This window comes from Canis lupus, chromosome 10 (genome assembly GCF_011100685.1).
Source record: "Canis lupus familiaris isolate Mischka breed German Shepherd chromosome 10, alternate assembly UU_Cfam_GSD_1.0, whole genome shotgun sequence".
Taxonomy (NCBI): Eukaryota; Metazoa; Chordata; class Mammalia; order Carnivora; family Canidae; genus Canis; species Canis lupus.
Genome location: NC_049231.1, coordinates 11,572,614 through 11,716,779, shown reverse-complemented (window position 1 = coordinate 11,716,779; position 144,166 = coordinate 11,572,614). Strand labels below are relative to the sequence as shown.

General features: G+C 39.5%; 2 protein-coding genes, 3 long non-coding RNA genes and 2 pseudogenes across 13 annotated transcripts; 3 read left to right on the top strand and 4 right to left on the bottom strand.

Annotated features, from left to right (window-relative positions):
- Positions 1-6,393: 6,393 nt before the first annotated feature.
- On the bottom strand, positions 6,394-10,525 carry LYZ (lysozyme). The gene is made up of 4 exons (NM_001300876.1): positions 10,390-10,525; positions 9,162-9,326; positions 7,311-7,389; positions 6,394-6,460 (listed from the first exon to the last, which is right to left on the bottom strand). Exons 1-4 carry the CDS (start codon positions 10,523-10,525, stop codon positions 6,394-6,396), a joined length of 447 nt encoding a protein of 148 aa, NP_001287805.1.
- Positions 10,526-15,016: 4,491 nt separating this feature from the next.
- On the bottom strand, positions 15,017-20,874 carry LOC100685946 (annotated as a pseudogene).
- Positions 18,780-39,840, top strand: LOC119873589. 3 transcript variants are annotated; one of them, XR_005365395.1, is made up of 5 exons: positions 18,780-18,866; positions 18,965-19,077; positions 21,357-21,433; positions 30,065-30,295; positions 35,700-35,780. It is a non-coding gene; the product is annotated as an uncharacterized LOC119873589 (long non-coding RNA). The 3 variants fall into 3 exon arrangements; XR_005365396.1 differs by lacking the exon at positions 35,700-35,780 and adding an exon at positions 39,814-39,840 and having other exon boundaries at positions 18,799-19,077; XR_005365394.1 differs by having other exon boundaries at positions 18,799-19,077.
- A 1-nt stretch (position 39,841) lies between these two features.
- LOC119873589 lies at positions 39,842-41,586 on the top strand. The gene is made up of 2 exons (XR_005365397.1): positions 39,842-40,020; positions 41,089-41,586. It is a non-coding gene; the product is annotated as an uncharacterized LOC119873589 (long non-coding RNA).
- Positions 41,587-59,988: 18,402 nt separating this feature from the next.
- On the bottom strand, positions 59,989-96,234 carry CPSF6 (cleavage and polyadenylation specific factor 6). 5 transcript variants are annotated; one of them, XM_038549974.1, is made up of 11 exons: positions 96,029-96,234; positions 85,227-85,436; positions 82,857-82,960; positions 79,562-79,707; positions 78,497-78,670; positions 78,256-78,366; positions 77,304-77,808; positions 74,857-74,972; positions 74,227-74,380; positions 71,582-71,777; positions 59,989-64,876 (listed from the first exon to the last, which is right to left on the bottom strand). In XM_038549974.1, the coding sequence occupies exons 1-10, from the start codon at positions 96,080-96,082 to the stop codon at positions 71,588-71,590; spliced, it is 1,764 nt and encodes a 587-aa protein (XP_038405902.1). In that variant the 5' UTR covers positions 96,083-96,234; the 3' UTR covers positions 59,989-64,876; positions 71,582-71,587. The 5 variants fall into 5 exon arrangements, with proteins under 5 accessions (XP_038405902.1, XP_038405900.1, XP_038405901.1 ...); XM_038549972.1 differs by lacking the exon at positions 96,029-96,234 and adding an exon at positions 93,350-93,479; XM_038549973.1 differs by lacking the exon at positions 96,029-96,234 and adding an exon at positions 93,350-93,479 and having other exon boundaries at positions 71,582-71,774.
- A 176-nt stretch (positions 96,235-96,410) lies between these two features.
- On the top strand, positions 96,411-130,850 carry LOC102153150. 3 transcript variants are annotated; one of them, XR_005365393.1, is made up of 4 exons: positions 96,411-96,547; positions 103,906-104,008; positions 129,900-130,252; positions 130,708-130,850. It is a non-coding gene; the product is annotated as an uncharacterized LOC102153150 (long non-coding RNA). The 3 variants fall into 3 exon arrangements; XR_005365392.1 differs by lacking the exon at positions 130,708-130,850 and having other exon boundaries at positions 129,900-130,684; XR_005365391.1 differs by lacking the exons at positions 129,900-130,252; positions 130,708-130,850 and adding an exon at positions 121,764-122,412.
- LOC100685771 lies at positions 105,584-106,131 on the bottom strand (annotated as a pseudogene).
- Positions 130,851-144,166: the final 13,316 nt, after the last annotated feature.

The window sequence follows — 144,166 nt, the reverse complement described above, 5'->3', positions numbered from 1 at the left end:
CTTCTGCTCCTCTCATTCATGGTCTCTTTCTAAAATAAATAAATCTTAAAAAAAAAAAAATAGGATGCCTGGGTGGCTCAGCAGTTGAGAGCATCTGCCTTTGGCTCAGGGTATGATCCCGGGGTCCCAGGATGGAGTCCCACATCGGGTTCCCCGCAGGGAGCCTGCTTCTCCCTCTGCCTGTGTCTCAGCCTCTCTCTCTCTCTCTGTGTCTCTCATGAATAAATAAAGCCTTTAAAAAAATAAATGAGTCCACTAAAAGAAGTGCAACAAACGTGCTCAGGGCTTAGTTATAATTAGTGCCACATAAAGAGCTAAATTATCATCTGGAATATCACTCTGCATTTCAAATAATATCCTAGGGTAAAACTAAGCAACATACAAGTTAAGTTTCTCTTAAAAATGATCAAACTTGATATTGATTTTTATTCCATTCCCGAACAAGAATAGAAATTTATTTTATTTTATTTTTTTAAGATTTTATTTACCTATTCATGAGAGACACAGAGAGAGAGGCAGAGACACAGGGAGAGGGAGAAGCAGGCTCTCTGCAGGGAGCCCAATGTGGGACTCGATCCAAGGACTCCAGGATCACACCCTGGGCTGAAGGCAGGCACTAAACCACTGAGCCACCCAGGGGTCCCCAAGAATAGAAATTTAGAGAATTTGATTGTATGAAAATAATAGGTATAGATAAGAAATAATAGTTATCAAAAACATTAAGCAGACTCCAACAAGCATTGCTTCCCTTCTTCAGCCAACTTTTGCTAATCCCTGGTTGTTGTCAGCCTGTGTTGAACCGTCCTGGTGCTTCCTGGACACATCCCATCTCTGCATCCAAGCCATCACTCTTCAAGTCTCTCCCCCCCCTACCTTGACCCATTCTTTATACACCTTTGGGCAACCTGATATGAATAAACTCATCTTTTTCTCTGGGTTTAATCATATCAAAATGGTTCAAGAATCTCGCAGCCCAGGGCTGCACCTGGGAGGGGGTGGGGGGGGAGGGGGTGTCTCTGGTCTTGAGACCTGGCTCTTGGAATTCCAGGAGCTGAAGTCCTGGAATCCTGTAGGCCTGAAGAGTTAAGAAAAATCCTAGAATGGTCAACATGAAGGAATATACTAAATAACAGAAAGATATTCATGCGATCAACTGTTTATTGAGCACGTATCATGTTCCAGGCATCGTTCCAGGTGTGTGGCATGTGGGTATAATCAAGAGTAAGAGACTCTGCCCTCCTGCCTATCGGGACAGTGAACTGGGACGGTGTGTCAGAGATGGAACGCAGTAAGAGGGTGTGCGCACGAGGAGGAAAGGGCAGCCAGTGAAGGATCTCAGAACCTGAACGGAGAGGCTCTAGTCCAAGGTGTGGCCGTGTTAGGAGGTTGGTTACATGCAGACAAATTGATCAGATGCATACATGTACTAAGGATACATGCTAAAGCTATTAAGGACAATGGAAGCTAGGTTTCTCACGTGAGAGAAGGGAGTTAACATGGAAAAAGGGTAAACCAGAATGAACCCTGTGGTGTGGGATTGGAATTGGAGACACTGACATGAATTCAATATAAATATAGTGATAAATATTGTGTAAATACATATATGCTCTAGTTCTGTCCACTGGTGGGGCCTGGAAACAGCGACACTCTAGCACCTAGATCTTGTTCTTTAAACACCATCATCCAGAGGCGCCTGGGTGGCTCAGTCTGTTAAGCATCAGACTCTTGATTTCTGCTCAGGTCATGATCTCCGAGTCACGAGATCAAGCCCTGCATCTGGCTCAGTTCTCAGCAGGGAATCAGCTGGAGATTTCTCTCCCTCTCCCTCTGCCCCTCCATGTACACTGGCTCTCTCTAAAATAAATCTTTGGAGAAATGGCTGATTCCAGGACTGGAGCAGGGAAAGAACAAGGTGAGTCTTAGAGATCCTGTGCCAGAAAATAAGAAAGTGCTCAAGCATGATGGGGACACATCGAAATGATGCAGAAGCTAGCTTGCAGAGAGGCTCTACTGGCCAACTCATGGACAAAGTGAACATCAAAATGAATGATAGTAATGGATTATAATTCACTATAATTGGAACAAAATAGGAAGCCATGGGTCCATACTGATACAATAAATAAATGCATGAATTGAAAGTTTGCTAAGGAACAGTCTCAAAGTACCTTACCTTTTCCCAAATACTGCACAGTGAAGGTCACTTGCAGACATCACCTTGATCAAATAACCAAAGTAAACAACATCAGTAGTAGAACAATTCAAAACTGCACACCACCTAAGAGGACACAATGGGAACAGTACAGTATCACTGCTTGGTATTTCTGCCAAAGATGCACAACCTAATCTAATCAAGGAAACATCAAGGGGTGCCTTGGTGGCTCAGTCAGTTAAATGTCTGCCTTCGGTTCAAGTCATGGTCCTGGGGTCCTGGGATGGAGCCCCTCATTGAGCTCCCTGCTCAGCGAGCTGCCTGCTTCTCCCTATCCCTCTACCTGCTGCTCCCCTTGCTTGTGCTCTCTCTCTGTCAAATACATAAATAAATAAATAAATAAATAAATAAATAAATAAATAAATAAATAAATCTTTAAAGAAGAGAGAGAGAACATCAAAACAATTTTAAGATGTTTTGCAATATAACTGGTCTGTGGCCTTTAAAATTGTTAAAGTTGTGAAAGTCAAGGAAAAAACACTGAAGACATGATCCAGATAGAAGAAAACTAAAAAAAAAAAAAAAAAAAAAAAAGGCAACCAAATACAACACATAATTCTGAATTAGATCTTTTTATTGTGAAGAATTTATGGGGACAATTGATGACATTGAATGGGATCTAATGATGAGGTGGAAATAATGTATCCATGTTAACTTCTGGATTTGGGTGATGTTTTGAGGTTATGTAGGAATCGCACACTGAAGGATTCAGGGCTGCTCTGGCACCAGTTTACTCTCAAACTGTTAAGAAAAATTAAGGCCCTTGTACTGTGCTTGTAAATCCTGGAGAAAATTGAGTTATCTCAATGTCTTTAAAAGGTGGGGAAAATCTATTATTTTATGAGTTATATTTCAGCAAAAAGAGATGAAGAAATACATAGGTAAAATACGTAGTCTGTCAAATGGATACAGGCTTGTGTGCTGGGGCATGCCCTCGGTTAGAAACTCGATAGCAGGGCAGCCCGAGTGGCTCAGCGGCTGCCTTCAGCCCACGGTGTGATCCTGGAGACCCAGGATCAAGTCCCACATCAGGCTCCCTGCATGGAGCCTACTTCTCCCTCTGCCTGTGTCTCTGCCTCTCTCTGTGTGTGTCTTATGAATAAATAAACAAAATCTTAAAAAAAAAAAAATAGAAAGAAACTCAATAGCAGAGGGAAGGCCAGCCAAGGACTGAGAAGGAGCAATCTGTGAGGTGGGATGTGAATGAGGAGAAGCTGAGGGAGAAAAAGTTTTCTAGAAGTATGACATGGTTCACTTTGTCAAGTGCTGCTCAAAGTTCAAGTAAGATGAACAGAGAGCAGGGGGTCACTAGAATTGGCCCCAAGGAGTCACAGGAGGAGACCTGAAGGAGAGTTTTCAGCTGATTGAGGACAGCAGCCAGGTTAAGAGGATTTAAAAAGAGAATGGGTTGTTTGTTTCTTTGCTGTTGACTTTAATAAGTTCTTCCAATCCAATCATGAAATGAGCAGAAGACATGAACAGGAATTTCACCAAAGGAGACCTACACCATGGCCAACAAGCACATGAGAAAATGCTCCGCATCACTCGTCATCAGGGAAATACAGGTCAAAACCACAATGAGATCCCACCTCCCCCCAGTGAGAATGGTGAAAATTATCAAGAGAGGAAACCACAAATGTTGAAGATGTGGAGAAAGGGGAACCCTCTTGCACTGTTGGTGGGAATGTGACCTGGTGCAGCCACTCTGGAAAACTGTGTGGAGGTTCCTCAAAGAGTTAAAAATAGACCTGCCTACGACCCAGCAATTGCACTGCTGGGGATTTACCCCAAAGATACAGATGCAATGAAACGCCGGGACACCTGCACCCCGAGGTTTATAGCAGCAATGTCCCCAGTAGCCAAACTGTGGAAGGAGCCTCAGTGTCCATTGACAGAAGGATAAAGAAGATGTGGTCTATGTATACAATGGAATATTCCTCAGCCATTAGAAATGACAAATACCCACCATTTGCTTCAACGTGGATGGAACTGGAGGGTGTTATGCTGAGTGAAGTAAGTTAATCGGAGGAGGACAATCGTTATATGGTTTCACTCAAACGGGGAATATAAAAAATAGTGAATGGGATTATAGGGGAAAGGAGAGAAAATGAGTGGGAAGCATCAGAGAGGGTGGCAAAGCATGAGAGACTCCTAACTCTGGGAAATGAGCAAGGGGTAGTGGAGGGGGAGGTGGGTGGGAGGATGGGGTGACTGGGTGACGGGCACTGAGGGGGGGGCACTTGACGGGATGAGCACTGGGTGTTATACTATATGTTGGCAAATCAAACTCCAATAAAAAAATATACAAAAAGTCACAAAAAAAAAAAAAAAAGAGAGAGAGAGAGAGAGAGAATGGGAAGGAGGGGCCCCTGGATGACTCAGTGGTTGAGCGTCTGCCTTTGGCTCAGGGAGTGATCCCAGGATCCTGGGCTCCCCGCGGGCAGCCTGCTTCTCCCTCTGCCTATGTCTCTGCCTCTCTCTCTCTCTCTGTGTCTCTCATGAATAAATAAATAAATAAAATCTTAAAAAAAAAAAGAAGAGAATGGGAGGTGAAGACATGGGGTCAGTGTATAGGGATCTCTCCTCCCAGAAGTCAGAATGATATAGGTTAGAGGCTTGTGTGGTGTACGGAGGTTCTTTGTCAGATGAAAAGTTACCAGGACAATTTGTACAATGGCAGGAGATATCCAGTAAAGAGAGAGAGAGAGAGAGAGAGAGAGAGAGAGAAACTCAGGATGCAGGAAACACCCAGCTAATTTGGAGTAGCAAGAGGGATACGAGATTGCCTGTGGAGACCCTGCCATTAGCAGGAGCGGAGGAAGAGAGGATGGGCCCAGGGGAGGGTGTGACCGCTGTTGTAGTGGCAAGGAGGGGAGAATTTTATATGAGGTTGCTTCCATTTTCTCAGCATAATGTGAAGCCAGGTCATCTACTGAGAACAGAGAGGGTGGAAGGTGAGTGGTTGGACTGTGTGCCGGGGCTTTGAAGAGGGAGAAAGAGAATAAAAGTAGTCATTTTGGAGAGTGGGGACACAAACCAGAAGGCGTGCAGAGAAGCGACTATGATGGCCATGAAGACAGGGCCCATTTAAGATTTGTGGTCATGAAAGTGAGATCTGTCAGAGTGCTTATGGATTTTTCTCCAGCAATATCCAGCTGTTTGGGTAATACAGATAAAGATACAGGATATATTAAGAGTACCGAATATTTTTTTTTCGAATACACATATTTTTTTCTTCATAGACACTAGGTGGTTTAAAGAAAGACAAGTTATGAGTTGCAAAGCCTTTAATGATAATGTTTGTATTATTTCTCCAACATGCATAATTTCACACCGGTGGTTAATCAGCAATTATTTCAATACTTGTAAAGTCATTTGCCTCAGGATTTAGTCATAATGCATGCATCAAGGTTAATAAAATCAAAGAACAGCAATAGCTCATTTAATCCTTCTTTATATTCCTTCATGATCAGAAAGACACATAGAAGAGTTCTTTAAAGGGCTAAAATAAATCGATATATAAATTGTCTATTTTTAAACAGTATAAAAGTAACATTTGTGAGAAATCATATAAACCAAGGTCACACCTTAGAAAAGCAAAATTCTTAATTCAGGCTGTCTTCAGTTTTAGCCATTTGGCATTCTGCTCCTTTTAAAGCTTTATATTGCCCAACAGATACTGTTTTTTTTGTTTTGTGTTTTGTGGGATTTTTTTGTTTTTATGTTGTTTTGTTTTGTGTGTGTTTTTTGTTGTTGTTGTTGTTTTTACTGTTTTTGGAGATGACAACATATAGACGGCTATTCTGCTAGGATTTTACTTAAGATCAGTTTGTTTTAAGACGATCTTTTGTTACATTTTTATAAACTATTGGGGAGTTCTAAAGATTACATCAAGGTTATTTCTTTAAAAACTGAATATACTGATGATGTATTTGATAGGCAGGACTTTAGATAAGTATTCACCAGCATTTTTTTCTATTAGCAACCTGAAAAATGTTACAGGCTGACTGTCAAATAATAAACACATTCGTAAACATGAAGCCTTTTAGAAGAAAGGTCATATTTCACTCCTGCTTCTGTTAAAGTGTTATTGTTTGAAAGAATGGTAGTGCGACCTTTCACTCAACTACTACTCCCTTAATATGAGAAAGAGATAGAAGAACTGAAGAAGGAAAACTCCACAGTTACACTCCACAATTCCGAACATACTGAGAGACATCTCGGTTTTCACAGTGTGCTCTCCATGCCACCCTGTAGAGAAAAAAATGAAATAAACGGTGATAAGGTTAGAACATATCTTCATGGTAATATACACACTTCAAATCCACTGGGATAACAGAATGTTTTACCAGTAAATGGATGACAGGCTACAGATAGATTCAGGTATTGCCATTTATTTTTATTTTATTTTATTTTATTTTATTTTATTTTATTATTTTATTTTATTTTATTTTATTTTATTTATTTTATTTTTTGGGGTATTGCTGTTTATTAAATGGAGATGGGCACACCAAGTATTTCACTTCCCCCCAAAGCCCTCACTGGAGGACAGGATGCTAAACATAAACATTGATGCATTCTACAACAGCAACTGCCAAGTGCTTTCCACATTTACTGAACTCCAAAAGTAATTTCAAGGTAAGACAAGGAATTGGTAGAATGTTGAGAATCTTAAAAGCTCTAGAAATCATCTAAAATAAACTGAAGGGTAAAAGACTAAGATTCTAAATCAGATGAAACAGGTTATTTCTAGGTGACTCATTGTTTAGGGTAAGTGTGAAGCTGCAACATTCAGTTCTCAGTAGCATACTTGGGTCTTTGAAAATCTTCTCTCCCTTCTCTCTTATCACTAGGGCAAAATGGCTGTCCCCCTTTATTTTTTTAACTTTTCTTTTTTATTTTCTGAGAAGAGGGCATGGGGGGAGGGGAGGGACAGAGAGAGGAGAGAGAGAATCTTAACCAAGCTCCATGCCCAGCACAGAGCCCAACTTGGGGCTCCATCCCAGGACCCCAAAATCATGACCTGAGTGAAATCAAGAGTCTGACGCTCAACTGACTGAGACACCTAGTCCCCCCCACCTTCTTTAATGCTTAAACATACCATGCTCGAATGCCATTTGGATCACTGACAACCCTCTTTGCACATGCTACGGCTTGAGTGATGTCATCTTGCAGCAAAGCTGAAAAAGAGGTGGCTCAGAATAAAAATGACTTCCATAGAAATTTCATTTTATTATTCTTTTTAGAATTTTATGTATTTACGAGAGATTGAGCGCATGAGAAGGAGAGCACAAAAGAGAGAGAGAGAGAGCATTCGTGTGCATGAGCGGGAGTGGGGTGTGTGTGTGTGAATAGAGTGAAAGGAAGAAGCAAATTCCCCTGGCTGAGCAGGAAGCCTGACATGGGGCTGGAATCCAGGACCCTGAGATCATGACCTGAGCTGAAGGCAGACGCTTAACTGGATAAGCCACTCAGGTGCCCCAGAAATTTCATTTTTAGTTTAGATTTAGCCAGCTTTATTTTCTTAGAAGGATGAAAGAACATTACAATTATATTCCAAGAGCCCATTTATCTGTGAATATTGGGGGTGGGGATTTTTCTTTATTCCATCCCATTTGGCATGAAATAAAGCATTCTGTTTCTCATTCACCAAAGTCATTGGAAGCTCTGGAATTGTTAATTAATGTGGCAGAGGGTTCTCTTTTTACTAGGCACTGTAAAAATAACCAACCAACCAAAAAAAAAAAAACCAAACACAAACTAGCAATTTTTAAATCAGCAGTTCTACTACTGGAAATCTATCCTAAAGAAATAGTAAAAAATGCACCCAAAGATGTATGCACAAGATATTTCATAGCATTTTAACAAAGGGGGAAAAGCAGAACAATCTAAGTGCTTACCAATAAAAGTTGGACCAATAAGTTACAAAACATTAATATGTGGAATTCTTTCCATCCTTTAAAAATAATACAGATTTGTATTTGTTGACACAGGAACAATTTTGTGTGATAAAGAGCAAGCTGTAAAGTGGTATATATAGTACAACTTCATTTTTCTTAATGCGCACATTGCTTGCATGTTTGTATGTAGATACATTTGTGCATAATATAGCTTTCCCTTCATATACATGACTGATACATGTTGGGGAAGAATTTATACCAAAAGTTACCAGTGGTCATAAATCTCTGAGTAGCAAGGATTTTTATTCCATGATCACATATTATTATATAATACAAGATTTTTAAAAAATAAATTAAAAAATAAATTATCTGGATACAAAATATATTCTAAGGCTAATCTTGTCTATTAGGAATTTTAACATTAAAAAATTAGCAATATCAAAAAAACCCAAAAAATTTAGCAATACCAATTTTACGATACTTCTCCAGCATTTTATGCACAAAAGATTCCACACGTCATTTCTATTTTTCATATGAGTTCAATAGAATATTTGTTTCACTCCAATTAAACAAATCCATAAATTAACTTGTTAGGTGTAATAATAATTATATAGGAACTGTATTTTCTGAAGATACAAACTAAAGAGTTGAGAAATGAAAAGTCATCATGTTTCTAATTCACTTTGAAATCATTCACAAACGCCCCCCATACATATAAAAAAAGTAAATTTGACCAGGTGTTAACAACTGTTCAAGTATGAGATGAGCATATGGCATTGTTTTTGACAAAACATCCAAAAGTCCATTTACGGTAAAGTGATAGATCATTTCAGAAATTCGTGTACATTAGAAAACATGAACTTTTTATGCCATCAACTCTTTCATTTCTAAGGGAATGATGAGGATAATAAAGACTTTCTAGACACTGAAACAGTTTTCCTAAGTCCCTGATGAATCTTTCAAGACTTTTTCATTTGTATTGGATCTCTGTTCTCGTAAGTATGACTAGAAGAGCACTGTGCCACCACTCAACCATCCATCGCGTGTCTTACCGCTGCAGGATATGTGACAGGCGTTCACTGCTCTGGGCGTTTTGCCATCATTACACCAGTAGCGGCTATTGATTTGAAATATCCCATAATCAGTGCTTTTGCTTCCGGGATTGTAGTTCGTAGCCCTTGTATTATAATTACTTTCCCACTTGGCCAAACACACCCCTGAAAAAAAACTTATTTTTAGTAAGAAACATCAACGCCACATGATGTATTTCACATAACCATAATCAGTTCTATTTGCTATTCAATTTTATTAATCATTTACCTTATAAGTATAAAGGTGTATTTTCCTTGCAAAACCATGTATATGTGTACATATATATATGTTAAGATTTTATTTTTTTTTAAGTAATCTCTACACCCAACATGCACTTGAACAACAACTCTGAGATCAAGAGTTGCATAATTCCACTGCCTGAGCCAGCCAGGCGCCCCCAAGTATATTTTAACACTTTTGTTAGTAAATCATTTTACAATACTAACGAACAAGATAACATACGTTTAAAATATTAAAATTGCTGTTTCTTCCATTGCAATTACCCTTCCCCTTAGGCAAGATTTACTCTACAACGGAAAAATCAACAGAGCTGTTGAGTGGATTTTATAAGTAACTTTTACTCAGACATTATCTTGAATTGTGGAAGACCATGAAAAATAGTTAATCAACTATGGTGAGTAGGAGTAATAAAACAGTATTACAAGCTGCATTTCAGGGATCCTTATATAAACAATAATTGAGGGGAAATAAGTTCCTACTGCCCCTGCACTGAGAGTTCAACATAGGGTTTTAAAACTTTGCTGTTAAAAATCCCATGTCATGGCAGGGAAATTTAAAAAGAGAAAAATATTCATTGCTCTATGCTGATTACTCTCAGAACCAAGTTCCAAACAGGAAGTGCCTGGAGTCAAGTACCAAGGACTTGACACTCCAGGTTCTCAGATACATGGTTCAGTCAGCCTAGGTGTGCCATTGAGTCTGAGGCAACTGGCAAATTCAGCAGCACCAGAAGAGTGCAATGGGTGCTGATTTATTTAGGATGGCATAGAATTTTGCTTTCCATGCATATCTGATTCTAAGGAAACAAGTTGATATTTATAACCATTTTAAGTATACAGACCCTCAAAGAAATATAAGAAATCCATTTATTCAAAGCCTCTTTATTATTGTTCATCCTCTATCTGTACCTGTCAAACTATCTGGAAGTAGGAAGAAGACTTAACTTACAGTTTGCCAGGCTGACGCCCTTATAGCCAGCCAGCCCAAGGTTTTTCAGAGTTCTGGCCAGCTCACACCTTTCAAAGATCTTGCCCTGGACGGTGATGGAAAGGAGGAGGAGCCCAAGGAAAAGGAGAGTCTTCATGTTGACTGGGAAGCCAGACCGCTAGGCTGACCCGGGAGAGCTGTCCTCAGTATTTAACATCTTTCAACTTCCTTCTTCTCCTACTGGTTTGGGGGCTCCACCCTTTGAGAGATGTGAAAAACAGGAACTGTTTATTGGTTCACTGACTTTAAAAGCTCTTTTTAAAAATATATATTTGAAAAGAGATATTCTGCTTTCCTAAGAATTAACCTACAGGAAAATGATGCAATGGCATTGTTTAAAGACCTGGCTCAGGAAGAATTGGGAAGTAGGATTGTTTCCAAACCAGGAACTGCCTCCTATTTTATATTGAATTTGAGCAACTATAAAGGAAAAAAAAAAAAAAACCCTGAATGAACATTTCACACAATGAAAAAGAGCTCTAATTTTTGATTTCGCATTCACTATGTGGTCTTCATCTTTTTTCATTTAAAATTATTTTCTTTCTTTTTCTTTTTAAGGTTTTATTTATTTATTCATGAGACACAGAGAGAGAGAGAGAGAGAGAGAGAGAGAGAGAGGCAGAGACGTGGGCAGACAGAGAAGCAGGGTCCATGCAGGCAGCCCGACGCAGGACTCGATCCTGGAACCCCAGGATCACAACCTGAGCCAAAGGCAAATGCTCAACCATTGAGCCACCCTGGTGTCCCTAAAACTATTTTCTATACACTTTCCCCAAAAGCATATTACATGTTACCCATGATTTTAATGGGCCTGTAGCATGATTCCATATTGCTCAGCCATATTCCCACTCTAAATTGTTTGTTGCTATTACACATTTTCTTGCTTTATAAATCAATATTTTACCATTATAAATAAGCCTCACGTGAAAAAGGTTTGTAACTTTTTGAGAATGCCTTATTTCACATTTTGATCTTAGAACATAAGGAGTCATTATAAAGGAGAGAATTTTATAATCAAACCTAAAGAAGAGGAACAGAATATACGTCACCTGAAAATCTTCTTGGCATAAGGATTATTTTGAACTGAAAGTAACTAAGAAGCAGGTCTAAGAAAGCTCTCTGCCCTTCTATATGCCTGAAAACAGAACTTAAATTTGTACAGGAATTAATCACTGACTACCCTACATGCTTATCAGCCTTAAGACAGCACCAGAGGACCCCATGTAACAAATTTCACTGATTAGCTATTATCTTCTGGTAACTACTAAATATTTATCTTCCCACAGTTTGCTGCCCTTGGAAGCCTAAAGCTCTTTCCTGCAGTCTTGTCACTCTTCTAAAAATGTATTGTTCTTTGGTTAAGATGCTATGTAAGCCCAAATTCTTGCCACGTCTTTGAATTACTCATCCTTGCGTTTCTCTCAAATACATATGAGATATCCATGTTAATAAACTTACTTGTCATCTGTCTCTAGTTACAGAGTCCCCTCTGAAACCCTAAAATAGTAGAAGGAAAATAATCTTTTCTCCTCCTGTACAGTTTCTGGTGATGAGGGTGGGAGAGGAAAAGGCTAGAACACTTTACCTGGAGACTGCGTTTGACATGGGGGAACCGATAACAGACCCGCAGAAGGTAAGAGTTCTGACCCCATCCGTGTCCCAGATCTCTGACTATAGTGCCCAGTCAAGAGAGGAGTATAAAACTTTCCACTTGTCCCTCCGTTTCCAAATCCATAATGTCAGAAGAATAACACTTGTAAAAAATAGATCTTGAATCATGACTCTTGTGACTTTAGTTCGGGCTACCCACACACAAGTTATTGATTCTTCGCCTCCCAGAAGTAGTCATGTTTTCCTTTGTCTGACTTCTGTATTGTTTATCATTAAAGATGAAAATCATAAGATGAAACTCTTCTTTGGTCTTGTTTCAGGAACTGAGAACTTGACTTTGTAAGTAGTGAGAATATTCTCTGGTCTTTGCCACTTGAGGCTGGGGTTGGGGGGACAGGGATGCAGGTTGTCAGGCTTGCAGCAGGCAGTGGGCCAGTGGGCTAGGGGCGCTGTTGCTGTCTCTATTTTCCTTTCCTTGTTTGTGCTGGAAAAATTCCCATTCCGGTATCACCCTTCTGGTAACATAGCTTAGTGGATCTGTGAATTAAAGGGTCACTTTGTGGGAGATTAGAACCTCCTTTACCGCCTGTGACAATGAAGGTCTTTGCTTTCTTACGCTATCTTTGGAGGGCTGCATCTTGGGAGGGCTGTATTGTTTGCACTCTCTCTGTGTCCATGGTTAAGCCACAAAAAGGCTTATTGGTTTGGAGTCACGAGTGAAGTAGGTATACCTTGGAAGATTTGAACTTTTACATCTAAAAGGATTTTACATCTAAAAGAGATGCTCACCCTAAATAAATATACTATCAGTACCTACAGGAAGATCAGATAAAGAAGGAAGGAAGGAAGGAAGGAAGGAAGGAAGGAAGGAAGGAAGGAAGGAAAGAAGAAAGAAAGAAAGAAAGAAAGAAAGAAAGAAAGAAAGAAGAAAAGAAAGAAAGAAAGAAAGAAGAAAGAAGAAAGAAAGAAAGAAGAAAAGCAAGAAAGAAGAAGGAAGAAGAAGAAGGAAGAAGGAAGGAAGGAAGGAAGGAAGGAAGGAAGGAAGGAAGGAAGGGATCCCTGGGTGGCTTAGCGGTTTAGCCCTTGCCTTCCGCCCAGAGCATGATCCTGGAGTCCTGGGATCGAGTCCCACATCAGGCTCCCTGCATGGAGCCTGCTTCTCCCTCTGCCTGTGTCTCTGCCTCTTTCTCTCAGTCTGTGCCTCTCATGAATAAATAAATAAAATCTAAAAAAAAAGAAAGAGGAAGGAAAGGAAAAGAAAGGATCAGATACAGATGAAAGCCTTCGTTAGAATGAGGAGGAAAAACCCACACACTTCTTTAACTTGATTAGGAGGCAGAGGTCAGACTCAGAAAACTGCAAATGGCCCTCAAGCAGGTGTGAAACATAAAAATACTGCTATCCAGGAAATCGCTTTGACAAAAGCACAGAAAATGCACAAGAAGCCTTGATTTATTCTCCCTCACTCTGTAAGCAGATCCATGAGGTCTAGGCTTTCCCATATTTCTGGCCTCCACTGCAGGAAAAAAAAAAAATTCATCAGACTGTCCTATCCTTAATAAAAAAAGAAAAACTTCATAGTAATTATCCTCGGTTTTTGATAACAAATATACCCCCGAGTTTCTTCTTAGATAAACCCTATATTCTTTCTCAGTCCCTTGGAAATATTAATCTTACTATGTCTTTAAAATATAAGTATCCAAGGGGAAAATTGGCTGAAGCAACTCCCAAGACTGGGAAAAAAATAGATTTCTAAAAAACAAACTGCTACTTGATATTTCTATAGACTCCTTGCCCAATATTTAGTCCATCACCTCCATAAGATTATATACTAAAGATAAAAATCTTAAAAATTTTATCCACAAATATTGCTAAAAGGTTTAGCTATCTAAGTGGGTAAACTTGCTCCATTCACCAGAAATACCATTTAGAGCTATTTTTTTTTAATAAGACAGTGAGTTTTGTATTATTGTAATTGATATGTGGCTAAAATTTAAACAAAAGCAACAAGATCACTGTTTGCATCTGCCTGGATGTTTATGTGTGGCAATGTATTTATGTTAATGTGCGATATTTTTCTCCCTCTGGATGGTAGTCCTCAAAACTAACTTGTGGAAGAGCTCTATTAATTGGCTTAAAGAAAAATATAAGCACTTATGTAAATTAAGACTAGTCAAATTAGTGTAAGTCATCTCTACTAGATATTTGAGACTATAAAATTCTAAATTCAACCTAAGAACAAAACGTACAATAAAATGATTTGCTTAATATATGTCAACATGGTAGAAAAAGCCATATATGTGTAACTTTTTAGGTTCTTTGAGAAACTGAAGATATTTCTGTTAATAACATGTTCTTTTGGGGCACCTGGGTTGGGGGCTCAGGGGTTGAGCATCTGCCTTTGGCTCAGGTTGTGACCTTGGGGTCCTGGGTTCCCTGCAGGGAGCTTGCTTCTCCCTCTGCCTGTGTCTCTGCCTCTCTCCGTGTGTCTCTCGTGAATAAATAAAATCTAAAAAAATAATAATAACATGTTCTTTTTGCAACATCAAAAAAATGAGCTATGAAAATGCACGTGCAGTGGTGTTTAGGTCGGAGCCCAAGGAGGAGGCATTTCGGGCCATTCATACCCCTGGTCTTTGGGGCCTGGGAAGTCTGGTTTGTACATTAACAGACTGAAAGAGTGACGGCGCCACTAGGATGAAGCTTGTAAGATTTTTGATGAAATTGAGTCACGAAACTGTAACCACTGAATTAAAGAATGGAACACAGGTTCATGGAACGATAGCAGGTGTAGATGTCAGCATGAATACAGTCTTAAAGCTGTGAAAAAGACTTTGAAGAACAGACACCTGATACAGCTGGAAACACTGAGTATTTGAGAAAATAACATTCAATATTTCATTTTACCAGAGAGCTTACCTCTGGATACACGACTTGGGGATGTTGAACCAAAGGTGAAATCTAAGAAAAAAGGGAAGCTGTTGCAGGAAGGGGCCGAGGTTGGGAAGAGGAAGAGGGGGGTCCCAGGCAATAATGTTTCTCAAGGTTACTATTTCAAAGTGATACATGATTGGGGATATTTTTTGTACAGGTTTTGTTTATGTCAGTTTTTATTTTTTATTTTTATTTTTTTAATTTGGAATTTTAATTATGTACATAGATAGCAACATGAGAACGAGGAGTTCTACTGCTGGACATTATCTCTAGGTGAAAGGATTTCTGATTAGTCCACTGGTAGTATGGCATCACCCAAGATAACAAAGAAGCCTGGTATAGTTTTTCCTGAAGAAGAAAGCCAATTTACTACATTCAGCACTGACTTCTCTGCCATTCTTCTGTAGAAAATGCATGGAGTTCCCAACGTTTACCTATAACTGATTAAAATGGGCAGAGATGGAGCATTCTGCTTATTTCCAGGTGAATTCTTCACATTTCCTGGCTTTTGAAAGTTCTCCTTCCACAAATCTTCTATGACTATGTATCCTCGTAAACCCCAGTCATATCATTTCTCCCCACTGACCTGGACAAATACGATGGCTTCTTGTGGATAATAAAGAGAGGCAGCTAGTCCCATGAACCCAAGTGGATACACCAGCTTCTTTATTTTTGACCCTCTAGCCAAAAGAAGTCCAACAATGCCAGCATAACCAGTAACCCCAAGTCTTGGAAAGAATCCAGGAGGTGCATTTTGGAGATATTCATAGCTGTCTAACCCCATTGAACCAAGCTCTGCATCTTGGGCTTCGTTTGTGAGCACATTTCCTGACACCAACTTGTATATGGCTCGCAAAAAAGGCGGAGATGTGAAATGCTTTCTTCAAGCTGGGTCCTTGGCTCCTCCACATATTTAGATTGGTCCTCAGGAACTGAGTAGAGTGAAAGCTCATTAACCTTCACAGAAGTTTTGTGAGGTGAGTCCCTTTTAGGTGATGCATAGACTTTAAGGGGGAGCAGACTCAGGCTGGCTGGCCTCACAGACCTCCGAATTACCTTGAACATGTTGCTGGCAGAGGTGGCTCCAGTGGGGTCCCCTATGTCAGTTTTTAATAAACATAACTGTAGGACAGAAAAAAAAAGAAAATGCACGTGTAGAAATTACAAAGTGGTGTGTTCATAAATAGGTAACCTACTCACAATGTTAGGATGTCGCAGATAGTTCACAACTGCTTACTTCTTAGCTTCTGTTGGAAATTGACTGTACTAAACATTAAGAATTCCAATGAATATATGTAAATGAGGCCTACATATGGAAATAATAAGGGTAAAGAAAAAAACTGTAGGCAAAGTATACAGGGACAATAAAGTGTGTTTTTTGATAGTGAAAGGAATGAGGTATGAGAATGTATTTTTGTTTTGTTTGCTTTTTGTTTGTTTGTTTGTTTTTGAAGATTTTATTATTTATTCATGAGAATACACAGAAAGGAGACAAAGAGAGAGAGGCAGAGGCACAGGCGGAGGGAGAAGCAGGCTCCATGCAGGGAGCCCGAGGTGGGACACGATCCCAGGTCTCCAGGGTCACGCCCCGGGATGAAGGCAGACGCTCAACTGCTGAGCCACCTGGGCTGCCCGAGAATGTATTTTTGTTAAGGGGAAAGTAGAGCAAATTGGCCTAATTTAGAGGTTATTTAAAGGTTATTTTAGGGATCCCTGGGTGGCGCAGCGGTTTGGCGCCTGCCTTTGGCCCAGGGCGCGATCCTGGAGACCTAGGATCGAATCCCAAGTCAGGCTCCCGGTGCATGGAGCCTGCTTCTCCCTCTGCCTGGAGACCCGGGATCGAATCCCACGTCAGGCTCCCGGTGCATGGAGCCTGCTTCTCCCTCTGCCTGTGTCTCTGCCTCTCTGTGTGTGTGTGTGACTATCATAAATAAATAAATAAACTCTAAAAAAAAAAAAAGGTTATTTTAGACTAGAAAAAAAAATAAAGGACAAAACCAAAATAGACATACAAATTTAGGAAAAGAGAGTGAGAGGCACTAGGAATGGAGGGAGGGAGAAGGGAGAGATTATTATCTTGTGTGGTCAAGCTAGTGAAAAATAAGTGAATTTATTATAAGGTTTTTAAATGTGAGCTTTAATAGCATCAGGGTGTCTATGCAAAACTGGAATTTAATTTTCTCTCTGTTAAAAAAAGTTTTCTTGGATTATTGTAAAAGATTTTTGTTTACTAGATAAATAACTTGCCTGGAAAATAAAGATTCTGTGTCTTATTAGGATAACTGCCTGTACTTCATGTTCTTTATCAGGTCTTTGATTACTTAAAAAGACTGAGGCTTCTCAATATTAAAAGAGAAAAGTGCTTTTTTCCTCAGATGCACTACTTTCTGTCTTTGCCTCTGAAATCTATTGAAAGTTTGGTTAAATAAGTAAGTAAATATTGTTTCATAGTAATCTGTCATCTTAATCACTGTTCAAACCTTTTGAAATTTTTTTACAACTTCCTTAAATCAAATTATATTTTTTTAAATTTTTTATTTTATTTTTTAAATTTTTATTTATTTTATGATAGTCACAGAGAGAGAGAGAGAGGCAGAGACACAGGCAGAGGGAGAAGCAGGCTCCATGCACCGGGAACCCGACGTGGGATTCGATCCAGGGTCTCCAGGATCGCGCCCTGGGCCAAAGGCAGGCGCCAAACCGCTGCGCCACCCAGGGATCCCTAAATCAAATTTTAAATAAAGTATTTTTGACCTTAAACTGACTGAGATTTCCCCAAGGGTCCCTGAAAAATCTCAAAGATTTGTTCTCTGTCCTTATTAATAGAGAAATATTAAACCATTTAGGTTTATTTGCTATGTAAAATTATATGAGAAACATTGTCAAATGAAAAGGATGTATGCCTAATTTTGATTCTTTAATAATACATACTTTTCAGGACCCAAAGAGAGAGAAACCAGTTAAAAGAGGTAATCTTTGGTTCTCTTTATATTCTTCTCATGTCAATGCTAAAGAACTCTAGCTATTAGCCATGCTAGTTTCGACTTTCCACTATGAGATTAATTTATCTTTTCAGGTGTGTCTGAACAGTTATAATTTGGTTGGTTATAATATGGAAATATTTGCTTATACCACATCCTGAATAAAACAGATGGCATGATATTGTGTGACCACTTCACAGGAAAGAGGTGTTTTGATCCTCTTAATTATTTCCCCTGGAGCAGATATTATTGGCAGTTATAACATTTAATCATAATCCTATCATATCATTTGAAGTAGGTCTAATGAGCAAGTTATTTAAAAATAAAACAGCAGAAAAAAATAAATAAAATAAAATAAAACAGCAGAGATTTTTTTTTCTCCTCGAAATTTTGTATGTACCACATACAAAATGCAATATGTGCATTTTATCATTTCGGGAAAATATTATGAATCCCAGATTATTTTGTTGGATTATAATGGACAATAGTCATAATTTATTCTTCCTAATTGTTTCCCATGATAAAGAAAAAATAATTAATCATGTGTCCAACAGTCTGATTTCTCAGACTTTTGACTATTTCCCCAAATTAAAATTATCCTTAAAAGGAAAAGATTTGCCAGAATTTAAGATATTCTAAGGAATATGCTATAGGTGGGATGGACACACAGATATACCTTTGCTCCCTTCCCAAATCCCATTAAAATACCAACAAAACGAGTTTTAAAAGGTATAAACCAATAAGGGCACAGTAAAAGAAAACTAGATTACAATATTACAATTTTGTAATACAGAGAGGAGGTGAGTGGTAAGTAAGTTAGTGTGATGAAAAAAGCTAACACCTACATGCCTGCAGAAGGGGAAATCAATGACAAGCAAGCTGACTCTTGCCCTAGAACCTGGAAAAGACTAGGTAACTATGAAGGCAGGACCGCATGGCAATGCTATGAACAGGAAGGTTGGTTGGGAGTCTATACAGAGAGCTGTAAACTTCCAGATCTTCTCTCCCAGGCCAGGAAATCAGATCACTGCCCTTTTACAATTCCAGAAAGAGAATGGGAGGACTCTCTTTGGGAGGATGAGCCAGAGAGACTGTACACTTAAGACTCAAGGCACAGCTAAAGGTAAGGGTACAATGTCATAATGAAAACAGGGAAATTGAGGGGCACCTGAGTGGCTCAGTCTCTCCTCCTCTCCCCTCCCCTCCCCTCCCCTCTCCTCTCTTCCCTTCCCTCCCTTTCTCTCTCCTCTCCTCTCCTCTCCTCTCCTCTCCTCTCCTCTCCTCTCCTCTCCTCTCCTCTCCTCTCCTCTCCTCTTTTCTTTCTTTCTTTCTGGTTTCCAGTGACTCAGGCTATTGAGATCTCTCTGTCTGTCTTTATAGTCTTATCTCACTATAATTTATGCCACCACTATTTTTCTGTTGTTCCTGCAATCTTGTTTTCTCTATTAGTATTGAATAACTAAAAACTAATTGTCCCTCACTAGTACATGAGGGACATAAAAAACTGTATCAAAAGATTTAGCTTCAGAGATGCCTGGCAGGCTTAGTCGGTAGAGTATGTGACTCTTAATCTCGGGGTTGTGGGTTTGAGTCTCACATTGGGTGCAGAGATTAGTTCCAAATAAAAGGTTAAAAAAAAAAAAAAGATTTAACCTCAGAAAGTAACTGACATTGGTGAATCAAAACTGTACTAGAGTGCCTGGCTGGCTTACTTGGAAGAATATGCAGGTCTAGATCTCAAGGTCATGAGTTTGAGCCCCATGTTGGGGGTCGGAATTACTTAAATAAATAGATTAATTAAAATTAAAAAAATCCTGTTTGTATTAATATAGGGAGGCACTGGTATGGGTTTGGTCAGAGGGTGTTGAGTAATCACTTGCCAATGAAGCACCGCTATTTCCTTGAAGCTGGTAAGGACCTTGGGAGACCATGATCAGAGTAGCTGTACTCACTTCCTTACTCGGCTGATATGTCTGTGGAGTCTGGCCCAGGGGTGCAGAGGACCTAGTTTCATCTCTGCTGTGGCAGGCTGGCTCCTAGGAGAATACACAGGGGTGGGAGAGATGGGAGGAAAGCGGTTGGAGGTAGAGGGGGAACAACACCATGAGGTTCTCCAGGGGCAGGTGCTGAAAGGTTAGGGTAAAGTAATTTCTCACTTAACTAGTGGGGCTTCATCTAATGTGTAACAGCCTGAGAAACAGAGTCAGCATCCCTAGCAACTGTTCCTTGCAAGTCCAGCAGCCGGGCCACAGGTCAGCGTGGTTTCCTCTGGGTACATTTCCTGCCCCAGGAGCAGGCCTTTCCCAATCCAAAGGTGGCATTTTGCTGGCCTCCAAATGTGTAGGTCCCTGGTAAATAATCTGGGTTTGCCTAATCCAAAAGAGTGTATTTATTCCCCCATGGCTTGGTGACCACTTTCTGTTCTTTCAGTTCTCAGTATCCCCATACTTTAAGCTCCTGCTCTTCGCAAGGAGATCAAATAAGCAAGATAATTTCTTTCTTGGGTCTCCTGACACCATCCGAGCTCTAGAAATCATTTAACTTTGCATTTAATTAACTCTATGGCCTTGCTATTGCTATGTTTTAAGTGAGTTAACTGATTCATACTGAAAGGAAATATTATTTAGCATACACTTTCTATTTCTACTGTAGTGCCAGTATTGTGTTATACGAGTCTCTAGTTCCTGGGCTCTATCACAGAGGCGTGAGTTACTGATACTGAACCATCACTAAGTCTAATAAATAGGACTAGCCTAATAAGGTCTGCCATATAGTCTACCTCCAGTTACAGAGGCAATTGTGCACTCACCCTCTTCTCTGCCTCCATGCCTGCTGTTTCTGAAATCTGCTATGCGGACGCTGAAAGAAGTGCCAGGATGTCTGGTGAAATACAGCAAAGAGCAATGAGGTTGGAGGGGTGAGCAGGGCCAGACTGGTACTTAATCCCAAAGACAGTTGAGACTTAGGACATAATTGCAAAAGACAAAGGGAGACTATTTGTTAGTATTAAACTGGGGAGTAACAGGATCAAAATCTTTTTTAAAAATCATGCTAGATTGGACTCAGGGACTGTTGCTAGAGAACTGACAGGTGATCCTGACAATGGTGGGGAATGAAGACAATAGAGGGCTCAAGAGATATTTAGGAGGTTTGAATAATCGCTTTATTTTTTTTAAAGGTTTTATTTATTTATTCATGAGAGAGAGAGAGAGAGAGAGAGAGAGAGAGGCAGAGACACAGGCAGAGGGAGGAGCAGGCTCCATGCAGGGAGCCCCACGTGGGACTCAATCCCAGGACTCCGGGATCACGCCCTGGGCCAAAGGCAGGCTCTAAACTGCTCAGCCACCCAGGGATCCTGAATGATCACTCTAAATAAACATTACCCATACTTTTTTTTTACAGGGATCTTAGAAGTAGGTATTATTTCCACTTTACAGAAGAGAAAATATGTGTCCCACTTGCCCAAAGAAATAGAGCTGGTAAGTGACCGAGCTGGGAATTAGACTCAGCTCATTTCCATGGCCTTTTTGGTGTACCACACTACCTTATAAAAATTCAAATGGAAAGAGAAGACACTAAATATTGAGACCCGATTCTCACCCCTTGACAAAGCTATAAATTCTTTGTCTCTCCCTTGTATAATTTTAGTTCCTGATATAGTTTTGCAAACCCATTTTATACATTTATTTTTAAAGTATGAGTTACCTCTAAGAGGTTGGTCTAACACCTCTTAGATGCCATTGAATAATTAGAGGATATTTCAAAAATCAGTATGCTTGGTATGTGAACAACTAATAGAATAATTCTGGATGGCTTTTGATTCTTTGTGAATACCTTCCGAGTACACTATCATTCCTGCCATCTTTAAGTTGCCGGTGCAAATACAGTTAGAACTTTGGCTGGATCTCACTTCCCTGTTTCACATTATAAACAAGTATTTTCCTTCCCACTTTGGTCAAGTTACAAAAATCTTTTCTCAATTTACACAACAATTGGGGGTTCAACATTGAGAAATTATGGTGAAATACTGAACTGACTCTTCCAATGTATGATAAAATGTAGTCTTATTTGCAAAGAGATGAACATGTTCCCATTTTGATTTCCTCTTTCCAGAAGAGTATTCTGATTTCATTTCTTTATTGAGTATGATCTTTGGGTTTAAGATTCTGTACAATCTTTTCATTTATGCCAATGCCATTAAATTTTCTTTCATTGAACTAGAAACCAGGGATTTCAATCTGTATATTAGCTCTGTAAAATCACAAGGAGAGAAAAAATTGTTGCAAATAGGAAAATGAGATCATATACTTGGATTGTACTCTCCCCATCTCTTGGCAAACAGAGAGATGTTCAACTGACTGAGCTACCCAGGGGACTCCCTCAATGCTTTTTTTTTTAACAGCTTTTTTGAGGTACAGCATACATAAAGTAAACTTCACATATTTAATTTCCAAATTGGATTTTGACATATATATATATACACCCACGAAACAATCACCATGAAGACAGTGTACCTATCCATCATCTCCAAAAGTTTTCTGTGCTCCTTTGTAATCTCTTTCTCCTCATCCCCACCTTCCTATTTCTAAGCAACCACTGATTTGTTTCCACTATAAATTTGCATTTTCTGGAGTTTTTTAATAAATAGAATCACACAGTATGTACTCTTTGTTGTCTAGCTTCTTTAAGTCAACATGCCTACTTTGACATTCATCCTTATCATTGCATGTATCAATAGTCAAATGGCTCTATTATAATTTGCTATTCTGTTCAATTGTTGATGGACATTTGGGTTTTTCCCAATGTTTTGTTATTAAAAAAAAAGCTGTTATGAACACTCATGTCCAAGTCTTTGTGTGGACATATATTTTCGTTCTCTTGGGTAAATACCCAGGATTAGAAAGCCTGGATTACATAGTAGGTGTTTGTTTAACTTTATTTATTTATTTATTTATTTATTTATTTATTTATTTTTATTTGAGAGCAAGAGCAGGGGGAAGGTCAGAGGCAGAGAGAGAGAATCTTCTAGCAGACTAATGACTAGTGATATAGAACATTTTTTCATGTGATTGTTTGCCATCTTTGGTACATGTTCTTTGGTAGTGTTTGCTGAAATTTTTTGCTTATTTTAAAAAATGGGTTGTTTTCTTATTGCTGAATTTTGAGAGTTCTTTATATACTCTAGATACAAGTCTTTTTCAGGTATTTGCTTGGTAAATATTATCTCCTAGTCTGAGATCTAGGCTTGTCTTTTAGTCTCCTAACATGGTCTTTGAAGAAGAGCAGTTTTAAATTTTGATGATTTATCAATTTGTACTTTTATGGATTGTGCTTTCGGTCTTATATCTGAGGTCCAAAGCTTTTCTTCTGTTTTCTTCTAGACAATTTTAAGTTTCACATTTAGGTCTATAATTCATTTTTGGATGATTTTTATATATGATGATATTGCACAATGTGAACCCAAACTGATTTTTTTTTTTTTTGCATATGCACCACCTCACACACACACCCCTTACTAAAAAAACTAGATATAAAAATGTAATCTCGGGATCCCTGGGTGGCGCAGCGGTTTGCCGCCTGCCTTTGGCCCAGGGCGCGATCCTGGAGTCCCGGGATCGAATCCCACGTCGGGCTCCCAGTGCATGGAGCCTGCTTCTCCCTCTGCCTGTGTCTCTGCCTCTCTCTCTCTGTGTGTGTGACTATCATAAATAAATAAAAATTTTAAAAAATGTAATCTCAAGGAAAATAGATTTCTTTCTGGGTAGTCATTGCCACTAAGGACTATTTCCAGATGCATCTCCTCTTTTCTGTCAGGCTATTGGAAATTAATTTGATCTGTAGTTGAACTGTGTCTGGCTGTGTTATGATTTTTGTGTGACTCAGTTCACCACTGGCTTCAGATGTTGTTAAGAGTGGGATCAGGACTTTCTTTTCAGCAGAACCGGGGATCTGAAAGCTAACAAGATCCTAGAAAACCACCTGGGCTTCATAACCATGTTGTCAGTTTTTAGAACTATGGGGTTATCTCCTTGACAGTCATTGGGTTGCTGAGGAAGTTTCTTTGTTTTTCAGGCTAGCTTTCTTCTTCTGTGCTCACAGATCTCTTTCAGTCCTGCTGCCTATCCCCTAGCCTTTGGAGGGCAGCTGCCCTTCTCTCCATAAAGGCCTGGAACACCTCAGTGCGGTTTCTCCCAGCCAACCCGCTGAGTTTCCAGGTTTCATAGTTGGAGATTTGGATTGCTTGTGAAGACTCCTGACTCATCTCCAGATTTTCATAGTTGGACACTGGAGTAGCTCCTGGGAATTTCTCTCCACTCTCCTGGCCTGTTCCTCTTGACTCCAGAACGTGGCTACTTTGAACTTGCAGGAGACTTCATACACCTTAGGAGGGGACCTCTTTTAGCTTTCTTTCTCTCCTCCTAACTTTCTGCTTGCTGCCCCTGAGGAAAGACCCATAAGGGAGAGTGAACTGGGTGGATGCAGTCTTGCTCTTGGCTGGGTGTCCCTGGAATTTTGATCAGTCATGGCAGCCCATATGTGGCCATGGAATGTTGACTAAAACTTAGTCTGTTTCTCCTGACATCCATCTATGGCAGATTCTTTTTCCTGCTATTGCTCCAGTGATGGGAGTAGCTATCGGTTATATTCCCTCCTAGGAAGGACTCATCACTTTCAGAGTTTCTTTTCTTTCTATGTTCCTGTGTCTTCAGCTTTCTAAAGCATTTTTAAAAACTATGTCTGGCTTCTAACATGAGATTGCCAGTCTTTCGTGACTGTCTACAACTAAATAAGAAGCAGAACTGAGATACGTTCTTAATAATTTGAGAATTGTGCCTTTACAAATAAATTTACAATGTATGGTTAAATGGGTAGCTCAAGGTTAAGAGGAAAAGAAGGTTAAGGTTGAGAGGAAAAGAAGATTAAAAGAGGAAAAGAAATTTGCCAAGGTGAAAAAATAAGTTTGGGGCTACCTTAGCTTAGCTGCCATAACAAAATACTATAGACTCGGTGGCTACAAAACAAAAGGAATTTATTTCTTCAAAGTTCTGGAGAACTAAAACTGTGGAATCTCATGAAGGGTCTTCATTTCACTGAGCCTCCGTTTCCTGGTAGATGTGAGAGTTCAGTGGGATTCTATATGAAAAGTGCCCATCTGTCTTGATCGTATCTGCAGGATTTTAATTTATGGAGGTGACTGAATGAAGATATTGAGAGGCTAATGCCATTGAAAGATTTTATTGTTGGGGCTCCTGGGTGGCTCAGTCGGTTAAGCATCTACCTTCAACTCAGGTCATGATCACAGGGTCCTGGGATTGAGCCCTGAGTCAGGCTCCCTACCTAGCAGGGAGTCTGCTTCTCCCTCTCCCTCTGCCCCTTCCCCTGCTTGTGTTCTCTCTCTTTCAAGTAAACAACATCTTTAAAGAAAGAAAGATTTTATTGTTATTCAGTTCCCAAGAGGAGGGGCACATAACACCATGCAAGGACACAGTGGGAAGGCACCCTTGTCAGGAGGCTGTGTGAGGGGAAAGCATGACCTAGAGTCTTTATTGTACTTTCCACAGGAAAGAAGGAATGAAAAAAAAAATGAAAAAAAAAAAAAAAGAAAGAAGGAATGAGGCAGGGTATAAACATCTTGGATTGGCTTGTTTGAATAATTTCAGTGGGCTGTGGGCAATGGGGCGGTCTGTAGTTGATACCTGGCCCTGGGGTGATTTAGAGCAGGAGAAATACTGGCTTGGTGTGTGAGGGTTAGATAAAGGAAAAGGTTGAGAGTATGGGAGCTGGATCAGTAGGTCTGCATATGAAAGGTATGTTCCCAGGCAAGCAATTTACTATACCTAGTAATTAGCTATCCTTGGGAGGAGCAGTCTCTCCCCACCCAGCAAGGCCCCCAAGATGTCAAACCATCAGAAAATTCAAAAAAGAAAAACATGATTAATACACTATCCCAGTGGGACACCTGAGTGGCTCATTGGTTGAGTGTCTGCCTTTGGTCCAGGGCGTGATCCTGGAGTACCGAGATGGGGATGGAGTCCCACGTCCCACATGCACTCCTTGCATGGAGTCTGGTTCTTCCTCTGCCTGTATCTCTGCCTCTTTCTCTCTGTGTCTCTTACGAATAAATAAATAAAATCTTAAAAAAAATACACTATCCTGGTTGTTGTCATATTAGTACAGGCTTTATGAGTGCTTATCTCTCTTTCATAGTCCCTCCTTTGTCAACACCACTCTCACCTCAGCAGCTTCTGAAAGATGATTCACTTTTTTTCTTTGGGTGATCCAGCACTTGTTTCTCTCTGTCACAGTCACATTTGATGCACCTTGCTTGAGTAAGGCTTACAGCCCTACTAAGCCCTACTAAGAAGGAGCCATTCTAGACCATGTTGGAGGCGGGAGGGCAAGAGCAGGGAACAAGAATAGTCTGTTTGTTAGGGGTCAAAGTGTTGAGGGATAGACATTCCTATTCTGCAGCTGGAAGAAAGGGAGTCCTAGTTTGAATTCCATAGGGCATCAATCACAGGTCACCATGTATCAGCATCCCAGCAACAAGAAGACAGCAGAAAATCTATTCCCCTTGATTGAGCTTTCCACATGTTTCAGCAACAACTGGTTTCCATACTGGTGAAAGGGACAGTTTGTTAGCCTCCTCTCAAGAAGGACTAAGGTTTAGCAACAGCTACAATGAACAACTTATTTTCTTGAGTTGTCTGGGTTGTCCAACTTCAAGATGAAGTAGAGGTAAATAGGACAGATACTCTAGAGTAAATAAGTGTCCTTGGATTCCTTGAACATCAAATAAAAAGATGTTTATAGAAGATAGAACATAATTTTCTGTTAAAGTGACCAAGTAGAGCCTTAATTGGTAAAACACCACTCAATGTCAAAGATGGTTTACCAAGTGCTAAGACAGGACACCATTCAGGATATAGAGTTATGAAACCCAGATACTTGATAAATATTTTTTCTTTTCAACCTCACACTACCATGAAGAAGTTATCCATGGCTGAATTAGCACCAACAGAGTCCACAGTTTCTGTGAGTGATATAAACTTGGCTCCAGATGCCTCATACATATTTGTGTAAGTAACTTCTCCAAAAGAAATATTAAGAAGCTGCACCTGTCTCTATGATTGTGGCCAATTATTCATCCTCTATGAAGCTCAATTTCCTCCTGTATACACTGAGAGTACTTATGTTTACTTTGTAGCTTTGTTGAAATCATATCAGGAAGATTACAATAAAGTTTAAACAGTCAAGAAATGACAGCTCCTTCTCTTCCTCCCTTCAGTTCTCTCTCCCTTTTAAACAATAAAAATAAGTTATTATAAAGTAACCAGAACAATTAAACTGATATAAACTGAGCACTTACAGTGCATTAAAGACTATTCTAGTGCTTATATGTCTGATCTCATGATCCTATGAATTTAATAGCCTCTTGAGAAAAATTCCAGACTTTGAATATATCACATACCATAGTATTTATATACAATAGTCTCCAGACTATCTGAATAAACCACAAATCCAAATAGGCAGGAATAAGATGAAAATATTTTTATCATAGTTGCTCGATCTGATACTAGAATAAGAATAAGAGAAATCAAAGAATATTTGTTATCTTTATGGCATCTATTTATTAGGTAATTTTAGAAATTTTGAGGAAAAAAGCAATAAGAAGGTACAAACTGAAAACATAGCTGTTAAAAATTGATCATAGTCATCAAGATTGGTGTAGTATTGAAGAAGAGATAGACATATAGATCAATGGAACAGAATAGAGAACCCAGAAACAGAAACAAATATACTGTTAATTTCTGACAAAGGAGCAAAAGCAATTCAATGGAGGAGGCATAGCCTTTTCAATAAATGGTCCTGGAGTAATTGAATGTCCATTAGCCAAAAATAAATAAACAAACAAAATTTAAAATAGAACACAACTTAAACCTCATACCTTACGCAAAAATACACTCAAAATGGATTGCGAACTTAAATGTAAAACTGTGAAACTCACAGAAAAGCATATACAAGAAAATCTTTGAGACCTAGGACTAGGTAAAGAGTTCTTAGACTTGACACCAAAAACAGTTAATAGGATTAAATAGATAAATTGGACCTCATCAAAATAAAAACCTTTTCCTCTCCTAAAGATCTCACTAAAATGATTTTCCAACATTACTAGCCATTAGAGAAATACACATTAAAACTACAATGAGCTATGATTATATACATATAATAATGGCAAAACTCAAAAATAGCAGTAACAGCAAATACTGAAAAGGATGCAGAGAAGCTTGATTACTCATACATTGCTTGTGGCAGTGTGAAATATAATAGCCGTTCTGGAATACAGCCCAGCAATTCCTATCAAAATTAAAAATGGATTTACCATACAACCCAGCAATCCACTCTTGGGTATTTATCCCAAAGAAATTTATCCCATTTCTTTGGGATAAAGTTCCATAAGAACTTGTACATGAGTGTTTATAGCAACTTTAATCCTAATAGCAAAAATCTGTTAACTATCCCAGTTTTTTTTTTTTTTTTTTTTTAGATTTTATTTATTTGAGAGAGAGCATGAGCAAGTTGCGGGGCAGAGGGAGAAGCAGACCCCCCCACTGAGCAGGGAGCTCAACATGGGGCTTGATCCCAGGACTCCAGGATCAGGACTTGAGCCTAAAGCAGATGCTTAACTGACTGAGCCTCCCAGGCACCCCTCAAATTTCTTTTATAGGGTGAATGTTTAAACAAACTGTGGTATGTCTACACTATGGACTACTTCTAAGCAATAAAAAAGGAACAAATTATTGATATACACAACAGAGATTTGAAGGAACTTCAAGGAAATTATGCTAAATGAAAAGAGCCAATCTAAAAAGGATATATACCAGATGATTTCTCTTATTTAAGATTGGTGAAATAACCTTAAAAAAGAGATGGAGAATGGAGTAGTGATTGACAAGAGTTTGAGATGATAGGGAAGACATGGGTGTAGCTATAAGAGGGTGACAGGAAGGAGTCTTGTGATGGGTACAATTGAAAATCTTGGTTGTGATGGTGTCTGTGAGAAAAATAGCATCGAGCCACACACACAAACACAAGTACATGTATAACTGGTGAAATTTAAATAAGCTCTGTAGAGTGTATGAGTATCCATATCTTGACTTTAGTGTTGTACTATAGTTGTGCAAAGTGTGAACACTGGAGGAGGCTAGAGGAAGAGTGCACCAGGTTCCTCTGTACAATCCTTTGCAAGCCTCTATGCATTTATAATGATCTCAAAATAAAAAGTTTTTTTTAAAAAAAGCTGCTATGAATCTTTAAAATAGATGTAATTTATCTATGATAAATAGGTTTAAATAAACTGAAAGAGCAGCAGAGGGAAAGGGAGAAGCTGGCTCCCCGCTGAGCAGGGAACCCGATGTGGGGCTCGATCCCAGGACCCCAGGATTATGACCTAAACTGAAGTCAGATGTTTAACCAACTGAGCCACCTAGTCTTCCTTATTTTATTTTATGACTGTAAAAAGAACACAGAAGTTGCAAAATAGTGATACAATTGTTTTTTAAAAAGAAAATAAGTTCTGCTGCCTGCAAATCAAAATAGATTCTAAAGATTTATTTATTTATTTATTTATTTATTTATTTATTTATTTATTTATTTATGATAGACATGGGGGGGTGGGGCAGAGACACAGGCAGAGGGAGAAGCAGGCCCCATGCCAGGAGCCCAATGCGGGACTCAATCCCGGGACTCCAGGATAGCGTCCTGGGCCAAAGGCAGGCGCCAAACCGCTGAGCCACCCACCCAGGGATCCCCTAGATTCTAATAAAAATATTAATATTAACCATAATATTACTACATTATATCCATTAATATTAATTTTTGGATAAAAGAAAAACTAATTCTAAGATTTGTACAGAAAAATGAGTGGTTATTTTATTTTATTTTTTTTGGTTATTTTAAAATATGTCTACAAATTCTTTAAGAAGTGCAGCTTAACTCTCCTATCCTTACTTCTAAGTGACTGTGATAAAGTGACAGTGTGTCTCTTTCTGAGACTGTCATTAAAGTTATGTGGCCTCCTTCTTGCTTTCTCTTTTTAAATTGCTCAGGAGGAAATCAACCACAACACTGTGAGGATGTTCTAAAAGGCCTATAGAGAGGTCCAGGTAATGAAAAACTGAGGCCTTTTGCCAAAACCCACTTGATAGTAAATCCTTCTGCCCCCATCAAGCCTTCAGATGATTCCAGCCTCAGCTAACATCTTGACTACAACCTCACGAAACACCTCGCACCAGAAGAACCCAGCCAAGCTTCTGTGAAGATCCTGACCCACAAAACTGGTGAGATTACTAACTGTTTATCATTTAAATCACTAGGTTCTGGGGGCAATCCATTATATGGCATTAGGTAACTAACCAATGAAAAAGTAATAACAGCCATGAAATTAAAAAAAAAATAGAAGAAAGGGGAATTAACCTGATAATATAGTAGAATACATTCTAATATTACAATAATTAAAACAATATTACTGGCCATACAGATCAAAGAAATATAATAGAAAGTTTATAAATATATATATATCCATGTGAAAATCTAGTATATGGTAAAGGTGACATTTCAAATCAACGGGAGAAGAGATGGCATTTTAACAACTGAAGCGCCATCTGGAAAAAAATAAGTTGGATCCATACTCATACCTTATAATAAAATTAAGTTACAGATAGACTAAATACATAAATGTTAAATATGAAAAAAGGATTAAAATAAATTATGGGAAAATAAAAAACATTTCTAAGTGGAAACTAAAATACCTTAAAAGAAAAGATTGATCAATTTGACCACGCACACACACTTTCTGCATGGCAAAAAACACTATGGACAAAGACAAATGACAAACCAGAAAAATATTTGCTACCTTACACCCTAGATAAAGCACTTATCTTCCCAATTTATAAAGAACTCTTATGAATCAGTAAAAAAAAAAAAGACCAACAATCCAATAAAAAATGAGCAACAATTGTCAGAAAATGGAATATACATGGTTTTTAAACTATGGAAAGATGCTTAATGACACTATAAGAAATGTGAATTAAAACTAGAAAACGATACCACTTTTGATCACGTTGCCAAAGGCAAAAATAATCTTGAAAAAAAACCTATATTGGCAATGGTGTGGACACCCCTGTGCATTACGGGTGGGAGAATGAATTGATAAAATCTCTGTAAGATCATTTTGGCAATTTTGTTATTTGTTCAAACTATAAATATATTCTAGAGAGACTGGAACCTTCATATACTGCTGGTAGGAATGTAGAATGGTGCAATCATTTTGGAAAATAGTCTAGCAGTTCCTTAAGGTTAAACACATAAGGTTACCTTATGACCCAGAAATTCAACTCCTAGGTTTTATTTCAGGAGAAATGAAAACACATGTTCACACAAAAACTTGTACACAAATGTTCATTGCAGTATTATTCATAATAGGCAAAGCACGGAAACAACTCAAATGCCCATCATTTGATGCATTTTAAATCAGTGTATCACATGGAAATATTAATTGTGTCTCAGTAAAGCTGTTTTTTATTTTTTCTTAAGTAGCCAAATAAAAAGACTTGCTACAAACAGGGACTAGAGATGACATCAGAATTCTTGTCAGAAACAATACAAACAATGAAGACATTGGAGCAACATATTTAAACTACTAAAAGGCCAATCAGAGAAAGACAATTATCATATGATCTCACTCATATGTGGAATTTAAGAAACAAAACAGAGGATCAGAAGGGAACAGAGAAAAAAATAAAACTAGATGAAATCAGAGAGGGAGACAAACCATGAGAGACTTTTTTTTTTTTTTAAGATTTTATTTATTTATTCATGAGAGACACAGGGAGAGGCAGAGACATAAGCAGAGAGAGAAGCTGGCTCCCTTCAGGGAGGCTGATGTGGAACTTGATCCCAGGATCCCGGGATCATGACCTGAACCAAAGGCAGAAACTCAAGTGCTGAGCAACCCAGGTGTCCCTCAAGACTCTTAATCATAGGAAACAAACTGAGCATTGCTGGAGGGGAAAGTGGTAGGGGATGGGGTAACTGGGTGATGGACTAAAGAGTGCATGTGGTATAATGAGCACTGGGTATTACATAAGACTGATGAATCACTGACCTCTACCTCTGAAACTAATAATACATTATATGTTAATTGAATTTAAATTAAAAAAAAATTTAAAGTGTGAAAAAATAAAAAACGACTAAAAGGCAAAAATTGTCAATCTAGTACTTTCTACCCAGAAATATATCTTTCAAAAATGAATGTGAAGCATCACACTTCTAAATAACACTCGAGTCAAAAAAGAAGTCTCACGAGAAATTTAAAAACAGTTTCAACTAAATGAAAATAAAAAATACAGCTTACCAAATTTATGGGATGTAGTGAAAACAGTGCTTAAAGAAAAATTAATGGCATAATGTGCATATATATTAGTAGGGAAGATCTAAAATAAAATATCTAAGCTCCAACCTTAGGAAACGAGAGGAGCAATTTAAGCCTAAAGCAAACAGAGGGAAAAATACATAAATTAGAGCAGAAATCAATGAAATTGAAAACAAGAACACCATAGAGAAAATCAACAAAATCAAAATCTGGTTCTTTGAAAAGATCGATAAAATTGATAAATCTCTACTAGACTAAGCAAGTAAAAGAGCAAGAAGACACAAATTACTAAATTCTTACACATGTGCTGATTAGTGTAAGTACTGATACAAGAGTGAACCTTGAAAACGTTATGCTAAGTGAAGGAAGCAAGTCACAGAACTGCATATTATATGATTTCATTCATATAAAATGCCCAGATCAGGGAAATACATTAAGAGATAAAATGTAGAATAGTGGTTGTGAAGGAACGGGCAGGAAGAGATGTTAACAGATAGGTGCATGATAGCTACAGGGTATCTGATTTCTTTTTTTGAGGTGATGAAAATGTCCTGAAATCAACTTTGGTGATGGATATACCTATCTGAATATACTAAAAACCACTGAACCATACACTTTAAATGAATAAATTGTATGGTATGTGAATATATCTAATAAAACGTCTTTAAAAAAAAAGTAAGGTGCAAAACATTGTATGTAGTAGGTTAATATTTGTGTAAGAAAACATGGGGGCGGGGAGGTGATCAAATATTCAGCACTAAACACTTATCCATGCATAGTATTTCAAGGAGGACTCAGGAAACTGGATATATTTATTGCCACCAAGGAAGAGAATTAGCAGCTGAGAAATAGTTTGGAAAAAAGTTTACATTGTATTATTCTTTTGCACCTTTTGACTTTTGTAGCATGTACAGTATTAATAGGCAGATTTACTATAAAGTTGATGAAGTTTAAGCTTTGGAAACCCTTCATTTACCTGGGCCCTTCATAGGGACGCTAATAATGTGTTTACATTGTCATATGTTTTTATAAAATTTGCAAAAGTGAGATATGTTAACTTCAAACAGTTAATCTTGCTGGTTCTTTCCACTTCAAATTCCCCTCCATTCACTTCCCCTTTTATGTGATGTGTGGGGGAGGGTAAGGGGGAATCTGGCTGTAAACATTTTTGAGATGTTGTTAAGAGAAAGTAGACTGAAGAGATACTTGTAGTTGGGTTATGTTGATAGCCGTCACATCCTACAGTTAAATTATTGCTAGTTGACCTGGTGTTTGAAATGACTTCCAGAGACACTGTTATTACTCACAGTGCCAATTCATCTGGCATTGCAATAAGAAGGTGCGGGGATGGAAGTTATATCGCACAATGAACATGTCCTACTACATTTGGCACCATAAGTATATAGGTATAAGAAGAGAAACAAGGTTTGAAATGCGTAGTCACAAGACTATCTGGGAAAATTTTTTCTAGCTGTCAGAATACAGCTGAAACCAGAGGATTAGTCAAATGCATGTCAAAATAGCTCTTTCCCATCAGAAATGTACCTAATGCTGCCAATATCATTTGTAATTTAAAAATTTTTTAAAGAGTGATTTCTAGCCCTGGTGTTGAACTCAATAGCTGTCTTCACATGTAAAAGTTTAGATACATTTGCCTAAACATTTTCATATCGCTTTCATAAATAATTTCATTACATCTTTTTAATTTAGAAGTAATATACCAAAAATGCCATTCTAATCGCATTTTTTAGCTTCACATTGATATTGATCCGCACTCCATCTTTCACTGCTCCCATCCCCAAAATAGCTCATTATCACAGATATCTGTTATATTAAATGTTTGGTAATAAAAACTAAGGATTTAATATTGTGGCATAGAGTGTCAAAATATTTATAATAACATCTTGTGTTATTCCAGGCAAAGGAAACAGCACAAGGTGAATACATGAAGATTTTAAACAGCTCAATTCATTTAATGAAATGCCAGTAGTTTATGTGGCTAGAATACAGAACAAAAAGGGGGCACAGCCAGAGAAGATTCTGAAATATAGGAGGGTCAGATGATGAAGGGTCAGGTTAAAGAGTTTGTTTTGTCCTATAATGCTCTTAATTTTATATGAGCATCAGGAGTTCCAGGAACCTCTTTGAAACTCTGAAAAATATTATATGTGCATAACGTACATTTTTCTAGGGACAGAGTCCATAATTTTCATTCATTGTTCAGGATCTCCTAAAGGTTATTATTATTCTTACTGCCATGAGTAACCATGGAAGAGGAAGTTACATGATCTATTCACTTAAGAACTTTTGTGTGGGTTTACTACATGTCAGATATGGTGCGCCCTTCGCTAAGTGTGGAGAATGATTTGGAAAAGACAAAGGGCTGGCATATAGTCATGGAAAGGCAATTCATAGACTTTGGTAAGTAAGACAAGCAATAAAAAGATGAAATAAGATCAAAAGAGATACCAGAAACTTTAAGAAGGTCAACGAAACAAGATGTGCTCTCCAGTTGGCCTTGGGAAACGAAAGAAAGGCAGATGTCACTCTTAGTTTTCTAACTTAGAGAAATGATTGCTTGTTGTCCAATGTCTCAAATAGTCATTTAAAAGTATTTGTTCAATTTTCCAGTTTTTTATGGTACGAGGGTCAACTCGTATCCTGTTATGTCATGGACAAAACTGTATTGACTATTCTCACCTTAAAATCAAAGGACATAACCTCTCAGGCAAGGAAAACCAAAGCAAAAATAAACTATTGGGACTGTGTTAAAAAAACAAACTTTTCCACCATTAAGGAAACCATCAACAAAATAAAAAGGCAACCTACTGAATGAAGGAAGATATTTGCAAATGATATATCTGATAAGGGGTTAATATCCAAAATACATAAAGAACTTCTACAACTCAACACAAAAAATCCCAAATAATCTGACTAAAATATGGGCAGAGGACTTAAAGGAGACATACAGATGGCCAAAAGACATATGAAAAGAGGCTCAACAGCACTAATCATCAGGGAAATGCAAATCAAAACCATGATGAGACATCCCCTTACACCCGTGAGAATGGGTAGTACCAAAAGACAAGACAAGACACTGTTGGTAGTGCGCAAATAAACGAAAATCAGACTCTTAAATATAAAGAACAATCTGGGGGTTGACAGAAGAAAAGTGGGGCAGGGTGGAATTAGCTAAATAGATAAGGAAGATTAAGAGGTATAAATTTCTGGTTTCAAAATAAGTCACAGAGATGAAAAGTACAGCATAGAAACATAGTCAATAAAATTGTAATATCGTTGTTTGGTGACAGATGGTGGCTGCACTTATCATGATGAACACGGAGTAATGTGTAGAATTATTATGTTGTGCACCTAAAACTAACATAACACCGTATGGTAAGTATACTTCAATAAAAAACTGAAGGATATAAGATCTTAACTATAAGGGGAACCATTTGAGAGTTATCAATGTAGAGGTAATAACTGAAAATGCTGAAGTAGATGAGATCATCCAGAGTGTATGTAGAATGTTAGAAGGAAAAACAGCCACAGTTGTGAAATGTGTCAGACAGTTAAAACAGGCGGCATCTGGGTGGCTCAGTTGGTTAAACATCTGACTCTTGGTTTTGGCTTGGGACATGATATCAGGGTCATGAGATCGAGCCCCGCATTGGGCTCCATGCTCAGCACAGACTCTGTTTCAGATTCTTTCCTTCTCCCCTCCCCGCTGCCCCTCCTCCTGCTCACACACACTCTCTCTCGATAGATAGATAGATAGATAGATAGATAGATAGATAGATAGATCTTAAAAAAAAGAAAAGACAATTAAAACAGTAGCTAAAGGTGCTTTAATATTTGGGGTTTTATTTGCTTCTTTTAACATAAGAAGAAAAATTAGGCACGTGCATTAGAAGACTGTTCTCAAAGCTTTAGAAGCTGGAATTAGTTTAAGAATGCATTATACATGAAAGACACCAAGGCTCCATAAACAGGGCATCTTCTTCACACAAAAGCACAAGAAGACAAAGGAAGAACTAAACTAACACAGACCACAGAAAATATCACATGAAAGGAAATCATGTCTGGCCTAGCATACAACAGAAAAATCTCAAATAAACAGGCTTGGGTTTTGTGAACTTCCAAAAAGCAACACGTAGAAAAAGGAGAATCACAACCAATTTGAACATCTTGAAAGTGAGAGACAGTAGAATTTCAGCAATATTCCAAGTTATTAGGATTACTATGGAAACAAACAGAAGCAGAGGATCCAGGGCCACCCACCCTGCTGGTTGTGCATAGCTCAGCCCATTACCCACTCACTGCACTGCATAATTTACCTTCTGGGTCTCTCTCTATCTCTTCCTCCAGGGGCCAGAGATGGGAAGACGGCAGCTCACCCTTGAAAAACAAGGGTTGGAACTTTGCAGAGTCCACTTATACCCAAACTGTTTTCAATAAATGCAGTACAGTATTGTAAACATACTTTTTTCTTCCTTATATTAATAATATTTTCTTTTCTCTAGCTTACTTTATTCTAAGACTATCATATACAATACATATAACACACATAATATGTTAACCAACTTTATGTTATTGGTAAGGTTTCCATTAAAGAACAGGCTACTAGTGACTAAGTTGTGGGGGAGTCAATGGTGCCCCTAACCTCCATGTTACCCAAGGGTCTACTGTATTTACATGGATATTCATTCATTCATTCATTCATTCATTTATGTAGGCTCCACACCCAGCATGAATCCCAACGTGGGCCTTGAACTCCTGATTCTGAGATCAAGACCTGAGCTGAAATCACATGTTGGATGTTTAACCAGCTTAGTCACCTAGACTGCCCACATGGGTAATCATGTATTTTAACCAACATTTATATTGTACTTACTATGTGCCAGACACTGTTCTAAATGCTTCACAAAACTCTGCCTTAATAAATGGTTATTGACTAAGTCACTTTAAATTTACTATGTAAATTTAAGGTCTTTGTGGAAATCATTAAGGATGTCTACAAATATTCCACTTTTTCTCTTCCCTCCGGGAAAGTGGCAGACTTGCACTTCCATCCACCTTGAATCTTGACTCATCACGTGGCCAGCAGAATAATGGGTCCCCAGAGATGTCTACATCTTTATTCCTAGAACCCGTGAATATGCTATAACACACGGAAAGGGAGAATTAAGGTTGCACATAGAGTTAATGTCACTAATCAGATGACTTAGCATAAGGACATTATCCTGGATGATCTAGATGGGCCCAGTGCAGTAAAAGGATTCTTAAATATGGAAGAAGGGGTCAGAAGGGCCCATGTGAGCATGATGTGATGTGAGAATGATTCAACTGGCTATTGCTGGCTTTGAAGACGGAATAGGACCATGAGCCAAGGAATGTGGGCAACCTTTGGAAGCTGGAGGAGGGAAAACACAACAGACAAAAACCTAGAACTTCCAGGAGAGACACCTTGATTTTAACTAAGTGAGACTTATTTTGGTCTTTTGATCCCCAGAGCTGTAAGATAATAAATTTGTGTTGTCCAAAGAGCTAAATTTGTAGTAACTTGTTACAGCAGCAATAGGAAACTAATACACCATGAAACTTCATGAAATACAAGAGCGACATGTAATTGCCAGTGTGAGACAACGCTGAGCCCCATTTGACTTGCCATTGTAAATTGTTGATGGTAGAGACGGGTGTTCATCCAATTTGAGTCCCTGAACAAGGAGCAGGGATCTAGCATGGGCATAGAATATGAATAAGAAAAAAACCTGTTTTTTTTCTTAAAGATTTTATTTATTTATTCATGAGAGACAGAGAGAGAGAGAGGCAGAGACACAGGCAGAGGGAGAAGCAGGCTCCATGCAGGGAGCCCAACGTGGGACTCAATCCCAGGTCTCCGGGATTACACCCTGGGATGAAGGCGGCGCTAAACTGCTGAGCCACCGGGGCTGCCTAAAACCTTTGTTTTTAAGCCACTGAGAACCGAGGATTTGTAACGACAGCATAACCTAACCTGTCCTAACTGACGCAGACCTCTAAGGAAGGAGTCATATACCAAGTTGTTCCTCTTACTACATAAATGGTGGGCAGGTGTAGTTGTTTCATCTTCTGGTACTCACTGCATCCTCATGAAAAGGAGCAGTTGCATAATAAATGAAATAATGAAAAATGTTGCCCTTTCTTCACATTAAAAGGGGGAGAGAAAACCCCTCAAAATCCTGAAGGCTTATGCAAACACACCTGATGCATTTTACTTTGTTTGTGAATAGGTAATACTTGAGGATGTGTCCATGTTGGCTGAAAACTCTCACAAGACTCCCCCTCCTCCCTACAGTTTCATAGTGTGTATTATGTGATTACCTCTTCGGATGATAGAGACTTTGTAATATATCCTGTGGGAAATGAAAGGAAGTCCAATCTTTGTTCTAAAGTGGTTGATCAAAATTTATTTTTGCTATAAAAGATATCAAAAAAGTTTCATCTTCACAATAATTTCAAATAGATGGTTAGAAGGGTGTCCAGATTTGACATAATGTCTATCAAGGTTTTTTTTTTTAATATATAAATGAGCTGTCAGACTTCAAGGCATATCAAGATTTTCTTGTGCAATGACTAATTTTAATAGATTTTCACTACTGTCCTTGTTGCATAAGTTTTGTGTTATCTTTGTAGATATCACTACTTTGTGTCAAATTAGGAAGAAATTTGTATTTTTTCCGTTGTGTTCTCATTCAAGTGCACTAGGCCAAAGCCTTATAACACAGATAAGAAAGAACATTAAGCATTGTTTTGAAGTGCTAATAGTTGTGGCTATTAAAATTTTAAAAGCAAATTAGAGAATTTCCCTTCAAAGCTCATAATGAACAGCGGCATTCTTAAATAACAAACATGTCATAAAAGTCATCAAAAATAATTGCTGTTTTTAATCCATGAGCATTTGAGAAAATATTAAAATGAGAAAAGCAACTTTAGTATTTATCCAAAAAGCCTTATTATGAGTTAATTTAAAATGGGAAAATATGTATAAAATTAGGTGGTTAAAAATGAATAAATTAGCAGGAGTTAATAGGCTATTATTGGAAATTTTCAGATTTGATGACCCTGGTCAATTGCTGACTTTGTGTAATAGTTATGATAGAAAACCCTAGGTTTAATTTTTAACTACCTAGCTGTGGCTTCACTCAACAAAGTGAAGCAAGTTCTGGATGATTTGAACTTACTTTCGAATGACATTTGTGATCAGTTGTATAACAACACAGCTGTAATAACAGGTGTGAACAAAGTGTTCTTTAAAAACATGAATAAGCACACAATATGTGCTCTGTTTAGCTATTTTTTAAAATCTCATTGGAGAAAATATGGCTTCTAGGATTTGCTGACTTGGGTTCACTATTTCGCAACTATTATTTGTATTCTTTTCAGATTCCTCTCACAGATGAAGTATTAGATGATCTACCCATGATGAAGGTGTTCAAACTTTGCCACAGGGGTTCAAGGACATTTTTAAGGGCTGTGGAATATATTTTCAAAGATTTGAAGAGGAAACCGAATCATAAAGAGGATGCAACATGTTTTTCTTCTAAAAGTTGATAAAGCTCAAATACACCATTAAATTCCTTTTACATAATTGTAAGGTTACAGGAAAATTGAAAAAATATTATAAAAACTGTTTCCCTGAATCATTTGAGAATAAATTGCTGAACTTATGTCCATCACTTTAGGTGTATTCTTACAAATAAGGACATTCTCCTTATATTACCACAACCAAAATCAGAAAGTTGACAGTAATAGGTTACTACTATCTGATCCTCAGCTCCCATTTAAGTTTCACTAATTATCCCACATATGTCTTTTAGAGCAAAAGAAACCAGTTTACAGTCACACTGACTTCAATTGTCACATCTTTTTAGTCCTTTAGGCTAGATCAGTTCCTTAGTCCTTTTTTGACTTTACAATCTTGACAATTTTGAAATCTTGGTAACTTATTTTGTAGAAATGTCCCTCAATTTTGGTTTTCTGATTTTTCCTCATGACTAGATTCAGGTTATGTATCTTTGGCAGGAATATAACAGATATGAGACTGTGTTCTTCTCAATGCATCCTCTCAGGTAGCACATGGTATCCGTTTGTCCCATTACTAATAATATTCCCTTGATCATTTGATTATGGTGGTGTCCACAAGTGGTGTTCACTATAAAAAAATGTTTTCCCCTTTACAATTAGTAAGTAGTTTGTGAGAAGATATTGAAACCATGAAAATATCCCTTTCTTTATCAATTCACTCTCCAATTTATTTGTTTATATCTCTGTAGGCTTATTTTTCGTATTTTTTTTTTAATATTTTTATTTTTTTTAAGATTTTATTTATTTATTCATGAGAGACACAGAGAGAGAGAGACGGGGGCAGAGACACAGGTAGAGGGAGAAGCAGGCTCCATACAGGAAGCCCGATGTGGGACTCGATCCCGGGTCTCCAGGATCACACCCTGGGCTGCAGGCGGCGCTAAACCGCTGTGCCACCGGGGCTGCCCTATTTTTCGTATTTTTATAATGTCTCAAAATCTTTTATCACTTTTTTTGCAGTTTAAGAAATGTGGTAAAATATATAATATAAAATTTAACTAAGTGTATGATTTAGTAAACTATACTCATGTTGTTGTGTAACAGATCTCTAAAATTCTTTTCTTTTTTTTAAAGTAGGCTCCACACCCAACATGGGGCTTGAACTCACAACCCTGAGATCAAGGCTCACATGCTCCACCGATTGAGCCAGCCATGTCCTCCTCTAGAATTTTCTCATCTTGCAAAACTAAAAAACTAAACTCCATACCCACAGAAAAACAACTCTCCATTTCTCTCTCTTCCAAGCCCGTGGCAACCACCATTCTACTGTTCCCACAACTGTAACGGGAAGTTTGGAATCATGATTGTGACTGAGGGTTACTCTAGTATCTCCTATAAGTGGAATCATACCATATTTGTCCTTTGGTGATTTATTTCACTTGGTATAATGTCCTCCAGGTTCATCCATGTTGTAGCATGTGACAGGATTTCCTTCTTTTTAAAATGAATAAAAAGAAGGTGTATCGACACCACACTTTATTCATCTGTTGATGGACATTTGTGATGCTTCCATGTCTTTGATATTGTGAATACTGCTGCAATAAACATGGGTGTGCAAATATTTCTTCAAAATCCTTCTTTCAATTATTTCGGATATATACTTAGAAGTGGGATCCTGGATCATACATTTCTATCTTCACTTTTTGAGGACTTCCACGCTGATTTTCAGAGTGGCTGCACCATTTTACATTCCTACCTGCAGTGTAGAAGGGCTCCAATTTCTCTACATCTTCACTGATACTTGTATTTTGGATTTTTTGATAGTGGCCATCCTAATGTGTATGAAGTGATAGTCCATTATTACTTTGATTTGCATTTCTCTAATGTTTGGTGATGTTGAGTATCTCTTCATATACTTGTTAGCCATTATTATATCTGCTTTGGAGAAATGTCTATTCAGGTCCCTTGCCCATGCTTTAATTGGGTTAATTGCTCTTTTGTGGTTGTTAGAATTATCTATTCTGGGTATTAACCTTTTATCACATATGTGATTTACAATTGTCTCCCATTTTATAGGTTGCCCTTTTACTCTATTTTTCTTCTTTCTTTTTCTTTCTTTCTTTCTTTTTCTTTTTCTTTCTCTTTCTCTTTCTTTTTTCTTTCTTTCTTTCTTTCTTTCTTTCTTTCTTTCTTTCTTTCTTTTTCTTTCTTTCTTCCCTTTCTTCTTTCTTTCTTCTCTTTCTTCTTTCTTTCTTTCTTTCTTTCTTTTTCTTTCTTTCTTTCTTTCTTTTTCTTTCTTTCTTTCTTTTTCTTTCTTTCTTTCTTTCTTTCTTTCTTCTTTCTTTCTTTCTTTCTTTCTTTCTTTCTTTCTTTCTTTCTTTCTTTCTTTCTTCTTTCTTTCTTTCTTCTTTCTTTTTTCTTAGATTTTACTTATTTATTCATGAGAGACACACACAGAGAGAGGTAGAGACACAGGCAAAGGGAGAAGCAGGCTCCCTGGACCCTGGGATCAGGCCCTGAGCCAAAGGCAGAAGCTCAACCACTGAGCTCAACTGCTGAGTCACCCAGGTGGCCCTCTATTGTTTTCTTTTATGTGCAGAAACTTTTGGGTTCAATGTGGTCCCATTAATATACTCTCGCTTTTGTTGCCTGTGCTTTTGGTGTCATGTCCAAGAACTCATTGCCAAATCCAATGCCATCAAATTTTTCTCATATGTTTTCATCTAGGAGTTTTACAGTTTTAGGTCTTACAGTTAGGCCTTTAATCCATTTTAGGTTAAATTTTGTATATGGTATAAGGTAAGGGTCCAACTCCATTCTTTTGCATGTGGATATCCAGTTTTCCCAATACCATTTGTTGAAGAGACTGTCCTTTGCCCACAGTGTCTAGGCACCCTTATAAAAAATCATTTGACCATATATGTGAGGGCTTATTTCTGAACTCTCTCTGTTCTGTGTCATTGGTCTATGTGTCTGTACTATCATTTTTTTTGTTGTTGCCAAATTGTTCCTGATTTGGCCAGGGCAGCACCCATTCTAGCTGGCTTCTGGGTGATTTTGATACATTTCCATTTTCTGAGAACTTCATGCTTTCTGGCACAAGATGTTCTTTTATTTATTTATTTATTCATTCATTCATTCATTCATTCATTCATTCGTTCTTTTGAGAGAGAGGGAGAGCACGTGTATGTGGGGAGGGTCAGGGGAGGGGAGAGAAAAAGAGAATCTTAAGGTTCCACACTCAGCTCAGAGCCCTACACATGGTTCAATCTCATAACTCTGAGACCATGACATGGGCTGAAAACAAAAGTCAGCCACTCAACTAATGAGCCACCCACTCTTATTTATTCACTTTGCCTCTGACAGCCTCAAAAGCAACCATTCTATAAGGAGCCCTAATTCGTTTTAGTGGATATGACATTTAGAAGATCTAGATACTAGATCTCTCATTGATATTAAAGTGTCACTGTTCCCAGGCCCTCGGAGTGGAGAGATATAGGGAATATGTAAATATTTACATAATACATGATTATGTAAATATATACATATGTAAAAATATATTTACATAAAACTCTAGTTTAAAAAAAACAGAGTTCATTCTATTTTTTCATCCGTTCTATATTTTAAACTCCCTTCTCAGACAGTGAGAAGCTTATCTTCTATCTTCCTTTTCCTGTCTAATCAGTTCCCTCACATGTAATCAATCTGCCATCTCTATTACTACTCTCTCACACACACAGGTATCTCCTCTCTCGGCCGAGGTTCTCCACTCTACACCAGGCCACACTCCTGCATGGATGCCCTCCTCATACCTGCTTAGCCTCTGACTCCCCATGTTGGGTTACTTCCCCACGCGGATGCCCTCCACCCTCCACCCTCCAGGCTATGGCAACCCACAAGAGGCATTCCTCGCCTAACTCAGGATCTGACTCTCCATGCAGCCCATCATGAACCGTTTCCTCATTTACTTTGGGCTGTTAACATTCTAAAAGGCTATTCCACAATGTGGGCACTTTGGACTCTAAGCTCGCCTCCCCACACTCCCTGCCCAGTACACACCCCCCACCCAGGCTACTCCTCCATAGACATCCAGCTCATTCCATCTGAGCTCCAACAGCCTATGAAAGGCTGCCCCCATGTGGGCGGCCTCATCACCCTGTCTGGCTTTGCACCACACACTAGACTGCCAACCTGCATGAACTCCCTCTTCTCTCTTCTTAGGTGAGGCCTGGATACCCTTTTCTATTCTCTGAAGTTTTTAGGTAATTGGTGCGATTTCTTCCTTAAATGTTTGAAAGAATTCACCTGGTGGCTTCATTGTGGGAATTATGGAATTGAATTTATTTTTTTCTTAAAAGATATTTATTTATTTGAGAAAGAGTGTGAGTGGGGAGGGAGGAGCAGAGGGAGAAGGACCAACTCTGTACTGAGTTCAGAGCGTTTATGGGGCTTGATCTCACAAGATCATGACCTGAGCCAAAATCAAGAGGGGGGAGCTTAACGGACTGAGCCACCCAGGGCCCCTCAATTTCTTTAATAGACAAAGGACTACTCACTTTTCTCATTTCAGTTTTGATTAAGTTGGTTTTTGCCCGGCAGAAATTGTACTAATTTTCCCCTTTTCATTTCCTGACGCTGGTTAGTTTTTCCTTCTCTTTCTCAATCTCTCTCAATCTCATTAGGGGCTTAGCTTTTTTTTTTTTTTTTTTTTGTTTTTTTTTTTTTTTTTGGGGCTTAGCTTTTTAATTACCTTTTCAAAGTACCAATTGTTGACTATGTTGATTCTCTGTTTAGTATTTTACTAATTTCTGCATTTAACTTTATAATTTGTCTTTTTTTTTTAAATTTCCTGTTGTTTTGGTATCTTATCAAGGTAGCTTAGATTGGGAGCTAGCAAACTTCTGTAAATATTTTTGCTAAGTACTTTAGGCTTTGTGAGTCAGAGAGTAGTTCTATGTTTAAAAGCAGCCACAAACATATGTATATGAATGAGTGTAGATCTATTCCAACAAATCTTTATCTACAAAGCAGGCAGGGGGGCAGGATTTTACCTATGCGTCATATACTGCTGACCTCTGCTTAGATCATTTGATCCCTGATAGGCCTGTTTCCATTGTGTCATTTCTCTTTTTTAAAAAATTTATTTTTTGTGTGTGTCATTTCTCTTCATTTTTGTCCAAATTCTAATAGGTAAATCAGGTTATTTTTGATTGAGTGACACAACTGCACTAAAAGATCCGTAGTTCGAAACTCTAGATGACGTTACTTTTTCTCCAGATAACTTTTGCTTCTGCCAAGAAGGTAGACTCACTTGGCAGTACCTTTAATCCAAATAAGGATTAAGAATAAATTTGAAGCTGGAAAAACCTGAAGTGTTATACTTTTTCCTTGCAGCCCTCAACTCTATTTTGTGTCCCTTTAGCCCCATGCATGTTAAAAATTGTAGTTCGCCTCTAGACCTCTTGCTCTCTACTTTCAGAATCAAAATTTTAGAATATTTTTCAGAATCTCAAACGCCAGACTCTTATCTTCTTTCCTAGATTTTAACCCTGCAATTCTTCAGGCACGCCTGCTTTGGATGCTTTCAAACGGATATAGAATTTCCCCAGCTTTCCCAGTTAGGTGAGAAAGTAGGCCTAAGCCATTCATTCTGCCATCAATGGAAACAGAACTGTCTTTGTACTAACCTAGTACACAGTGTGCCTTTTCAATGTAGAGATTTGAGTCTTCAGAAAATTATGTTGATTTTCTATTTAGAACTTCAATTATGAATGTTAGGGTTTGTTTGTTTGTTTTGGCCTGCCTTCCTCCTATTTCTATAATTTTAAAATAGCAAGAATTCTTAAATCCTAAAAACAAACAACTCCCCCCCCCCCCACACACACACTTATTGTGTTCTTTCTCAATTTTATTTTCATTTCCATGATGGGTTTTCTTTCCTCAGTCTGTCTTTTCATATTTCATCTTCTTCTATCTGGGCATCTATATTTTTGTATTTGACAGTTTTCTCCTACCATACCAGTGATTTCTTCACAGTCCGCAGCTTTTAATTCATGCTAAATGTTTGACCGGCTGACTCCTTTCATTTGCAGTCTGGGGCAAGAATATAAACGGGAGCCCCTAATCATATGTTTCAATTTAAAAGCTATTAGGTGAAACTTTAAAACCATGAAATGAAAAATATTCAGACCTTTATAGTAGTGACAGTGCTGCCTCCGTGTTCTTAACAAATACACCTTCAAAACAACAAAAGGTGTGTAAAGCTATGGTTTTTATGTGACTGAAACTCAGTAAATACCAGGTAACTAAATTTAATTATTACTGTACATGTCTAGATGTTCTCCTGAGGGACCAGCAATGCTTAAAATAAGCACGTATTTCATAAGCTGTATTACTTATCCCATGAATTTTATTTTTTGCCTTTATTTCAGCACAATCATTAATAATGTTATACTATTTTCACACGATTTGCATTCCATTGACAGTAACAGTCTTCAAGACTACAAATTTAAACATAATCTTATTCAAAGTATACCAAATTTGTACAAAGGTGTCTACATTTCAGTACACTTTGAACACGAAGAGAAGAAAATCAATGCTTGGCACTTAATGGGAAACAATGCTTAGTTATGCAGGAGTCTTCTGCTTTTGTGCTAAGGAAAGAACCTGACAATGTCTTTTCTACGTCCCCACACTTCGGACACTCAAATCCTCCCTGTTCCATGAAGCAAGGTCAGAAGCAACACAACCCACAAACCTGCATGGTATTTGGACACAGTTGTCTTTTGAAGACACGAGGCAGAGGATATGGAGAAGCATTTCCCTGGGGCCTGAATGCACTTATTCACAAGAGCAGTTTAGAGTTACTAATTGCACTGTGCGGGCACTGAGCATCAAGTCAAAGTGACAGTGCTGCCCCTGTGTTCTTTAATAAATTCGTGTGCTTGTGGTATAGAAGTCGCTCTAAAGCTCTAGAACAGGGGCTCCTTTTGTCTAGATCTAGGGTGGGAGTGGAATTTGGTTATAATTTTCATCTTCTGTACAAAATTTTTTTCTGGTTACTTTTTTTTTTTGGTCTGATGCCAAGTTTTATTGGTCATTTTCTTTAGTATGTTGGTATCAGTGCAATACCAAATACTTCCCACCATATATTCTTGCAGGCTCTTTCTAAAAGCTGCTGTCTATCCCTCTTCTCCCACTACTCCAATAGTATTCTGTCCATTCACATTTGTTTTCAATACCACTTACATAGTTTGTCATTTGTGGATTTTGATCTATAATACAGTTTAAAGGTCAAATTATATCCAGCACCCCACCCCCCACACACAGGCCAAAAGGTAGGTCGAAGTCCTAACTCCTAGTAGCTCAGAATGTGTCCCTAGAAATAGGGTCATTACAAATGGAATTAGTTAAGACTGAATCATACTAGAGTAGGATGGGCCCCCTCCCCAATCCAACATAAGTGGTGTCCTTATAAAACAGTCACGAAAAGTCAGACACACAGGAAGAATGCTGTAACGAAGGAAGACACTGGAGCTATGCAAATGGAAGGCACGGAATGCCAGATTGTCAGCAAACCATCAGCAGCTAGGCAGAGACAAGGACTGCCCTACCGTTTTCAGAGGGAGCGTGACGGAACCAACACTTTGATCCTGAACTTCTAGTCCCCAGTACTGTGGGCCAATAAATTTGTTGTAAGTGCTGGTACTCTGTTACAGCAGCACTGAGAAAATAATATGCAAGGTGCCCCTCCGGACTGCCTGTTGTTCTGGTTGGTGTCTAGGAAGTGGGAGGAACTTTGGATCTAAGTGGTCACAAGTGTTACTACCCACCATTCTCCACATTTACTAAAGAATTGTCACTAGAATTCCCCACATGATTTCCCCGTAAGGAATGGGGTCCTATTCCACATACTGACCTACAAAGGATCCTGAAAAAAAAAATTATATATGAGCATTTTCATACATGGAGGCAAATGAACTTCTCCATAGTATGAATGTGACAACAATATGTAAGACTGAGGAGTTACTGTGAGCTTGTGTCCTTGCTAAGTGCTTGCATTACTAGGAACAAAGGCTCTCTGTAAGTAGCTGCACAGTAAGTTCTGGTAAAAGTCCATTATGCCCTCCAAGTCCCATATGAGACACAGACTTACTATGTGAGAAAAATGGGAAGCTCCATTGTTAGGACTATGGAAGCCTCAATGAAGTCACATCTCTAAAACTTTAGATACTTCTGCTACTCCCTGACCAGTAGTAGCTCACTGGAAAATAGCTATTTTGCAAAAGTGTGTACTTCTTGGGGGCTTTAAGCTTATACAAGACAACAAGTGCAGAGCACTTGGCCACTCTAAATAAATCAAGACACCTGGTTTGTGCAAAACTCCAAATGTTGATTGATTAATAACATCCCTACCCAACTTCTTTTCCATTTATTTTCTCTTCATAGTATAAAAAGACTTGGGGAAAAAAAAAAAAAAAGACTATCTCCTTTCTCTCCTCCCATTCCCTTCTGGATTCACACCAACCTTTTTATGCTCACCAATCCACTAAATCACACAAAGTCACCAAAGAATTCTGGTTATCAAATCAAATGGTTGGCTTAGTCTTCATCTCATTGAGCCCCTCAGTAGCATGTGACACACTCCACACCCTCTTTTGTGAAGCTTCGCTTGAGACACCCTCCTGTTTGTTCCTTCCTTCCTCTGTTCCTCCCTTCTTTATCTCCCCCTTCCCACCCTTTCTTTTTTTGGGCTCTCACCTCATGGGCTGCCCCGTCAGTACTCTTTGTTGTATCATTCCATTTTCCCTATTTCTAGCCATAGAAGCACCCTATAGTTCAGTGTGTTGACCTTTTCTCTTTATCTATCATCACCCTCCCGGTGATCTCACCTGGCTGCACTGCTGTAAAATTCTATTTAGACACTGTATCTCCCACAATTTTATCTCCAGCCTTGAAATTGTCCCTGAATTCCAGACAAGTAGATCCAAATGACTACTAGTTGATATCTCCACTTGGTGTTCTAGGTTTTCTCAAACTCCGCATAACAGGAACCTTTTGATTCCTGATCCCACCCCATTCTCCAGTCTTCATCTCAGTAGAAGACAATTCCATCTTGTTTCTTAGGTCAATAACTGGGAGATATCTTGATTTCTTTCTCTCACGTTCATTTCTTTTCCACCAATAAATGAAATTGGCTCTACCTTAAAAATATGCTCAAAATCTACTGCTTCCCCACTGCTATTACCCCAATCTAAACCATTGTAATTACCTACATTAAGGCAAAATCCTTCCAATTCGTTGGCCTGCTTCCACAATTGCTCCCCCCACCTATTCTTCAGATAGCAACCAGTGATAAAATGTAAGATCATTACATCTTTGCTCATACCCTGTCACACATGAGTAAAAACTAAAATCTTTACCATTCCCCATAGAGCCGTGCACAATCATGTCCCCAAATACCTTCCAAATCCATTTCCTACCATTCTTCCTCATTTTACCAGCCTTTGCTGCTTCACTTACCTTTACCAGCCTTTGCTGCTTCACTTACCTTTAAGGGCATTTGCACTGATTTCCTCTGCTAGCATGGTCTTCTCCTTGATATCTACATGACTGACTCCCTATCTTCAGATCTGTCCAAACTGCACTTTGCAAGGGCCTTCCCTGATGAACCCATATAAAAATACCCTGCTTTATTTTACTTAATAACGTTAACACCAACTGGTATATTTGGCCCCTATCTTTCCTTACTAAGCTTCAGAAGAGGGATGTTGTCTGTCACATTCCGTGCTATATTTCTAGCACCTACATCAGTGGCCAGAGTATTTAAGTGAACAAATGAATCCTACTAGAGAGAGATGCTAGCCATACAATGTGCTATTCAGACGCCGTATCTGACCTCACATAAATTCCTGTTCTAAGACTTCCTGAATATTGCAGCACATCTATTCTGGGGCTCATCTTGAAAAGTACACATATAAACACCTAAAAAGTGAAACAGTCCTGAGCTGTACCTTCTTCAACCAGGTTATCTCCATCATATCCAACAAAAATTCAATCATGATATATCGGAAGCTCTCCAAATTGATGAAAATATACTACTACTTCATAGGAAAAAATACATTCTCAGCTCTTCACTAATTTTGAGATGAAGGCGCTTTTTTTTTTAATTTTTATTTATTTATGATAGTCACAGAGAGAGAGAGAGAGAGAGAGGCAGAGACTCAGGCAGAGGGAGAAGCAGGCTCCATGCACTGGGAGCCCGATGTGGGATTCGATCCCGGGTCTCCAGGATCGCGCCCTGGGCCAAAGGCAGGCGCCAAACCGCTGCGCCACCCAGGGATCCCGATGAAGGCGCTTTTTAATTTGGCCCTAGAACAGTGTCTGGCATCTAGTGGGCAACTAAGTAATTGCCGTAAGAATGAACAGAATAGAATCCATTGATAGTTAAAACCTTTCAAGTACTGGAAGACCCTATTAACTACCACCCAATACCAGTTTCCCTAATCCAGCCTGGTCTGCCACCTAATGGTAGTTGCTCTCATTGCTGTGCTAGGGCCCATTCTGTCCCATGAAGATTCTGGTTCTGATGACTTCCATCTCAGCCAATTTCTTCAGGAAACAGATTCCAATTGAGGTTACCATTCCAAGATTTGGGAGCAGTTAGCACAAGTGTCGGGCTGAGGTACAGGCTCACCAGAGTGGCTCTAGAAAGCATAAAATTCTAAACATTCTGCTGAATGAGAAAGGCTGGCTGTTTAGACTACATCTAAGTACACTGCGTTTTATCATTGCATCACATCTAAGACATTGAATACGTGCACTTTTGTGTAGCCTCACATGCACCTCAAAGTTTCAAAATGTTTATCTTGTTGCTGACCCATCACTGGCAATTGCACTTCTCCTAAAACCCACTCCAGTACCCTAGACACTGGTGACCAGACATTTGGCTTCCTCTACCTAGTATTGTGTGAAGTACCGAATTTTAGGCTGTTCCCAGAGAAATTTGTGTCATGGCTCACTTCTGATAATACAAACCTTATGCTCGCCTTTGATGGTATCTGAAATCTTAAAACATATCAAAGCAACCATTCTAATAAATGTACCTTAGGAGCCCCAGTGGAACACTTCCCTTGACTGTATTCTTTTACCTGCCTGCCTCCAGAACTGCTATGCTGAATATTAACAATTTCCTTTTATTACTTTTCTATTATTTCCCTAATACTCACACTCATAATTCTCCCTGTTTGGGAACTTTATATAAATGGAAGAACACTGTGTGAACTCCTCCAGAACTTGCTTCTTCCAGTAAACATGATTTACTTAATTTTGCTGCATATGGCTAGAGTTCTTGTATTTTTAGGCCAGAGTACTTCATTGTACAAATGTCCTAACTATCTATTGTCAATGGGCATGTGAGCTGTTCCGTTTTTTGCTATTTAAAATGTTGCTATAAACATTCTTGTAAATGCTTCCTAATGCAGAGACACAAGCTTTCCTAGTGTATATGTGCATTTACTTTACAAATTAATGCTAAATTGATTTCCACAGTGGTTGTACCAATTTACACTCCTTCCAGTAGTATTTTTCACTGCATCACATCCTAGCCAATACTTAGAACCAATTAAACATTTTCACCAATCTTGTAGATATGAAATGGCACCTGTGATTTTATTATGCATTTCTTACTCATTTGCCTTTAACTTTCACATAAAGTTTATTTTTTTTCTTTTATTTATTATTTATGATAGTCACAGAGAGAGAGAGAGAGGCAGAGACATAGGCAGAGGGAGAAGCAGGCTCCAAGCACCGGGAGCCCGACGTGGGATTTGATCCCGGGTCTCCAGGATCGCGCCCTGGGCCAAAGGCAGGCGCCAAACCGCTGCGCCACCCAGGGATCCCTCACATAAAGTTTAGAAACAGATTATCAAGGGTAATAACAAAACGAAACAAACCTCTTGTAATTTTAATTGAATTTGCACTAATACTACATCAGTTTGAGGGAACTGTCATAATACTCTTTATTTATCATCATGGTATGTCCATTAACTTGGATCTGTCTTCCAATGAAGTTGTTTAAAACTTCCTCCAAAAGAGGGCTTGCACATCTTTTAGCAAATGTAATACCAGCTACTTTATACCTGATTTCTATATTTTGTGTACACAGAGCTTGCTAATCTATTAATTCTAATAATTTAACTTCAGTCCTCCATATCATCTCCTATCATCTGTAAATAAAGACCACCAAGACTCACTATTACATTCTCTTGGGTGGCTCTTCTGACTCCATGGTAAAGTGGATTACTGCTTTGCTACTGAATCTTTCTTAAGACTTTATTTGAGAGAGCGAGAGAGCGAGAGAGCAAGAGAACGCACACACACCCAAGCAGGCTCCCCGCTGAGGGGCTCAATCTCAGCACTCCGGGATCAAAACCTGAGCCAAAGGCAGATGCTTAACCGACTGAGCCACCCAGACGCCCTGCTACTGAATCTAAATTTGTTTTCTCATCTGTAAAATGAGGAATCCCAATAATACTGTTTTGACACTTTTATGAAATAACACATCAGAAGTGACCAGCATATATTAGTCTCATCAACTCTGATTCCAGACAGAACATTGCTTTCTTCCTTTGTATGTTCAAGGTATTTTGCACATTACAATAATTTTGAGTATTCTCTAAGGGCCCCTGGGTAGCTCAGTCAGTTAAGTCTCTGCCTTCGGCTCAGGTCATGATCCTAGGGTCCTGGGATCAAACCTCTGTGTCTGGGCTCCTTGCTCAGTGGGGAGTCTGCTTCTCCCTCTGCCCCTTCCCCGCTCCTGCTCTAAGTCTTCCCCTCTACCCACCAAAAAAAGAAAGAAAAGAAATACACAATTTTAAGTATTCATTGAATAGAAATTTTTCTTATTCCTGGCTCCCCCAAAACAAGGAATATCCTTGGTCCATTCCTGTCCCATACTTAGTACAGACTAGGCATTCAAATGCTAAAAAAGATAAGCTTTCCCTTAGGGCTAAAAACAAATACAGTATAACTAAATAAAATTAAGACCACTCATACCCACCTAAGAATTCTGTTCAGAATGACATTAGAGTATTATATACATCTCTTCAAAGAAACATTAAATATATTCTGTAATTAAAGTAACGGTCTATGTATAGAAGTACAAAATTTGTAGGTCAAAATAACTTCCCTTCAATGACTTATTGTGTGCATTGATCAAATTCAGAAATATTTTCAGTAGAAGGATGCAAATAAAGATATTAACCAACTAACTGATTTTATTAACCGATTCCATCAGAAAAATCATTATTTTTACCTCATTCTGGTTGGACTATTCTGCTGGGACTTACCAGAGATATTAGATTAGAAAAGAATCTTTCAGATCTTTCTTGGATATTCGAACTTGGCTTGGACCCTTCAGTTTTTTGGTCTGCCCTTTATTGGTTTTATTAGTTTGGGCCGGAATGCATACAAAATCAATTAGTAAATCATGACTTACCCTTTTCTTACATAAAGCTATCACTAGATGGCAGCATGCTAACCTTTTAAAATATTTAAACTATTTAAGTCCTTGTAAAAGTCACAAAATATTTAAAAACACCAGTTTTCACCTCCAAAATGGATGGAGATATATCTATATATAAAGAAACCATTATTGAAAAGTATATGGAGAAATGTGACTTTTCACATACAGCTAAGGTGAAGGTAAAACAGAGGGTAATTTCAAGTATCAAAAAACCTCAAATATTCATATTTATTGAATCCAGCACTCTAAGAAATTTCTTTTTGGAAAACAGAGAAGAACATTTATTTATACAGACATTCACTGCAGTATCCTTTGTTATCCAAAATTGAGTGAAATAACCTGAATACTCCATAAGAACTGATTGAAACTGTAAGTTCAAATATTAAGTAGCCATTAAAAGTTTAAAAAGTCAATTTGTTGATCTTTACGTTGCATAAGTCACTTGAGCATCTTGTCCAAAGGCATATTCTGATTCCTTAACTCTGGGATGGAGCCCTGGATTCAGCATTTGTAACAAGTTTCCCGCTCAGGTGATGCTCACATTGGTAGGCTAGAGGCCATGTTTTTAGTAGCAAGTTTTTTGAACATTTAATAAGGAAAATGTTGATACTGTATGAGCATTCAAGTGACCCCCATATAACCTACCTATACATTTTCTCTATAAAACAGACTTATACATGTCCAAAACCAGCGGGCCTTTTTTTTTTTTTTAAGTTTATAGTTTTAATAATCTCTCCATCCAACGTGGGGCTCGAACCCACCATGATCCTGAGATCAAGAGTCACATATTCATCCAACTAAGCCAGTCAGGCACCCAAGAACTTCTGCTCTTACTAATTATGTTTACTATTCAGTTGCATTTGCTCTTAACTAGGTCAATAGTACCTTTTCCTTTGATTTCATGGCTTTCTATTGCACAAACCAGTGAAATGAATACAAACAGAATTGGTTCAATGAAAACTAAGCTTAGTATGTTGGGAAGACTCAATAATGATGAGTAACCAAAAATCACAGTGGACAATGACACACTTCAAACCCATTAAGATGGCTACTATCAGAAAAACGAAAAGTGTTCGTTAGGATGTGGAGAAAGGGAAATTCTTACCCATTGCTGGTGGGAAGATTAAATGGTACACCTGCTGTGGAAAAGTTTTGGCGTTCCTCAAACATCGAATTACTGCGTATGATTCAGCAATTCCACTCCTAGGTATATATATCCAAAAGAATTGCAAGAAGGGACTTGTACACAAATGTTCATAGCATTATTCACCATAGCCAAAAGGTGGAAAAACCCTAATACCCATCAACAGATGAATAGATAAATAAAAGGAAATTCTGATGGATGAACATGGATGAACCTTGAAAACATTATGCTAAGTGAAATATGCCAGCCACACAGGACCACATAGTATAGGACTCCACTTCTATGAGGTACCTAGGAGAGGCAAATTTGTAGACAGAAAGTATAGTAGTTTGTCAGGGGCTGGGGGCGAACTGGGAATGGGGAGTTATTGTTTAATGTGTACGGTGTTTGCCTGGGATGATGCAACAGTTCTGGAAAGGGATAGTGGAGAGAGTTGCACATTGTGAATGTATTTACTGTCACTGAAATATAATTAAAAAGGGTTAAAATGACATTTTAAAAACGTTTTACAATTGGAAAGATGCTGAATTAGCTCTTCCAACTAGTATTACAGGTTTCCCTGTTAACCAAAAGTAGAGCTAACATGGCATAAAGAAGGAATTACCATTAATTTATGTAGAAAACTTTGAATATTCCCAGGCCCAAAAAATAACCTCTCAGACTTTTCTAATACCTTAGGACACATTTTGCTAAGGGATATACAAAATAAATCAAGACAAAGCACAGATGTTCACAGTTCAAAGCTATGGTGGTTTGATGCGGAGTGGTTTCCAGAGAAGGAACTTGGTTGGTGCCATTCAACTGCTCAGAGTACACACAACCTCTAGAACAGCTGGCTGTAAAACAAGTGCTTAACACTGTTTTTACTTTTTGCCTTATTCCATAAAAGCAAAAACTCTCTTCAGATTTCCTTTGGTTAGTGAAAACAAGGCACTAAAGCTTTTCATCAAAGTGGCATAAATGTGAGCTTTTGAAAACTACAAAATACCTGTATAAGCTTAAGCTAACAATATAATGTAGTAGAGCTACATTTAAAAGACATTCATTCATTTATTAACATCTATGTAGCACACACATTCATGTAGGAACTCAGGATTTACAAAAACAGGATCCTTGTTTTCATGGGTCTGTGTATTCTATTAGACAACAAACAGACCGTATACTGTGGTAGTAACATATTCTGTTAATAAGCTTTTGGGAAAAATAAAGCAGAGTAAGGGAGTTAGGTTCCGTTCTTCCAACAGAAAGGTGAAAATAAACCACATGAAGATGACACTGTCATGCAGATATCCAAAGCATTCCAGGCAGGGGAAATGGCCCCTGCATAGGCTGAGAGGCAGACACATGCCTGGCCTATTTGAAAAAAACAAAACAAAACAAAACAAAAAAACAAGGCCAGAGTGGCTGGAATGTAATGAGTCGGGAGGAGGAAGTGGTATTGGGAGGTGTGGTCAGAGATGTAAGAGGCCAAATAATGGAAAAACCTTTTAAAGACTGGAGCTTTCATGATAGAAATGGGGAACCACTACAGGAGTTTGGAGAGACATGATAAAAAACTGACAGACATGCCGAAAAGATTGTAGACAGGCCAAGAGAAAATGGGGAGACCGTTAGGAGTTACTGCAGTAATTTAACAGGCAAATGATGAAAGCAGTGGAAGGAGTAAGTGGTCAGATTCTAGGTTATTTTCAGATAGACAAAAAGATTTTTGATGCATTGGATGTGAGGTATTGAGAAGTCAACTGATTTCAAAGTTTGTATCTAAGCAATTAAAATGATGGTATTGGCTACTGAGAAAGATTGCAGGCTTAGCAGATGGTGGGGTTACGGGAAAGGGTAAAGAGTTCAGCCATGGCAGGTTGTTTGGTGTGCCTACTAGATATTTAAGGAGACTAGGCAGTTTGGGGAAAAGGTCTGAATTGGAAATATAAATTTAGAAATTGACAGCATATTAACATCTAAAGCCAGGAGACAGGAAAAGAACAGCAAGGCTTGCAGGGAAGCTAAGCCTCCCCAGAGTACACCCAAATTAGAAGTCTAGGGAAGAAAAACAGCAAAACTGATTAAGGATTTAGGGAATATTAAATTTAAATGAAAATCTTCATCTTAACTTCCTACTTTATCTGCCTGCTTATGGCTGATACGAGGGCATGTTAATGTTCCACTCTCAGTATTTGTGTAAGCAGGGTACACAATTGGTAGAAGGTAACTTTAGGTAGATTACTGCCCAGGTATCCTCAATAAAGATGAGAGAAGTTGTGCCATTCATCTCCAAACTCCGTTTCGTGTCCATTCCTATACTCAGATCATTTAGAAAGTCAGGGACCACAGACTGCTATAGAAGCTATTAGACAGGCAGTCTCTGTGTGCAGATACTCCTAGCATGTTCACAAGTAATGGGAAATAGTTAAGAGCGTAAGTTCATTTTTTTTTAATTTTAAGTTTTATTATAGTTTTAATTACCCAGCTTTATGATTGTGGCTTTTCATTTTTTTTAAGGATTTAATTCAGTAACAATTAGCTCTAGTCTTCACGTTCAGCAAATCATCTTCTAATAAACTGAACATGGGTCTTAGGATCAAGTAATATATTCCTAAATGCTTACAGTTCAGGTATCAATAAAGCTTAAGTTAGCAGTTACAGCAGGGTGTCCGAGGGTAGGGGCACTTAAGTTTGAGGACATTCAGCAAGTAACTGTGAACAGAGGATTTGGAATCATGAACACATTCTAACTTCGACTCACCATTCTGCTAGTAGTCATGTAACTCTTTGGAGCCCGTTGGCTCTCTTGGAAAAAAAAAAACTACTAACCTTAATAAGGTGCTTTAAAAAGCTCTGAGACAACAGGTAGGACAGCAATTTTTTAAAATGCTGATGGCAACCCCCCCACCCCATCAAAACAACCAACTATCGAGAGGGCATAGGTGATGATTCTATAGGTGGGTTGACAACCATTAAACAGAAGGGTAATGACAATTATCAAAGCCTTCCCCATCCCAGAGCTTGATCTAACTACCCACCTGCTGGGTGACTGAATGTGTTAGTAAGTGGACTGCCACCACAAAACTGGAGCCTATTCTTAGCTAGACTAACCAAGTCCCAACAAATCTATCAACAGTTTTTCTCCCAAACTTAAACCCCAAACCCTTGCACAATGCCCTTAACTGTCCTAAAGTCACTAGATATGAAGGTCTTAAAACTTCTACCCACCTTCAGCCCACAAACCTCCCTATACTTTTATCTAACTACATCTTCCCTCGTGAGGAGGGAGGGTTTCTCTTCTAATCCAAAGCCACTTCCTCTCTGGGCACCTGGCTGGCTCATTCCAGAGCATACAACTCTTGATCACCAGGTCATGAGTGCAAGCCCCATGTTGGGCATAGAGCTTACTTTTTACTGATCTCAATGAGCACTGTTTCCCAAACCAGAAACCTGGAAGTTGTACCAGACTTCTCACCTGCCCCACCTCCCCATGTTTTGATGGTTTCTTCTCTATTTTAACTGTTACTATGAAGTTAGAGCTTTCACACATATATTCAAAACTCCAAAGCCATATAACTAATTAGAACTATTTCTTGGATTCCAAAGGCACAAGATTCATATTATCTCCACAGCTTTTTCCAAACTTCCTGACTTGGGCAATGGTATATACCATTACATAAGCTCTAAAAGCCATCCTACTCTATCATATCCAAACATCCAGTTAAGTATTATCAGTTTAGTTTCTTAAGTCTTTCATTAAACCAACTTTTCTATGTCTATGATCCTATCTCCCTGTAGTTGAAGACTTCTACTATAGTTTCACTGGTTTACCCTATTCTTTTCCTGATTTGATCTTATACCCAAAAAGTTTTGACACTTCACACCCTTCGAGGATTCCACATTATTCTTGGGGCAATCTTTAATGTGATTTATAAACCCCACAGTCTTGTTTTTTGCCTTTTTCTTGAAACCCAAACAAAGGCCACTGTTTTTCACTTCCCACTGTAGCTGAATTAGCATTCTTCCAATTCCTACTAATACACTCCCTCCTGACACAAAAGCCCTTTAGTGCAAAGGTCTTTCACTAGAAGGTACCTCCTTTCCCTCTTTACCACGGCTTATTTGTTCTTCAGGTCTCAGTGCTATCATTAAAAACTAATTCCTAAAGTTTTCCCATAAAGCTGAATATACATTTTTGAAAGTTAAGATAATGTATATTTATCCCTCATTGGGCACAGACAACAGCATCTGATGGGAACGGACATAACAAAAATTCAACAGTTTTGTTAGTGAAAGATAAAAGGGAGACAAGATGAAAACAAGAAGCATTGGAAACCATTTCTAATAACATTTCTTGTTTCATGGTAATAGTTATAGGTAATAAAATCAGGTAAATTGTCTACCAATTCTTTAAGATTTTATTTATTTATTCATGAGAGACACACACAGAGAGAGAGGCAGAGACACAGGCAGAGGGAGAAGCAGGCTCTGTGCAGGGAGCCCGATGTGGGACTCGATCCCGAGTCTCCAGGATCATGCCCTGGGCTGAAGACGGCACAAAAACCCTGAGCCACCCAGGCTGCCCAATCAATTCCTTATTAAAAAAAAAAAAAGTCCATCTTCCACCGAATCAGGCCTTGATTGATTGCTACGGAGTCTTGTGTTGCATCTGGTTAAAAATAAAATGTTCCTGATAATCTTTATTTCAAATACTCTCCAGTAAAAGTCTCAAGGAACTCAGGGAAAGGAGGATCAATGAATGTAATCTTCAAAATGTAAACATGTAACAGAGTAATAGGGAAACTAACAAAACCTGAACCACAATTTTAATGGGGCAGTGGAAAGGATCCTAGAAATGGTAACTTACTATTTCTTATATGGTTTTTACTGCATATAGACTTGTCACTTTCACCACACTCTGAAGCCTATTGGTGAGAATCTTGGACCTGATTATATCTGGCATACAAATCTGTACTGAAATCGTAACTTGTTACTGTTTTAAAAGTACTCTATGTGGTTTCTAAGCTAGCTGGTGAAATATTTTTGCTGTAATCTAGAAACATTTTTTACTTGATTCAAGTCTAACAAGGTAAATAATCTCCTAAAACTAATGTTTGCTGAATCTTAGGTTTGAGAATAAAACAGCCTAGAACTGTTTTATGTTTCTAAAGCCTAATTTTAGCTAGGTATAATCTTCCTTCAAGACCACGAAAATGTCAATACAGAAGAAAATTACCACTTTAGGCTGGCTTAAAGACAAAATACAAAACACTGTAGTGTAACAACCCAATCTGTTATACTGTATATTGCCAATGGATACGAATTATTCAAACCATACACAATGGTTAAATTATGAACCAAATAAAAAGGACAAACTGTAAAGTATTATCAAAACTGTTTTATTTTTCAATACAAGATAAATACCATGCTTGTTACTAGTGCAGTTTAGGGCCAACAATGGCCATATAGCAAACTGCTGAACAGTCACCTAAATGCTAAAGAAAGAAAAGACAGAAAGTAAACATTAAACACAAAATTGCAATTACAAACATTTTAATAAAATGGAATGAGCTTTTTAAAGAAGCTAATATGGAAGCTAGTTCTCACGGACACCAAAAAGATGTCTATTTGATCAAATATCACCTTACCTTTTGCACAGAAATCTTATTGTGAAGTCACCAGAGTCAATAGCTAAAATTTTAAGACTTTCTTTGGCCTTCTGGTATTAGACAAATTATTTACAAACCGTGATTCAGTCAATTCATGGATACTGGTAATATGACACAATTTTTTGTTGTTGTTGTTAAGGGCTTTCCATTAAAAATTGTAAAACAACTTTGTAAGGCTGTACAAGGCTGTAAACTACTTTGCTAATATACCATGGGATGAAGAGGAAGAAGAGTAAGAATAGACCTTTTTTTTAAGGCTAAAGTCGTCAATGTTATAGATGCATTCCTTAGAATACATTATGATTTACCCCAAGGATCCTTTCCCATTAAATACCACCTGAGTACTACAATTTTCAAAGTAAAAAAATAAACATGAATTTACCATTGTATTTTAAAATAATTTAACTTACAAAATGCTGCGAAGTGTTATGCAGTAACAGTGTGACAAAAAGAACACATCTTCAAAATGAAATGTTTTTACTAAATGCAGGGTCTATCTGTTCAATTATGAAATTAATGCAAAACATTTACACCCATGGCAGAATTTTAGGATGCTCGTGCATGAAAGACTTTCTGTAGTATTTACTATTTGCTGATACCATTTCAAGATTTGTGTGACTTCAATTAAATTCTACCTAATATTTTAAGACTCCTATTACAACATGTTAATAGAGCAGGAAGTCTCTGAAACATTAAAGTCTGTCTACACCTAACAAAGTGTTTATATGTCCCATACAAAAACCACAGTAGCTGCATACTCAGAGTGAATGCCAACAACCTGAAATTTTAAAGAAACATTGGTTAAGACAAACCTAAATCAATCTAAACTGGATACAATTGCCTGAATATTTGTAAAAATTCATATTGCTTCTTTCTAATGCAAAGAAAGAAGAGTGTAAGAACTTCCTCCCAGAAGCCTAGACATTTTAACATATTTTCTATTTCAACTTACAATGAAACTTTAATCCAGAATCTTTTGATTTCTCTAATCAAAAAATCTCACATTACAAACACAAGGAATGCTATATGTAAGGCCACATCTTAAGAAATTTATAATTTTTGGTTGAATATTTATTAAAAAATTAGTCTAAGGCTTCTAAGAGTCAAGTTGCTAAAAAAAATGAAATAAATACTCCAGTGTTTAAACTGAAGGTTAATGTAAAAAAACAACAACAACACACACAGAGTAAGAACAGAAAAATAGAATGCTTTGCTACAAAAATCCCACTTAATATATTTTAGCACAAAAAATGTCTAGTTATGTACAATGGATAAGCGTGCATTTAAGTACATACAACTGCAGGAAACATTTACAGACGGCTATGGGATGCAAATGAACTTAATGAATAAAATTTAAAAGGCAGTTATCTGTAAAACAGTAAGACTCTCAATACTGTATTCTAGTAAGGAATCAGAACATAAACTTCCTCTTAAAATAACAGGCTGAAGCTTAAAACACAAAATTGGAGCCATCTTATAAAATACAGAAAATGCAATGATCATTCAGGTATGAAAACCAAAATGTTGAGAGAACTCCAACAGAAAGTCTCATAGTAGCATTTCATTGTATAAAACAGTATGTATTTAGGTTATTGGCACATTTAAATACATAAGGGAAAGAGAAAGTCTTTACCCTTCCAACAATTTCCCCCTTTCACTATAAAATGTTATACAACATTCATTAAAATCCTGTTGTTTATTTAAAGAACTGACCTTAAACTAGTAAAAAACAAAGCAGTATTCTCCACAGGAGAATTAAATGAAAATAACACCTTAAGCTACAATCCTTAAGTTATCTGTGAACTCCAAATTGTAGTTAACTGCTTAAGAATATTCTGAGTAAAAGGGCCATTAAATGGGCTAAACTATGATCAACAGCCACTGCAACTTACTACAAATCTTGCTTATGAAAACTGACAAAATAAACACTTCCAAACTTACACTGGAATATCCCTTCCAAAACATGTGTCCTTTAGCTAAAAGTAGCACATCTGATTCAAAATGTTGCTTCAGAAGCAATACCACTGAGGTGCTGTATCACTCATTCATAACTACGGCTGAAAGGAATGTGATCGCAGAGCACTAATAAATGCCTATGGCTTAAAGTTAAAACTCAAAGTTGTTTTCATGTCACTACAATTATTAAGAAGAAGAAGAAATGAAAAGGTCTCTGAAACTCTCTTTCTCTGTCTTTTTTTTTTTTTTTTTTTTTTGGTGTCTATGTAATGATTTCTCTCTTTGGATTGTTTTTACACGTTAAAAAAAAAAAGAAAGAAAGAGTTTTCAAATAACATTAGCTCATAAACAACACAGGGATATGAAGAATTAAACAAGGCTTGCAATTTTCACCTTTACTGCTATACATTCATGTGTTATCAGATAGAAGACTAAAAATGGGTCAAACCAAAAAGTTATTTCCTTCTGACAACACTTAAAAATAACGGACTAACAGCAAACAATTCTAGTACACTCACATTGTCTGCAACAAAAGTCACGTAATGAGATCAGCCACGTAGTGATATAGAATAAGCAATTAAAGGGTTCCACTGATAAAAAACAAAAAAGTAAATGAAGGATTTAATTAGCACAAAATTTCCAGTTTCATCTCAAGTTCAAGCAGTTAGATTTTTAGAATTCCATTTTAAAACTCTCAGAGTATCTTATTCTCATGGACATTTACTTACCTTTTTAAACTATTAACTAATTTCCCTTGTAATATATTTATGTCCATACTTCTTCACATTAGGGCATTAGAATTAAAATATAAAAAAAGCTAAGGAATGACAAAACAATACCTATACACAAAACAAGAAAACCGATTTTGATACAACTCTCAAATAATGTTAAAAAAAAAAGGCAACTGCATTTTCAACAAGATAGAACACTTGAAAAATTTGAGAGCAAACAGTTCTGATAAACACCAGTGATCCCATGCACAAGTACTCTAATCATAAAATGTTTTAAAATAAAACTAGCAAGAATATAAATAATTTGAAACAGCTAATTTTGTAAGAACTAGCGTGATAGCGGACAAAAGGAAAGTGAAGAACTGCAGTGCAAATCTTTGGAGGGCTTCTACAAGTTGCACATGACATAATATTTAGGGTACCTAAATACTTAAAGCATTGCCCTAAAATTTGGCTGTATTAAAAAAAAACAAAAAACCAACGTGTATTACCAGATCTCTTAAAGATAATCAAATCTTAAAAACAAATTAACTTGCTTAGGATTTCAACTCAAATTTCTGAAGTAGTGATTCGGAAGGACCTTCCTATAAAAGTATCTAATCAAGTTGACACTCTGCCTATGCTAATTTTGCAATTAAGAACACATGCTAGCCAAGTTTTTTAAATGTCGGCCTATATGCAAGGCAGATTTGAAAAAAATCTTTGATTAGTAAGTAACTCTAGCATGAATCAAAAGGTTGCATGAATACACACAAGATTCCTTAAACTGTGGTGACAGGGTACACCTATAATCACCCATTACACATACAGGAGAAAACAACTCGGTATTAGTAAGCATCACGCCCTTCTGAAATCTATAGTAACCAGAAAATAAAACTAATGCTCTCCTTACTCACATTTGTCTGCTGCACGGCTGTATTTACATTGCCTATGGCTTCAAAAATAAACCATAAGCACTATTAATATAAAACAGCAAATAACTGCCGCATCAAATCAGAATTGTCAAAATATTTCTTCAATGCTAGCAGTTTACAATTAAGCGTTTCAGTACATCTGTTGTAATTAAGCTGCATTACTGTAGCAAATAACGTATGGGTTTTTACTCAAATGTTAAAACCACAAAATTTTTTTTGACCCCTAACACATTGACTGGATTGCTATGTCTGTGAAATTTTACAAGTTTACATACCATTCAGCAAAATCACAAGCTAACTAGGTAAAAACAGCTAGAAAAGCAGAATATAGAAATATTAAATATCCATGTAATCACCTATTCTAATATCAAAATCAAGGGCAAGAGACACTTAATTAGTATGTTTAATTCACTGAACGCAAGATTAGATTGGTGCATATCCAAAAACGCTATTGCAATGCTTTTTTAAAGGACAGTATAAATGTCATAGTAACATTATCTTTAGATATTGCTGAACACAAGACTTTCCCTGAGGTGTAAACATCAAATAACTTGAACAGCTTTACACATCAGCCCCATTAAACAGTTTATTACAACACTACATCTATTGTAATCAAAGTGGTGCTGTTTACAGACATTATCATATGAACATTTTTAACAAGAACAAACTACTATAAAAACAAGCATTTACTTGACGGTTTTTTTCCAATTGCTTGCACATTATAATGGCCAAATGTATATAACCAGTAATAAAGTTGCAAAAGCTATAACTTTTTAAATCACACAGGTTTCCTTCAAATAAAACAGTTAAGCAACATAAAAAATAAAGTAGAGCTACTGGTTACCATTTATGCAGATTTGCTTTATTCAGATCTATTCCTGTTCATTTTATCCATGAATCCTTACAGGTTCAGTTCAATCACAAGAAGCAAACTGCTGGACAAGCGTCATTTTTCCCCCATGAAGACTGTTTTGTCTTGGAAGGTGTTCCTCTTCCTTCAGCTGTAATGTGTCAAAATTTGTGATGTAGATTTTGCTATTCCCCATAATACACAGAAAAACGCTGGCTTAACTATACATACACAAGTCGTGCATCTACTTCACTGTTACGTATTCTAACACAATAAGCATTAACTGAAACAGTAGCTGCCTTTATGGTGGAGAAATGCTCCCAAATTTATGTACTGATTAAAAGTGAGACATTCTGATTTCATTCTTCTGTTTTTATGGCTTTATGTAACTGAAACAAATGAAAATATGGCAGCTGCTGTTTCTGTGATGATGGAAACATTTATAAGTCATTTTCTAAAGTATGCATACTACAAAAATAAATGGAAAAATGCTTGAATGATTTTAATGTAAATATTTTTCATTCACCCACATATCAATTCTAAAGAACTCATTAACAATTAAATGTGAACTGAATATAAAATGCAATAAACTATTTTACAAATTAGTTGTATTTATTTGACAGCATACAGGAACTTCTGCAAATGTTATAAATCAAATTGTTTCATGTTACAAAATGCATAAATAAAATTTATAAATATATAGCTCAGTATGCACATTTAAATAAATATGACATCCACATACAAATCTTTAGACATAATACAAGTTTAAAACATTTACTTTACTTTTACTCTATTCCACCTATATTGAAATAACTAACGTAATATAGAAGCTAACCAAAAACAAGCTAAAATAAGAATCTACAATGATAAATTTCATTGAAAACTCACATAAAGAAAAAAAAACCAGTAAATTTGATAAACTAAATTTTCAAGAATACAAAAATATGCAAACTTCAAGCAGAGGTTCACAAAAGAAACATTCAATTAACTTGCATGTAACTGATGACTGAAACACCATATTTAAAATAAATTCCAAGAGAGCATTTCAATATGATGATGTAGTAAGAGGTAAAGGGCACAATATTTAGTGATATTCTTGCCATATAAGTAATCGGAAAATACTTTCTGCTTCATACTTAAGAGTCATTAATAGTGTCACAACTTTGAACGTTCTATTTTATGTTCCTTCCTCCCCTACTAGGCTGTAAGCAACTTAAGTGTATCAATACACATACGCATTCATGTTACCTAGCAATAAAAACCCAAATTTTACAACTGCAAAATAAAACCCCTCCAAAGCCCCAAATGTTATAATCCCGAACTGTCTCTTTTAAATAGTTCTATTTGCCTGTATTTTTCAATGAGATACTTAAGCCATTTCTAATGTTACCTTTTATTGTACCTTTATCTTATGTTGATGAAGCTTTAGGCAGAATTACTTCATGAAAAAAAAATCTAGAAAGACAGCTTTCATAGGTTTTATTTTTATTCCTTGCAACATATCTAAAACCTGGTATTAAAGTATTAAATAAAGATAAGGAATATGTTCTAACCTGAAAAGATGCACTACTGGAAATTCCTAAGCTTTACTGCAAAAGTATGTTATCTCCCTAAAATTTTTGTTGTGATGTGAGAGATAAAGAGAGATCTGGTCATTAAAGAGGGAAAAATTGTTTAAAGTCACAGTGAGCAAAACAAAAATACCCAATCCTTCCAAAAAACATATGGCATACACTGCAACTTATTCATTACTCCAAAGGAGAATTTTACTACTTTTTCTGTAGAGAATGCTGTTTGTAAAATTATAATACACATCTTTATGCAGGAAAACGCACTCATCTTTTGCTTGATTATACTTCATAGGTCTTTACTATTAATAACTCTCTCATTTTCACCATATAGACATAAAATCTGGGGGTAGTCTGACAGGTTTTATTTCTATTTCTAAACACTTTACATTTATCCATTGGGAAATACAAATTTTACAATCTCAAACGGAAGCAAATTTGAAGGCAATACAACCCATTTCCAAAAATCCAATCCCATATTATACTCTCAAATTTCTAGGTAGACATCTACATAAACAAAGATATCAAAAAAGCTTAAAAGTGACAAATACATTCAATGCTCATGTTTTCAGAATATCAGAATACCATTTAGTCAAATATGTTAATGTCAAAGTCACACAATTACTTGTTTTAGCTATCAGTTATATAAGGAAGATCTATGTAAAAGCTTGTTTAAAAAAAACTAAGACAAATGAAATCTACAGCTCTTTAATGAAGCTATAAAGTACTAAGTAAAATTTCAATACAGAGAAGCACCTCTATCTTGAGATAATGTAAGATCAAGCCAATAGTAACAACTCAAATTACGAGCGTTTCTGTTAGAAACTTCAAAGTAAATTTGTTAGCATCAGTATTTCTAAGCTCATGGCCAATTCACCTTTCCAGTAAGATTCAAATATATATATATGATATGGGTCTTTCATAGATTTTCACATTAATATTGAATTAAAAGAATTAACTGAATACTGAATTGAAAGAATTCTAATATGCTTTTAGAGATGTGCATCTATTAATTCAGTGAAATAAAACTCACTTTTCTCTTTTCTGAAAATTTCTCCTTAATGAGAGGAATGGGGATGGAGTAGACAAGAAATAAGATTCTGAATATAAGCCAACTCTTATAAAATCAAAATTCCTTCTTGTGCTGACTAAAACATAGTACAGAAAATATTGTTTACTGTAGATATTTACAAAAATTCCTTTACTACCACAACATTTGTTATTTCCTTCTTTCTACCTGTGGACATAGTACTTACCTTACCTCATTTTAACTAGTCTTTCATTACACTAATAAAACACATATACAAGATGGTTGCTCTAGGCAGGTTACTATCGAAATAAACTTCACCATAGTCAAGGAAAACTCTTATTTGCCCCCCAAATTTCACAAAATGGACATTTCAAAATAAGCTGTTTAATGTGACTTAGAATTTCCTGTGAGGATTAGAACATGCTACCACAGAAGGCAAATTAGTAAATTTGGATAGCACATATGGCACACTTACCCCCTTTTGGTTATTAGGTTTTCTTTAAAACAATGCTAACTACTCATTCAAAACATTACTTATTCAAAATGATCTAATTTACAAACTAAAACAATGATCGTAAATTTCACACTGAGATGAAGGTGAGAGCAAGGTGACTCACATTGGCACTGAATTTTCTTTTAACAGGGAACATTAATCATTTGTAAACAAAACCCATTCTTAAACCACAGTGAGCAAAAAACACACTATACATCCATACAAGGGATTACTTCCTACCCTCCTGTCACTTAAGAGAGCTGTGTAGTCAGGTTTTACAAATATTAAAAGGAAACCTAGAAGAAGTGAGAGCAAAAGAAGTGAGAGCTAGCATATTCAGATGAAGCACAGCAGTTAAGATATATGGGAAAAGACAAACACAAGGCCGGATAATATGAGGCAGATCTCAGATGACTTAAGAGTTGTAGAAATAATTTTTTAAATATCACCACTATGAGTATCATAGTATCTATTCAGTGGAAAATTAAGAGAACTTAATTTTCACATTGGCCCCAAAGTGACACTATATCTTAAGGAGATGAAATATCTTAGCATGTAAAAAAAGAACTTTTTATTCTTTTGCCTTTTTTTGTTCTTCCCAAATTAATGAAAAACTAAAGAGTGCAAACCACCCTAAATCTTATGCAGTAACAACACAACCTAAGATTTTGATCTATGGTAAAAGAAGTCTTACAAAGAAGCATACTTATTTAATACATATTCCATAAAATATGCTTAAAAATTTTATCAGAGAAATGGACAATGATTTGAAAATATGCAAAACCTTGTATTTCAGGGAGAGGAAAAGCATGAATGAAGAGTATTTAAAAAGTAATTCGGAGGTGCCTCGTTAGCGCAGTAGGCAGCGCGTCAGTCTCATAAAAAGTAATTCGGATTCATTACTCTTTGTATACAAAGAAAAACTGAGTAACAAATTTGCTGTGGAGCATTGGTTTAAACAAGTAGTAAGAGGAATGCAATCTAAAAGAAAATAACTGTGACAGTAAAATTATTTCTGTAAGAAGTGTACAATCTTAAAACACTGAACTACTTTTGTTTTGCTCAGAGTGGTCTGAGAATGGAGGCAGAAATTACAGAATATGAAATACAATGTATGTACATACTGAAAATTTACAATACTGATATTCCCATTAAAATATTACCTACTTGAACTTAAATACTAAATGCTTTTAGAAAAATTAATACATATTTTAAATGAGAGAATGCAATTAACATTACCAACAGTTCAAACACAAAAAAAATTAAGATGGGACAGACATTAACAGCTTGCCAACATCATTAAGTTTCCAGTTAAATTAAGAACTTGCCCTTTTAGCCATTTATCACTTTAATAGTAAATTACAGTATTTTTTTTATATACACGCTTACTGACATTCACGTTAGCTTCCAAGTTATTTGTATTCCATTAGTCCACTTAAAATGTACATGAAAGCTCAAAAGGACTCATATTTTAAAACTTCTAAAAAGGTCAACAGACCCTATTATGATAATAATTAAATGTGCAGATAGTTTGTTTAAAAGTTTTTCACTCGAATATATTTGATCCTAGCCCCCACCCCTATAAAGTCACATCTACAACCGCAATAAATACTGTTTGGTATAGCAAAGGTACAATATTCCAGGATAACAGAATTTTTTGCCCTAGGAATGCTTATGTAAAATTTTGCTTGGATGAAGGCACATAACAATATTACAACTCAATTCTGATTAATGTACAAACAAAACATGGGAATTTTGGTATGGTACACATCAGTGATTAAGAAAAAAAAGCCAACAATAGTTTGCAAGTTAGGAATTCATAGTTAATGTCTGAATGTAATGAAACTCAAGCCATGATACAGTTAGGTGTACCCATTACTGGAATGTAATGTTAGTTAATTCAAAGTATTTAAAATTAACAATGGACTTTTCAAGGAGTTTGAAAAGGAGTTGGCTAACTATGCTAGTTTAACTAAAACCAAGAAGAAACTCATTATCTGGTTCAGAAGCCCCTTGATGGGGCACATCCAAATTTGGAAATGATTAAAAATGTATGGAAGCTTAATTATCATGCCTTCAGTAATTAGCAGCTTGTTGATAACTGGCGAAGTCTACATAAAAACGTAACTTAAAGGACTTGTACCTTACTATAAATGAAATGGCTGATATAGTTAAACATTTCAAGTAATATGTTGGTCATAATTCACCTTAAGCAACTGACGGAGACGGAGAATTTTTTTTCATAAAATGGGATTATGATCTAGTCAACCCAAGGGGAAAAAAACTACATCTTTAAAATTTAGCATTTAGATTTACATGACACATTTAATCCTTACTCATATCCAAGAGCGGAATTAATTTCAATAAGCTCAGCTTTAAAGCGAAAGATGTTTTGCTTCATACTAAAGAAATGTTTGAGATTTATATTAAGTTCTACAATACAAAAATAGCTTTTAAAGCTAAAGTTTTCATAAATATTTAAGATGCATATTTGAAATGCTAGGGAAGTATTAAAACTGGCCTTTTCACTTCAAAAAGCCCATAAAACTGTCAATAATGTAATAGCTAATCTACCATAAAAATCAGATTTACATGCTTGTTTTATAAATAGCATTATTCAATAAGGATCTCATTTGCTAAAATATATCTATTAGTTAAAGAAACTGCTATTCTGTCAAAGAATTGCATACACTTGATAGTCTCTGATTTTGCCCATAAAAATTTAAATACTAACAATTATCATGACTAAATTTTTAGTGTTTCCCACAATTATGGAAAATAACTGTGTAAAGAATGGTTACCTATAAGGGGTTTATTTTAGCCTAATTTACTTTGGATATGCCACCAACACATAAAGAAAAATTACTTGTTCACAGAATAACCGTTGTGTCACATGCACAAGCCTCACAGTGCCCTCCCCCTACTTTTCACATGAATAAATGCTGTTCACAAATATAAAAATAAAATTACACGTGAAAATGAAGTATAAACAGACAACTTCCCGCTTTATGAAAAATGTACACAAGAAATAGTTTTAAAATACAGAAAAAAAGACACAATGATTATGGTTTATGAATGAAACATCAAAGAAAATTATTTCAAGGTTATTCTAACCTGGGGTGCATGATCTGATACAATTTAAAATTCTTAGATATGGAAAACCCTAAACCCATTTTAATTAAGTTTCGCATCTTCTTTGCAAATTAAAGGATATGGTTTCTTTTATTTTAAAACAAAAGCAGATGCCAAGAAAAGTGTCTTCTAAAGAACATTTTAAGTACAAAAGCTCTTTCAATGCTGAGACCATCCTCCTATATTATAAACTATTACATTTTCTTTAAGTTTTAGGGATAGAATGAGTTCAAGGAAAGAAACTTTCAATTTAACTTTTAAATATATACGAATTAACTTCCTGTATTTTGTATTTTAAATTACATGCAAACTATCTATACAATTAAGACAATTCCAATTTTTAGATTTTAGAAGTAGACATGAGTCCTCTTGATTATTTTCTTGCTTTCTTAAGACCATTAACAATCTAAAAGTTTTAACTCCACAATACAATATTCAAGGATAAAACGTCAAATTTTTTTACCTGTCAATACTTACCTGTTATTTGTCTCAGATGTTTCCAGAAGATTTAATTCAGAACAAGTAGTTGGACCATTTAAAATGTAGGTATATACTGTATAAACAATAGCCTTGGAGTTATAATTACTGTTAATAACACATATGCTAAATATAACCGGAACAAGGAATACCCACCTTCTTCTAACGATGACGATACTCGCGCTCTCGGTCCCGTTCTCGGTCCCGGTCTCGGTCCCGATCCCGGTGTCTCTCTCGTTCTCTGCTTCTCTCTCTATAATAATCATCATGACGATCTCTACTACGGGATTTATGACGCCGACTCTTTTCTCGTGATCTACTATGGTCCCTCTCTCTTGATCGTTCACGTCTTCTAAAAGAAATTACTGGATTAATGCTCTCTGTAAGTGGATAGCAGTGTTTAAAAGTACCTAAGGCAAAAAATTCTTTACAAATCTAGTTTAGACTTAGGATATCCTGAACTTCCAATAATGATTTACCAACTCATCTAACAAGCATGAACTAGAAGTTCCATTTTTAAAAATATTCACCCCCAAACTGGGAACCAGACACACAGGGGCAATACATCTTATTACATCTAATAGCCTAAAACAAACACGTAGTGTTTACTGAACAAAAAACAGAAAGGTCAAAGAGAAAAAATTTCAAAGGACATGTTGTTTCAAACTAAAGAATGTATAGAAAGTAGTTTTTCAGACATAAAATTCATGAGATTATGAGACTTAAAATACATAAATATTACCACCCATTAACAGGTTTCGTAAACCTATGTGTAAGTTATCAATTTTACTTTTATAACTAACCCAAATATGATTAATCATGAGTGCTACTCCCTTAAGAAATTTTCCAATAATATGTATGTTTGCTAGCTACAGGGGTGTGCGATGGAGAGCTGCGGGACATGATGGGAAGCAAAGTTCAAAACTTAGTACTTATGACCACTAGAAAATACTACAATACTATTCACATTTTATTCAATAAAAAGCAATGTCTCATTTAGCTGCTTTCAAACACAAATCAAAAAAACAGGTAATTTGACCAAACTAAACTGCTTAAAATACTTTTCTGAAATTCACAATAAGGAAGTAACTGTAAGATGAAATATCCATTTTGTATTTTTGCACCAGATAGCTAGACTTAGCAAACATCATTAGATGCTAAGCTCCTTGATCAAGGAAGTTCTTATTAAGTAGGGCTTAAAAAACTAAAAAGGAGACTATGTAAACGTATGGTCTTCAGCTATGACAATTTTGTTCAGCTATGGAGATTCTTATTTACACTGGGTCAGAAAGGTACTCATTAGGAAATTGGGGACCATGACAAAGAAAAGCTCCTTTCCCTTATCTTAATGAATACTCTACACCAGATAAAATACACTAAGGACAGATCTATGAATATCTCGTAGAGATTAAGGATCTACTACCTTTCAAATATATGTAAAATTTCAAAGGTAGCTACAATGCTTTAAAAAAAAAAGGAATTACCTAATTAGAAAATAACAGATCATTCATTAATTCCTTTGTTCAAAGAAATATTTATTTGGCACCTATTCTGTACCAAACATTGTTTAGAGGATCCCTGGGTGGCTCAGCAGTTTAGTGCCTGCCTTCGTCCCAGGATGTGATCCTGGAGACCCGGGATCAAGTCCCACATCAGGGTCCCTGCATAGACCCTGCTTCTCTCTCTGCCTGTGTCTCTGCTTTTGTGTGTGTGTCTCTCATGAATAAATAAATAAAATCTTAAAAAACAACAACAACAATAAAACACTGTTTAGTCATTAGAAATATTGTTGTGAACAAGACGGGTAAGGCCCCTTCCATCTTTCAACATATGTTCTAGTGAAAAAAAAAAAAAAAAAGAAATGTGCAATAATAATAAAGAACAGTGTTGCCTGCTGAGTGGCTCAATCAGTGGAGGGTCCAACTCTTGGTTTTGGCTTAGGTCATGATCTAAGGATTATGAGATTATGCCCTGCGTCAGGATCTCCAACGCAGAGTCTGCCTTGGATTCTTTCCCTCTTTCTCTCCCTCCCCTCAAATAAATAAATAAAATCTTAAAAAAAAAAAAAAAAAAAAAAAAAAGATTATGGTGTACTATGAAAGAAATAAAAAGAATAACCTGGGAGAAGACCTCTCCTAGAAGTCAGGTTGAGTTGAGGCATGAAGAGTAAGAAGACAGCTATATGAAGAGCCAGGGAAAAGGACTCCCAGCAGAAGGAATATCAAGTATAAAGGCAGTGAGGTGATTAAGTGTTGATGTATCAAGAGGAAGAGAAGGGAGACCACTGTGACAAGAGAATAGTGAGCAAGGGGTAAGGTACACAATGAGGCTGGAAAGACAGGAAGGTATCATACAGTGTCTCAATGTTTACAGTCTTATTCTAAGAGTAACCAGAAACCTTTGAAGGGTTTTAGAAGCAAGCAAACACCTGGCATTTGATTCAATGTTTAAAACAAAAACAAAAACAAAAAACATTCTAGCTGTTGCATAAACAGTAATAAGTAAAATCAAAGTCCTACTTTAAAGTCCCAGACATATTATTTTTTGTTATTTTAAAAGTAACAGTTTTTTATTTTTATTTATTTTTATTTTTTTTATGATAGTCACAGAGAGATAGAGAGAGAGGCAGAGACACAGGCAGAGGGAGAAGCAGGCTCCATGCACCGGGAGCCTGACGTGGGATTCGATCCCGGGTCTCCAGGATCGCGCCCTGGGCCAAAGGCAGGCGCCAAACCGCTGCACCACCCAGGGATCCCTAAAAGTAACAGTTTTAAATAAGACATGAGACAGGAAAGTTTTACCTTGATCCAGAACCATAAGACTTGGATTCAATTCCATGAAGGCAATCTTGCAAAGAGCTAATAAGAACTTTGCAACGATCATCAGCAGATACTTTGGATTGTTTAATTAAAGAAATTGCAGTTACCAATGTCTCAATAGCACTCCCATAATCACCTATGAGGGAAAGGAGAGGGGTTAAAATCAAATAAATTATTTCCAAAATACCACCAAACCACTTGGGATAAGAGTGATAAAGTGTTTTATAAAAGAGCACTAAAATAACTACAGAAGCTGTCTTAATTTTAGTGTTTCACCATGTGGAAACAGCTTTATGCGTTAAATTAGCATGATTTGTTATTATTATAGCTGTATAAGACAAGTTATTTGTAAATACAAGAATCAAACTTAAGCCATTAAATGTCAGGACTAAAATTTAAATCTACATTTAAAAATTTTAAATTATGGATCTTTTCATTACACTGTGACATATAGCTTCTTTCAATGTCTTTTAAATAAACATAGGTATGATTTGGGAATATGAACATAGTAAGTACTAAATGTAAATGACCAATCTTTAAGATTGCACATAGTTTTAGGTCCTTTCTAATAACACAAATAAGAAATATTAATATAGGAAGAAATATACAAACCAGCACTGGCATCAGATACAGCTCTTGAAATAGCACTGCTTGAGATTGCCCTATTTCTATTCATGATTTCTTCAAACTCAGCTTCACTCAATGGCGTTCTTGCAGTATCCATTTCCCTGTAAAATAAAAATAAACCTTAAATTGTACTCAACAAATTTTCTAAGTTAGTCATAACAGTATAAAACAATTCATAGTAGTTGCTTTTGACAAGTGCCTCAGAGCAAGTAGTTACTTTCCCAGAGCGAAGCATACTATTTATCCTATAAAGAGAAAAAGTCTAAGCAAAATTCTCTTACACTACCATCTTTCAGCTGAAATAAAGTAGCAACTTAGAAATCTTGTCTTTCTGGAAGCCTGAAATAATGTATTTACATATGCACAATATTCTTCAGGCACCCAAAAAGAGAAATAATAAATTATTTTGATGTATATAAGATAGTTACTTGTTACTATAACTTTCATTTACATATATGCTTTTAAACGTTGACAGTAAAAAATACAGCTCTATACAATTAAGGAATCTGGTTACAATCATCCTTTAGGCACAGGGCCCAACTCACAATAGAAGGATAACAAACGTCTGATTAATTAATAGAACTTCAGGCAGGGACAAGATCTTAGACCATCTTGTTTGCCACTGAATTTCCAGAAAAGCATCTGGCAAATAAAAGATATTAAGTATAAACAACTGTTGAAAAAAATGAATTAAATGCTAAAATTTTCTATAGCTGCTTGACAACTTTAAAAATTGTACATGTACACTGTGTCACTATACTTAAAAAAGAAAAAGTGTACATGTACAGTATAGGAAAAGGAAAGCTTTTTGCCATCTGAGTTACTAGTTAGGACACTGAGTTAAGGGAGGCAGTAGTTCATTTCATTGAAATGAGGAAATAGCTAATCTAATCTTTTACATGCTTCTAAGGTATTACTATTACTCCCCAAATTATAAACATCCTGAGCAAATTACAAGTTGTTCAAAATACATGTTTTTTAACCAAATGATGTGACTTGTGCCCATCCTATCACCCTTAAAAGTTCTCATGTAAGATGAGTTTTCTCTAATTTTTTAAAAAAAGATTAGTCATTAATAACCACCTCCCCATTCTTGAAAATTTAATACTGCACAAATTCTATTAGGTTAGGAAAAGGGTATGAAACTCAAATTTTAAACAAACTAAGTCATCTAACCCATTCTTACATACTAAAGGTGAACACTTAATAATATGAAATCACTCACTGGAATTGAACACAAAAAGTTTTACTATTACTAGTTCAGCAGTTTTAACTGTTTTCTAGAGGAAACAGTATTTTCTTTTTTAAAAAGATTTATTTGAAGAAGAGAGTGAGAAAACACGCACACAAGCAAGGGGATAGGGAGGCAGATGGTAAAGGGAGAAGCAGACTCCCAAATGAGCAGGGAGCCCAACATGGGGCTCAAACCAAGGACCCTGACGATATGACCTGAGCCAAAGGCAGATGCTTAACCAACTGAGCCACCCAGGCGCCCCTAAACAGTATTTTTAATAGTTATAATGATGCAACCTCTACAAACAGATAATGGTTAATGGGCGTTGTTTACAACATCAAATTTACTGCCATGTGCCTGTGCAATTGCATGGAATTAGGCAGACTCTCAAATCCATTCCTTCAGGACATTATCAGACAAAATGAAATACAAGGTAGTTTAACAGTGATAGTTTAAAAATATAAACTCAGAGGAAATTAAAGGGGGCAAATTCAAATAGTTCTTAGAGATGACAAACCTAGCTCTCTAAATTATGTTTCGAGTATGGATAGTTTTTAAATTACTTTTGAAAGGGGCTAAGAGATCACTTACTTGAACAGTGATTTCCACCTAGCTCTTCTCCAAGGATCACCATTATTTTAATTTCCATAAAAACTGTGTTTTATAGGCCTTTATCTACCCAAATATACTTGTAAATTATCGAATGTTCCCATTTTAATTAAACGTTAGTAATTTGCCACTCAGGACTCCTAATCACCATGAGATAATCATTAGTACTCACATAATAAACTGATCTAATTCTTAAAATGAAGAAACTTTAGTGCTCTGTGTAGTATCACCAATGGTAAATGAGATTCACTTTAAAATCTTAAAAGTAGCTTAAGAATCCCACTTGCTCATTTAAATATCTTTATTAACCTCTTTTAACTTAAAAAATAATGGAAATGAATCCCTAGGATTTAGTGACTTGCTCTAAATCATGCGTCTTTATTAAGTGGCAGAGGTAGTTTATTCCCAACGCTGTTTGTCTTTCATCAGATGACACTGCCTCTTCAAACAAGAGAAAACAATATAGAAAATTTAGTATCTGGGGAAAAGGTCATAATTTAAAAAACCAGCCAAACAAAAACCTTAGTGATGAGAACATGGAATATCTTTTGCCAATCAAATCCACGGTCCTAAATACACACTAACTTACCTCCCAGGAGGCCCATAGTCACCCCTGTCATAGGGTGGGGGTCGGCCATACGGATCTGTTGGCGGTGGGCCCCGGCTATCTGATGTAGGCATGCCGCTGTTAGTCGGTGGAGGAAAGAAAGCCGGGTTCACATGTGGAGCTGGTGGTGGGGCACCTGGAGGTGGTCCAGGAAGATGCGGAGGAGGAGCAAGTGTAAGGGGCGGCCCAAGAGGGCCGGGTGGGCGAGGTGGAAAGGGGCCTGGAGGTGGAGGTGGTCCCTGTTGTGGAGGTGGTGGGCCAGGAGGGGGGCCGTAGCCTGGAACTGGAGGTGGAGGGCCGGGAGGAAGCGGGCCCAGCGGAGGCTGCCCAAAAGGCTGTCCAGGAAAAAGAACTGGTGGTGGAGGGCGATCTCCTCGATTAGGAGGCCCAGCTAAAGGGGGAGGCAGAACCTGACCCGGAGGTGGAGGACCCGGTGGACCAGGTGGGCCTGGAGGGCCCAAGGGTGGACGTGGCGGAGTCTGTCCAGCTACAGAACAGAGGAGAGAGGAGAGAAAGAGAGAAAACACTTCAGTAAGGGATTACAACCGGTATGCCAAGATCATACTTTTAAAGCACAACTCACAGACCAAGATTCTTTCTCTTTAAATGAAACCCGTATGGTAAATGCTACACTAACAACTACAAAAGTGAAGTATATCTTTACAAATGTAACTAGCTCAATTTATGCTTAAGAAAAACTATTGAAACAAAAAACGTTAATAAAGAAGATTACAATGCTTAGAGAGAGTTTCCATCTTTCAGCGTACACACATTTCTTACAGTGAAATCACCCACCTTATATTCTACTCTGATGCCAAGCTAGAAAGTGAAACAAGGAAAAATGGTCTTGAAAGGATTTTTTAAGAGGTAAGAAAATAAGACGGATGTAAATATTCTATATATAAGTCAAGCAAGTTTGGAGAAAAATAAAGACCTTTTAGGCCAAAAATGGGTATTTCCTCTATGCTGTGCCCCATATGCCATGGAATCCTAGTTTCCAGGAACAAAGGCCGAGTTCCTTTAACAAGATGCTTGATCAAATTTCCTGGATTCCAAAAATAGCATAACAAGGAGAGTAAGTTACATTAATAATGCATTACTTGAAAAAGAGAGAAAAGGAAAAGAGGTATTAAGGTAGACACATTTTATCCATGGTAATTTAAGAAAAATTTTACCTGGAAAAGGTGGGGGTGGCCCTCCTGGTCCTGCTGGTCCAGGAAATCTGTCCCCACCGGGAACAGCCCCTGGAAAACGGCCCCGTCCTCTACCACCTTGTGGAAATGCTGCACGTGAACTGCCTCCTGGAGGACCAGCTTTACCTTCCCCAGACATTTGTCCTGATTGTGTAGCTGCAAACATCCAAATACTCATAAATAGCATTTATTAAAATAGTCCTCTGAAATGTAACCACTGCTATTAGAAACATCTATTTCAAAGTTCAAGTATGCTATATACTAAATTGCAGATGCCTCAGGTCTGTCCACACTACATGAGAAGTACTGGTTAGAAAATGTTCACATCTAGTTAAGTTCTTTTGAAGTCTCAAAATATCCAGACTTAAGTGTATTTCCACTGAGTAAATATGAGTTACTTTTGAAATACCAGTACTCTGCAGCAACCAAGACCTGAAATTCTCCCAACAGAAATACGAATTTCGGTAAGCAAAAATTATTTAAATCTTATAACATATTCTTCACTTAAGTCTTATGTGCTAATAAGAAAAACAACCACTTGAATTTCTGTTAATTACATGATCATCTACCTTATCTCCTTAAGTGACAGCATTCCTAAGTGTGTAATGGCAAATCTTTTCTATATTCACTTTACCAAGTGGTGAAAGATCTTGGTGCCACGCAGAAAATCAACGAGTATTTTCTGGTTACCAGTGGTTTCTCCCCACCACAACACACATCCACATAACTGTCCTTCAATCTAAGGATTAGAATGTAGTTTCTTCCTTGCTCTAGGATGGGAATGACAGGACAAGAATGGCAGGGCTATAGAACTTGCAAATTGTTGTATAATATGGGCCTGAGACATGTAGAGAAAAATGGAAATGGGTTTTCAGTACACAGGACCACAGTCATAAACCAGATTTAATTCAAAGGATGGACTCTCTAAAATGGATTCTCCAATGAACTAAGTATCATGATGACTTCTCCAGTGTAATATCTAACAAATACTAACAACATTGCTTAAAATGCACATCTTTTAATAAAGGCCTCTGAGGGATTGCTTACTTTTCCTGGACTGCATTTCAAATTGACTCAGGAACTGTTTATTGCATGGAGTTACAACAGGATTCTGACCATGAAGTTCTCTTTTAGGCAACAGATCCATTAACTTTTTTGAGGATGCTTCAGATCCAACACCAACAAGGGCAAACCTAAAAGACGTTTAAAGGGGTAAGGGTAGAAGGTGAGGAGGGATTAACAAAGCAACTGTTATTGAAGAGGAAATGGTGTGAATTTACCTTTATGTAAGAAAAATGAAAATATTTCTTAAATCTATAGAAGTTCACATTTTCATCTTTAACTTTTTCAAAAGAAAAACATACCATACACTTGACTTATTTAAAGTGTACAATCCAGTGTCTTTTAGTATATTCAGAGTTTTACAACCATCACCACAATCAATTTTGGAGCATTTTCATCATCTCAAAATGAAACACCATATTCATGAGCTGTCACTCCATTTCCTCCCATCTTTCCCCAACCCTAGGAAACTACTAATTCACTTTCTGTATTTATGAATTTGCCTATTCTGGACATTTCATATATATGAAATTATATAATATTGGTCCTTTGTGACTAGCTTCTTACACTTAGCAGTTGTTTTCAGGGTTTACGTATATTGTAACATGTATCATTCTTAATGTCTTTTTATGGCTGCACATAATATTTCATGATATGAATACAGCACATTTAAAAAAATCCATTCATAAAAAAATCCATTCATCAGTTGAAGGACATTTGGGTTGTTTCCATTTCTTGGTTATTATGAATAATGCCACTGTAAAAAGATGCTCAACATCACTAACAGGGCAACGTAAATCAAAACTATAATGAGATACTGTTTCACACCCACTAGGATGACTATAATCAAAAAGATGGAAAGTTTTGGTGAGGATGTGGAGAAATTGAAAATTTCATACACTGCTGATGGGAATGTAAAATGGTGCAGTTACTTTGACAAATCATCTAGTAGTTCCTTCAAAGATTAAATATAGAATTAACATATAATCCAATAATTCCACTATTGTGTGTGTGTGTGTGTGTGTGTGTGTGTATACCTACCTACATTATGGAACTGAATATATGGGCACACAAAACTGGTACAAGAATAGTCATGGGGCATTATTCATAATAGCAAAAGTGGAAAACAACCCTAATGTCCAACAAATGATGGAATAAAAATGTGGTACTTCCATATAATGGAACAGTATTCATCTATAAAAAGAATTAAGTATGACACATGCTACAAAATGGCTGAATCTTGAAAACACTATGCTATGTGAAAGAAGTCAGTCACAAAGGACCACATACTGTATGATTTTATTTTTATGAAATGTTCAGAATAAGCAAATCCACAGAGATCAATTGTTTAACAGGTATGGGATTTCTTCTGGGGGTGATGAAATGTCCTGGAATTAGTGATAATATATCAAAAGCCATCAGACTGAACATTTTTAATAAAAGGACAATTTAAAAAATAAAAATAAAAGGTCAATTTTATGGATGTGATTATATGTATCTCAATTACGAAAAATAAATTTTAAAAAGTGGAAAAAGTATAAAAACAAGAAAAGAAAGGAATGACTATCAATTTCATACAGTTATAGGATATTCTAGATTATTCTCAGAGAGGCTCTTAGGAGCTTAAAACTTCTCTCCAATGTTCAAAATGGTCCCTTAACTAGATCCCTTATTCTAGTCAATGAAAAATTCTGGTGTGTGACAGAAGATTATCTTGGGTCACAACACTTAGACACAACCTAATGAATTCATTAAATTAACAAATATTTAGTGACCACCACCACCTACATGCCAGACATAATCCAGGGTTAGGGACGCAAGAGTGAACAAAACAAAATCCTTCCTCTCATGGAGCTTACAACCTAATGGAGAGAAGACAGTAAGTAAAAAATACTATAATAAAGAAAAAAGAAAGGAAACAGTGAAAGGAGTAGAAGGTAATATTTTGCATAGGATGATGGATGAGAAAAGAGAACTCTTTCAAGAGTCCTGAATGAATTGAAAGAGATCCATGTGGATATTTGGGAGGAAGAACAAACTAAGAATAAGAAACTACTAGCATAAAAATCCCAGGTAGGGAATGTGTTTGAGGAACAGTAGAGATAAATGTGGCTGAAACAGTATAAGGAAGGCGAAGAGTGGTAGTATATAAGGTCAGACAGGTGGTAGGGAACAGATCACAAAGTGCCTTGTAGGCCACAGTAAGATTCTGGCTTTTACTCTAAGTGATAGGAGCCCAACAGAAGAAGATCTGAGCAGACAAATATTGATGTCACTTTTTTCCAATGTTTACACTGTGTAGTAACATAAGCTGTAGGGGATTTAGGGTGAAAGCAAGAACACCAGGTAGGCTATTACAAAGTTCAAGTAAGAGATAACAGTGGCTCAGACCAGGTAAAAGAGAAGTGAAGTTCTTGAGAAGTGGTTGGATTCCAAATATATTTCAAAAATATTCTTAACATACACTAATACACTGAACAACATTAAACAAGCATATTAAGGCATATTCTATATCATTTTGCATCTAGCAATTTTAAAAATCCAAAATCTGCACCTCAAGGTTTATATAAAGTGATGCCTGCTGTAACATTATTTATAATTGGCAGCCTGAAATCCCAAATGACCAAAAATAAGAATGGTAAAATAAATTACTGCAGCATATAAGCTAAGATGGAAAGAATTAAGACATTAGAGAGGATGTGGTATTTATGGGTAAATATGTTTTTACTCATGTCCTAAAACATGTGAATTGTAATCCTGTTCTCAATTTTTTTGCACTTAAAATACAATAGAAGCACGAGGAAAAAACCTTAAAGTATAGTCACTAAATATTAAGAGTGACTGTGTATAGACAGTGAGCTTGTGGCTTTTTATATTCCTGTTTCTGGGTGTCTGTATTTAAAATGTTGCTATTAATGATCCTATCTCATTTATATAATTTAACAGTTAAAAAAAATTAAACCAAACATTCATGCTACATTATTCTCCAGTTGCCCATCTTTGCCCATCCCTAATCACAGGAGAATAATGCTTCTTCAAACTGTCATTTCAATAATCATTTCAACCACAGCGGGAGGAACAGAAAAATTAAATAGGCCTAATCAGTCTACACTCCTAGCTTCACTAGTTTTAGTAAGTTAGGGCAAGTGCCCATATCTCTGCCCAAGAACCTTCTGCCAATGTGAATAAAGCATATGTATAGTTAGTATTAGGAACAGTTGCTCTCAAAATTATAATCATTAGCTACATATTAAGGAAAAAATGAAATTAAAATTCTTACCCCTTTGACTGGCCATTTGCCCGATTTTCAAAAAATTTTATCTCCAAAATATCATTCACTCCCAAAGAATGAACTGCTTCAGTTAAGTCTTCATCTGTTGTCCACTGTAAAACATTTCCTCCTCATTAACTATCAAAACATCCTAGATTTTTACTGTTCCAATTTAGTTTTTAAGGGTAAACTCAAACAAACAGGAGACAGTCAATGCTCAGTGCAAATTTAACTAGAGATACTGCCAATTAGTCTTTTTTTTTTTCTTTAAAGATTTTATTTATTTATTCATGAGAGAGAGAGAGAGAGGCAGGCTCCATGCAGGGACCCCAGGACTTGATCACGGAACTCCAGGATCACGCCCTGAGCAGAAGGCAGCCACTTAACTGCTGAATCACCCAAGCATCCCTAGTCTTTAATTTTTAAATGGCATAAAAGCACCTGAAGACCTAACTTCATCCCTTGATGAGAGTTTCAGAAATTAGAAGGTATATATCCTTAGAGATAAGAGATTTTTTTTTTTAACTCAAAGAATTTCTGGTCTCTCCCAACTAAACTGCTACAATGTTAAATTTTTAATAAAACCAATCTCACTTATCATTTCTCTCCTTAAAGCAAATTATTTAGGGAAATAAATTCCACCTTATGTTTGAGTAGAAGATAAAAAAGAAACCGAAAACCACTAACATGCACTGAGTACCTATCATGTACTTTATATCAAATATTTAATGCTTAAAACAGTATTATACATCCTATTATTATTCCCATTTCATATATGGTGCAATGGAGAAGTTAAAAAGCTTGTCCAAGATCACAAAAACAATACATAGAAGAACTAAGATCCAGAGTCTTATTTAGGAATTGCACTCCTCACAACTACCCTTACACTGTCTCCAGTATTATAAAACTGCTCAGACTGAGTGGTTGGGGATGTAGTTAGTTTTTTAAAACTGTGAACATTTTAAAATAAAATGCTGCTAAGGAAGACGAGTGACAAATTTTGATTTCTAGACAATTTTTAAACTTTCAAATGTATGTACTAAACGTTTCTGAGGGCAGCCTGGGTGGCTCAGCAGTTTAGCGCCGCCTTCAACCCAGGGCGTGATCCAGGACCCGGGATCGAGTCCTGGGTTGGGCTCCCCGAATGGAGCCTGCTTCTCCCTCTGCCTGTGTTTCTGCCTCTCTCTCTCTGTCTCTCATGAATAAATAAATAAAAATCTTAAAAATAAATAAATAAATGTTTTTGAGTAGAGATGTAGACTCTATAGGACCATTTCAATGAATATTTAGGAGTTATACTAATAAAATAATATACACTGAACACCCAGTTAATAAAATTCCCAATCAATAATCTCATAGTCTCATAAAAAACCCAAATTAAAATACAATGTATACAGCAGTAGTTCCATAAATGAGATTTCAAATTTAAAAGCAGAAATGAAGTTCAAGTTTGTAATATAAATTAGTTAATGAAAACTTACTTTTTTAAAGATTTTATTTTTTAAGTACACACCCAACATGGGGCTAAAACTCACAACCCCAAGATCAAGAGTCACAGTTCTGGGGATCCCTGGGTGGCTCAGCGGTTCAGCGCCTGCCTTTGGCCCAGGGCATGATCCTGGAGTCCCGGGACCGAGTACCGCGTCAGGCTCCCAGCATGGAGCCTGCTTCTCCCTCTGCCTGTGTCTCTGCGCCTCTCTCTCTCTCTCTCTCTCTAGGTCTATCATGAATAAATAAATAAGTAAATCTTAAAAAAAGAAAAAAAAAAAAAAAAAGAGTCACAATTCTTCCAGACTGAGCCAGCCAGGAGCCCTAATCATTAAAACTTTAAAAAATCCCAGGTCAGCGACACCTGGGTGGCTCTGTCGGTTAAGCATCTGCCTTCAGTTCAGGTCATGATCCTCAAATCCCAGATCAAGCTGAGTGTCAGGCTCTCTGCTTAGCAGAGTTTGCTTCTCCCTCTCCTTTTGCCCCTCCTCACTCGTGTCAAATAAACAAACAAAATCTTAAAAAAAAAAAAAAAAAAATTCCCAGGCCATATTATTTATTCTGAATTCTGGTTTCAGACCTCATGTATTTTTCTGCGTCAAACTAGGATAGCGGACATGTAGAAGTACTAAAGTAAAAAGGATATCTAATTTAAACTCAAAATATTATTTAACTGGAATCTCTACCTAAACAAGCTGAATGACCACAAAATTCAAAACTAGATTTGGAATTTATAATGTTTAAACATACTTGAATTTTTCTCTTCATTGCATAAACAAGCATACAGAACAAATCTTCAAATTTTTATTTTATAAAACAAAAAAATTAACTACTTGATCAGTTCAAAACCAACTACTAATAATTTAATTCATATGTTGAAAGTTTACTTACCCATGTTAGATTTCCAATATACAATGCAATTCTCTTTCCAGTATATGTATAGACAACATTTGGTGCTGCTCCTTTACCCACATCATCACCAACAGTTGGTGGGAGAGTGTCCATGTAATCACGGTCTTCTGGGGCATCTCCATTATTTGCAGATGGAGAGATGACATCATCATACAAATCTATCTGATCATGCCCACCATATTCAGCTTCCTGAGGCACAGAAATAATACTCTAAATTATACAACAGTCAGACAACCACTAAATAGATTTGAATATAAATTCATTCAACTATTTTGTTTTAAAAATCTGGTAGAAGATAAAGCCCCAAAGATCTCAGTATAAATCTTCTCTTACTTTACACCATATATGTATTCTTGAGTGGTACCTATAAAGTGAATTTCTAAACAGTAAATCCTATTTTCCCATTTATATATATTATAGGAAATAATGTTTCTTGGTAAAAAGAATGATGTGGAAACAAAATAATAATATAAAATTTTTCTTGGAAGTACAATGCTCTTAAAGTAGAAGTAATAATACATGAATACAAATAGATGGGCTTCAAAAAAAAAAAGGACAGAAAATAGCAAAAAAAACTCAAGAGTCATTATAAATCTTTAATATTTAACTGCAGAAAAATACAACTATTATTTTCTATGGTGTTCAGGATCTTGTTGTCCAACTCTGTGAAAGGTATTAGTTTTAGAAAAAAGCACCATGAGCTAAGCCAAAGGAAAGGGGTGAAGAAATCTGAGTACATAAATAATTCCAAATGTCATAATAAATGAACAAGGAAAAGAAAAACAATAAATGAATTAAACTATCCAAATTAGTATCTAGCAATAGTTTCATTATTCTTAGTCAACAAAGAATTAATGCTTACCCGACTTATTAGTTTTCTAGTCAATTTAGCAAGAGATACCTAGTCAATTTGCAAGAGAACAGTGGTATGAACAAGAATTTAGTAAAGCTCTTCCACTGAGTGTCACCAGCAGAATTAAAAAATGCTAGTGGATGCCACTTACATGCCTGAATGGTGAGCAGGGAAAGAAGGAAAGCAAAAAATAGAAATGTACACAGGAGAAAAATTTAAAAAGGAGGGTTCTAGCATCAATAATTAAAGAAAAACAAAATGCAGACATTGGCAAGACAGAAATAATACTGCCCTTCATTTAAACTGCCCTTAGTAAGGGCCACAGGCTTCACTAGCCAGAAGAGGAAGTACTTTTATCTTCCTTTCTTTCCATCACTAAGTATCTAAATAAATGTGAATTATTTCATTTTCCTTATGAGGTAGAGTATTTGAGATAATAAAAGAGAAGCAATTACAATTACGAAACAACAAACTTGAGAATTTGGATATAGCTTATAACCCCTCAATAACAGAATTTATTAAAGACAAATTACCATATAAATGGCACATAAGGAGAGCTATAAGTTCCAATAGTTTTAAGGACTCTTACAAAGATAGAGAAATGATGCAAGGAAAGCATTTGTAACATGACTATAAAGAGATCAACAAAAATATTATTACAGGCCCCAGGAGAACACAGCTATTGTTTTGTTATCCAGAAGAAGGGCAGAGTTAAGAATTTTTTTTCAAAAGATAAAAACCTAAAAAGGGAAATACCAATTATACACACAGCCAAAGGAATCTGAAATTTACAAAGTCATTTTCAGGTAATCTTCTGCATAACTGAGTTAATTAACCAATTTACTAATTATATAACACCATCTTTACATAACATTTTGTTATGAGGCAGAAGGTCTGTAAGGCTTATTATCTAATAAGGAATCCAAGATGTCTAGGTAAGTCATAGAACAAAGCCATCTTTAGCAATGGGCAGAAATAAGACAAGTGACAAAATTATGCCTGGATTTTATTTTGTTTGTACAGCAACATCAAAATAATCTTCTAGAACTGAGTTTTTGTTAAAGTAGCATGCTCAAATTGCAGTGACAGTAAAAATTAAAAGGAGGGATCCCTGGGTGGCGCAGCGGTTTGGCGCCTGCCTTTGGCCCAGGGCACAATCCTGGAGACCCGGGATCAAATCCCACGTCGGGCTCCCAGTGCATGGAGCCTGCTTCTCCCTCTGCCTGTGTCTCTCCCTCCCTCTCTCTGTGACTATCATAAATAAATAAAAATTTAAAAAAAAATTAAAAGGAAAAGGAGTTTTGTTACGAAGTTTCAGTGTAGCTAAAGCTTCAGGTGGCATGACTGCAACAGTGGTGCCATACACTTAAGATACTAAAAAGATTCCCACAAGGGGTAGTGGACACTTTAAGCTCTTGCAAGCTAGTTCTGTACATCAACTGCAATTACTACTACTACTACTACTACTACTACTACTACTACTACTACTATTATTATTCAAAGGGAGTTGTGTTTCCCTCCTCCTCAGCAGACTATAGTCACAATACATGATCTGAGGGAGAGTAAAAAAGAAGCAAGGGTTATTTAAATTTACACTTTCATGTAACAGGTTAACACATTTTTCATTACTTGTAAATCTAGGAAAATGTTTACGTAAATAGACAATAATTTATAGGCATAAATGCAGCTACACTAACCTGGTGAATCATAATCACTTACTATTTTTGTCCGTCCACGAATTCCTATGTTGACACCAACCAATTTTCTGTATTGATATGATTCTACCAATATTTAGGATCAGCCATTTTGTCTGGTAGTTGGACTGCTTCCAATTGGTTGAAGTATGATGCTAATTGAGACCATGGTCCTGGGGTTTGATATCCATGTGGACTAGTTAGCTTCACTCTGTTCCAAGGCCACAGCCTGTACTTCTAGCCCCAACGGTATGCATTTGGATGTGGTGAAAAAATATTAATGAATCTGAATACATTTGCTGCCATTACTAAAAATGCAACTCAAAGTACATACTCTTGAAATATCAGTAATCTTTCTTTTCAGCTTCAGCATATCACATCTATCCTTCACATTAAAAAAAAAGAGAGAGAGATACAGGACTCCTCTACTTTCTGTTCCCACTTTAAAAAGGAGGGAAACACACATACTCTGAAATTATGCAAAATATGTATCATAGGTCATATACAAGGAATGTGACCTCTGAATGTCCAATTACTGAACAAAACAATAGCTTCTACTTTGTCAAAGAGAAATGGTCAACAGTGTCAAGTTCTATTATGGAAAAATCTTTTCAATTATTATCTTTAGAAAATTTTAATGGCATTCGATAACAAAACAAAAATCAATTATTGTCCCTCTAAATATTTTAGATGACAAATGCTGCCCGGTCCAACTATCTATTTTTCATAGTAACTAACCTACTGATAGAGCTGCACATTATATATAACTTCCAATAAAAAGCAGTTCTCAGGGTTAAAAAAAAAAAAAAAAGCCAGTAGTACTTTTCATTCCTTACACTCTAAATCACTACAATCGCTCTAACAACAAGGCATCCTTTCAAGATTTTACCCTTCAAGATTATGTTCTACATGATATACAAGTAGCTGCTGCCACATCAGAGAAAAGACTTTCCTCCAAGGACTTATTTTTAGGCATATTTTCCTTAATCATGTCCCATAAAATCTTAGTATCAGACATCCTGTGTATACATTCTGTATACCCTTACTGGGCTGACCATGGAATAACTGTACTACACTCTGTGTTCTCCCTGACACACCCAACATGGCTTTGGGTGATCCTAAATAACAGTATTCTTGCATTATATGAGTACTAGTAACGGTACAGCAAGAGCCACTGGTTTCAAAGCCCCTCTACTGAAGGAGGAGAAAGAGAAGAAGAAAAAGAAAAGAAAGAAATGAAGGAAGAATGAGGTGAAAAAAAAAAGAGGAATTTAACAGCCATTTCCATTTGGAGAAATATAAAGGGGGGAGGTTTACATTTTGCATTTACAAAACGTATTCTATACCGAGGAAGAGAAATACTAGCGTGCAAAATCCAGTAGATCATCTAATTCATATTTATCTTTATAGAAAAATACCATTTTTTGTATCTACTTATGTTCTAGTAGATTTGAAAATTAGTTTGTAATCCCTGTGAAAAGGTCAACTAATGTAAAGAAGCCAATGTGATACTAAAAATATGCTACACGAACCACAAAGTGGACAATTCACAGGCAGTTGAATAAACTACGCTCATAAATCATAAAACTGAGTGGGAAGAGTTCCAGATCCACTTAATATTTTTACCAAAGTTTCTGACTCAATCTCTACCTACCTTATTCTCAACTTTACAGCCTTTTTTTTTTTTTTTTTCAACTTTACAGCCTTATCTCAAGATTTTCTATTAAACATAAATTTAGGGATCCCTGGGTGGCACAGCGGTTTGGCACCTGCCTTTGGCCCAGGGCGCGATCCTGGAGACCCGGGATCGAATCCCACATCGGGCTCCCGGTGCATGGAGCCTGCTTCTCCCTCTGCCTGTGTCTCTGCCTCTCTCTCTCTATGTGCCTATCATAAATAAATAAAAAAAAAAATTACAAAAAAAAAAACATAAATTTATCAGAAATAAGGTTTCAGTAACACTTGTACAATATTTTCCAGAATTGGCTAGACGACTGGCTAGAGTAGATACATAATGATTAAATATAAAGTATAGTGATTCATGAAATAAAGGCAAGTTGACTTATGAGGATGTCTGGGTCTCTAACTTCTAAGTGAACTTTTTCCCAGCCACAAACTATACACATTTTCATTTTAAAAGTCATCAAATTACTAAATCAGCACAGCTACCAGTGACCTACTACCAGACGAATCAATAACTAAATTCTATATTAAGAGCTTTTGATCTCCAAACAAGCAAAATATACAGTTCAATGTATACAGTGTAAACTTTCCTAAGGTTCCTAGAATTGAATTTCCCCATCAATAAAAAACATAAAGGAGTGTTATAAACACATGACCTATCAGTGTTACAATTAAGTAGAGGCTTCTCATCCACACTACAGTGCATTGTCAGAGTAGACTATCCGAACTTTGTATCTCTCCTTGTTGGCATATCACACATACTCAAGAAATGTATTTTGAACAACTGAGCTTTAAAAAAAATTTTTTAGTCTTAGTCAAAATAAAAGTCTGTAATTATTAAATATTAGGCTAGTAACTACCACATTAGAGTACAAATCCCAGTTCAAACTGGACTGACACATACTATAGAGGCTGAAACAGAACTGCTTTCTTCTCAACTCCAAGTTCAAGTAATGTAGAGGTTTGGAAGTAGTTCAAATTCTCCTTCCACTGGAGCAACTAACTGTTCTCTTTGGTTACATCCAAAGACCTTCAATTTAAAAACTAAAGAGCACCCATGAAGAATAGCCAAATCTCTTATGCCTTCTCCCTTTCTTCAACCTTATTCTCCATTCTTCAATTCCATCTGGTGAAGAACGAAACTCTATAGTTTCACTAAACTTAATCTCACCCCACCCCCAAATGAAAATTTCTTCTAAGACAGTTGACGGTCTCATACATTTTGAAACAGGTTTATACTGTGCTTAACCAAAATACACACCTGAAGAAAAAGCTTCATAAAATACCATTTAAAATAAAACAAAATGGAAAATACAGTCTACAGAGAATGTCAAAGTATACGAATGTAATTAAAACTGCAGCTCACAGTGAAAAAGGACTTTTTTTTTTTTTTTTGAAGGTTTACAGCAGTTTAGAAGCCAAAATAAGTCAAGGTTGGTTATACTTAGTAAAACAGTTTACTTAACGACAGTTAAGAGTCATAGTTTCCTACAGCAACCAGTAGGAGTAAGAGCACCAGCTCACAATAAAGGGAAAATTAAATCAATCAGTAAGTAGTAATTCTGTAGTTGCCTCTAACTCTGATCAAATTTTGGAAAAATATTTCTGTGACAGTAACTTTTTAAAAAAGAGGATGAACCTTGAAAACGGCCAACTATCCTTTCGGGGCCATGTTTTGTATAAGAATTACGACAGCAAGCAGATTACGAAGACTGAAAATATGCAAAATAATAACAAAAACAAAGCCTCTATTTAATCCCATTTATCTGTTCAAAAGTATGAAGACGTTACTGGTAAAATTCTACAACTGTGTGTGAGATAAAATGCTGTAAGTTCAAGTCAACAAATAGCTACGTTTTTAAGAGAACCCTACAAAATAGCTCATCATCAGGGCCACAAAATTTTAATCTCCTGTCCTGCTCCATTAGCACTAGTTACCGCACAGGGAGAAAGTAAGCATCACTGCTTTCCAGTGATATGTATTAGAGAAATGGACATCCCAAATTAAGTATGGGAACATCTTTCATGAAAAGGTCCCGAAGAACGCTCAATTTCTAAAACTGTACCCAAATTCTTCTTTCATCAAACTAAAAAAGGCAAAGCAAATGTATTACCTCCTAAGAAAAGCTAATGAAGGCCGCCTAGAACGTTTAATTGCTCCTCTACTTTCCGGTATTGGCCCTCTTTTGGATGGAATGTTATACCCATTTGATTTAAAAAAAAAAAAAAAATTCCTAGAGGTCTTTGTCTACTGAACCTTCAAAAGCAGTAGAATCTGATTGTAGAGCCCAAGACCATTTTCTAACTTGTCATCGACACAACTCAGGCATCACGTAGCCAAAATATAAACGCGGTAACAAGACGTTAAGACTCTTTAAAGCTTAACGTTTGATTACAATACCCAGCCTGCGACGGAGTAACAACCGTTTCAAGTTAATTGGGAAATATCTTTCTTTTCACCCCCGGGGGAGGAGGGGGGAGGGGCACAGAGTCATTCCTGAAAACGAGAACAGTTAAGGATTTCTAGCTTTCCCTATTTTTTCTTTTCTTTTTAAAATCTTGAGGCCCTAGAGACAAATAAAAGTCCTGAATGGGACGGAGGGCAGGGGGTGGAAACCCCCCCCTCACCAAAACAAACAAACAAAAAAACACATTAACCAGAACTATATTCATAAGCTTCTCTTACAGACCTAGAATATATTAAAAAAAATAAACTTTTCGGTGCACTGTCGTCAGGCACCATTTAATTCTAAAAAAATTGTGTTTCTAGGATGGAGACAGCGGGCTTGGCTTCCACGCCACTCCCGTCGCAGCAGCGAGACCTTCGGCGGGGCCGCCCAGCTCCGCGGCGGGTGTTCGAGCCCCCGGGGCGGACCTTCCCTCTTCACCTTCTCCGACCTGAGGCAGAGCCCCTCGGAGGGCGTCTCGCATTCGCTTCTGGAAATCAGGTCTAGTTTGCAAACCCTTTAGGGTCAGCTACAAAGGATTTCGGGGCAACGTCCTTTATTGTCATCCTGATCTCCCGCGGAGAGAGCCACCAGCCTTTTTTTTTTTTTTTTTTTAATTTTCTTTTTTTTTTTTTCTTTGAATTTTTGTTTTCAATGCTTCCCGATCCCCCCCCCCGCCCCCCGCCGGCCCCTCGGAGCAGCTCGCCTGCAGGTCCTCCCTCAGGCCGCGGCCACCCCTCTCCACAGGTGTCTTCGCCGCGAGGGCCGCGACCCCCGGGGCGCGCCGACTTGCACACGCCCGAGTCTGAGAGGACTTGTTGCGAGCGTGCCGGCGCCCGGGCCGCCCTCGGAGAGCGGGAGGCGGCGGGGGGCGGGGAGGGCGCCGAAAGCCGGTGGCGGCGGCGGCGGCGGCGGCGGCGGGGCCCAGGAAGCGGGGCGCGCGGGATACAAAGGGCCGTGAGCGCGGCCTTCCATGAGGCGGCCGGGGGCGCAGGGGGGCGCGGCGGGAGGAACGGGAGCCCGGGCCGAGGCGAGGGCCGGGGAGGACGCGGCGGCCGGCGCGCGCCCCGCCGGGCTGCGCCCCCGGCCCCGCGGCGGCCCGTTCTCCCCGCGGCGCACACGCGGCCTAGCGCGGCGGGAAGCGCCCGCCGGCCGCCGCCAACAATGGGGAGGGCGGGGGAGCGGCGGCTGCACGCGGCCGCCTCCGCGCTCCGGGCCCCCGGCCCCCCGGCCCCGCGGCCCCGCGGCCCCGCAACGACGCGGCGGGGCGAGGGGCGAGGGCCGGGGGGCGCCGCGGCGGGGGCTGCGGGGGCGGCCGGCGCGGCCTCGGCGGCCGGGGGGCGCACGGGCTGCAGCCGCGGCGGGGCCCCGCGGCGGGGGCGGCGGCGTCCGGCCCGCAGCGCCGCGGGCCCGGGCCTCACCCACCTGGTTGAACTCCTCGCCCACATCCGCGTAGATGTCTATGTGGTCCACGCCGTCCGCCATCTTCTCTCGGCCGAGGCCGCCGCCGCCTCCTGCAGGTCCGCCCGCCGCGGCAGCAGCAGCCGATCTGGCGGCGGGGGCGGGGCGCGCTGCGTCACTTCCGAGGCCCGAGGGACGAGGCGGGGGCGGCCGGGGGCGGCGCGGGGGGCGCGCTCCGCTCGGCTCGGCTGGGCTCGGCGGGGCCGCGGGCTGCGGGCTGCGGGCGGGGGGCGGGGGGCGCCCCGCTCTCGGCGGCCCCCGCGGCCGGCGCTCAGGTTCCCGCCTCCCGGCTCTTCCCCAACGACCCTCGGAGCCGGGGCTTCCGGGCGGAGGGCGGTGGAAGGCCCCTGGCCGCGACCCGCCGGGGGCGGGAACCCCGCATTCGGAGAGCGAGCGCCCCGAAAGCCCAAGTCAGCGTTGTTGCCCGCGGCGCCGGGCTCCGGGCTCCCGGCGCCGGGCGGTCGTTCGGACTCCCGTTTGCAAAGCTACTTCGGTTTGCAAGCGACGTAGGCTCCTTGCATGCGATTCAGCTTTGCACCTCGAGCTGCAGTCGCCGACCGCTCTCACCGCCTCCTCTCCTCCCCCCCTGCCCGCTCGCTGCCCTTCGCCTTTCCCCTCCTTAGGCCTCAGGTGGTTGTCTCTGGAGCAGTGCAAAGGGCTCTAACTTTGCAGGCATCCTAGAGCCCACCCGACAGGGTGCAGGCACCTTGAGGCAAGGTGGGGGGGCAGGTGGGGGGGACGGGGGGCTTCTCTCTTGGAACCATAGAATGGCCGAGCCAGGAGGGAACTGCACAAGGTGTCACTGGGCCCAATCACACGGCTGTTGTCCAAACCAGGAACCCAGGCCGCACGGAAGGTGATGAGTTAAACTGGAACCACGTGGTCAATAGAGAAGGCTTTGGGCCAGTACCTGGGGCCCAGATGTCCCCCCGGTTAGAAACCGTATCCCGTCCTTTAGGTCTGTCTCCTCTCCCCCCCCCAGCCCCCTTAAAAACCCCACCAAGTCAGAGTGTTTGCTCAGGTATACAGGGAACTTTCACACCATGAGAAGCCAAGGAGTGTCCACCTGTACGGGGCAGGTTGGGGAAAGCGTCCCTGGAGACTTAGAGACCAATGTGGTGACGTGGACCCCAATTACCAGTTTACCAGCTCCACGGCCTCAGTCTGGGTACCCACCCTCTCTGTCTCATGTTCAATGTCAGAGACCTTTAGGTCCGAGGTCATAGTATCTGCTTCACCAAGATTGAAGGTGGGTGGTGGGGGTTTAAATAAGATAATACGTGGGCAGCCCGGGTGGCTCAGCGGTTTAGCGCCACGCTCGGCCCAGGGTGTGACCCTGGGGTCCCGGGATCGAGTCCCACATCAGGCTCCCTGCATGGAGCCTGCTTCTCCCTCTGCCTGTGTCTCTGCCTCTCTCTGTGTCTCTCATGAATAAAATAAAATCTTTAAAAAAATAAACAAATAAGATAATACACAAACCCCCATCCTCTTCTACTTCTTTCCATGGGATTTATAGAAGAAAAGAGCCACTGGTGATAAAGGGTGAGACCTTTTTGAGATTGGTAACGGGGTAGGCACCACAGGCCAGTCGTAAATGTCCATATCCCAATCCCTGGAACCTGTGACTCTCTTACTTTATGTTGGAAGGACTTCCCAGGTAAGATTAGATTAAGGGTCCTGGCTTGTCCTTGATTTCCTGGTAGGTCCAAGGTAATCACAAGAGTCCTTCTGAATGAAAGAGGAAGACAGGAGAGGGGAGATTTGGTGATAGAAGCAGTTGATATTCTTTTACTTAAAATTCACTCCAGGCTTCTGACTTCTACTGTTGCCTACAAAAAGTCAGCAGTGCGACTGTTTTTTTGAAGGTCATTGCCCCCCCCCCCCCCCCCCCGGGCTGCTTTTTAAATTTCTTTTTTCTCTTAGACTTTGGTTTTCTGCTCTTTTACTATGTATGTCTGAAAGTGCATTTCTTTTTATTTATGATGCTTGGGATTCACTGGGCCTCTTGAAAGACGTTCATTGATGCCATTCATGAGTTCTGGAAGATTCTCAGCCTTTACTTTTTCAAATATTGCTTCTGCCCCATTCTTCTCTTCTTCTGTAACTCCAATAAATGTATATTAAATCTTTTCTATCCACTATTTCTCTTGCCTTCTCTCTTTTTTTAATCTTTCCATGCTTCATTTTGAATAGTTTTTTTTTCTGATATATTTGCTAGATGACTAATTCTCAAATAGAAATAAAAATAAATAAATAAAAAATAATGGGGTTATCTGGCTGGCTCAGTTCATACAGCGTGCAATTCTTGATCTTGAGGTCATGATTCCAGCCCCACATGGGTATAGAGATTACGTTAAATAAATAGAAACAAAAAAATAGATTACTAATTTTCTGTCCTATGTTGTCAAACTTATCTATTTAGCTATTAATTCTGGTTTGGGGTTTTTCTGGTAATTTTGAGGTTTAGAATTTCTTTTTTTTTTTTTTAAAGATTGTATTTATTTAGTTGAGAGAGAGAGCACAGGCAGGGGGAGTGGCAAGCAGAGAGAGGGAGAAGCAGGCTCCCCACTGAGCAGGGAGCCCAATGCGGGGCTTCATCCTAGGTCCCCAAGATCATGACCCGAGCCAAAGGCAGACACTTACCTGAGCCACCCAAGTGCCCCAAGTTTTGGAATTTCTATTTGATTCTTCTGGCATCTGTTATGTTCATTTTTATAGCATCCTATTCTTTGCCAAAATTATGAATCTTGGCTTTCATCTCTTTGAGTGTAGTAGGCATCATTGGTATACAATCTGGGTCTCTGCTAATTCCAATATCTGGAGTGCCATTGAGTGTATTGTTGGTTTTTTGTTTTAGTTATTAGTTGTGTTCTTTCTTTCTTTTTTTCTTTTTTAAAGGGAGAGAGGGGTGGGGGTGTACAAAGCAGGGCAGAGGGGAGGGAGAGAGAATCTTAAGCAGGCTCCACGTCCAGCCCAACACAGGGTTCTATCTTACAACCCAGAGATTATGACCTCAGCTGAAATCAAGAGTTGGATGCTTAACCACCTGAGCCACCAAGGTGCCCCTGTCTCTTGTGTTACTTGTGCTATTTCTCACTCATGCTGTCTTATTACCTGTCTTTGTGTGCTGGACATCATAATTGAAATACTTGAAGAAATAATGTGAGTCCTATGATAATTTTTTTCCATAGAGGATTTTCATTATTTTCTGCAAAGCATCTCAGGACACTAATAAACAAGATCACCCTAACCTAGGTGACCTCTCAGCCATCTCTTTTGAATCTGAAGTGCAAAAGCACTCTGAAGATATAGGCCTTATCCCTTCTACATCTTGACCAGGTAATTCCTCACTCCCTGGCTAGCTTTCTCAAGGTTTTAAAATGTTACAGGGGCACCCGGGTGGCTCAGTCAGCTAAGCGTCTGACTCTTGATTTCAGCTCAGGTCATGATCTCAGGGTTATGAGGTTGAGCCGTGAGTTGGGCTGGGCGTGGAGCCTGCTTAAGATTCTCTTACATCCTCTGCCCCTCCCACCCCTGCCCTTGTCTGCTCGTGTTCTCTCTCTCTCTCTCTCCCCACCTTTCTCACTCTTTCTAAAAAAATAATAATAATTAAAATGTTTTTACAGGATACCTGCTTACTTAGCAATGTTCAAGAAATGAAATATTATTGTAGATTACAAAAGAAAATGGATAATAATACTAATAAAAAGAACAAGCAAAATCTCTACTACTTATTGAGTACTTCTATAAACCACCCTTTTTCTTAGGCATCTTATAGTCATTAATGTACATAGATGAAAGTTTGGAGACTTGATTTCTCCTAACTTTACAATAGACCATCCAGGTGACCTTAGACAAGTCCTTGACTTCAGTTCCCCCATGAAGGTCCCTCTCAGTTTTGAAATTCTGTTATTCAAATCTACACAGAATTCAACGTCCAGAGTGCCTCAAGAGGAATTTGACAATGGTATTACCAGAAAGTAGTGGCTTAAAACAACACAAATTCATTATCCTATAGTTCTAGAGATCAGAATCCAGAATGGATCTCATTGGGCCAAAATCAAGGTGTTACCTGGTCTGTCTTCCTTCTGGAAGCTCTAGAGGTGGGTACATTTGTTTGCCTTTTCCAACTTCTAGAAGCTGCACACATTCTTTGTCAGTGACCCCCTCGATCACATCACTCCAACCATATAAATGATATAAAGATCAAAATATTTAAGAAGAATAACAAAGAGGTTTGAAGGAGATAAATATTCTAAGGTTCTTTGAACATGTTTTTTTTCTCTATATAGAAGAACTTTCTCTCCTTTTCCACACACAAGTCTATGCAACAATGGCAGTCTCAGCTCCAGAGTTCAAATAAGCACCATTTAGGAAGATGGCTTTCTTAGTTTCAGTCACAAATCTAAAGAGAAAGCAACTGATTCGCTCAATTTTCGTAGGAGTCTACTTTTGGTCCAATCAAGTTTGTCTAAGGACGTGGAGTCATGGAGTAAAAACACAGCTTACAAAATCTACTCTGTGAGTTAGGAAAGGGTGAATTGTCAGTGAAAGGCAGTTGCTTTGAGCTAAGCAGATACCCCAAAGCTTGTCTAACACATTCCACCTATTGGATGACAACACATAGACAAAGAGCTGATGGTTGGAGAAGGAAACCCAAATCCATAAATATTTAGCACATATTATCATTCTGACTTACTTCAAGTCAATGCTGTAATATCCATAGGAATATGATTTTGATTCTAGTATACTGTGGGTCATATTTTAGCTCTATGCTTGCCAAACTTTAATTTTTTAAAAAAGGTTTATTTATTTGAGAGAGAAAAGTGCAAGCTGAGGGAGGGGCAGAGGGAGAGGCAGAGTGAATCTCAAGCAGACTCTGTGCTGAGTGGGGAGCCCGACTCAGGACTCAATCCCACTATCCTGAGATCACGACCTGAACTGAAACCAATAGTTGGATGCCCAACCAACCGCACCACCAAATTTTTAAAAATACCCCTATCATGTTAAACATGCAGCCATAATATATGTAAATGTAAATATTATTTCTTAAAGATTTTATTTATTTATTCATGAGAGACAGAGAGAGAGGCAGAGACATAGGCAGAGGGAGAAGCAGGCTCCCTGTGGGGGCCCCATGTGGGAGTTGATCCCAGGACCCTGGGTCACGCCCTGAGCTGAAGGCAGACACTCAACCACTGAGTCACCCAGGCGTCCCCTTAAGACATTTCATATTAACATTTTTATACCATGAACACCCATACAAATGTATAATTTTGAGGGATGAAATGAACATGATTTTTAAAAAGATCTCAAGCAAACTCCATGCTGAGCATGGAGTCTGATGCGGAGCTCGATCCCATGACCCTGAGATCATGACCTGAGACAAAATCAAGAGTCAGAAGCTTAAGTAACTGAACCACCCAGGCACTCCAATACATAAGATTTTTTAAACGTCTGGCTATTATAATGGCCCCATATCATTAGTGGATAGAAATCCATGTTTCAAATAGTCTTAAAATTCTTGGTCCTGCTCTTGTCAAATCTGATTACATCATCCTTGTTTTCATCTCCTTATGGAGCTGACAAGAATTCATTCATACTAGAAGTAGGTGTTGGCTCTGACACTTTCTTATCTTTCACTTATACTTTCATTATTAGTATTAGCTGTGAGCCATGGTTTCTTAGGATTCTTTTTTAAGACACTTGGGCGTTTTGTGATGGTTAACTTAGTTACAGCGAGAAAAGAAAATCTGTCAGTCTCTGTAACTGGGCTCTCATAAACTGCCATATATCATACTACACAGCAAGTAAAGTGTATTAAGTGTCTGTATGAAGGGATCCCTTAGAATCCTCTGCGTTGAGGAGGAAGTCCCCCCTCTTTCCTCAAGATTGCCCCCAACAGAAGCAATTATGTGGGAAGTGAAAAAAGTTAATGATTTAAAGTCCCTTATTGTTGGGCACCTGGTGGCTCAGTGGCTGAGCATCTGCCTTTGGCTCAGGTCATGATCCTGGGGTCCTGGGATTGAGTCCTGCATCGGGCTCCCTGTGGGGAGCCTGCTTCTCCCTCTGCCTTCGTCTCTGCCTCTCTGTGCGTCTCTCATGAATAAATAAATAAAATCTTCTTAAAAAAATTTTTTTTAAAGTCCCTTACTTTCATGGACTCCTTCCACAATTTGTCTAACACTACTATTCTTCTCTGTCATACATGCTCCCCTTTGTGTTGGGTAGGGGTTGGAGTGGCAGCAGCCATATTTTTGCATCTAAGTGGAAGTTGAATGAGGGTTTATTTACATTTAGTTGGGATTTAATGGAAAATATTTATGAATATTTTTAACCATCCTGACATAGGAATGCTTTCCAGAAATATTTTTACTGTCACTGTGCCACCTCATCCAGCTTCTGTGATATGAAAATGCAAAGCGAGAGGTCACGTGGTGATCTGAGCGCGTCCAACCATGCTAGGGGCTGGAAGTATGTGGGTGCTGGAGGAGAAACAAAGTTCGAAATGTATGGAATCAGATACTGTTCTTTGGAAAATTAGTCTAACGAGACATGCAAAATTACAAGTGAAAGATTTGGTTCTCATTAATACTTAGTCAAAATGGAACTCTCCACTGGCAAGAATATACTACATAATGAGGCATATAAAATTATCAACTTGCCATATATTCTTTTTATGAGAAAATCATATGAAGTTGAAATTCCTATGTTTCTTTTCTTCTTCTAAATAGCAATTTGCTTTCATACCTTATTTTGTATTCATAATTTTTTGTTATTTTTCTTTAAGAAAGCTCCCAAAACATGGATATATCAACCCCCAGGAAACCTGAATTTATACCTTAGTAACATGAAATCATTTGACAGATGAATTGAGTGAGAACACTATTCCTATATTAAATATTAGTTAATCTTAATTTTTCAGCTTTTTAAATAAAAAATAAATATATGCTCTATTATCTTTCCATATCCCAATGAATATATATGCATACTCTGGAAATAATTAGTTAAACCGATTGCTATGGCTAAATAAGAAAGACTTACTGCAATGCCAAAGAAGTGGTGCATCACACCCTCGACTGGAGGGCCTTGGGCTTGAACTCATGACTCTGAGATCAAGAGTCACATGTCCTGTGGCTGAGCTAGCCAGATGCCTCAGTTCAAACACTGCACTTTCTGTTACCAAATTCTGTCAGACTGAACCACATAAAAGAGCAGATTTTATAGGTCATAAGTGATCTAACATTGGAAAATTCATAGATTCACCCAAATATATCATTTAGAATGCATTTGGCTGCAAGTAAAAGAAACAAAACTCAAATTGACCTAAACAATAAGGAAATGTATTGTGAGGATATCAGTGAACTCATAAAATTGACTACGGGCATGAGAACCACTTCTGAAAACTTATAGCACGTGGTCATGCACACACTGCCAGGGTGACTAGCTACTGGCCAAAAAAGAAAAGTTCATCTCAATTATGTACAGAGAAAATACTGCATAGAAACATGTTCAGATGTTAATATTATTTTTGAGCAGTGGGATTATGAGTATTTTTAGTTTCTTATTTATGCACTTCTATGTTTTTAATATCACTGCAACATGTATTCATTAACTTTATAATCAAAAAAGAATTTCAACTTTATTTTTTAAAATAGAAAAGCAGGGGCAGCCCGGGGGGCTCAGCGGTTTAGCGCCGCCTTTAGCCCAGGCCCTGATCCTGGAGACACGGGATCGAGTCCCATGTCGGGCTCCCAGCATGGAGCCTACTTCTCCCTCTGCCTGTGTCTCTGCCTCCCTCTCTCTGTGTCTCTCATGAATAAATAAATAAAATATTTAAAAATAAAATAAAATAAAATAAAATAAATAAATAATAAATAAAATAAAATAAAATAAAATAAAATAAAATAAAATAAAATAGAAAAGCATAGAGGCACCTGGCTTGCTCAGTTGGTAGAGCGTGGGACTCTTGATCTTAAGGTTGTGAGTTCAAGTTCCATGTTGGGCATAGAAGTTACTTTAAAATGAAATCAAAATGGGGTGCTTGGGTGGGTTAGTTAGTTGGGTGGTGGACTCTTGATCTCAGCTTGGGTCTCAATCTCAGGTCGTGAGTTCAGGCCCCACCTTGGACTCCATGCTGGGCGTGAACCCTACTTAAAAAGAATAATTAATAAATAAAATGTTTTTAAAAATAGAAAAGCATAAAATTAAGATTTTTAAATGCAAGGGCACCTAGATGGCTCAGTGGTTGAGCGTCTGTCTTTGGCTCAGGTCATGATCCCGGGGTCCTGGGATTGAGTCCCGCATTGGGCTCCCCACAGAGAGCCTGCTTCTTCCTCTGCCTGTGTCTCTGCCTCTCTCTCTGTGTCTCTCATGAATAAATAAATAAAATCTTTAAAAAAAAAAGATTTTTTAATGCAGTATAGCCATACCTTGGACTCAAGATGGAGCTTGGCATTTAGAAACCTATAATAATAATGAGTCACACACTCGATTGAAAAATTAAAATAAAAAAAAAGAAAAATTAAAATAAAAAAAAAAGAAAAATTAAAATATGTGAAGTCTACACTGTAGTTTACCAGAAACTATTTTTCAGCACTTGTGTGAGAATGTGTTTAAAAACAGACATTTCTCACCATAGTTTTAAAGTGCATTGTTTGCTACAAGTGGTCTTCTTTTGTGCTATTTGTAAAATGCATTCATCTTTCTGTTTTGCATGATTTATTTCTGGAAATTACTGAAGATGTGAAGAGCTGGACTTCAGCAACATACCATAACATTAATATGAGTGAAAGTATTTTTCAATATTAAAAACTGTTTGTTTTTTTAAAGTAGGCTCCATGCCTGGCATGAAGCCCAGTCTGCAGCTTGAACTCAGGACTCTGAAATCAAGACCTGAGCTGAGACCAAACGCCAGATGCTTAGCTAACTGAGTCAGGCATCCCCAAAACTGATTTTATGGAGCTAATAGAACTCCAAATTAGTAATCTTACCATTTTTTAATACAACTTATACAGCAACTAAATAGATTCTGTATGAGAGAATTTATTCGTCCTACAATCTAACAAATATATATATTTTAAAGATTTTATTTATTTATTAGAGAGAGAGAAAGAGAACATAAGCAGGGGAGCAGCAGAGGGAGGGGGAGAAGCAGGTTCTCTGCTGAGCCAGGAGTCCAATGTGGAGCTCGATCCTAGAACTCTGGGATCATGACCTGAGCCAGAGGCAGATGTTTAACTGACTGAGCCACCCAGATGCCCCCCAACAAACATTTTTAATGAAACTACTGCATGGGGGCCACTGTAGTAGATAGAAATGAATAATGCAAATGTAGTGAGAAGACTTCATTATCATGCAGTGAGAAGTGGCATGGTAAGGTGTAATGTGACAAATCTTGGTATGAGACCCAACTTGGTCGTTTGATACTCAGCTGTGCCATTTTGGACAAGAGTTACTGAACTTCAATGGGACCTGTTAAAAAAAAAAATAGAAATCATAATATCTACTTCAAATAGAGGAATGGAAAGCAGCTAACGATTTTTGAGCAGTTAGTATTATGTACCAGCCTCTGAGATATATGCTTTATAAGCATCAACTCAAATTAGAAAACATATGTACAGTGTGAGAGATGAGAGCTCTGGTAAATCCTTAGAAGTACAAATATCACATTGGAATCTCTGGCAATATGTGTCAGTCAGAAACTGGCAGGAAAAAGATGGTATACTCGATGGGGAAATGGAGTAGAATGTGATGGAATAACTATCTATGGGGGTTTGGACAGGGTTAAGAGAAACTAATAGAGGATGATGAAGCACTGAAGGGCAAGCCTGAAGGGATAAAGGGAGCAATCAATTACTAAAACTCAGAGGGAGAGAGAGAGAGAGAGAGAGAGAGAGATCTGTAGCTGTTGGAGAAGGCTGCCTAAATCAGCTGTAGCCTTCAGGCCTACAGTGGAGAGAGCCTGGAAAATAAATCTTGATATTACTTCTCCTTTGACCTTAGGTCTTCTGGTAGGGTCTTCCACTGGTTGAGCCTAACTGAAGTCAGAGGGGAAGAGGTACCATTGGTATGGTCAATAAAGGTCACCCACTAGAACAGAGAGCAGCATGGAAAGGATGGGAAGTAGATCTGGAGAAGCAAAGGAGAATAGTATCTAGCACAGAAAGTATAGAAATGAGCAAATGTTGCCTCATATGTATGTTCACCTGTGGTGTCAAAAAGCCGCAATCCACATTTTTGGAGATTCTGCTCAAAAGTGATGAGATTTAAAATGTATTAGTCATCTCTGGTTAAGCTTTTCTCATGACCAGTTCAGTGATGAAACTGTCCAGTAGTGAGCATAACCATTCTTTAAAAATGTCTCCTTTTCACTCAAAGTCAGGAAGCAGTGTTTCGTCTCACCAGCTAGGTAAGCTATTATGGAGCATGGGTTCTGACTAGGAAGCTACTGAATCCCCAGCTCCATCTCATTTTCATTGACCCTCCTATAATGAAGCTAATTCTGCCTTTTTCTGTAGGCTGTCTCCCTTTATCGAGAAACAACCCCAATTACATGGAATCCAGGAACAGAAATACCTGGGGTGAAGTTCTAAACTACCTCTGCACTAGGCTCCGATAATGGTAAGATTGGCCTTGGAAGAAGCAGGCCTGAAGAAAATGAACATAGGTGATGGGGATGGGAGTAGTGATGATAATGATGATAAATGATATATAAAGATATCACACTTCTAATACTGTGAATTCCTTGAGGTCAAGGAACACATTTTTCTCATCTTTATATTCCCATAGCCTCTGGAAGAATGCCTGACTTGAATAAGATATTTAATGAATGTTGGTTGAATTGAATTGTTAAAATGAGTCCACAAATTTCAGAGATAAGAAGGACCTATGAATCCAAGTCCCCCAATCCCTGTTATTTTGTTTTTGTTTTTTAACAAAAGAGGAAACCTAATACTAAACAGATTGATGGTAAAGCAGTGCTGGTCCCACCATAAAAATCTCTGAATAAACAAGTGAAAGAAATTAGAACTGAGATACAGGTGTTTATTAGATAGCATTGAAAACAAATGAGAGGGAAAAAATTGTAAATTGCTGAAAAATGTAGGTTCATTCAATCTCAGATCTGTAGAATTTTCGTTTAAATATTTCTCTTTTATTAAGAGAATAGATTTATTTATTTATTTATTTATTTATTTATTTATTTATAGAAAAGTGTGAGCAGGGGGAGGCAAAGGGAGAGGGAGAAAGAGAACCTCAAGCCGACTCTGCACTGAGCATGGCTTGATTTCATGACCCTGAGATCACAACCTGAGCTGAAATCAAGAACCAGATGCCCAACTGACTGAATCACCCAGGTGCCCCCTCCTTTAAATATTTCTCAAATACTTTCTATTCTGTTGTTATTATCCTGACCCAGACCTTCATCACTACAAATATCCAGTACAGATAATCTAAGTCCAATGTGCTAATTTTACAATGGAGGAAAGTGACTTGCTCCAGAATGTGGTAGAAGGAATGCATTTTCTTTCCTCTTGAAGAGCCATTTTCAAGGTTTGCCTAAAGTGAGAATAGAATCTTCATCTGTTGGCAAACACTTTGTTGCCTTAGTTTTCCTAACTTCCTTTGCAGCTAGGGTATCATCAACTTGGTTCTGGCCAACGTACATTACATCTTCAGTACTTGCTATCTTATAACTGGAAATTTGCACCTAGTGATAGGTATTCTTTAAAGTAGAGTTGGAATGTGTAAAAAAAGAAAAATCACTGTGTAGAGGCAACTACTATTAATATATTGGGTATTTTTCTTTCGCGTATTTTCCTTTGCTTCTTTCCCTGACTGGAAGTAACTGTGTATTTTGTTATATGCCATAGAAAACTGATATAATGATAGAAAAATGTAGACAATGCTGAAAAATAAGAAGGGAAAAGTAAAAATTAGCATTATAACTTAGAGACAATCCTATTACTATTTCACGTATATCTTTCCTGATATTTTGATGCGTAACTGACTTAGCTATTGTTCTCTTGTTGAAGTTTAAGTTGTTCACAGTAGTAAGTTGTTTCACTTATAGATGCTGCAACAATAATCACATTTCAGAATAATTTTCTGAAGTTTGTGGCTTTGAGGCATTTTATTATAAAAGCTGGCACTCATATATGCAACTAACAGGAACTTAAGATTCATCATGTAATTTCTTCATTTTTTAGCTTGACCATCTAGTAAATCTTTAGCTTCATTGATTTTGGCTGAAATAAGGAGATCCTCTCCTGTCTGGGTGATTTAAAAGCATAATTCCTTGATGAGCACCTCTTATTTTCCCTTATTGGCATAGCCTACTATTTAAAAAAATTTTTTTTTAACTTTTATTTATTTATGATAGTCACAGAGAGAGAGAGAGAGAGAGAAAGAGAGGCAGAGACATAGGCAGAGGGAGAAGCAGGCTCCATGCACCGGGAGCCCAACATGGGATTCGATCCCGGGTCTCCGGGATCGCGCCCTGGGCCCAAGGCAGGCGCCAAACCGCTGTGCCACCCAGGGATCCCTGGCATAGCCTACTATTAATGCTACTTCTGTTTCATCCTTTTGGGTTCAAACCAACCTTTGTAATAATGACCATGGAAGATGAATTTTGGTAGGTTTTGAAAAACCTGTTTTACCTGAGGCTTCATATGTTTCATGGCTTGCAAAATATAAAGGCCTGCAAACCCTGCAGCAGCAGTGGTCAGTCCAACTGCTGTCATTGTATTGGCCGTGGCTCTGGCTCAGCTCCCAGGTCTCCGCTGAGAGCACAGTTCATCCCAGCCCAAAGGTCACAGCCGCCAATCCCATGCCTCTCCAGAATAATTTTTTTTTCCAGAATAATTTTTAATGACACATGGAGCCCCTAGATTTTCTGTCAAAGTTATTATAAATACAAGGAAGTCATCACCAAGGCATTAATTGAATGTCTAATTAGTTATTAACATGTTATTAAATTAGCATATTTTCTTGGGGTAAGTCAAATGTATGATTTAATAGTGTTGAATTTATTTATTTATTGTTAAGATTTATTTCTTTATTTGAGAGAGAGAGAGAGAGAGTGCCAGAGAGCTTAAGCAGGGGGAGCAGCAGAGACAGGGGGAGTTCACTTAACCAACTGAACCACCCAGGTGCCCCAATAATGTTGAATTTAATGTGCTGATTATATTCTTCATAGTATAGAAGTCTTCTTAGGAAATCTATGCAGATAGGACATTTATTACTCTTTTGTAAGAAGTGAGCAGCTTATCACAATTTTTAGCTATTACAGACTTTCTAGTTGTTTATATGTGGGTTTTTTTGATATTTAATCAGTCAAATTTGTGATTTATTTGATGCAAAGTCTTTCATAACATGATCCCCCAATCACAACATTGTTCTTCCCTGAATCCCTGCTTCCCTAAATCATAAGGACCAGCTGGGCTGGTGCGGGAGGTCTGTTGTCTGAAACTCTAAATGTCACAGGAATCAAGGGAGCATGCCAAATGCAGAGTTATATGGATTGCTGAGCTGAGTGAGCTGCAAAGAGAATTCTGGATCTTCAGACTGAGGGTGCAGGTCAGAGACAGATATTAGACGTCAGAGAATTGTGCCAGGAATTAAAAAGCCAGGGACCGAAGAGTGGAGAAAAAAAGATCTGACGAAGAGTCTGCAGTCTGAGCCTGTCTAATATACTCAGTTGGAAGCTGTTACTTTTGGCTTTATTGCACTTACCTCCATGTGGCCCAAGAGGGTGTGTTCAAAGAGTCAGGAGCAGAGGTGTCACCAACATGTCCCTCCTTGCCCCTCTAGCTCACATCCCTCCTTAGGTTCAGTAGTATCACAGCTTCCCTATGTTAACAGGTCGAAGGCTCATGTATTAGTTTCTATGGCTGCTGTAACAAATTAACACAAACCTAGTGGCTTAAAACAACACAGATGTATTATCTTATAGTTTTAGAAATCAGAAGTCTGCACTGGCTCTGCCTGGCCTAAAATCAGGGTGTTGGTGAGGCAGGGTTTCTTTCTGGAAGCTTTAGGAAAGAGTCTATTTCCAGGCCTGTTCCATAAAAGACCAGTCTTCAGACTTAAACAAATGTCTAGAGGACATTGGCTGTTTGATTACTGCACAAAGGCCCCCTTGCTTGCACACAGAAATCCCTTTTGAAAACCAAGCAGCCCTAAGTAGGGCACATTCTACAAAACCTGCTTCAGATGTGGCCATGGAGACAAATGGACAAGAACTTCCCATAGGACAAAAACTGGGGTCATGGAGAGGGAAGGGACAAGAATTCAGGAGAGAGGTCTCTATTGTCCCAACCCCCTACACATCCCCAGGCCACAAGAATACCAACTGCCAGATGGGATAACCTAGGAACTTACTCCATCACCAGGTCAGGGAGTCTTTGCAATTACTGCTCTGTGGGATTTGATGATTGCTACGAACTAGAGCCTGTTGTTTTCTTCCTATTCTTCCTTTTTTCAAATAGATTTAAAGTATATAGGTATATTGGCTACCCTATTCCTGCTCCAAAATTTATAACAGGAAGATTGGAGGACAGATCACTTGTCTTTTAGTTTATAGGCTACCAGACCATGAGGAATTATATATGGACATTATAAATAGGACTGAGAATTACCCAGATATTGTGAACTCTGAGCTGGATGCAGAAAGAGGGAGAGCATGGGGAGGGGCAGAGGGAAATGGAGAGAAGCAGGCTCTGCCCTGAGCGTGGAGCCTGACATGGGCCCAATGCGGGGCTCCATCTCGTGACTCTGAGATCATGACCTGAGCCGAAATCAAGAATTGGAGACTTACCCAACCACCGAGCCCCCCACATGCCCCATCTGGGTCTCACTCCTTTAAGAGTGAGACCCACTCTTTTCTCTTTTCCTTTTCGCTGTTCAAAATGTGATGACATTGAGCCTCCTGGGACCCTGGAAACCAAAAGAACACCATATTGATGGATAGCAGAGCAATAAGATGGAAGGAACTTGGGCCCCAGACACTATGGGGTGATATGTCAGATTTTTACATGAAAGAGAGATACTCTTTCACCTGTAGAGCCAGTATTATTTTCCATCTCTGTTTGTGTGGCTTAACTATAGCTTAACTTTCACAAACGGGAAAGGTACCCCTAGAAAGTTTCTAATGAAACATATCAAACATATGCAAAAGCAGAAAGAACAGTATAATAATGTCATGCATACTCACCTTTGGCTTCAGCAACTACCGTTTCATGTTATTTCATCTCCACCTGCACGTCCTCCTCTCTCCACTATAGGACTTGGAAGCAAATCCCAAATGTCATATAATTTCTTCTGTAACTATTTTAGTATGTATCTCTAAAAGATAAGGATTATTTTTTTTAAAAATAAGAGTTTGAAATGTTTTTAAGCAAAACAAATGTAGATATCCAGTTGAGTTGAACATATCTCTTTAACATTCAAGAGAAAGTTCCTGGCCTGAAGGTACTGCTCTGAGAGGCAACTCTTATGTGGAAGCTATTTAAGGCCTTGACAGCAGATGAGATAACCCAGGGAGAGTGGTCAGCTGAGTCGAAAAGAAAATTTATATCAGTTTAGGATGACCAAAATTTTCTTTCTCTGGCATCAAGTAGTATGAGGAGTAATGGAAGACAGGGTAAATACACATTGTAGGAAGTTTTTATGGACATTGTTTCCATTATCCCCAAAGCCAGTTCTCATCTTGTTCTTTTTCTCAGCTCTAATCTCATTTTCTAGAAACGTTGTTTGTTCAGGGTTGGCCATGTATTTTAGTCATAGCTGACGAGACCCAAGGAATGTTTGCTGAGACTTCTAGGAAAGCCTCTCATTCTTCAGGAACTACTTGCATCTGCCAGGATGCTGTAGTGTGATGGAATGTGCTGGAACCGCTGCAGTCATTTTGTTATCATGAGAGGATTCTAGAACTACCCCAGGGCCCTGGCGTAGAGACAGAATGAAGTGAACACTGACTGGAGATGTGGAGAGAAACCCAGTCCTTAGTGACATGGTTTGAACTGCAGCTTCAAACTTCTTCAAGCCAGCCTTGCTCTGGACCTCTGGGTTACATGAGTTATGAGCTAATTTGCTTTCGCTGTTTAAATCATTTACGTCAGTTAATGTTTAAATAAAAAAAAATAAATGTTTAAAATATTTTAAATCATTTATATCATTTTCTGGCACTCGCAATACAAAGCAATCTGTTAAAAGTAGGTCATGTGGTCGATGTTTTTGAAGACATTGAGGAACCCCAGTGCTGGTCATGTCAGTTTTACCTGAGCAGGTGATATATTTGCATAAGAAAAGTAAATAGATGCTGTCCTCCCCTTAATATATTTCCTTGGTATTCACTAGCAGTAAACAAATATTGCTTTTGGACAGATTGGTAGATTTTCTGCAAGCTTCTCTTGCAGCTTCTACAGGTACTGGCCAGTTGGCCATGGGGGAAGGTGGGGAGTGGATGGTGCTGAGGTGGGGTGGTGGTGATGGTGGTGCTTAAAGCAAATGTGGAACCCTCTGCTGTGGAGGAATGTGTTCTAGGCTGAGAAATGCAGTGAGCTGCCTATAAAATATGCTTTGGTTATGAGGTAGACCTGGTTATTCTCTGCAGAAGCACGGCATGGAGGTCTTCCTGTAAGACTTAGTGTACACAATCAGGTGGACAGGAGAATGTAAAACATTGTCTTTTCAAACCATATCCTTCACAGCAGCAGCCATGCTGGTATGAATGATTCTCACAGGTAGATATTTCTTTGACAAAACTCTAGATGGAGGGAGGGTAGATGATGTTAACGGAGGCCCAGAGCAGGATAAAATGTACCATATTGACGAGGGATGTCTTCAACCTTCAGGTTTTGTGTTGAAGTCATGGGATCATTATCCCCTAAATGTGGTTTCATTCTGCAGCTGTCTTTTCAAGCAATCATTAAGCCAAGAGTGCTCAGTGGCCAATGATACGGACAATTACTAATGTCACCCCTAAATGATTTTTTCATATGTGGAAGGGGAAATCTTTTTTCCATTTTCCATTCTGCTGAAAAAAAAAAAAAATGGCAGCCACGAAGACTCTTTGCCAGGAAGAGCACTCACGCTTTTTGACAAGCAATTTGGCTGGGAAATTAGCTGAAGTTACATAGCTCTTATTAAGTAAATGGAAGACAGCATATGAATATTTCAAAAAAGCAAATTTGAACCTGTTTAAATTTAGTTCAGAGTACTACAGTTTGTTCAAACTCCATAGATGAGGGCTTATAGAAAAACAGGCTTATTTTCATTTTTTAAGTACCCAGAACTGGAAGTTTCATGAAGCCAGAAGGAATTTATCATTTAATTATAAAATATTTATAAATATTTGCATTAGCAAACCAAGCATCTTCTTTGGAATCTAGATTTTAGAGTAATGGAATTAGTAGCCACACTTGCCAATGTTGGGATAGGGAGAGGCAGCTCTCCTAGAGGGCAAAATATCCCAAGAGGTGGGAAGGCTCCTGGACACAAGAGTACAGAGCCCCCTGCTGGCTAGGAAGGATAGAGACCAAAATAAATAAATAATTCCCGTAAAGCTGTCAGAAAGAATGAGGGGTCAACAAATGAAGGTTTAAGGCTGACAAGGTGGATCAGATTTATTGCCATCCTTGGCCCGAGAAGCCGAGAATTTGCCAAGGTGGAGGATCTTAGTGTGTCTTGAGAGACAGGTGTAAACGTTTACCCAACTGGTGCAAAGATAGATGACCGGAGTAGGCGTCAGAGAATCTGCCAGAAGTGCAACTAGCAGCCGAGTCACAAACCAGAGTTACAAGTGTTGATCTCGGAGAGGATAAATGAATCGGTTAGTGTAAAAGTGGCCACCAGGGTCTGAGGGGCCAACCATTTCTCCAGAGCTGGAAGGAGTTTTTGAGATGGTGGTGTCCTCAAGTTTCTGGCCAGGTACTTAAAGGTGAATATTCATTTATTTACCTTCCCAAACCCTTTCCTTCCTCCCCTCAGCCCCTGGACTTATTTACCAAAAGAGCTTAGGAGCTCTGGCTTTATGATGATGACTAATGGAACCTCTAAGAGGTCACTATTTCAAATTGTTGCTTTCTACTACTGGGCCCCAAATTTCTTTCTTTTTTTTTTAATAAAATAATTTTTTATTGGTGTTCAATTTACCAACATACAGAATAACACCCAGTGCTCATCCTGTCAAGTGTCCCCCTCAGTGCCCGTCACCCACTCACCCCCACCCCCCGCCCTCCTCCCCTTCCACCACCCCTAGTTTGTTTCCCAGAGTTAGGAGTCTTTATGTTCTGTCTCCCTTTCTGACACTTCCCACACATTTCTTCTCCCTTCCCTTATATTCCCTTTCACTATTATTTATATTCCCCAAATGAATGAGAATATACACTGTTTGTCCTTCTCCGATTGACTTACTTCACTCAGCATAATACCCTCCAGGTCCATCCACTTCGAAGCAAATGGTGGGTATTTGTCGTTTCTAATGGCTGAGGAATATTCCATTGTATACATAAACCACATCTTCTTTATCCATTCATCTTTCGATGGACACCGAGGCTCCTTCCACAGTTTTGGGCCCCAAATTTCTGAATCCCTTAGGCACTCTAGTTCCCTGAAGTCAAGGACTGTAGTTTTTGTTTGTTTGTTTGTTGTTTTAATCATTTCAGGGGCACCTGGGTGCACAGTTGGTTAAGTGACCAACTCTCCGTTTCAGCTCAGGTCATGATCTCAAGGTCTTGGGGTTGAGTCCCATGTAGGGCTCTGTGCTCAGTGCTCAGCACAAAGTCGGCTTGGAACTCTCTCTCCCTCTGCCCCTTCCTGCTGCTCTCTCTCTCTCTCTCTTTTTTTTTTTTCCCTCTCTCTCTCAAATAAATAAATCTTAAAAATTTTTTTTTAATTAAAAATCTTTTCAGTTCTGACCCTCCCTAATACAATGCCTGGCTCATAGTCGATGCTTGATCCATATTTGTGAAGTAAATGGATGAATCATTAAGCCAGACCGGTGGGAGGTTTATAATTTGGTGATGTCTCAGAAGAGTAATTTACTTATATATTCATTTACTCCTCGCTTTATTTCTATTATGTCTTGTTCTACAGGGATTTGAAAAAGCTTGTAAGAATACATACGATCAAATAGAAAAATATAAATAATAGATAAAGCCAGGATCATTAGAAACACGCATTAGGCAAAGACAAGTCAGTGGAGTAGAATGAGTTATGCAAGCAATAGGGCTCCGCGTAATTATCTGAGCCACAGATTCACAGATCTGAGTTTTCTGCTGAAGAAAAATGAAGGCCAAAAATGATTCTCTTGACTACAAAGGCAGAACATTCTAGTTTCTCAAGCTTTTCCGGGAACTTAGCTCTAAAATAAATTTCTGGAATGGAGGATTATGTCTGAGACATTGAGTGAGGTAGTAAATGGTGTCCTCAATGATATTCTTATAGCAAACCTATAAGACCTTTTTAAAGTTGTGTTTTATAGCGCGAAAACTTCGTCTTGTCCTGTAGCACAACTCCCAGAAGTAATTTTATAGGAGACCAGGAAAACATGGTTTAAGATGAAACTTTCTAAAATTTTAGCTAAATAATAATAATAAACATCTGGGAAACCCAGAGGATTGCAAGCCCTTCAAACACTTCAAGCCCATTGAGATTGCCTCTCTGAACCAGACCTTTCATAAGGGTTGGGAGCCAATTACTGGAATTTGTATCTTCTCTCAAGGTCTGAAAGGTCCTTGTTCATTTAGAGGAGCAACATATACCATTGTTACTGGATGAGATTTTTTCCAAGCTTTTATGACAATGGAGGCATCTAACCAAAACCTTCGGGACAGATAGCTAGCTACCCTCTGTTCTGGTTGTCTATTGCTGCCTAGCAAACTATCTTCAAACTTAGTGGCTTAGAACAACAATGGCCATTATTATCATCTTTCGTGGTTATAGGGATGGACCGGGCTCAACTAGGCAGTTCTTGCACAGCTTTCCTCATGCAGTTATAGACAGTGACTGGTGCTGGAATGATCTGAAGACCTGCTCACTCACATGTCTGGTACCAGGTTAAGAAGGTTTGATCAGCTGAGGGCTGGAACAGCTAGCTCCTTGGGCAACTCTAGTTGTCTAGTAGTCTCAGTACATGTTTTCCCCTGCAGCATGGGTTCAGGATAGCTGGACTTCTTACACAAGGAAGAGGGAGAGAGAGAGAGAGAGAGAGAGAGAGAGAGAGACAGAGAGAACCAGATGGAAGTCATATTATCCTTTTTGGACCTAGCCTTGGAGGTCGGTCATGCAACATTCTACAACATTCTACAACATTCTATTCATTGAGGCATGCACAAAAATCTGGCCAGTTTCAAAAAGAGGGGAAATAAACCTCCAGGAGACATTGATAGGGAAGTGACAGGGTTCGGAAGAGCATGTGGGACCAGAAATATTGTTGCAACCATTTTTATAAAATGCAATCTGCCAACCCTTCTCATTTCAAAGGTCCACCTAGGGAGTACCTATAACCAAGACAGGATTTTTCTTAAGGACCACATTCTGAGCCTTCAATAAATGAATCAAGTTGAGTCTTTCAAGTTTTTGTTTTTGTTTTTTTTTAAATCATAGAATGTAGACAAAGTGACCTAGCATGGAAGATTTTCAAAGAAGCTTTTACCAATCACTCACCACAGACATAGAAAAACTGCATAATGCTCCCATGGCAAGCCCAGTTTTGAACATGAAAGTCATTCCTAGTTCAAGTCTCCAGATGACCCAATGGTTTCCTATCAATCAAAGAGCAGTTAAAAGGAAAGTGTGGGGAAGGGAGTCCTGCTTTAGGCTCTTCAATATAGTTATCTGGTTTTCTAGGAGCTAGATCTATCTGAAGTCAGATAATGAATCTTGCTAAGATGTTAAAATGCAGCTTTTGTCTAAGAACCAATAACTAGGAATTTTCTTTTTTTTTTTTTAAGATTTTATTTATTTATTCACGATAGACACACACACACAGAGGCAGAAACATAAGGCAGAGGGAGGAGAAGCAGGCTCCATGCAGGGAGCCCGAAGTGGGACTCGATCCCAGAATTCTGGGATCATGCCCTGAGCCAAAGGCAGACGTTCAACCCCTGAGCCCCCCAGGTGCCCCAATAACTAGGAATTAATACTGTGTTTAGGAAGCTTTACCTAGAGTAAAAGAGTAAAGGCAGAAGAGAGGTAAGTTAAAAACAAACAGGAAAAATCAACTCTATAATTCATTTATTTAAGTTTTAAAGCCATACCCATTTAATTTCAAGAACCTGAGGTCACTAATAGTCTGTTATATATATATAATATATACATATAATTCAAGTATAATTAACATATGGTATTATATTTCATTCAGGTATACAATATAATGATTCAATAATTCTATACATTATTCAGTGCCCATCATAGTGAGTGTACTCTTAATCCCCTTTACCTATTATTTTTGATAATTCTTTCCAATAAGTAATAGTAGAGTATTTTTGCTTGCAACTCCATTGAATCTTGTGTAAAGTATCAATCCAGAAATCCTTAGTCTGACATATTTTACGGAAGAAATAGGCATAAAGTTTAAATGGAATGTTTAACAAACAGATGGCTCTATATTTTGGAGGAAGTAATTTAGAACAGGCTTTGCATAATTTTGATAGCAGAAAGTCTTTACCTGCTGCTTTATTTAAATTAAGCCTTCCAGCCAAACGGAATACATGAGATGTTCCTGGGTACCAACCTTAGAAACTGTAAATTTCAATGTAGTCTTAGGATGATACTAGCAGGAAGAAAGGGAGGCCTCCCAGTTATCAACTGAGATTTGTGCATATTTGTGCTGACCATAAATAATTATGTCTCTAGATCTTTCCTCTTTATTGTTTCTGATAGTAAAAACCCAGGCCTCCCACAATGTTCATGAGATTGAGTTTTAGGAACTGGTTTAAATGTGAAGAAAATCCATCTGATCCTTTTACATTCCTTTTATACACCACTGCACCAACCCAAGTAACAATAAGAGGAATAGTAACTAGAATTCTGACCTCCCAGAACTCTAACTCCACCAGCCTCCTGGATGGATGTCCTAAGAGGGTGCTCCTGAAACCTTCCTTCTTTGGAAGCTCAGCAGGATTGCACTTGAGGTATTATTGTAGGAAGAGCAGGAACCTCTGTTCTCAGACCACTAAGAGCACCAATCCTAAGTGCATATCTTGGTGAATTATTGCACACACATACACCTGTGTCACCACCACACAGATCAAGATGTAGAAAATGCCCAGCACCTCAAAAGATTCCCTCTTACTTCTTCCCAGTTTGTACCCCAAACCATGGGGAGATAATCACTATTCTCATTTCTATCATTATCAACTAGTTTTGACTGTTCTTAAACTTTGTATGAGTTTCTTTACTTTCTCCTTTACTTAAAGAATACAGTCTGTATCCTCTTAAATTTGACTTCTTTCACTCAGTTTAATATTTATGAGATTCTTCGTGTTGTTTCATATACTAGTAGTCTGTTCTCTTTTTTTTAAATCGCTGTGTAGTATTTTTTTTTTTTATTTTATTTCACGCACACGCCACAACGTATTCATCTATTCTTCTGTTGATTGGCAGTGAGTTGCTTCCACTTTGGCTAACACAAAGCTGTGATGGACATTCTTATGCACCTTCTTTGTGGGCATAGGTACTCATTTCTCTTGAGTAAATTTCTAGAACTGAATTGCTGTCATAGGGTTGGCAGTGTTTAGCTTTAGCAGAAACTGTCAAGTTGGCTTAGGAAGTAGTTATAACATTTTACACTCCCACCAGCAATGTAAAGAATCTCAGTTCTTCCTTATATTTGCCATTACTTGGCACTGTAAATTCTCTTAACCTAGTCCTTTTGGTTGGTGTCTGGTGGTATTTCATTATGGTTTTAGATTTACACTTTTAAAAAGTATTTTATTTATTTTTAGAGAGAGAGAAAGTGTGAGGGGGAGGAGGGAGTCGGGGGGAGGGGCAGAGGAGAGGGAGAGAGAGAATCTTTTTTTTTTTAAGATATTAATTATTTGAGAGATAGAGAGCATGAGCAGGGAGGAGGGGCAGAGGGAGAGGGAGAAGCAGACTCTCCATTGAGCAGGGAGCCCAAAACGGGGCTCCTTCCCAGGACCCTGGGATCATGACCTGAGCTGAAGGCAGACACTTAACCGACTGAGCCACCCGGGTGCCCCTTAAATTTACATTTTCCTAATGATTAATATTGCTGAGCACTTTTGCATATGCATATTGGATGTTTGGTTATCTTATTTTGTGAAATGCCTGTTGGAGTCGTATGTCGACTTTTAGTTAGGTTGTTCATTTTTTTCTTTTCTCTTTCTTTGTTTTATTTTGGGAGGGTGGTGGGCAGAGGGAGAGAGTCTTTTTTTTTAATTTTTATTTATTATTTATGATAGGCACACAGTGAGAGAGAGAGAGAGGCGGAGACACAGGCAGAGGGAGAAGCAGGCTCCATGCACCGGGAGCCTGACGTGGGATTTGATCCTGGGTCTCCAGGATCGCGCCCTGGGCCAAAGGCAGGTGCTAAACCGCTGCGCCACCCAGGGATCCCAGAGGGAGAGAGTCTTAAACAAGCTCCACACACCTGTGCAGATCCCAACACAGGGCTCCATCTTACAATCCTGAGATCATGACCTGAACCAAAATCAAGAGTCAGGCGCTTAACTGCCTGAGCCACCCAGGCACCTCTCCTTTTTTTTTTTTTTTTTCTTCTTATTGCTTTGTAGGAGGTATTTACATATTCTGAACATAAGTCTCTTGTTAGAAATGTGTTGTAAATATCTTCTCTCAGTGTAGGGCTTGTCTTTTTATTCTTTCAATGGCATCTTTTTAAAATTTTTTTTAAATTATTTTTTAATGGCATCTTTTAATGAAATGCAATTTATCAAGTTTTTTCCTTTATAATCATGCCTTTTGAGTCCTGGCTAAGAAATCTGTGCTTATCCCTATGTCATGGTATCAGTTGAGTTTCAAGCAAAGCAGTAGAACCACTGGGGATATATATTAAGCACTTTATTGTAAGGAATTGTCTCAAGTGCTATGGGGACTTTCCAGGTAAGTTCAAAATCCATAGAACGTGAAGCTGTATGTATTTTTCTCCTTCATCAGGGAAGTCTGAGCTCTGCTTTGAAGGCCTTCCACCGACTGAATCAGGTCCGTCCACGTGATCTAGGATATCTCCTTTACTTAAAGCCAACTGATTTTGAACTTTAATCACATCTATAAAATGCCACTATCTAGATTAGTGTCTGATTCAATGACTGGGGACTACAGGTTAGTCAAGTTGACACAAGATCATTGTAGTCGTTAACATATTTTTCTGTGTTTTCTTCTAGAAGTTTTATTGCTTTATCTTTTTATTTAGTTCGACAATCCACCTTAGAGTGATTTTTGTGCATGGTGTGAAACAGGGGTCAAAGCCAAGTGGGGGGCAGCCCCAGTGGCCCAGTGGTTTAGCACTGCCTTCGGCCCAGGGCATGATCCTGGAGACCCGGAATCGAGTCTCACATCGGGCCCCCTGCATGGAGCCTGCTTCTCTCTCTGCCTGTGTCTCTGCCCCTCTCTCTCTCTGTGTCTCTCATGAATAAATAAATAAATAAATAAATAAATAAATAAATAAATAAATAAATAAATTTATTAAAAAAAAACAAAGCCAAGTGGGGTATAGTTATGGGGCAGAGTGTGCTAAGGGAAGATGTGCCCCAGCCCCACGAGATGAATTACAGATTGATTCAATCCAGTCATGGTAATCTATTCATTCAGCAAATATTTTTTGAGCCCTTAAATTTACCAAACATATCCTCAGTTCTGAGATGCAACAATGAACAAAACGAGTAAAGTCCCCGCTGTTGTGAAATTTTCCTTTGCAAGTAATTGATTAGAAATTCAGTACGTGACCCCATTCTAGGCAGTGGTGCCTGAAGAGACATATGCTGTAGACATCTGGGAAAAGTGCTGCTTCTTGATAAAAGGGAGGCTTTCAAAGAAAAACTCTGCCGTGCACATGGGAGCATGTGATAGTTGGTATTTCGGCAGTCTTACCCCGAGAATGACAGAGAAGCCAACCCAGAGCCCTGACATCATCAAGCTCCTTTAGGATCCAGTTCTGGAACAGCCCATCTCCAGGTCTCTGATGTGACATAATCACATTTTCTTATTGTTTAAGCCGCACTTGGGCATTTTACCACTCGTAGCTGTAGATACATGTACTTCTCGGAGTGGCCCTGCAGCTCTCCAACACTTGCGCTATACCTCACCTTGGTTCCTTTCATTGTCCAGCTCTAGCCTTCATTTCACCTTCCACCTTAGATGTTTACACTAGATCTTCTCTGGCTCCCTTTCTAACTTGCTTTGGCCTTTAATGAAGAAAATTGATCCCTTCCGCTGAGGTCACTCTGCCCCAGTTTCACCCCAAAACTATATCCATCTTAATTTCCCTGCCACAACCCTCTTGTTTTTCTAGTTTGACTTCCATCTCTCCAACCCTACATACACCAAGCCCCAGCTGCAGAGGTAGACACTTGATTATGGTTATGCTCTGTTTGATCTATGGTTGGTTCCTTTTTTAATGCAAAGCCACGCAAAATAAGATGCCGTGGGGGGGCCTGGGTGGCTCAGTCAGTTGAGCATCTGGCTCTTGGTTTCTGCTCAGGTCATGGTCTCAGGGTTGTAGGACTGAGCCCTGCCTCAGGCTCTGTGCTCAGCGAGGAGTTTGCTTCCCTCTCTCCCTCTGCTCCTCCTCACCCTCCCATGTATGTGTGTGTGTGTGTTTATGTGTGTGTGAGCACACGTGCATGCATGCTCTCTCTCTCTCTCTCTAATAAATAATTAAATCTTTAAAAAGTATGATGCTATGGAGGAGCAGAAACTAAAAGCCTTGCCCAGAAGCCAGACTTCAGAGACTGAAGTCGACATCCAGCAGAGTTGAGAGAACATGCTGTCCCAGAAAGACCGAGAACAGCTGCTCCACGATTTCCGGTCACCATAAGGCCCCACTGTGCTTCCTGCATGGAGTTCCTTGGAAGTCCCTTGAATTCTCATAATGAAACTCTTTCCTTAAGCCACCTTGAAAGGGTTTCTGTGTCTTGCGAACAAATCGCCTGGACGGTGGCTCTCGCAGTCCCCAAAGGGGCCTTATTCTGTCAAGAGGACAAGGCCTGCTGTGAGAGCAGGTCACCAAGTGTCTGGGGGAAGCCTGGAGCTGGTGCGGAGGCTTCCAGGCTGCACCAGCAATACCCTCTACAGATTCTCTAAAATAGAGAACACATCCTCCCCTGTCCTTCCTCAGGATTGGTTCTTCAATTCCCAGTTTCCTTTCTTTTCTTTTTCTTCTTTTTTTAAAGATTTTTTCCCTTTTATTAGAGAGAGAGGGCCCGAGAGCATGAGCAGGGGGAGAGGCAGACAGAGGCGCAGAGGGAGAAGCAGACTCCTCGCTGAGCATGGAGTCCGATATGGGGCTCGATCCCAGGACCCTGGGGTCATGACCTGAGCCCCAGGCACACGCTTAACTGACTGAGCCACCCAGGCACCCCTGGAGTTCCCTTTCTTGAGAGGCCAGGAGAAGCATCTGTTTTAATCATCTGTCTTAATCTGGGTCGTTCTTGCCCAAAGCAGAGCCTTGGATCCGGACTTGAGTTCAGTTAGTCTATTTGGACTGTGACTCGAGGAAGCAGGAATGAGGAGCAAGCAGAGAGTGTCACAGGCCAGGAGGACAGGTCCGTATGTGGCTCAGTACTGGGCTGGCTACCACCAAATGACAGGGGCTCAACTGCAGTGGAGACTTTTTGAAAATCCATGTGATACGTGCCTTAGAACCCACCCACTCAGCCCCCATTGACTGAGGATTGTGCCCACAGTGGTCATTCCTCGTACTTTTGGGCTACTCTGCACAGGGCTGAAGGAACTCTGGTGGCTTCTGAAAAACCCCAGAAGCAGAAGAGCTGAGAGTTATAGGGCACTTGATGTGGGTCACTGCAGTGAGCATGGAACTGTTCAACGTCAGCTGAAATCAAAAGTGGGCTGAGGAGCTGGGCCCGAGCATCTTCTACATCCTCTCTGGGGGGAAGGCTTTTATCTGAGAATCAGTAGACCAAATTATGGGTGCCCAGAAGCAGGAAGCCTAGAAGTAAGTATAGTTATCTTCTGTGACAGAGCTGATACCTGCTAACCAGAAATCCACATTCTCTTCTTCCTGGATGCTCTGCTGGCCCATATTTCCCAGCCTCCCTTGCAGTTAGGTGTGGCCAACTGGCTGAGTTCCAACCAACAGAATGTGAGCAGAAGTAAGGTGTACACTACCAAGCCTGGCCCATAAATATCCTCCCAGGCATATGTCTCCACGTTCTTTTCCCTTCTGTTGGCTTGATGTTGATCCTCAGGTGACCTTAGAAACCATATGTTACAGACAGCAGAGGCGGGCCGGGTCCCTGGATGACTGTGTGCAACACGCCACCTCTCCCTCCCTCTCCTCCCATTCATTCCTCCAGCCCCACCTCACTCCCCTGGAACTGCGTTGCTCTGAGATAAGCTTCTATGATGTTGGGCCGTTATACATGCGGGGGTTAATTTATGGTAGCAGCTAGCTTACCTTAACTAGTAGACCTACCACAACACCTTACCATTCTCTGGGCTCAGAAATTATTCTCCAGGTGTCTCTGAACTACAGTATTGATGAAAAACTTAAAAATTTAGAAAGATAATTATAAAACTGATACATACACAGGTACAAATATTAAGCAGTACAAGAGAGTCTAAAATCATAGTAAAGGGCACCTGGGTGTCTTGGTTAAGCATCTGCCTTTGGCTCAGGTCATGATCTCGGGGTCCTGGGATCGAGCCTCGAATTGGGCTCTCCACTCAGCGGTGAGTCTGCTTCCTTCCCCTTTTTTAAAAAAAGATTTTATTTATTTATTCATGACAAACACAGAGAGAGAGAGAGAGAGAGAGAGGCAGAGACACAGGCAGAGGGAGAAGCAAGCTCCATGCAGGGAGCCTGACATGGGACTCAATCCCTCGTCTCCAGGATCAGGCCCTGGGCTGAAGGCGGTGCTAAACCACTGAGCCACCCGGGTTGCCTGCTTCTCCCTTTCCTTCTCCCTCTTGCTCAAATTAATGAATAAATTCTTTTAAAAAAAATAAAATCAAAGTAAAAGCTCTTATCTTCCCTCTTGCCCCATTCCCAGCCCTACTCCATTAGATGACCACTTTTAACTATTCTTCCCTTTATTTTCCTGATTGTTACTTCTATATAATCTCCTATTTGTAGTTTTACCAGTGTTAAAAAAAATATTTAGTGGCGTTCCACTGTGAAAGATGAATAGTTACCAAAGTTGTTTCTTTAACCCAGGAATATGAAAGAGCTCCAGGCGGAAGAAATAATGTGGTGCCAGAAAGACCCCACATTGGCTTTGATTATATGAAGGAGAAGCAGCATGGTGACGCAGGACAAAAACAAACTTTGAATTCAGATTTGCGTGGAGTTTAGCTTCTACTCTTTATTTGCAAGATCGGGAGTTTGTGAAATGAAATGATGCATCTGCAGGTGTTGTTCTGGGTTCATCCTTAAATATTTTCGGAGTTTTCACACACTACTACGTTCTGTGGTAGGTGCCAGTTCATCTTAGTGTCCACTCTTAAGACCAAGCTGTTCTGGAGGGTAACCCGCCTGAAGTGCTTGACACTTAGATTACTAGAAATAGATGCCTGGTCCCTGAATCAACAATTCCATTTGTTTCAATCAACAAGTCAGCACATCTTGCTCCAGCCGAGAGAGGGCAGTAAGAGACACAGAGTGCATTTGCCTTTCTAGCAAGGGACGTTGCTTAGCAACCACATCAAAGTAGGATTTCAATGGTTGTCAGCCTATCAATGTTGGCCAGAGCCCAGAAGTGTATAAAATCATCCTTCTCAAATGATATATCCACCAAAAATGACTTCAAGAAAACACCCACCAGCTTTCTTGAAACATCAAATAAAAGCTTCACATTTACATCAAAAATAAAATAACATAATAAACATAATAATAATATTACGTATTCATTTAGAAATAATCAGTCTGCATGTAATAATAATAAAATAATATAATAACATTACATATTCATTTAGAAATAATCAATCTACATATTTAGATACATTGGTCAACTGTTAGGTATCAGCCATGAGAAGATTATGGTCCTGTTTCTACAGGGTCCCTTTATGGAGAAAATAGCTCCTTTTCTGTTCTCTATACTATACCCAAAGTGATTCTTGTGCTTATTCATGTTACTAAACAAATGACATCATCTAAAATCTGCCACAGAGGTCAGTGAATCTCTTCTCCTTCAGTGTGTTTAAATATTCTACTATGGATTTTTTTTTTTTAGATTGTAAAAATAACAAACTCCTAACTGACTACTCGGTAATGGGAATTTGTAGGAATCCTTAAATTACGTAAATAAATCATGGAGGGAGTCTGTCTTGGACCGGATGTGCTACTGTGGATGGACAGATAAACGTCAGGCTTTCCGACGTGGAAAAATAAGTCACTTTTTCCGTTGCTACTTGATCTTAGAATTTAATACATTTTGATTAATTCCAACTTCAAGTGGGAGGATAATACAGGGGAGTGGGTGTACGAGAAGAAGGAAGATGAGGATATGCTTCAATATCATACTTGAATTTCTTTGTCAGTAGTTGGGAGCCTCATCTTACATGGGCATCAGTTGCCAGAACAATAAAACATCTGACACACAGATGAATTTCAATTTTATTTTATTTAGTTTTTTTGAATTTCAGTTTTTTTTTAATTTTTATTTATTTATGATAGTCACACAGAGAGAGAGAGAGAGAGAGAGAGGCAGAGACATAGGCAGAAGGAGAAGCAGGCTCCATGCACCGGGAGCCCGACGTGGGATTCGATCCCGGGTCTCCAGGATCGCGCCCTGGGCCAAAGGCAGGTGCCAAACCGCTGCGCCACCCAGGGATCCCCAGAATTTCAGTTTTAAAATAAAAATAATTAATATATATTTTAAACATTCTATATAATAATAAAAACTAATGTTTATTGGAAATTTTCTTAGGTAAATGCACAATTCATTTTCTTTCAATTTTTCTACATGTATCACTAGACTCTTTCTTGAGAATTCTCACTGACCCTATGGGTTTGCATACTTCAGTAAAAAAGGAAAACATCATCCTTCGAATATTCAGTTTAAGTATTCAGTTTGGTATAAGTGTTAGAAAAGTTGCCTTTTTAAAGTAAAACTTGTCAGGGGGCACCTGGATGGCTCAGTCAGTTAAGAAACAGACTCTTGGGACGCCTGGGTGGCTCAGTGGTTGAGCACCTGCCCCTGGCTCAGGGTGTGATCCTGGGGTCCCGGGATCGAGTCCCACATTAGGCTCCCTGCCTGGAGCCTGCTTCTCCCTCTGCCTACATCTCTGCCTCTCTCTCTCTCTCTGTGTGTCTTTCACGAATAAATAAAATCTTAAAAAAAAAAAAAAAAAGAATTGGACTCTTGGTCTGCTTAAGACTTTCTCTCTGCCCCTGCCTCTCTCTCTCTCCCTCTCTCTCTCTCAAATAAATAAATAAATTTTAAAAGATTTTATCTATTCACGAAAGACACACAGAGAGAGGCAGAGACACAGGCAGAGGGAAAAGCAGGCTCCCTGCGGGACTTGATCCCAGGACCCCAGGGTCATGCCCTGAGCAGGAGGCAGATGTTCAATCACTGAGTCACCCAGGTACCCTAAATAAATAAATCTCTAGAGTAAAACTCATTAGGAGGTAACAGACAGGACTCTGTGTTAGATAGACTGCTCTCCTACTTCAGCTCTACTACGGACTGTCCATTTGACCACAGGTGAATTATTTAGCCTCTCTTTGACTTAGTTTCCTCATCTGAAGCATACAGATAATGATAAAATGCCCAACTCATGGGGTTGTAGTTGGAACATGGTAAGTGCTGAGTAAATACTAAAGTTTTTTTGTTTGTTTTGTTTTGTTTTTAGTGTCAGAAATTATTTTTGAGTAAATAATAAATGTTGCCTGTTGTCATCGCTACCTTGGGCCATAACTTCAGCAAATATCAGTTATTTCAGCAAAAAAACAGTTCTTTTTTCCCCATTACTACTTGCTTTGGGAAACCTAGGACTGTCCGTATTCTGATGCTTGTTCTTACTCTAAAAAGAATTTTACAGCATCTGTCATAATTATGGCCTTTGATAAGGACAATCAGTGTAGACTGGAGGCCAGGACCAGAATGTAAGCAGATTCACAGTTAAGCCTGCAAGTCTGAACAGAGGACCCAGGGCAGGACACATGTGTTCAAGACTGAATTTGGAACATTGGCTTACACGGGAGAAGAGGGTAAAAAGGATGGGAGGGGAGAGAGAAGTATGGAAATACCATTTGTTTATACTGAATCTAGAATCCCAGGTATCTAGGACTCAAGACAGGTAATCAGTGGGACTTAAATAACCAATACCTGGAAGGTCTTTATTTACAGCTGGCATTCAAGATAATCGTCAGCTGATATTAGTGGGGATTTAGAGGCAGGAAATCCAGACTCTGCAGAGAACGAGGTGCCAGAAGGAATTTAGTTTGGGGGAAACTGGGGAAAGAAGGAACTGTGTAAAGAACTTGGGAAGATACAAAGATGTACTTCGAGGGAATGAGTTAAGATTCTCTTGGGTGGGACCACTCCTGTGTGTATGGCCCAACTTGAGTTACTTGGTGTCAGTGAGTCCGCACCATTCTGGTGGCCCAATTTCACATGATTGCGAGGGGGAAAGATGCCTGCTGGCCAGGGCCATATGTTTACTATCTGTAAACGTGGGACTGTGGAACTGGAGCCATTCATAGGCTTCCAAGGTGACTCCAAAGGTACAGATACCAGAGCTCTTCCAGGCACCTGGTCAACTCCTCTGGTTGAGGGCTTTGGAGGGGGGGTATAGTGTTGGAAAGTGCCCCAAATTATAGAAATGGGGACTGAGATCCACACAAATCCTGGTCTAGCCTTGGGTCCCATGAAACGGATGGGGACTAGAAAATTTGAGGAAGGTGGTGCTGCGAAGAAAGAGGAAGTGTGGGGCCCAGCTTTAGGGCTCTGCTTGCGCAGGTGCAAGGGTGATACTTAACTTAGGTCAGAGTGGAGTCAACAGCACCTGTATATTAACTTATTTTGTTAGAGTACCTGTCTGGGGGAAGGGACTGGTCTAGAGAAGGGATGACCCCAGTTATAGCAGTTAAACACTCGTAGCTATGACAGTTAAGCATGTTAGTTCTTAGGAGTGGCAACTGACCTTGACCAGTGGTTCTCGATGCTGGCACCCAGTAAAATTAACTGAGAAACTTTAAAACAGAACAACCTGTGCATACGTGTGAACGCACATGCACAAGTGCTTCGGCTCTCAGACCAATTAAATCAGACTCTAAGGGGGTGAGGGACTGATATCATGGTTTAAAAAAAATCTTCCCAGGTAGTTCATTGTCCAGCCAGCACCTGGGAGCCCCAGCTGTAGATGTGCCTCACCCATCACCCATTTCTCCGGTGACGGCATTCTTTATTGCCACTTGATCCCTGAGAATTCACTCGGTAGTTTCTTTCTTTCTTTTTTTTTTTTTAAAGATTTTATTTATTTATTCATGATAGTCACACAGAGAGAGAGAGGGGCAGAGACACAGGCAGAGGGAGAAGCAGGCTCTATGCACTGGGAGCCTGACGTGGGATTCCATCCCGGGTCTCCAGGATCGCGCCCTGGGCCAAAGGCAGGCGCCAAACCGCTGCGCCACCCAGGGATCCCCACTCGGTAGTTTCTGAGCACAGCTAACTGCTCTCTCCAGCCAAGTCCGGATTTTCTCCTATGAGGGAACCCTCATTATCCTTGACTTCTATCAGCCACAGATACTGTAGGTCTTAGCTCCCTCCTTCCCAAAACTCCAGGTGCTTCCCCAAACTGCTTTCTGTTACCTGGTGTTTCTGTTTTGCATCCACTCTGTTGCACATCTTTATTCAGTCCGTATTGAGCTGTAATCCTCAGTATTCTTGGAATCAGACAAGTGCATTGTTTGACTCTGAGGCCCTTCAATCTCACCCATTTGCTAAGAATACTCTGCGAGCTCTACTTATTTTTTAACTGTAAAGTAAATAAAAAGTAATTGGTTTAGAGATTTTGGAGATGCCTTAGAATATCATAAACTAGAATGAAAACCATCACTATAAAAAAAAAATCTTATCCCTTTAAAATAACAACGAAAACCCTAGCAGAAGACTTATTATCAACTGTTTCTAAAAGCTTATGTATGAACTTAGGCAAATGTTCCAAGTGTTCGTGGGTATTCCTCCTCAGGACAAGGGAAGTCTACTATAAGCAAAAAGATCTGGCTTATGTCCTTCCTTCCGTCAGTTAAGACCTCAGATGGCTTCCAGGTGCTTCTGCTGAAGGAAAGTAGATTAGCCCCACATGTCTGATTTTTATTAGCTGCTTCATTAGGAGCAACTATTTTATAAAATCCTTTACAAAATACCCATATCCCAGCTTTCAAAGTTTTCTCCTAAAGATGCTAGCCTGGGAAGCCAACAGCACTCATGTGCGGCCTTCCTGTGATATTTGTAAAAAGTCACTCAGAGAAGCTGACAAGATCTTAATAGTATTTTTTTATGTGTAAAATATCTTTATATCCTTTATGTCTTAGAGTCTGATGTCAACTTGGTAAGGTCGTAAAGCATGTATGTCTAGTCCCATTTCCTTCTTTTTTTTTTTAAATTTCAAACTCTCATTTATTATTGTACAACTCAATCTTTTTTTAAGATTTTATTTGAGAGAGAGAGAGAGAGAGAGAGAGAGACCAGGGGGAGGGGAGGCAGATTCCCTACTGAACACAGACCCAGACTCGAGGCTGGATCCCACGACCCTGAGATCATGACCCAATGGGAAGGCAGATGCTTAACCAACTGAGCCACCCGGGCATCCCAACCACTCAATCTTAAAGAAAAAAAAAAAAAAAAAAAAAAAGGCAGCTCCAAGGATAAGTCTTCTATCATTTTTTTAAAAAGGAAACTGTTTCTTTTAACTTTACATCTACCCCACACTTCATTTTCAAAACCTGTCACTTAACTGTCTTGGTCATGGACATTTCCTAGATGAGATTTTATATTTTGTTCCCATAGCTTGAGGCTATCAGGAAAACCATGTTTTCCTTTTTTTTTTTTTTTTTTTTTTTAATTTTACTTACCCATTCCTGAGAGACCCAGAGACCCAGGCAGAGGGAGAAGCAGGCTCCACGCAGGGAGCCCGGGTCCCCAGGATCATGCCCTGGGCTGAAGGTAGCACTAAACCGCTGAGCCACCGGGGCTGCCCCATGCTTTCCTTTATTGAAGGGGTCTGGCCTTGCTGATGTTCACGTATCCCTTCCAATAGTCTTCATCCATATCTTTCCTTCTGGAGGCATTTCTTCTGGTTCACTCTCTTCATCTTCATTAGAAGCTGATGCTACTGACAGGGTTTTTGGAGCAAGAGTTGGAACAGTTTCCTTAGGCCGACTTGATGCAAGTTTGATGGCCATGGCTGAGGCTTTGTTGCGTGACTACCTATGACAGATCCAAACTTGGAGATCTTTGTAGGCTTTCTTGGGCGGTCTGCAGCTTCCTCTTCAGCAGATCACCTCTCAGCACTGCAACTGGAACTTTCCCCTCTATTACTCTGGGGGCTCCGGCTCAATGCGGCTTCTCAGGCTTCTCCTCTCCCACGATTTTATGCACCGTGGCCTCCCCCGCAGCCACACCAAGCTCCATTTCCTTTTTCTGTTTTACAACTGAAGGACTGCGATTCAGATGGTTTGCATGGCTCTGTGGAAAACATATGAGTCAGAATCAGGACTCAATTCCAGGATGCTGGGATTCACGCATCTGGTGCCTCCCCACTACTGAACTGTGGAGATGTCATTCCTCCACATTACCAAGTACTGTATTAGTCTGGGTTCTCCAGAGAGAAACAGAACCAACAGGAGATTATATATATGATTTGTTATAAGGAATTGGGTCATGTGGTTATGGAGGCTGAGAGGTCCCTAGATGGCAGCTGGCAAGCTCAAGATCCAGGAGAGCCAATGGTGCAGCTCTAGCCTGAATCCAAAGGCCTGAGAAGACAGGAGGTTGATGGTACCAGTTCACCTCTGAAGTCAGGAGAAGACCAACAGCCCAGCCTGAAGACAGTCAGGAAGAGGATAAATTCTTCCTTGTTTTGGCCTTCTGTTCTATTCAGGCCCTCAACAGAGTGGATAAGACACACTCCCACTGGGGAGGGCAAGTTGCTTCGCTCATTCTACCAATTCAGATGTGAATCTCATCCAGAAACACCCTCACAGACATACCCAGAATAATATTTAACCAGACTATCTGGGCAGCCCAGTCAAGCTGACACATTCAATTAACCATCACAAGTACGCACTTAATTGTGTGTACGTCTCCGTGCTAGACATTCCTGGAACTGTCCCCTTGTGTCACTGCCTGGAAGTCAGAAACCCAACTTGCCCTTCTGGATCTCACCTAAACTGGTGCTGGTGGACAAGTCATTTCATCTCTCTCTATGATTCTCAGTTTTCTCAACTGTAAAATAACAGGGGTTAAGATTTAGAGCACTTTTTAGGGTACTTACTGCTTGAAAATGGTGTTTCTGTGATTCTATAATTTAATTCTAGGAAAGATTTTGAAACTGATTTGACTTTTGTTTCATTCAAAGCTGTGTTCTGGGTCCCACAAAAGCATGTGTGTTGAAGGTACTTACTCATCAAGTAAAATCAACATGAAGGTGATAATACTGTATCTGTCACAGGATTTTTTTTTTCCATTGGTGCCTGTGATTCTTGGTCACACCACTCTGAAGAATGAAGAGGTAGACAGACGAGTGGTGGGCAGTGAAGCAAGGTTTATTGAATGACAGCAAGGTGATAGCACAAAGCTCCCAGGGAGGGAGGGGACCCTGAGAGGGTTGCCACTGGGGTTTCTATATGATTAGCACACAAAAAATTCTGGTATGACTTAGGGTGAAGCATAGCCTACAGGTGCCCTTATCAAAGAGAATGGGAGATCAATGAGTCAGGCTTCCCCTAAAGAAGCAATTAGGACTTAGGCTGGGTTTAAAGAACAAAGCAAAAGAAAACAAAAACATGGGAACAATTTGGATAAACAGAGGCAAGGGAGGAGGACTTTCCAGGCTGGAGAAAACCCAGGCAAGGCTAAGCCAGGATCATTTGTATGAGAGTGAATGGACCAGGCAGCCATGTTTGGAATGGAGAGTGCCAACAGAAAAAGGCAAAATAAAAATAGTATTTGGGGAAGGTATCATCCGACAGCAATGGGAGGATGGATTGAAGGGTTCTCGGAAACTAGCTACCTCTTACTGAGTGCCTACTATGTGCCAGGCTCTGTGATCGAATTTTATATATGTTATCTGAAACCTTTGCAACAGTCTACAAAGTAGGCTTCCTTATCTCTTCATTTTACAGATAAGGACACTCAAGATCAAAGAGATTAAGAAAGAGTCCAAGGCAATCCAGCTGAGAGGAGGCTCAGTAAAAATCCCAACCCAGCCTGAGTTGACTCCATAACCCCTTTCTCCACATCCCACACTGCCTCTCCCCAAACCAGCAATGTTGCCAGTTTCAACAAATCAACCAAAGTGTGACCATTTGCTGGGCCTGCCACTGTGGCAGCTGGCTGCCGGACAATTGATGACCTTGCCTGGCAGGTGCTATGAATGTTTAACTCAGCCAGAAACTCGGTGGTCCGTCTTGGGGACAGACTCTGATCCAGCGTGTGGCCGGCGATGTGACTGAGGGCAGAGAAGGCCACCAGACTGGTAAGTGCCCTCCTTGCTGACTCCCGAAGGCAAACTACAGAGGCAGGCCCCTTGAAGAGCTGCCGTAACCACAAGCCAGAGGGCAGCCCCTTATTTGTGCCCAACGTGGAAAAATTGTTAGTCACGCACCAGTCATTTCAGGAACACCTGCACGTTCCTGGCCTTTGAGCACAAATTGAAGACCGACTTTGAATTCAGACATTGAAGTTATTCACATGGACTGCTCTACAATCTACAGAAGTGAGAGGGAGAGCCAGAAGTAGAAGCTATAGGTTATGATCCCCGCGTGTCTTTTGTTAGTTCCCTGAAGAAATCAGAAGGGAGATAGTACGTGTGGTGGGGGAGGCAGAGATCCCAGGGGTGCACAACAATATCCAATTATTTTATAAAGATAAATCGTGACATCAATCTTAGCTCAAAAATACCTTCCTGGCTTTCCTCTCTTTCAAAAATAGAGATTCCGGGCAGCCTGGGGAAGCTCAGCGGCTTAGAGCCGCCTTTGGCCTAGGGCGTGATCCTAGAGACCCAGGATCGAGTCCCGCGTCGGGGTCCCTGCAGGGAACCTGCTTCTCCCTCTGCCTGTGTCTCTGCCTCTCTCTTTGTGTGTCTCTCATGAATGAATAAATAAAATCTTAAAAAAATAATAAAAAATAAAAAGAGATTCCGTACCTCGTGACCCACATCATTGATGCACTTCAACCCAGACATAACCAGTCTGATGACATCACTGCTGCACACCCCGCTAGCTTCTCTACTGAGACCTTCCAAGGTGTTAATCGCCATTGCGAATTAATCATTATTCTGAGTCAGACTCTTCCTCTCCTCCTGAAGCTTGTGGTTATTAACTTTGCTTGAATTGGTTAATGCGCCATCAGTACAAATTATCATTCCACAAATTATCATTCCACAGTACCACACGCGCAATTGTTGTTATTATGCAGGGAGTTTTATATGTGGAAAAGTCATAATTAACTGCTTATTCTAAAATTCTGTTTTCGTGCCTTTGTGGCAGTTCATCTTCATGCGGTCAGGATTTTTATCAGGATCTCATTTTCTTTCACACTTTGAAATCTAAAATGAAAGCCACAGTGGTTTTTCAGTCTTTTCAGAAAATGACCTACATCAGAAAAGAGTCTCAGTAAATACTATGTAGGAGTGCTTTTCAAATGTAATATCTCTTTTCTGCTTTTATGTACATTAACAACATTTCTATAACATTCTCGTGATAAAAAATAGTTCAGCAAAATTGTTCATTAATCTATCAAGATGACCATGTGAAATGTCCCTGTTTTCCAAAAGCTTCCATTGCTGGAAGTAAGGTTTTGTTTTGTTTTGTTTTAATGGAACTAAGGGCTTTTGATGAAAGTCCCTCATCAAGAATAGCTAGAGGAGAGCTGCTCCTTTTTTTTGAGAACCAGTGGGACTCTAAGGGTCTAAGCAGGAGAAGATCTGGCATTTTACACAGACTCCCTCCCTGGGATGGGTCCGACACTGGGGATACTGATCTGGTCACACTTGCTGATACTGGAGATCCTCACTGGCAAGCTTGGGTGTTCTGAGGGTCCTAGTCTGGATCTGGGGTTGGAAAGGGGGGGGACCAAGTTACAGAGATTGGAACCAGTTTGATGCTTAGCAGGTGTCCGCTTTTTCAAAGAGGTAAATTCCAAAAGTCGGAAATCCAGGCATGAGTCAGCAACTAGCTGATTTATCGATGAGCCACCAACTTGGGATCCAAGGATGATTATGCTCTGTCCTTGGAAGAGCTGTCTTAAAGCCAGGCTCCAGGCCAGGAGGGGATAGAGTACCAGCAGAGTATTCTAGAACCTCTGCTCAGCACCCCTGTAGAACTCTGTCACCCTATTGTACTCACTCCCACTGTAAATACTAGTTTCATGCCTTCCCCATAGGCTCCATGAAGGGAGAGGCTCAGCCTGTAGCGTTCACCCCAGCATCCAGCCCCGGGTTGGGGTCGTCACCCCTACGGGCCAGGCCATTACCGGTTCTGACCCAGACCATGGCAACAGCATCCAGCCTAGCTTGTCGACTTCTACTCTTTCACCCGCCCCACAGATGCTTCACACAGCACCCAGTGCGGTTTTCAAAATGTGGATCTGATTTTGCTATCAGCCTTCCTAGAAGCCTTGGGTGATTCCCCGAAGTCTTCAGGTTAGACCCAAATCCCAAACAGGGGCCACGCCAACCAGCCACCCTGGCTTCTCCCAGTTCTTCCCCCATACTCTGCCCCCTCCTCCACGGGTGCCCCCTTGTCTACCCGATTCCCTCTGGTCCTCCGCGCTCTGCCTAGCGGTCACTTCCCGGAGAAATCCCCCTTGAGACCCTAGTCTCCCCGGTGTTCTCTGCAGTGGCAGGTCTTTCTTGTAGGCACGTTCCCAAGCTTCTGACTCATTCATCGGGATCATTTTGGGATTCAGGTCTTTTCCTCTGATTTGACTTGTAAAGTCCACAGGTGCAGGGCGTGTACCCACTCGGCTCAGCCCCAACACAGCAGGACCCCGGGCTTGTGCGGAGCTAACCCATGGGGGCTTGAGGACGGGAGGGCCCTGGGGTGGAATGGAGACAGCCTCACACTGGGCCACCGAGGGGGCCTAGCTGGCACAGCCCCCTGCCTCAGCTCCAGGGGCTCCCTGAAGCTGCACAGCTTGGGTGTAGATGAGGAATCCTGCCTGCCAGGTCACAGAGCGGGTCTGCGGGAGCCCCAAGACCTCCGCCGGGTGTCCCCCTGTCACGCCAAGGAGCTACTTTCCTCTTAAGGTAAGAACGATCGGAAGGCAGATACACCCTTACCAGGGTGTCCGCCGGGGCTCCTGACTCGCGTGTCGCCTGTCTCGATGTCCCAGCATCGCCTTGCCCACCTGCTCTTCGGTCGCCGCCTGCTTCGGGCCAGTACCGGAGGTCTGCGGCCAGCGCCCGAATCCTGGGCTTTGCTGGTGGCCAGTGTGTCTGCGGCTCCCTGGGGGCTCCGTGTTGGCCCATCACTGGCGGGAGCTCTGTGGTTCTGCGGCGACAGGTGGCAGCGGCGGCCACGGGCCACGGGGACTCTGGACGGGCCTTGGGATGGGCCTGGGGGCGCGAGCAGCATAAGGCGCACCCCCCCTCTTCACACTTGCTTCAGCCTGAAAGCCTGGTGTTAGAGGTGGCCTGTGCCGCTCCGGCCTGCGAGAGGCATGATGCGCGTGCAAAGCCCTGCCTGCGTGCAACCCGGCCTGCAAGAGGCATCCCTCAAGTGCAAACATGCCGCCTGTGTGCAACCCTGGCCTGCGAGAGGTATCCTGCAAGTGCAAACATGCCGCCTGTGTGCAACCCGGGCTGCGAGAGGCACTCTTCGAGTGCAAAGCCCCACCTGCGGGCAACCCGGCCTGCGGGAGAGGTGTTCCACAAGTGCAAAGCCCTGCCTGCGTGCAACCTGGCCTGCGGGAGGCATTCCATGAGTGCAAAGCCCCGCCCCCGCATGCACCTGGCCTACGAGAGGCATCCTGCGAGTGAAAACAGGCCGCCTCCCTGCTCTTGGTACCGTCGTGTTTCAGTTGATGAGAGGACATGCCCCTGATGTCCCTCCCGGTTTGCTTCACGGATTCACAACCTTGTTTTCAGATCCTTGAATTCGTGCCTACCGAGAAAACGCTTTCTTTTTGGAAGCAATTTTTCTTGAGCCAATTGGAAATAGTAAAATCCCGTCTCTGCTTCAGTTCCATGACATCAAAAGTACAGTTTGTGGGATGAAGTTCTCGGAAAAGGATGCTGCTTACTACTTTTACTAGATTCACCTGGGATTCTCGCTTCTGTTTGCACAAAAATGACTTTCTGTACCTTCGTTCCTTTTCAAACAATTGCAAAAGCTTTATTTCAAATCGCTTTGCTGATTCCTTCCCTTATGTACAAGATTTTATACCAAAGGACCGCACTCAAACGGACGTCTTAAATGAGAAAGCAAATGGCTCTAGGAAGATTAAGACAAACTGTCCCTTACTTTACAGACGGGGGATGTACTTCGTGCGTCCTTGGCAATCTCTAGTGAGTTCGGTTTTTATATCCTGATGGGCAGGAGCTGCAGCCATACGTGAATGTGGTTAGAATCAACCTTTCAAATGTTGAACTGTTTTAAATACTAAATCAGTCAGAGGTCTGAGTCACTTTAAAAATGAGGTTACACAACACACTTATATTTTCATACAATATTTTTGGAAGCGATTATGAACTTAAGATCCGCTTTAAATAAAGCATGATATTTGTTCTTAATCTCAAGTCCTCTTTCCCCTTAGTTATGCACATGCTTGAAGCAAGAAACCTACAAACACAAATCACTTCACTGATTTGGGGTTTTTATTCATGAAAGAAAAGGTTGCACTTTCATAGTCGTTCCAATTTTTTGACCTGACCGGTACCTTTTATTGTTATTATTTTTAAAGATTTTATTTATTTATTTGAGAGAGAGAGACAGTGTGTGCATAAGCGATGGGGAGGGCACGAGGGAGAGGGAGAAGCAGACTTCCTGCTGAGCAGGGCCCCGACCCTGCGACCCTGGGATCATGACCTGATCCAAAGGTAGCTGCTTAAGCCACTGAGCCACCCAGGCGCCCCTGACAGATACTGTTTAAATAAATGTCATTGGGTCTCAGGGCTCACAGGTCCCTTTGATATTAGGCCGGACAGCATAGGTGCCCTTAATTCTCGGGAACTTGGCTTTGGGCACCAACAAAAGGCTCTCAGGCCTGGAGATGGGAGCTCTTCACATCTCCCTCTGAACTCGCTTCCTGTATCATTTTGCAAACCCCAGACGTCTATTATTCTCGTTCTTGTCTCTAGGATTTGAAGTTTTAGGCCAGTCCTGGCCTCCTAGCACCCCTCTTGGGAATGTGTATTCCGTTCCTCTTTGCTTTGCCCAGCTTCAGCCTGATGCCAGATTGGGGCTCCCTTCGGCTCCAGTGTCTCCCTTCAGGCCAGTCCCACCCACCTGGGGAGGGAAGAGATGGAATGTATTCCCGGTGTGAAACCTGCCCATCTTCTGACCTCTAAGTGTTTCGGTCCTGTTTTTTCATTCAGCAGATATTAATTGAGCAGCTACGCTATGCCAGGCCGGTGCTGGGAGCTCAACAAAGCGCAGAAAGCTGGCAGGGTCCCTGTCATCACCCGGTGCACCGACCGGTGGGGGAGACAGGCATTAACGGAATAGTCACACAAATACATACAGAAATAATCAGAGACCCGCAGAAAGGATGGTATAGGCCTTGAAGCCGTGTCAGGGTGACTTGACCTGCGAAGGGGCGGAGAGAGGAAAAGGCAATGGAATGATTTTTTTTTTAGACACCGTCGGGCTATGCAGCTTAACCCAGATGTTTGTAGAATCTTCTGTGTAACTTTAATAAATACCCAAGCTTGGGCTTCACTCCTAAGAGATTCTCTTTCTCTCTCTCTCTCTCTCTCTCTCAATTTAAGATTTTATTTATTTATTTATTCATGAGAGACACACAGAGAGAGGCAGAGACACAGGCAGAGGGAGAAGCAGGCTCCATGCAGGGAGCCCGACGTGGGACTGGATCCTGGGTCTCCAGGATCACACCCTGGGCCGAAAGTAGGCGCTAAACCGCTGAGCCGCCGGGGCTGCCCAGCATTGATATTTCCTGCAGAGCTTTCAGTGTGATTCCAAGATGCAGCAGGGTTAAGAGCTTACTCTTTAAACCTGCATGCTGGTGGTTTCAGTGTCCCGCACTTGTTCTCTGATGTTCCAATGCAAAACATAATCATATATATTAAATTAGTCCTAACTTGGGGCACCTTGGGGTTCAGTTGGTTAGGTGTCCAGCTCTTGGTATTGGCTCAGATCATGATCTTGGGGTCCTGAGACCGAGCCCCAAGTCAAGCTCTGCACCCAGTGGGGAGTAATGCTTGAGATTCTCTCTCCCTCTGCCCCTCCCCTGCTCACTCTCTCTCTAAAATGAATAAATAAATCTTAAAAAAAAAGTAAACTCACAATCCTACTGCAAGCACTGTGAGAATTGGGGTGTGTTTCCTTCTCCCCTCCCCCATGTATCTGTGTAGACATTATTTTTTAAAGTAGGCTCCATGCCCAATGTGGCCTTGAACTCACAACCCTGAGGTCAAGAGTCGCATGCTCTATGAAATAAGCCAGCCAGGCACCCCTATATTAGACAATAAAGTAAATGATGACTTAAAACCTACAAATAGTTTCAATATAAATTATATTTTATATAATACAGATAACATAAATAATGTTTTCTTGGACTGAGGAAAATTACTCAATCTTGTGACTCCCTCCTCTAGCCACCTCAACTTAGATTCCTATCCTCACCTCTTGGTCCAGCATTGCTCTCTGGCTTGAAGGAATAAGACTTGGTTTAGCCAATGTCACAGCGAGCTCCTAACTGCCAAACCCATAGGACTAATCCTCAGCCCTATTTAACAGCTCCCTGCATCGTTTGGCTTGCTGGGACACTCTTCCCTACTTGAAACCCTTGTCCCCTTGACTTGTAGAAAACCATTTCCACCACCTCCCCTGCCCTCCCCATTTTTCTTCCTGTTTCTCTCAATAAATGATGATTATCTTAGTTTCCTTTATGGTTCTTCTTTCTGATCCTAGATGTCAGGGTTCCCCAGGGTTCCATCTCTGGTCCCTTCTTTTCTCATTCTGTCCTTCCTGGGATTTCCTCCAAGCCCAAAGCCTTGGCTACCATTTATGTGCTGACAATTCCCTGGAGGAAGCCTGACGTACTGAGACCTCCAATAGGCCCATGGTGTGGCGAGAAATCAGATGCTGAAGTCTGCTGTGAGGGTGCAGCAAGAGATTCCTTACGTGGAGACAAGCTGGACATTTGAAAGAGGATCTGCTTCCCCCTCTCTTTGCCATCCCCTACTCCAAGCCCTACCTAAAATAGAATAAAAGACAGCAGACTGAGCCCCAAGATTCTGCTTCTCTTGACCCACAGAGTCCTCACACCTAGGGACTGTTGGGACCAGAACTCCGCCTAGGGGGCCGTGTCCACTCGCAGGTCCGTGTAACCTCAATGGGTATACATCCTTCACAGGGTTTGTTTGGAAATAAATGAGAGTAAGAAGCAGCCTTTGTTGAGTCCCCAGTGATCATTCTCATAAATTCTGGAGATTGGACTGGCTCCTGTGGCTTGGCTAGCTCGCTCTCAATCTACAGTTCCCATCCAAGCCTCTCATGGGGTAGGCTCACACCACAGCCTACTGACCACATTCACCCAGTGGGCCACGTGCCCCAAATGGGATCCCCATCTTTTTGCAAAAGCCTCCCCAGGTTAGATGCCTCCCACTTGTTCTACCCACTGTTCCCTCCTCTCCACACCTGTATCCACTCACAGGTGATTCCATGTCATAAATACCTTCATGTCTACACTCCTTTTTTGTGCCTGCTGTCATGACTTGATCCAGGCTTCCATGATCTGTTAAGGCCCAGGATTACAGTTTAAGTGTGGAGCCAGTAACCCTCTTTGCTTTGAAAAATTACAAATAAAACTAGAAAATGAGATAATTTCATTCCATTATTAAGGAAATTAACTTAGTTATAAATATTACAGTTATGTTTCTGAAATTGGAAGAGGTTATATTAAAAAGTTGCCATTGATTTTTACTGACTTACTATAGATTTATTATTTTTTAAGTGATGATTATCTAACTTTTCCCAAATAATCAAGAAATTGAAGAATTGTTTTGTTGGCCCATTTTCCTTTTCATAACTAGGTCTTTACTACCTACAACTTAAACTATGTCAATCATTTATTTTCCAACAACTGTTTTCCCTTTTTGAGTCTCCCAGAGGACTAGAGACCAAGGAAGCAAGTTCAGTTGTCTTACATAGGAACACAATGAACCAAAAGGTAGAGGTATATTATGGGGGCGGGATGGTACACGTGGGGGGCCAGGAATGTAAAGCGACTGTCCCTACAACATGCAAAGCTAGTACCAATGTTTAAACAGCATTAGGTGGATTGAAAAGCTCTCCTAAATATCATTTGCCTTTATTTTCTCATATTTCTAAATATAAATTATCATTAGCAAGTAATTATGGAGAATAATAACTCTGTCACTTAATTTCCTGCCAGCTCAGGCCTGGCACAATCGAAGCATGCTGAACTCGAGAGGGTGCAATTTTAGCAATGAACAATTAAACTCGGAGAAGATGGGAGCAGAGGTTACCGTGGCAACCTGATTCCACAACCCTGTGTGTGGCCATATTGTTCCAGTGTTTGAGCCACAAAGGCTGGTTATTATGATTTATAATAGAGGCAATGTTTAGGAGTTTCCTTTGTGCCAGTGTAGAAAGGACAGGTACTTTGGAATCTGCAGAAGAGGATTATATGATTTTCCACGAAGTGACACTGAATTAATGAAAATAATTAGTGGTTGTTGATGACAGTGTGTAGTTTTAAACTATGCCATAAAAATAATGGAATTACTGGCTCTGTAAAAATAATTGCATTGAAATTTAATAATTAAGTATAATTGTGTAACTAGTATAACTAATCCATTCAATAATACTGATTAAACCCTGGTATTTGCCAACCCTGCTGTAGGTGCTGGCATTCAGTGAACAAAATAGGGGAAACAATATACAGTAAACAATTTATGGTATCAAGTGTGTTAGAATGTGCTAAGGAGTATGAGGACAAAATAAAGCCGGGCAGGAGGATTGGGAATGCTGGGGAGAGTGGGGGTGTGGTATGACAGTTTTAATTTAGGTTCTCGGGACCCCTGGGTGGCTCAGTGGTTGAGCATCTGCCTTCGGCTCAGGGCGTGATCCTGGGGTCCTGGGATCGAGTCCTGCATCAGACTCCCCGCAGGGAGCCTGCTTCTCCCTCTGCCTGTGTCTCTGCCTCTCTCTCTGTGTCTCTTATGAATAAATAAATAAAATATTTTAAAAACCAATCAATAAATTGGGTTCTCAAGGAAGGCCTCAGGGAGAAGATGCCATTTGAAGAGACTCAAAAAGGTTGAGGGGGTGAGCCATGCAGAATATAACATGCATAACATGCTTGCTATGTTCAAGGAGCAATAAAAATTGGAATAGAGTGAATGAGATGGAGAAAAATAAAAGGTGAGATCAGTAGTAACTGGGCAAGATCCTATAGAGCTTGGTAGGTCACTGAAAATATTTTGGCCTTTATTGATAGAGAAATAGGCAGCCACTAAAATATTTTGAGCAGAGAAGTGACACGACCAGTTAGGAGCCAATAGCAACAAACTAAAGGAGGAAATTATGATGACCAAGGAGTTAGTAATGAAAGTGGGAAGAAGCAATCAGATTCTGGATATATTTTTAAAGTAGATACAATAGGATTTCCTGATGGATTAGATAAGCATGAAAGAAAGGAGAGCCAAAGATGACTACCAGCTTTGGGGCCTACGCGACTAGGAATAATAGAATTGCCATCATTTGAGATGGGGAAGACTGAGGATGGAATGGGTTTGGTGGTGGAGATGGGCTGGAGTGGGAGAGTAGGACAACGATATCTATTAGGCATCAGAGTAGGGAAAGAGGAGTTGGGTATACAAGTCCAGAGTCGAGGGGAGAGGCCTGGCTGGAGGTACACAATTGGGAGTCACAGGGCAAGATCAAATGAGACAACCAAGGGGTGGAGAAGAGACAGATGGAAGCCCAGGGCACCGTAACAGTGAGATATTGAGAAGAAAAGATGGGACCAGCAAGAGACTAGGGGGAAACCAGAGAGATAAAAGCAAACCAAGAGAGTTCAGGGTCCTAGAAACCAGATGAAGAAAACATTTCCAGGAAGAGGTCGTTGGTACCCTTGATTCATCAGAGTGATGAAAGTGCAGCCTGACTGGAAAGGATACAAGAGAATAGCAGGCAAGGAACCAGAGGCGATGGGTAGACAGCTCTTTTGAGGAGTGTTTTTTGGAATGTCAGATAGAGGGAAAGTGGGCTCATGAGGAGATTTTTAATTTATTTTTTTTTAAATTTTAGATAGGAGATTTAAGATGGATAAAAGCAGGGGCACCTGGGTGGCTCAGTCTGTTGAGTGTCCGACTCTTGATTCCAGTTCCAGTCCTGATCTCAGGGTGGTGAACTCAAGCCCCACATCGGGGCTTTGTGCTCAGCAGGGAGTCTGTTCGTCCCTCTCTCTCTGCTCCTCCGTCCCCACTGTCCTTCTCTCTCTAATATAAAATAATTTTAAAAAAGATGGATAGAGGGACACCTGGGTGGCTCAGTGGTTGAGCGGGTGGCTTTGGCTCCGGTCATGATCCCAGGGTCCTGGGATCGAGTCCCACATCGAGCTCCCAGCATGGAGCCTGCTTCTCCCACTGCCTGTATCTCTGCCTCTCTCTCTGTGTCTCTCATGAATAAGTAAATAAAATCTTTTTAAAAAAACGGATAAAAACACAGTGTGCTTTTATACTTTGTGTATATGAAGTTGCTTTCTATTGAGATTTAGCTTCCGGGCACTGTAGACCCTACCCCAGGACCTCCACGTAGTCAAGCCTTTGCCCTTCACTCGGGATATTGATGCTCTCCTGAATACATGAGTGTTTTAAGCAGCTTGGATAACACGGGCAGTCTTTCAATCCGGAATTTCTCACCAGCACGGAGTCCGAACGTCCCCAGGCTTTCTCATATGCCCAGTGAGTCACTCCAACACGAGTCCATCCGTAATACTCTCAGTCTCTGTTGCTCATCTCAAGTCTGACGCTGATGGAAGACACAAAAATGCGGGTGTGAGCAGCCGCTCGCCCATCCCCTCCAGCCCAGCCAGGTCTTGCATGGGATCCCATCTCCTGTATCTCTTGTTAGGTACCCATTGAATCAATCCCAGGAATTACCAGGCCAAATGGGAGCAGTTGCAGGCCATGTGCCATGGGAAGCTCTTCCCTCCTGGCCACGGGGGACAGGATGGTTGTAGAACCCTGCAGCGTGCCTGCAGCCCAAGCAGAAGCAGAGCTCCCTGGCAAGCAAAGAGGGGTGTGCCCTTGACACAACAGCAGCAGCAGCTGGCGTTTGCAGGAAGACACAGAGGAGCGATGCAGATCTCTTTAGAAATCTGGTCAGTGTGATGATGCTCTTGAAGGGTGAGCTCTGAGAAATAAGAGGCAGCAACTGAGAATCCCATTGTGTGTGCACAAAGCCCCTGTTGCTCAAGCTGGCCGTTCAGAAGCTGAGCGGGAGAGAAGGAGGTGCAGGAAGGCTGCTCAGCCTAGTTAAAGAGAGAAGAGGAGCCACACCGCCTAGGGACCAGAGGCTTTCCTTTCCCTGGCATGGACCTCAGGTGCAGAGTTGAGTTCTCGCTCCCGGCTTGTGGGAGAGCTCCACGCCCAGCCCCACCTAAGCATCCCCCCAGTGCCTCCCCCAGTGGGGCTATTCATAGTTCTGACAACACACACACACTCATATTTTAAAGTCAGCTCATATTCATAAAACTGTGCCAGAATATTGCTCTTATTCCATTGTGAGGGTTCAGTTAATAATTTTGCTACGTTCATAAAGTCATGAGTTAAAGAATCCTCCTCGGGTGTAGGCAGATCGAAACCGGGTGGCACCAACTAACAACTATGGTCAGGATTCTGGTGCCGAGGGTGAGCACTTCTCTCATTCAAGAAGTATTTATTGAACGTCCACTATGTGTTAGCACTGCTTTTATTTTTCTTTGTCTTACAGAACTGCTGCATTTATCACGTATTCACCTGGTGTGCTTTCTGACAACCAATCCATTCCCCAAGTCCAACGGGGTGTCCTATAGTTTGAGTCAGTTCTGACAGTGACCACTCAGAGTCAGTGCAGACCACCCTGGGTAGGACTCGGTCCCGCCACATTGTCCCCACGTCCGTTACCAGTTGCAAATTGAAGGCCACCCGCACATCTGACGAACTGGCTATAAACCAGGGGTTCTCATGATCCCCTCCTCAGGTTCCACGAACTGCTAGGATGGCTCACAGAACTCACTTTACTTTTATAAAGGTTACCACTTAGGGACAGCCAATGGCAGAGATGCGTAGGCAAAAGATGCATGTGGGGTGAGGGATGGGGGAACACAGGGCTTCTAGGACCTCTGCAGGCACCCCACTCTCCCAGCACTTCAAGATATTCACCAACTTCATTCAAACATGTGTAGAGAGCTCAATCTCTACCCCCATCTTCTTTGGGGGAGTGGAGGGTTGGTGGGTGGGGCTCAACCTTGCAATTTTCCAATTACTTGGTCTTTCTGGTGACTATCGAGTTGACTTAGGGGGTCCCACCCTCAGTTGCCTTGTTAGCATAAACTCAGGTGTGATCAAAAGGTTTGTTGTGAATAATGAAAGACCTCTTATCACTCAGGAAATTCCAAGAACTTGAAGAGCTCTGTGCCAGGAAGCAGAGGCAAAGACCACACGCATTGTTGACTCTACCACAACATTACCTGTCGGTTTCTCTGTTCCACTGCCCCGATCCCCGACTCAGAGCTGAGCCTCACTCCCTCAACTGTGTTGTTGGCAGTTGACAGCTTTCAGCCTCTGGGAATTGCCCTCAGCTGAGGACAGTCACCTCATCCAAGGTCACATAACGTCCCTGGCGGATGTCAACTGGCCCGTGAGGTGCGAGGCAGAGCCACTCTGAAGGACTTTCCCAGCTCCAGGCCTTACTGTGACCATGTTATCACTCAAGGTTCTTCTCTGCCCACTCCTAGTCCTTCCCTCCCCGACATTGATCCCAAGGGCATTCCTCAACAAATCTGCACGCGCACCTCCCTCTTGGAACCAGTTTCTCCGTTCCCATTATGCCTGGTACTTTCCAGGGAACATATATTTTAATTTTCCTAACAACCCAATAAGGTAGATCTGATGGCCACTTTAGAGAAGAGAATACCGGAAACTAGTCAAGTAGGATACATTTCCCAAAGTCACAGAGCTAAGAAAGTGGTGGAGGTAGGATTTGGCGTGAGTCCACTTAACTCCAAAGCTTTGCTCTTGTCACTGTGACACCTCAACCTACTTCTTCAGGTGCCATCCAGAGCCTGGGCCAATCCCATGGGAGGCAGGGGAAAGGGAGGCACTCTAGAGTGATTTGTTACCCAGATGTTAGAAAATAACCATGTATATTTAAAAAGAGGGTTCACCTACCTTCTCTGCCCCCTAGTTGCTAATTCTACATTATTAAATGTATGATCGTGGTCAGCAGTCTAAAAATATTTCTGTATCACATGAAGAATCATTATGCATCTAGGAGGTGTGGGTTTCAAGTACATTTATATTTTTATTTCTTCTTGCCTTCCTGCCGGTTCACCTTTCCATTAAGCCTCCAAGGAACATTTAATATGTTAAACTGCAGGCAAACAAAAATCAATAAAACACAATTCTTGTCGAGGCATTAACGGTCTAGTGGGAGAAACAGATATTTAAACAATAACACCAATGACAAAAAGGTATATATAGCAAGCTCCGAGCGCCCACTGAAGGGAGTCAGTCACTCTGATGGGGGTAATAGTCCCAGAGGGGCTTAAGAGAAACGTCCTCAAGATTGGAAATCAAGTAATACTGAGAGAACAACCAGTGTTAAAAAAAAAAAAAAAAAACTCAACCAAGTAAATGTGAAGATCTAACTGGCTTCATTAAGGGATTCATGACGTGGGCAGCATCCCATCTGGCAAGTAGAGGGGAGCTCCCAAGGGCTACAGAAAGGGAAAGGTTTTTAAAGGCAGGATAAGGAAGTCATACACAGGTTATTTTGGGGAGGTCACCTTCCTTTGGGGACAGAAGGGTCTTATTAGGTGAATGACCTCATCTACCTTTGGGGGACAGAGAGAGCCCATGTGACCTCACTGGTGCTGACCAGGAAATTCCTGTCCAGCCAGTTAAAAGACCACATTTCTGGGGGAGATTGAAAGTGCCATTAAGTTAGGTATTAAGCTCTGGTTTGGTGATGTGGCC

Bases quoted from the DNA above. Each gene is read 5' to 3' on its own strand.
- CPSF6 (XM_038549972.1), bottom strand. From the start codon at position 93,409: ATGGCGGACGGCGTGGACCACATAGACATCTACGCGGATGTGGGCGAG. The intron at 78,367-78,496 runs GTAAAATTTTTC...TTTGGAATCCAG, and splicing joins GCCACCCCCACCTTTTCCAG to GAAATTTGATCAAGCATCTT. The intron at 71,778-74,226 runs GTAAAACTTTCC...AATTTCTTTTAG, and splicing joins TCTTATGGTTCTGGATCAAG to AAGACGTGAACGATCAAGAG.
- LYZ (NM_001300876.1), bottom strand. From the start codon at position 10,525: ATGAAGACTCTCCTTTTCCTTGGGCTCCTCCTCCTTTCCATCACCGTC. The intron at 7,390-9,161 runs GTAAGACACGCG...CCTCTTTTTCAG, and splicing joins CTGTCACATATCCTGCAGCG to CTTTGCTGCAAGATGACATC. The intron at 6,461-7,310 runs GTATGTTTAAGC...TTTTCTCTACAG, and splicing joins CCAAATGGCATTCGAGCATG to GGTGGCATGGAGAGCACACT.